Below are 144,179 nucleotides of genomic sequence, written 5' to 3'. Positions count from 1 at the left end.
TCTTTAGTGGGCCTACAATGGGGATTCACACTGCTATCAGTTATACAGGGAACTTTACAAAGCTGAAAACTCTGTAACAAATTATCCACTATCGCACATCTGCTTTAGCCAGCAAAAATGAAGTGACAGACTGTAATAGAATGAACTGCCAAACTGATCAACAGTTTTCCCTCAATGCATCTCTGCTCAAGTATATTATTTATCTGTGTAAGGGGACAAATTTCATGTTGCAGTAACAATTTAACAATGATAATAAGAACTTACAATATTAGCCCCGGTAAAATTAAGCTCCCAGTAAAAAGGAGACAGAAATGCTCGTCGCATAAGCAATTTCTAACTATTCACCGTGAACTTAGGCTGAAACCATCAGAGCTGACAATGACTTTTATTTACCTGGGGCAAAGCAGCAGCTCCCTTGCCTGCAGGAAATCTGCTAGAGACCAAGATGTCTTGTGGCACAGGGGCAAGACAGATCTCGGGAATAGATGTCTGCAGCTTACGCGGAGCTCTGCCAGCACAGTGGAGCAAGTTTTCAGCCATTGATCTGATCTTTGTGCTTCTCTCCACTCAAGCAGCCACTACTTAGGTAATGCAACAATCTTAAAACAGAAATCTGTGGGTTATAGGCTTTATTATAGGTTAAAACTCACCCTGAGTCAGTTCAGTCCCATGCAGGGATAAAGTAGATTAAGGTAGAGAACTTACCAATATCTAAGCAGGGGATGGAAGGACAAACTCTACCATTAGAAATCATAACATTCTTTCAAAGTGGAGCAGATAGCACTGTTTCAGGCAAGTACCATCCTCACTTTGCTTTCTGTTTTGACTAATTACTGAAAAGATTTTGCATATATAAGCACACATTCTTAAAACACCCCTATCAGCAGCCCTTGCTCTCTTTCTCCTGCATATATTTCTTTCAGGATCACTAACCATTGTCTGAAATGCAGCAGAGAGGCACAGCTTTCACAGGTGTGTTTCTAAAACTGGAAAGGAAGAGAAAATTGTAATTAACAAACTAAACAAAGAGCTGAAAGAACAGTTAAAAGCATATTCAATAATGGCATTGTGCCCTTTTGTGGTCCTCAGAGCAGAGACTAGGTAACTCATAGCAACTTTTCTCTTAAACTGGGGATGGCTCAGTCTTACATCAGCAACATCCTAAAATGCAGCCATGTGCTAAGGAGCAGTGAACAAGCATGAGAAGTTCTGTTTGCAACATTACTCTTTTCTGCTTTCACTATTACTCTTTTCTGAAGTTTTCCCTCGACATGACCCCCATCCAACAGAGCAAAGCACATCCCTGGGTTTGCTTCTCCAGTTGTCCGACCCTTATTAACACTCTCCAGTGCATAGGAATCAAATACAAGACTCATGTCTTCAAAGTTCTTCACAAAATCTTCTTGGCCTCATTTCTTGCTCATTCTTTGTATTGGTAACATTTTCAGCTTCAATGCCCATTCATCCTAGCTTCTTCTGCACCATCCTACATACAAAGAATGCTCTTCCCATACCCAGTCCACCACATTATGCTGCACTCCTGTTTCTCTTAAACAATGTGTGCCCTCAAGGAAATGAAAACAAGAACAGTCAAATCAGTCAAATGGTCCCTCAGTCCTGTCCTCTTGCCATCCAGCCTCTTAGAGGATCAACATTCAAGTCAGAAACCATCTAGTGCACACCACTTCTGTTGCATTGCGTGATGTTTAACACTTCACCTCTTCATAGGACTTTGGCTGAGACCGCAATATGAATATTAAAACATGAGCCTCAACTTCCCAATTTCAGAGACCCAAAGCTGAAACAGGACAGCATGTTACTATGTATGTCCCAAAAGCCACAGTGCAGGACTGAACAAGGGAGTGCTTAGTAGCCCCAAAGACCAACACTGATTTTCTTTAGATAGTTGACATTTCTCTTCCTAGGATATGATAGGCCTTTGAATGACAGCTCCAGTCAGTTGCAATATGGCAGGAGATCTATGTCAGGCCCTTATGACAGCAAGGAAAATCAGGCAGGAAACTAAAAGATGTAAGCACAGAGCCTTTGAATTTGGCTATAAATGTAGCAGTGCTAATCACATCAACAGCAAGCTAGAGCGAGATCTTTCTAATACCGTCGCTAACACCCACTGGCCATCATGACAGAGAAATTGATGTGGTAACACTCAGACCAACTCCCCGATATCCACTGTTCAATCAGCCAGGACTCCGCTGCAAGCCAGCCTTTGTCTGACAGGTGCCTGGCTGCCAAATTCAGCACCCACATGAGCGTGCCTGCACTACTCTCGGAACCAGCGCTGGTGAGAAACAGTACAACACCTTCCACATGACCGGGGCAGAGAGTTAACAAGCTGTGCTGGATTGACACTAGCTCCGTGCTGAGCTAGCTTAGGTATGTCTGCATTGGGTTATAAGAAGCAGGAACACACAGAGACTCAGTTGCTCCAGATGGAGCAAGCACAGTAAGAGATCCGAGGCTGCATATTCAGCATCAGGCCTGAGGAATCACTTGAAAATGGGAGCAGTAGAGAACAGGAGCAGAGATCTGTCACCTCTCAGGTAATAGTTAAGTCCAGCCAAAGCCAAACTACCTTCCTTGTTTATTGTGCTCTGCAGTGTCCTGCAACATCCCTCCCATGCAGGTCATGGGGACACCAGCTAGCAGAGGACACATTCTCTCGCGGTGCACAAAAGAGGACACACAGAGGCATATGTCCTCTCTGAAGGCAGCTAAGCTTTGGGATGCACCTCGCAGGCCTGCTTTGCCAATCTGCCAGTAAGCACAGCGGCTGTGTATGCTGTGGGGCCCCTCCTGCTCACTTTTGCTTCAGAAAGAAACACGGCAATGCAAGGGGTGATGCGTACCTAGGTCTCACCCTGTGATATGAGCAGAGCATGACCTTGGTGCACACCAGATGACCAGGACTATGGGCGCCAATGAAGGACACCCATCTTGCAATAGAGCCACAGAAAACTGCAGTCTTGAAGGTGAGACAGTGGTGGGTTTGGGGGCAAGGGAAATGCAGAGACATACAGAGCTGCCCACTGGAGAGGTGGCTCAGCAACATGTCAGGGAGCATCTGAAACACTGGGGAAAAAGGAGGGGATTACAGCACACGGGCATTTTGCAGTGCAGTAGCATGCAAGGATTGCCTACTGCGAGTACTGGACACAACGTTTTCCCACAGGAGTGCAGCACTTACTGCCTAAGTAATTAGAAATAAAAGGCTGTACAAAAGGCAGGTGCAACAGCACGAAGCTGCTGTTACACAGAGGGATCTGCTGTGGAATGGCACAGCCTGCCCCGGTGGAGGAGGTGTCTCCATGCCAAGGCTCACCAGTGGGGATGCCCAGCTGACCCCACCTAAACAAGCAGGGCCACTTCATGCAGAAGTCATGCAGGCACAGATCCCTTCGCCTCTTTTCTGAGTATATAACAAAGGAGCTCAGCAAAGTGGGGTCTGAGACACTCGCATCCTGTAACTCCTGGTGGTAACAGATTACACTGCACTTCACACAATATTGCTAGGGTCACTGCATAACAAACTGTGCTTTACCATCAAACTTCTGGTACTTTACTAGGATGGGAAAATAAACCCAGATGGCAAGAAAGTATCCTCATCAGGACCCTACTGCACGATAAAAACATGCATTTCTCTTCCTAGCCCCTCTATAGACTGTGATGACTGTAACTCCGTCTGGAAAGATATGCACTGTCACAAGGTGGGCAGAAAATTACCAGGTAAAGGGCAAGATCTGTGCAATTGCCCTCAGCAGAAGAACAGAAATCTGGTTGCGGTGTCAATTATGGATCTTTTTTTCCCCCTAGATATGAGTAGGAACGTGAATAGAGCGCTCATGGAATCAGCCCCAGAGAAACAAGGCTCTCACTATAGATGAAAGAGAATGTTAATTAAAATTTTAGCGTACAATACATTAAATAAAAAATGTAAAAAAATAAGATGCAAGAGATGAATGTATTACAGGGACATTGAATGCAAAAAAAATGTGATTTTCAGGTGAGATGAAAAAAGCACTGAAGAAAATAGATTTCTATTTTTAAACAAAAATGTTTATTTGAAGAATATTAGCAGGTAGCTAAGGGCAAGGAAGTCTTCCTAAATTCAGACTCCAAGTTCTTCAGCTTTAAACTTTTAGTTTAACTTTTAGTTTAAAGCTGAAAAGTTTTGAAGAAAGTTTTAGGACATCTGCAGATGGGGACCTCTGTAAGAATACAAGTGCCCTACCAGAGGAACAGGATTTTTTTTTTTTTTATTATCCCTAATACAAAATTATTTCCATCTACACAGAGTAACTGGGTAAGGTAACAATGTTAGCAGTAGATAAATTGACTTTTGTTCTTCTACCTGGTAACAAGTACATTTATTTGCTGGTTTGTGACCTGATTCCTGACTTCTGTCCAAGGAGAGTTTTTCCTCATTTCTTATTTCTTCATCTTCTTGCATCCAGTATTTTCCAGTCATCCCATTTCCTGCTAACAAAACTAAAACTAAACTGAGTATATGCTGTCTACAATTATTATTCACATTTGCTATGCTGCCACTCATATATCTCTTTCTCTTAAAACTATCCTGTAATATTTCTTCTGTTACCTTACACTAGATAATGCACTTTGGCTTCCTAAAAAGTTAGGCTGGAACATCAGGCTTATACTCCTCAATTCTCTGGCCACTGCACCAGCACAAGGCAGAGCAGTCTGGGAATTAAACCAAACAGTACCAGCTGCACATGCCCTCGCTGGAGTATTTATCAAGTAAAGACGCTTCTCATTACACAACAACTAAATGTGTTTGCAAATACAGTGCTCCCTCCACTTGTGCTCAGACAAAGGAGGCTTCAGATGCAGCCACAGTTCCCGCAATGTGTTTGTAAGGCCTCTCCAGGGCATGGTTGTTTGTACTTCACTATTCACATAAACCAGCACGGTCACTTTATTCCTTCAGTGAAAGCAAAGCTCGCTCCATAAACCAAAGGTCCATCCTGCAATAGTTTTGAATTAAAATAAAAGCCAAATTGTCACCAAAGAACGTTAAGAGGCAAATACGAAAATCCTCAAAACCTGAAACAATTATATGAAAGACTAAGATATGAATCATTAAGATAGTAATTTCATTTTGTAAATACAGAGGGTGGTGTGTTTCTTTTCCAAAGAAAAATGGTTTTGAGAATCCAGGCAGCAGCATCTGTCTGAACTCAGGATAATTCCTAGTCTCATCACAGCCGTACCAGTCCTGTGTTACCCCTGAATTTTAGAGAAGAGCAGCACTGAGACTGCCAAAGAAAGTATCTGTTTTAGTCAAAAGCTGCTGGGATCCCAAAGAACATTTCTCATTTAAAGAGTTCATATACACATTTTTCAGTGTTTCCAATGGAAAAACTGCAAAATTTCTGTTACTCCTTTTGACTTTTTATTTCTTTCTTTCTCAATCCAGTTAGACATTACAGCTAATTTCATCTTTCTATGTACAGTAAGAACAGTAGATCAGTACATCACCTACTTATCACCATCTGCTGTGAAAGCGCTAATGGATCACAGCTCCAGGAGTCAGTGTGTCTAGGAAGACTTAATATATCCAGCAATAGCTGCTGTCTCTGGCTAGCTTCCTATCTTTCCCTGCCCGTTAGATCTCTGAACTTCCTTTGCATTGCTGAGCAGGTGAACTGGGATATCCAGATCTGTTTTCCAGTCCATGCTGTTGAGCAATCCTGGACCAGGAGTTCCCTCAAGTGACAAATACAGAGGAAAGCCTGAATAGCAGACTTTTGAACAGATCGTTCCTTCTAGGGACCGGGAAGAAATCTCTGTTCTGACGTTTCAGCACAAGAGTGCTGCCTGCCCAACAGCTGTGAGCAGCCCATATTGAGGACAGAAGTGGGATTGGACTGGAAACAGGATTTCATAATTACAATGTCAGTAAGCAAGAAACTCAACCGTATTGAGCTACACATTAAATAAAAAAGTGCAAAGTGCCTGACACATGCACCATTGCTAAGTAGAAGCACAGTATTATCCCTTCCAATCTCAAGCACTACGGAGGGTAAGCAGTACTCATCTCAGCCTCCACACAAATGGAAAGGGGGCTCTATCTGCTATCCCACTCCGTGCCTCTCCAGAGCATGCACAACAATTATTTTTTTGAGCACCCACACAGCTGTCGCTTTTCGCAACCAAAACCATAGGTGGCTTCAGAGAAAAGCGAGAGGGGGAAAACCCACCCTCCTCTTCTGTTCATTTCCAGCCAGAATCTTCAAGAACTTTTGCTAGCTACACTAAACCAGCCTTGCTGCTTTGAAATCCACATAGAAAACTAGAGGAAAAATCATCTCTCTTCCATTCCCCTTCTTCCTCACACTCACATATCCCTCATATATCACAGGTGTCCCTCCATAGTCCTCCCCCAACATATGACATGAGAAAGAGAAGGGATCCTATGATCTCTTCTTTCATTGTGCTTTGAGACAATACAGTATTGGAAAAGCTCAGGTCTAAACTGGACCACAAGGACAAGACACCCACATGAACGGCAGCTAAACCAGGGAGCTGTTTTCTTACATAGTGATGTTATCTGGACAGTTTGTGGCAGAGTGAGAGACTGGATCAAATCCGGGGGGGGGGGGGGGGGGGGGGAGGGGAAGCTCCAGAAGAGTAGAGCTGATGGTCCAGTGGGACTGGCTGAAGGTTTTGGTAATTTAAGAGGTGCAGATTGAAGATGTAATATGGCAAGGAATCATAAAAAGCCTTCTAATTCAGCCTGTACTTAATTGTTTTAAAATTCTTTGTGGGCTAGACCAGACTGTGACTAAACTGTTTAAGCAGGGTCTTAATTTGCATAGGAGCAGCTGACAATGTCAAACCAATGACTTTGTACAGCTAAGACTGAAGAGAACTGTAGGATTGTAATATATTGTAAGGGAAAAGCCAGGTTTCACAAGCCTAGGAGAGATTAGTGGGAAGAGCAACTTTCAGACATATAATGGTTCTAGGCTGCTAAATCCAAACATTTGGAGAACCTACCTTAGTCATGCAAGCAACCCAGGCAAGCAAGTTGTTTGCTGCAATGGATGTGAGGAAAGCATGCTGCATTTCCAGCAACACCCAAATCCACCCTTGATTGAAGGTCTCCACATAACAGAAACACCATCTTTAGGGCAGTGCATACAGTGGGACATCAGTTGGGAAAATATTCAGAAGTTTGGCAAGTTTTCTTGCAAGTGAAAACCAGAAAAAAATTTGAACGAGATGAAGAGCAGAACTTTCTGCAGGCCCCAATTACATTAGGAGAGTAAAAAGTTCGATCTCCCTTTTCTTGCCCCCTTCCTTCAGTTCCCTCATTCCTGTCCTTTTGGATACCTGTCTTAGCCACCTGGCATCAGCTGAGATAATGCCAAAATAAGCTTGGAATGCACATGGGAGATCATCTATTGCACTTGCTTTCTGTACAGAATATACACACACTGTGTTCAGAAAAGTGTGGACTCCGAAAGGCTGAACTATTCCAGCATATTCACTGAAGGCTGGATTCTTTAATGTAATCAGTAGCATTAACTACCAAAAAGCCAGGAATATTTACTGCTTATATTTACTGACCAATTTCCTCTGCATAGCATTGCAAGGGTTCTTAAGTGGTTGCTTTTCAATACACTGTTGACGATATTGAGGTTTCCAGTGAATTAAAAAAAAGGAATTAAATCCTTGGAGGAATTAATAATTTAAGTAGCTGGCTAGGTGACCTAAATGAAAAATGAGTTGTGGGCCAGTTAATGCATTCAACACTCTCCTTTTAACACAGAAGGTGGTACTTGTTTTGGGTCTATTGGGTAACAAAGCCATACAAAGAACTAGGCTGACAGATCAGAGTGCGCACAGCTTGGCATCAAGCATCTTGATCAGATAATATCATTACTTTACAAGCATCATGCGACAGGTAACAGAGTGCCAGGGCCACAGTGATGTAAGGGAACTTGCAAACAGAATAAGGTACCCTAAATAGGCCATGGAGATAAATGACTGGGCAATTTTTAAAACCTATGTATAAATTAGATTATTTAGGAAGTTAAAAAAGAAAGGCGGAGTTATAGCTTTTTAATATTTTCCCCTTCTTTTCACTCCAATACCCCAACCCATGATCAGCTATACCTGCCATTCACTCACTCCTGCCAAGCCCAAGAAAAGAAAAGTGTAATAAAATAGTAGATCTGCTAACATGCTTTTCTTTGTGTTAGCATGGTTACTTTTGCTTCTCTGTATTTGACAAGTCAATTTGTGTCCCATTTTGTTTCTACTGAGCAAACAGAGGCATTCTGGGCTCATTTTCATGTGGCTTTTCAGAGGGTGGAACTAATCGCTTCTACCTTTGTCTGCTTGGCAACCGCATCAGTATATGTTGCATTCTTACATTACAATGCAATGTGATTATTCACTATATTTCCTTTAAATAGTGTCATGGTTTAACCCCAGCGGGCAACTAAGCACCACGCAGCCGCTCACTCACTCCGCCCATGTGGAATGGGGGAGAGAAACAGAAGGGTAAAAGTGAGAAAAATCATGGGTTGAGATAAAGACAGTTTAATAGGTAAAGCAAAAGCTGTGCACTTAAGCAAAGCAAAACAAGGAATTCATTCACTACTTCCCATGGGCAGGCAGGTGTTCAGCCATCTCCAGGAAAGCAGGGCTCCATCACGTGTAATGGTTGCTTGGGAAGACAAACGCCATCACTCTGAACGTCCCCCCCTTCCTTCTTCTTCCCCCAGCTTTGTATGCTGAGCATGACGTCATATGGTATGGCATAGCCCTTTGGTCAGTTGGGGTCAGCTGTCCTGGCTGTGTCCCCTCCCAGCTTCTTGTGCACCCCCAGCCTCCTTGGGGCGTGGGGTGAGGAGCAGAAAAGGCCTTGACTCTGTGTAAGCACTGCTCAGCAGTAACTAAAACACCCCTGTGTTATCAACACTGTTTTCAGCACAAATCCAAGACACAGCCCCATACCAGCTACTATGAAGAAAATTAACTCTGTCTCAGCCAAAACCAGCACAAATAGGCCTACATGTACGATGACTCTCATGTAAGTAACATGACAGCAGTAAAGTAATTCATAGATGCTCCTCCTCACCGCTTTATTTCAACACCTATGGACTTTGCCTCAAATCCTCTACAAGTTCAGAGTTTAGACTGGGATTTGAACAGCATGCTGACCTATTGTTATCTAAAATACACACAACTTAAAAGTTGCACTGAAAAAGACAATTAAATTGAGACTTCCCATTTCCCTTCTCCTGTTCCCTCACCATGGACAATCCTAAAAAATTGTTTCTTCTCCCTCTGCGTGTGACCTGTTGTGCCTTCCTCTGTTCATTCTCATGCAGTTCATGCACTCCAAAGGCTCAGATCCCCAGAGAGAGGGAAGCTCCAGGTACATTTCTCTCAGCATTACACCATTTCAACATATGCAATAGAAAACATCAGGCTGGTTCTGCTGCTGCTCCACTTACAGGGCTGACCTCCCAAATACAGCATTCTGGATGTAGTGATATACATTTAGTGATACACATACTGACTGCCACGTATAGCCCTCAGTAAAACAGGAAAGCAGAAGTTTTCTTTCTTTCTGAGTGCTCAGGGACAGTACGTTTAAAAATGACTGTTTGCTGGAAATCCGCCTTCATATAGCGGATTTCTAACATGCCAGAAATGGGTCAAGAGATCCAGAATGCCTTGAAGGTACTAGCATGTTCTAAAAAGAGAAAAAGGTTCCTCAATCAGACACCTTGTTTTTCTGCTGGGATGTCAGTATCCCTCAGTGCCACTCCTTCCTTAATTTTCTCCTTTTCAGAGAAGAAAATCTTGGTAAACAAGTAAATGAGCATCTCTGTAGAATTTGCTGGTCTCCTAGATCTAGGCTTAAAGAAAATGCAAGTGATACGGAGTTCTGCATTATACAGCATCAAATACTCCTTTAGTCAGACTAAAGGTGTGATTTTTTTCTTAGACCATATGACTGGTAGAGTCATAACTCTACCAGTGTTGAAAAGATGAGGGCTGTGCAATTTTCATCCTGTGATGAGACAACGGTTGTTCCATAAAAATAAAAGTGCCAACACTGTAATAGATCTGCAGCTGAGAGCATACCCTCTGTGTACCATTTTAGCTCTGGTTCTCTGTGCATATTTTAGGAAATATTCAATATCCCCCTCACCTCTTCCCCTCCCCCTCTCACTTTCTGCAGTTTTTGATTAAGTACATGCTCTACACTTGCAATCTGATATCTAAATCCCATCCCTCAGTGCAGCTACACTACTATTCTATTAAAACTATGTCACCCAGCTACACACTGCTCCCTTTTCTATCAGAAAGATGTCACGGTTGCATTAAAACCTCTCCCTGCAAAGCCACATCAGTTCTTTAGGGGCAGCTACTGCTGGATCTTTCATGCAGCCAGGGAACTATCATCCCCTCAACACTGTTAGGCAAGTAGCAGCTGGCTACATCAAGGCTCTTGAAAGGTCACTGTAAAGATTAGTGATCAGTCAGAACTATCCTGTTAGCTACAGCAACAGAAAAGAGTTGTGTTTGACCTTTATGGAACAGGAAGAAATTATACTGCAGCGGCATGTTAACAAGGTAGCTTGCTCTTCGTATCACCCATTACAGTCCTAGTTTCTTTACAGGAAAACAAAGATCTACATTGTCAGATTCTGAATCATCAACATATCCTTGGTACTGTCAGAGTCTCCACAGGAGGAAACCAAGACAAGAAAGATTAAGTAACCTCCACAAGGTCACTAACATCCAGCAAAGAGTGAACCCAGAGATAAGAATCCAAGATCTTTAAAAAAATATCTCCCCAGTGGGGACAGAGAGAGAAAAAGGCATTGATTAGATGTGACCTTGCCCAAACAAGGTATCGGCCCCAAATCGTTGTGCAAAATGGAAACTTAAACTTTACCAAATACATGTAGACCACTACATAACAAAATCAGGAAACGGAGTTTCTTCTGATATACAAGATGCATTTAACAGTTTCACTCTGCAGTTGTTAACATCACTCATCTGGTAGAAGCATTAACAATACCTCTCCCATCCCAGCCCTATTCATTATTTTTCCACTATTGTGACTGTTTCAGTTCTTGAAAACTTATTCACCTCTTTCTCAGAGCTAGTGGCATTTTTTTCATTGCTACCCAACAATCAGAGTGCAATATTTATCATGACTTTTTGCCTATGCCTCTGCTACAAGCCCTGAGCATATGAAAGCAGTGCATATGCCACTCTGGCTCATACTGACGACCCATTTTGTTTTCACAACACATCTCCTACTTCATCTGTAAAAGCTTCCATTTTTGTTCACAGCATCACATAACCCAGCTGCTACTTTGTCTCAGAAATAGGAGTTTTTTGACATTTTCTTTCCAGTGCACTGTTTGCACTCCTTCAGTCACATAAGCGAACTAACTAGTCTGTCAAAATATTTTGCCTCCTGCTGCTCTCTGAACACCTCTATTAATGCAACACAATCGGGGTTGGAGCTACAAGAATCTAATAATAAAAAAACGTATTCCCAATAGTTACATCTGCAAGAAATGTCCATAAACTAATTCTGCAACATAACACAACTAAAACACCTACGCACAAATACAAAATGTGCTCAGTGCTCCAGTGGCCTCTCCTCCCATGCTCCCCTTTCCACTGCTCAGCAAGAGAAAGAGGTGCACACCCCCCCCAGAACTGCAGCTGGACAGACAGAAATAACGAGCTAACGGCCCACTTAGTGCTCCCACAGCACTGCAGTACCAGAATTGGGCATCAATAAAGATTAGGGACTCAGCAACTGGGTCTTGCTACCACCTCCTGTTACCCCCATCTTTTTCTGCCTCCTCCCTCCTCACCCCTGTTAGCAGGAGACATCAGATTAATTCTCCTTTAGGACAGGGAAGCTTGGAACCAATACCTCATCTCTTCCGCAGGCTGTGTAGCCACAGCCTGGGAGGCCCAGCTTTGAGTGACTGCCCTGCCCGAATGTACCCCAACCTCCACTTTCTAGTCAGGGCCCACAGGGACTTCAATGGCCCCAGGCAACCTCGCTGGGGACCCCCACCCAGCCCTTGCCATGGGCCCAGGGGCTCCAGCTCAGCTCAGCTCAGGGCGCACCCTCCAGCCCTGCCCTATGTCAGACCCTCACTGTGGGCTGCTTGTCTCCAGCCTGGCCTCAGGTCCTTTCTCCTCAACAGACCTTGGACACACAGTGCTGCCTCCAGCCCCGCCTCCTGCTCTTGGCTGGACCCTGGCCGGATCCCGAACCTGGCTGTGCCGGGGCTGTCATTGGAGCCTGTCACCTGCCCCCAGCTCTGCCAGCCCAGCACAGGGGACGGCACCCCGTCAGCAAGGGCAGGGCCCATGATGGGGTCACTCCAGCTCCCAGCTCAACCCACCTCATAGAGCAGCCCCACTGGCACGAGAGGGAGGGTGTGGGGGAAACAGCAGAGGCAGAGATCGTAAAGATGAAGACGGTTTGACAAAATAGCATTCCAGCCTCCAGTGGGTTCTCCCTCCTGGGGCTAGCACACTTGACAGCTCCTTTGAGCCAAGCATCTGTTAGCTCCTGCCTAGTCCAAGAAAACCTGCAAACCCAAATCCAGCTGTAACTCAGAGGCTAATGAATTCTCTAGCGCTTGCTGCTGCCAAAACTCAGGGTTGCCTGCCCTCTGCAGTGTTATTTTTTCCTCTAATGCTAGATCACCCTGGAATGGATTGTGCTACTTACATTAACCACAGGACTGCTCATGCTGTAAATTAAAGATCCCTTTCTGTAGCTTTGCATCTTCTGCTCTTTGTGCCACAAATCTCTCCAGCTGTGTTGTAGATATACCAAGCCCTTGGCAAATAATTTGCCTAGAAACATATTTCTACAGCTACAGCTGTGTCCACAGCTAACTTGCTGTCACAGCTTGTGTCTGTAATCCTTCTATGCTCTTTTGAAGCTAGAATAGGATTGTCAAATGGCTAACTTTCTCTTCTGCTCAGCTCTACAAGCAAACAGCAAGGCACTTAAAAACTTCTATCCTCGCACTCTTTTATTCTAGCTCTCTGGCACCTACCCCGTCTGTAAGGCCTGGCATTTAGCGTAACAACCCCTAGATACTTAGCCATTGGCATAAGATACATAGTTGGCGTGTCTTGTACTCTTGCCTTGTCCTTGCACAACACATCAGACCCAGTGGCTGCCCCCTTTCTATTCTCATTTCTGAAAGCAGGGCTGTGACAAATCCCTCTCTCTCAAGCAGTAAAATGACTTTCCTGTAATAAGCAACAAAACTGAGGGTTGATTATTTTCTCTCACACTGAAGCTTTCTCTCTTCTGGTGCTGCATCTTTGTTGCTCTCTTTTTTTAATTTTGTTTTTGGATTGCAGACAGTACTTTTAATACCATAAAAAGATGAATGAAATCAGTTATAACAGCCCTGCTAGCCAAAGCAGCAGCAGGAACACTGTACTTGACCTTTATTTCAATAGGAAAGTGGTTTGGTTACAAAAATATTTTATTTTTCCCCAGAACACTGCAACACAACTCTGAGCTAAACTAAATAACTTTTTCTGTAATTTCAACTGTTCTATTAAACAAATAGTGTGCACTCCTTCTAGCTGCTCATTTTGAGAGCACCAGCCACAGGAACCACACAGCACATCACACCTTTGTACGGAACATCCTCCTGTCAGTGGACAATCTACTTCAAGATATGTGAAAAGCGTGTTGACAGCCCCACCACACACCCTTCAGTTAATCTCCTCCAGAGACTCACAATTGGAGCAGGCTAAGTATTCACAAGCATAATCATAGGAGAACATTTTCCCGTAAAGATAACCTGCCTATCAAATCATGCCGATGAAATGTCCTAGAGACATTCTGCCCTCTGACCGTTGCTAGCTAAACCTAGCTCATGTTTTATTTTTGGTTACATGGCATCACGACAAGAGGTACGGTACGAATATGGAAAAGCTGTCCTGAGATCTCCATCATCCAGAATGGTTTTCATGACATGAAAATGACAGTGCCCATCAGCACCTCCTCCCCACCTCCACCACCTCTCTCTCTGTCACCTGAAAACCAGTCAGAATATAACCCAAAGAAATGACAACCAGTCCTCTAAGGATGTGGTCTGCACAGTGGCCTTGACAAAAAAGCATAAGCCACGGGGAGAAAAGAAACTATTAAATAACTGAGAGATGACACCTTTCCTCATTAGTCCAGCGGGCAGCTTATCAATGGGTATCACCTTCTGTTTCAGTAGGAATCATGAGAGCAAGGAATGGAGCCACCCAGGAGAAAGGCGGGCCAGGGGACCTGCCGTCACCATGGTAATGCAGGCGCACCACTCACACCTCCTCAGCAGCCTTCCTTCCCCTTGTCTCAACAGCAGCCAGCAAGACTTTTTTTTTTTTTTCCCCCCTACGGATTGTAATTCAATCGCGCCACAGAAGCAAGAGAAACCCCTCCCTTTACTCTTCAGCTGATGTTATGCTCTGAATGGCTTTTGTACTGCATTAGGCACATGGGAGTTAGCCACCAGGGCAGAGGTATGCAGGTACCTGCACCCCTCCACCTTAAGCTCTTCCCCTGGTGAACCCCTGGCAGAGATCAAACCTGTCTTAAGTACTTGCCTAGAGAAGCAAGGCCTGCGGAACATCAGTAGTCTGTGAGATACTAAGAGGTGGTCTGCAAAATGACAACAAGGGAAAACATATAGCTACACCATGTAAAGAAAACTAAGGCAGGCATAGAAATAATAAAAAGCACTGAAGGAGTGGCTGGCTTCTCACTGGCAAGGCTTAGCACCTCAAGACAACAAAGAACCAATGGAAGCAGGTCCACCTCAAGACCAAGAAGAACCAATGGAAGTGAGTCCACCTGCCACAGGGATGCCCTGGCACTACATCAGCTCCTTCCATGAGATCACGCCAATGGTGTTGCAGGAGCACCTGGCCAGCTCCCTGCCGGCAGCCCAGCCTCCGCACCCAACATTAGCTGGAAGAAGACAAAATCTATGGACATCCTGCAGGCTCACCTGAAACATCTCCCACCAATAAACAACTCTTTTGTTGATTGTCAAGGGCTGAGTGGGCACTGCTTTCCCATCCCCGCACCACCACCCCTCGTGAAGAGGTGCCATCTGAGCGCTGAGGGAGAGGGGAGGAGGGAGCCTGGCTTCTATCGAGCTGCTGCCTTCCCCAGAGGGGATGTGACATCCCCGTCAGCTGTGCTGCCTTCCCCAGATGGGAAGGGACACCCACAACCTTGCAGAAGGTGGCCTGTCCCACTGCCACCCTGGTCCTTACTTCAGACCATCACCAGCATCAGCCCCACCACTGACCTGAGGCACACCACCACTAACAACTGCCCCATGGGCTGGATTTGTCCTGCTGAGAACAAGGCAGTGGCTTTCCCACCATGCAGTCCCCTTCTCCTGTCCACGCCTCACCCATCTGGATACCATAGAAGGCTATGATAAAGGGAAGGGCCTTGATAAAGGGAAGGGCCTTGATAAAGTCAGAGTAAATAGCAGTCACTGCTCTCCCCTTGTCCTGCTAGGACAGTCAGCTCCTCAAAGCAAGGCTCATGCTGGTCCCATCACAGCTCGTCCTTGGTAAAGCTGTGCTGGGTGTTCCCTGATGTTACTTTGCCCTTCATGTGCCTCCAAGTCATCTTCTGGCAGATGTGGTCCCTAGTCTTCTCAGAGAACGAAGGGAGGGTGATCAGCTGGTTGTTTCTGGGATACTCTTATTTGCCTGTCTTGAAGATGGGCCCAATACCTGCCTTGATTGTCATGACCATGTCAAGCATTTCATCTCCTGAGTTACAGCAGGCAACTCTTTGCTTCCCTTCAGCTCCTTCAAAACTGCTGTAATGTCACAACAGCTGCATCTTATTTTCTCCCACTTCAGGATATTTGCAGAAGTTTTTTTTACCAACAGTACCCTTAGCCATACACACAGCAAGCTTACCAACTTGTGATTAAATTCTGATGTCTCTTTCATTACAAAAATGTAGTTTTTGAAAAGAACAATACAAGGATTTCATTCAGTCCTCCATTATTTCTGACCAGACTGCAAACAGAGCAAGACATGTCCTACAGAACTGCTGTCTTAAATAACTATTTCTGTATTGATCTTCCAGATGTTGAAATTGTTTTCCTCCCCCAATACCATGTAGAAAATCATCCTTTTTATCTCCCACATGCACTTCACTATTGCTAGTTTTGGTGTTCAGAACAAGAAATGTCTTACGTCAAGAAAAAATAGAGCCTGATTCCCTGCTAGCTTGCATCCATACTCTTTGGTATGATACAACCCATGGTCTCATCTCTACTATCTTCTTCCTGAGTATTAAGGATCAAAAAAATTTCAAAGCTGGACTGCTTTTTCTAGCTGTGCTCCTCTCACTTCAAAAGATGACAGGCATCACATTTTGTCCGCACAACAGTTTTTCAGCTCCACACTTATATACATGTAAATGGCAGAAGATGGACGGATCAAGCTGGCATTAACGAAGGGAACAATTTGCTTTTGGGCTCAGATGAGTCAGACTTTTAGTAAAATACTGGCAGGTTCTTGCAACTAGAAAACTTTCAAGCTCCATGGCTCCATGTTGTTTTAGAAACAACATATTAATTCCACATCAGTTGCTTCACTGCCCTTTTCTTTTCAAGAAACTGGGATATACTGCAAGATAGGCATGGTCATATTTTTATTCCCTAGTAACACACCCTGCAATAGTAGCCTTACTGGAATTTTTCAACAACAGTATTGCCTGAACATTTTGGGGGTCACTGCTCTCCCAGAGCTGGTTAAATAACTAGCTTAGTTCTAGGGAAAACATATTTGATTTCAAAGTTTCCCTCTGAATAACACATATTTCCAAAACACAATAACAACAGTAGACTGTTTTTTGTTTTTTTTTTTAAACAAAACAAAACAAAAAAAACACGCACAAAAAAAAAAAAAAACCAAGCCTAAAATTGTTAAAACAAGCAGGCACACAAATATTATTTTGGGCTTACGGTACAGCTTGGCCAGCTTACAGTTTGCTTTCTAGAAGCTCCTGCTCTGATTTAACATGCACAGGAAAAGCTTTGTGCCCAATCACATACTTTCCAATTCTCAACCCATTTACCTACCTCAGAACTTCAGGAAAACATTCTCATATTTGAGGAGAAAAAATGAAAAAAGAAAATCATAACTTAAAACCCATTACTGAAAAGCACCAGGTATCTTCATATTAAAGTCAAGATCTGATTTTATCTCCAAGGGGTAAGATTCCTGGCCAACAAAAGAAAGAAAAAAAGAGGGACACTCACTATAATGCTGCAAGAATGTGTTCTGTCCTTCATATTTAACTCACCTAGCTTATGGAGGTTTTACACAGAGTTAACAATAGTGTTCCTCTAGAGAAATTATCTAAAAAGAAAAAAGGGCAGGTAAGAAAGACACATGGCCCAGCAACAGAAAATTGAGATTTTTTTTCTTTTTTTTCTCTGTCCTTGGAGACTGATTTTTGAGGAAACAATGTAAAATAGAACTGGTGAGGTTTTTTTGCTGCTTGTGTGGATGATAATGTTATACATATATGGTGTTGTAGTAGAGACACTTGTGCGAAAGGAATGGCCCAGAAGCTTACTGCAATGCTGGTGACCAGCACCAATTCTACTTACAGAGACTTGAGTCAGTAAATCGGGATTCTAAAATCCCTTGCTCAGCTGACACCAAGGACTATAGATACATAAGAACTCTGCAAGCCCTAACAATATTTAGATGCATGACAGTTATTTCTGCACATCCATAAAGGTATCAAAACAGTTTCAAATAGACTGAGTATCTTGGACTATTTTTCGTGCCTCAACAAAAATGAGAAATGACACATTCTTTTGCCAAAGTCCTTGAGTGCTCAGTCTTGTCACAAATCTCATAGTTCACTGGATATTCCTCAACAACACCCATGTCCCACCAGATTACAGCTTTTTTGAGAGTGAATTCACAGGAGAGGTAAGGCATGAAACACTGCCATCAAACCAGAGCAACACTTGTTACAGATCTAACCTAGGAAATGGATGCACAGGTTCAACTCCTTCCTCAATGTTTTGTACAAGTAACTATTCCTCGGACAAAGCCTAGATAATAATTTTTCATAATACAACATATTTAAAAATGGCAGCTTGAGCTCTGTGAAATTCAAGTGTGGAAGGAGTACTATTCAGCAGTTTCAGGAGAAAGACATTACAAAGCAATACAATCCAATTCAGGTTTTTGGAGTATGCAAAAGTAGAGTTTTTGTAACAGTATTAATCTGACTTAGTACAGCACCCATCAATATATTTCTGCTGTTCAGACTTTAAAGGAAAACATGAAAACCCCTGTACAACCAAAATAGTCAAGAGCACAAAAAATGTCCTTTCTTCACTATACTAGCACAACTGTTCCCTCTCATAAATGTAGGGTATAATTTAAACGCTAGTCCCCTCGGAATGTTTATATCCTCTGTCCTCTAAAAAACAGATGAACTTTGACCATAATGAATTAAACTCATTTAATTTATATACTAGATATTTATATGAGGCCGCTTCAGTCATTTCCAGATGGCAGTCTTTAATCATTGGAACACTGAGATTCCTGCACTCCCCACAGTGTCAATTCCCTCACAAAGAGGAAAAGCAATTAATTTTAAAAAACTTTGGATTCACTTTGGAGTATGGAAAAAAGTTATTTGGAAGATAACATTTACGGCAAAGGTGGCAATTTCTATTCCTAGCCTTCCATGTATCACATAAACCAACTCACAGCAGGCTTTTATTTCTGGGACTTTGGCCCAAGCAAAGTACGTACGTCAGTTTGTTTCTCCCCGTTCTTCCACATGTCACATCTACAAACTTCTGTAAAGGAGACAGCTAGATACAGCTTAAGTAGCATTTTTTAAGTTGCTTTCATTTCAGTCACCCTTCTACTTCTACTTGGAATCCAAAACCTTTGCATTCAGACTGCCAGTAAAATCCCTAAGTACCTACATCACTCAGCTCCAAAAAACCCCAGTTTTTAAATTGGCGATGTCCGCATTTAAGGAGGAGGCTTTTCTGATTAAACAACATAGATCAATGTAATTTCTACAAATAGGGTTGGCTGCGGGTATTCATTCACTCTTTCTGTGGCAGTTCCTTCCAAGGTCACTGATAACAACAGAGAAGGACCTGGTTAGTTTATCACAAGGTCTCAAATAAAAGCAGGTCAATTCATAGTTAAGTACAGCCTGTATAAAAAAATCTCATGTGATTCCACATCAGCTTTTGCTGTTGCCTCAGATTCTTATTTCCTAGGTTTTTCTCTAACTATCACTGCCATGGAAAAAAAGCTGGTGAAGGGTCTAGAGCACAAGTCTTATGAGGAGCGGCTGAGGGAGCTGGGGTTGTTTAGCCTGGAGAAGAGGAGGCTGAGGGGAGACCTTATTGCTCTCTACAGCTACCTGAAAGGAGGTTGTAGCAAGGTGGGGGTCGGTCTCTTCTCCCAGATAGAATAACCTATCTTAGAATAAGGAAGATAGAATAACCTAACAGATAGAATAACCTATTTTAAAGCTTCCTCGGGCATATACCAGTGTAAGAGCATCAAAAATCAGATTCACCTGTATGTCAACAAGCAACAGAGGGACAGAATTTGTTTCAGGCCAGGAAAATGCCTCATCTTTTCCTTACTCACCAAAAACCTGCAGACTCTGCAACACCACGTCACTTTATTTAATGTTATTTTTCAAGAGCATAAGCTAAGAATTTCCTAACTGCATGCTGTGTTTCAGACTGAGCGCTCAGATTTATTCTGCCTCCTCATTTACCCTGCTAGTGGGATATAAACATTGCCTCCCACCCCAACAGCAGTAGTGGTGGTGTAAGATGTACATGACAAAAGTTCTGAAATGGCTCATGAGGCATGGAAATTGGCAGTTCTTTCATATTTGGTCAAACTCTACCACCAAGTGATTAGGATTTTTATCTCAGGTCTTGAGAATTTTGGTGGTTTTAAAACCCAGCTTCTAGAGAGCAGGATCAAGTGGGAACGGTACCTTTCATTCAAAAATAAAATAGTGCTTTTTTTATATCTTAGATTTGTGGAGAATTTGGCCATACCTGGAAGAGGAGGGGGGAAACTCCAAATTGTTTAATATTTCATGATTACATACCAAAAGTACATGACTATTTTTGATTCAGGATGATTGTGGATGGCAACACAAAACACGTGAATCTATTACTGACTAGCACCAACCTAGATTCACAACCAGGCAAAGTGCCAGTAATGGCACAAGAGCTGTAGTCAAGCTGTGTACCTAAGCTGCGTATTCTTCAGAGCACTGAAAATCCAGACTGTTTCCTACAATTTTGCCTAAGAAGTCTTAGACCAGATCTGTCTGCCAGCTCTTGCTGAAGACAAAAACCCTGTTACAAAGAAATTGGGTTGTAACCTTCAATGGCTTGTGAAAATACTGCTAATCAGTCTTGGTGATGTACACAGAAATTAAGTCTCACCTCCATAAAGGGTATTCTCTCCATAACAGAAATTAAACTGAAAGAAGGAAAAACAGAGCGACTCCTTCTCAAGCTGATAGAAGAGATCAGGGCTAGGGTCACCAGCAGAGCCCTGAAGTTCTTAGCTCTGCATTTTGCACTTCCCTGTTCCTGGCCCCTCTAGTTGGAGGGGCAGCCGTGACGTTAACATCTACTCAAGAAATTGGCTGGGATGTTCAGCAACAGACACAGGCTGATGTTCTTTCATATCTCCTTGTCATGAGAAGCCTAGTAGAGAAGACCACCTGAATTTGTTTTTACATCTCTCACTAGAAAGTACAATAGAATTTCTTTACAGGAAAGATAAACGTTAGAGTAAAAGTGAGCAAGCAGCCAGCAGATAGCAGCCAACATAATAAAAAATACAGACTGATTTAGAAGTACTCATTCATTCATATTTTTCCAGTGTAAGATGAAAAACAGTGCCAGCTACAAACTCCATGCTGCAAATGGTACTCCATCCACCCCACAGGGAATGAGTAAGAAGTCTGGCTGGAAAATATAGTTGTAGACCAATACCGTTATTCTAACAGCACAAATAAATGGCTCCACACATAGGCACCCATTTAGTGCTTAATATTACAATAATACATTTTTGTTGCTCTTCCACAGGATGGCTATGAAATAGAAAACAATGAATTAAAAAAGTGTTCCTGACTTTCGTTATTCCACCACAAAATTTAAAAATCCCATCCTTAAGTTGAAAGCCTGCACCACCAGTGAAACCAGAGCAAGCTGTGATGACTGAAAACATATTCTATCCATCCTTTTCAGCTGCTCATCGTTGTCTACACCAGATTCCTACCATGACTGCTTAGCCAACAGAAGGAATCACAAGAGCAATTTGTACTTAGCTATAGGTAAAACCAGCCAGCTTGATGTTGGCTGTGCTCAAACATGGTCCTCTGGTTGCAGCTCAGATTGTAACATCAGCAAACCCAGGTGGTAGTCAGCTGTTGTTCACCACCAGCCCAGCCTGCTTTCTCTTCCCCACTGTAAACATTATTTCCTTCTCAGACAGGCTGGCACAGCCTCGCAGAACCCAGTTCCGCCAGAATGGCCTGCGTTGCCCAACAAGAGCATAAGCTCACATGGACAGAAACCCCTGTGGGCCGGGCCTGGGAATGAATGCCTGACCTCAGCCTTGAACAGCTTCAGCCAGTGAATAGGGCCTGGGCATCAGAGTGGGTTTCATGGGATGGCTGACAGGAGCTGATAGCTTGCTAGTATGGAAAGGACCAGTCCCGTTCTCAGTCATACGTCCCCACCCCTTCCACTGGACAAGGTCTGGCAATGAATCATCTCACTATGGGCTTGAGAAAGCTCAATGAACAAATGCAAAACTGTCAAAAAAAGTAGAGAGTTTTCTGCCAACTGGTGTGAGGCAGGGAGGCATGCAGCCAAGAGCTGGTAAGAGCAGGTATCAGGTCCGTCTGTTTTAGTGACTTAAGTGCTATTAGACCAGCCTAGCCTCTCATAGCATAGCATCCTACGTCTTGGTTTTATGTGTATTACCCAGAGGCTCAGTTAGGATCACCCTTCCTTACACCCTTTCCCATCCACTGAAGCCACTGGAAACTTTCCCATCCACTGAAGCCACTGGAAACTGTGAGGTTCTGCCATAGCTTCCCCTTTACCTAACCTTTTCTGAAAAGTGCTAGGTCTTTGAAACTCTCCAAGACACCTTTGCTTCCCTCAGTCACAGCCAGGGCAGCCAAGCCATCCTGGGGAATGTTTGCCATCAGCAGTCCATTGATGGCTGAATCTGTTTGTCAGAAGATGTGAATATTAGGATAAATGCATGTTATTCTGAACTTATTTCCTGGCAAAATCATTAGCTAATATTATGTGCAGCAAACAAAAACTTGTTCAGCACATGGTGTTTATAAATTACTCTCTGCAACTCCGAATCTGTCACACTAACAAATCAGTAAATTAAGTCATTTAGTGATCAGAGCCAGGAACTCAGATCAGAGACTGCTGAATACTGACCCAATTAGCAATTCAGTCGCTGCACTGGAGTTCAAAACACACAATTCATTTTACCTTGGCAAAATTCAACATAGTCATCTATGAAAAGGATGCGTTGCCTGTTTTGCAAGCATCCTGCACATTTAAACAAATTAGCCTTGAGATTAAGAACGCCTAAGCACCAACTGTTTCTCTTTGACAGTTCAGCACATTTTCTCTTTTAAACACAAGTAAGAGGTGTTTTGCAAGATTAGATTTAATTTTCCTGCACAGTTCCAACCTGGTAAAATGACATATATTTTCCATATGCTAGTTATTCTTTAGTAAGGCCATGTGATGGAGACAAAACAGTTTTTCAAGTAAATGGATTACAGTCCTATACACATAAAAGGTAATAGCATAAATTTTAGTTTGTATTATCTGAATTAGCTGTCAGGATCATATTCAAATTGCTCAGTACTCAAAAAACAAAAAAAGCTTGGAAGTTTTTTTCTCCTGATGACACAGTAAGGTGGGTACCCCTGCAGAAGTAAGCTGGCCTAACTGCCAGAAACTGTAAGCAGCCCAAAATGAGCATGTTGCAGCTGGTTGTCAGTACCATGTCCCATACCTGATAGCAAGAGAAAGAGAAGTGATACTAGTAGCCTTGCAGCTGATCAGAGGTGGTGATAGAGTCGTGATGAATAATAATTATTAGCATCACAGAACAGATGTTGCAGGAGGCTTGTGGTTTCACTTCAATATCTGCCATTCACAGGCAAAAATTATGTGTATGTTTGGCATGTGAAAGAACAGAGATGCACAGGAGATCTGGTAATTTTTCTTGTCCCCCCCTCCCATGCACACTGTGGTGTAGGTAATTCCCAGTTTTCGTTAAGAGAAATCCATGCCACAGGGGCTGCGATGTGGCCCACTACTAGCTGTCTGTGTACCAGAGACGCTGACTTTCCCACAGCTAACTGAGGAAAGCTAGATTTCACAGCTAGGACGTGGCCTGAAGACAGCGTTTCACACTTACAAGGTCACGGGAAACAGCCTTGCTGGATTTGTGTAATATCCACCTCCCATACGGAAGTGCTCAGCCAAAGCTCTCCAAGTGGGGAAAATGGAGGGGTGGGGTGATGAGACAACTAATATAACTTCTTACAAGTGTTGCTATTTACACCTTTTTACAGTTACTGCTGTCTGCAGGGAAAATTCACACTGTTTATGTTCACATATCCAACTTAGGTGACTGAGTGATAAATCTAGGCTTTCTGGTCAAGGAAACCGGATTCAGAACAGGTCTGTCTATTTTGGCTTGTAATCACAACTGACAAATCCAATAGGAAAAAAAAAATATGGGTGAACAACTTTTCAGCAATGCGAAGCTTTAAATCCTCACAGAAATAACACTCCAACACCTATTTTATTCCACATCACCTCTGACTCCCAGTCCCAGTCTCACCACCTTCCTTCAGAGGCACTGGTCCTCCTGTCTCTGCCTTTTAGCACCCCAACCAGCTGGTCCCTTTTCAGTTCCTCTTCAGCCTCCCCACGCATTCTGGGCTTACCTTCTTGGGTGCTCCAGTGAGGTCTAGGACCTAAAAGAATAAAGAGGACCATCCTGAAGATGGAGAATGTACCTTGCAGCAGAAGCAGTGCTGTCAATCATGATCCACTTACAGGAAAATGGGTTATCAGTTGACAGTACAGGTGGGTTCCCTGAACCACACAGACCACTCCAGCTCCACTGATGGGATGGCCTAAACTCCTACTTCAGGCATCTAAGCAGAATGACTCAATTTAGTTGCTAAGACCTGCCAGTATACCCCCCTGCCAGGGCAGGCTGCCTCCTCTCATCTAATTTATTGTGTTTCTTAAATTTGATTAAATAACCTAAGAAAGGGTCTCATGGAGAGCATCCCGCTGAAGTACATTTCACAGCTGGAGACTCTCTGCATCTCATAGGGTGGACTGACATGTTCCCAGCCTTTCTGTGATAAGGAGCTCAGATTCTGTTCTCTTTCTCCAGAAACAATCTTTATCCCTCCCCATACTTACACTCTTTCCTTTAAAGGCAGGCTTTTTCCTTTTCCCATCCCATTCCTCTATAGAAACTGCTTTCCCATCCTTTTGTGAAGAACAATGTTGTGACTCTAGTGATATGGTTAGTTATTCACCTTATGAGAGGCCAAGAAATTGTGCATAACTGGACAGAGAATACACTATTCCTATTATCAAGGAGTATTGAAGCTTAGAAATTCATAATGTGCTTATTTTCATAATGCTGCTCTGAAGCAGGGGGACACTACCCCCTTTTGATGAGGCACAGGTAGCTACTGCAGCCACTTCTAAGTGGCTGGGGCCTTGCAATATGTCCCACAGTTTTGGTCCTCTAGATGTCCATATCAAAAGCCCTGAAAAAAGTCAGGCACATTGGAAAAGGTCATGTGCACAGCTCTCGTCTCAGCAGTCCTGAATGTTCAAGACTACCAGCTGCGCTTGGGAAGTGTTCCTGGTTTAAACATACCAAGTGTGATCAGTATCCTCTCTGAAATAGATGTCAAGCAAGTCCTTAATTCTTAGAGTACATGTGCTGCTTTTGAGGTTAGGTCTCTACACTGGGTAGCTAACAAATGTTACACAGGACAGTCTCCATCCCACACTCTTTAGACTTTATCCTGTAACAGCCTTTGCGGTTTCTGTGGGAGATGGCACATCCACCCCTGCTCTGCTCACCCTCGGGTGGTCTCCCACTTCACTCCACAGAGGATTCCACCTCCACTTACTGCTATCATCTTTTCATTCCCGGTGGAAAGTGGGGGGACTTCACTCCCACGTGGGACATAAACAAACAGGCCAAACACCATTCAGCATGATTAAGACGAGTTGTGCTTCCTTTTTTCCGACCCAGCATTCACAGAGTTGAAGAAGCTTGGAATGCAGTTGTGTTGTTCTACATCCGTCTAATTCAGGGTTATGAAGGAAAATGGGCACAGAAAGAAAGACTTCTCAGGAGGAGACACTGCTTATAAAGCAATATATTCCTGTGCAGTCTTCGCCTTTTATTTTTTACCATGCCTGGCACAGTTATATGCTAAAATCATCTAACAGCACAGCCTGCTGATTGTTTCTCTCCAGTGGACAACTCACTCGTTCCCCAAGGATCACATTGCTGAGACCTGAGGAGTAAAAAGCAATTTGAGACAGTTTATGAGGGCTGGAGGGACAATTATGTACTCAGAAAACAAAAACTCAGAAATTTTCCTATGCTGCTTGGGGTCCAGGCCGTGACTCTCTTGGTGCCTAGCCAGGTGGAGGTCTGACTCTTCCCAGACCTGTAGCTGAACAGGTAGCCAACACCACCTCTGCTACTCAGGGCAACAATTCAAAACCATTTCATTTGTTCTTACTGCTACAACTGAGCTGCCCATCGTCGGGAAGATGGGGAGGCAGAGTAACCAATTAGCCTGATTCTTAACCTCCTTTTGGTGCATGCACCAATGCTCAATGAATGTGCTCAAAGTCTTTGGGGTTGTAAATGATGTTTCCATAGGCGTATTCTCAGGTGCATGTCACTTTGCACTTCACAAAATCTGAACGGACAGACTGCAGGCAAGATGAAGACAAAGGTGATGATTTAGGAGGAAGAAGTACAGCAGGAATTTTCTCTTCCACAGCTACAACAGGCCACACAGGGGCTTCAGGCAATCTAGGCCTATGCAACCAAATTCTCGACACATGCAGCTCTGTTCCCCTTCAAATGATTCCCTGGAACGCCTAATTCTGTTCCAAGCTACATCAGTGTAGCCTGAAATCACTCCACTCTTTCAGCTTTCTTGGAGTTACTATGTATTTATTCTGATGTAATCTAACACTGGACACGTAAACAAACAAATTCATTATAGTGACCCTGGACAAAATCCACCCTTACTGTTTACCTCAAAAGTTAGATCTGTGGTTAAATTTTCAGTATCCATTAATATTTATAACAGGCTATCCACAGGTTTTCAACCGTATCCCTTAAACAGTTTGTTATGCTACTTGTATTTTCAAGGTGATTTCTCACTTGCAGAACCAGATCAGAAAAATTCCTTGCTTCTGAAGAATCACTTGGCAGTTAGACAACTCTGTCAGTGGCCAGAAGATTCTTAAATTACTGGTACCTTTCAGGAGAAAATGTGGTAATAACTTTTAATTATTCCAAATCAAATATGCAGAGAATTTAGCTTGATCAGATTAAACAACACCTATTAAAAAAAAAAAAAAAAGGCCACAATATAGGAAAAGGAATAAACAGGGAAGCCACAGGAAAACAATCTCTTTAATCAGTTATGGAAAACCCATTTTGTCCCTTCCTATTTTTCCTCTGTAACTTATAAACGTTAATGATTCTCCTGCAGGGATCCCTGCCACCCTTAAATTCATTACAGTTTGAGGAAGAAAAGGAAGCGGCATTGAAAAAAAGCCAATGCTATTTGAATGGCATTGTCACACAGTAACATAACACAAAAAATTTCCCTGAAAACTACCCCCACTATGAGAATAAATCCTGGTGTAACCCTAATTAAAACTAGACAAATAGGAGTACAAAATGACAGAGGATTTGACCTCAGCATTCAACTTAGTCAACAGTCACACCTGAATGAGAGAATAGGATCACAAAATGTTGTAAATAAACAGTGCCTACAAAGAGCAATGTCTATATAAGCAGGCTGTTTATCAGCATGGATGTGGGCTCTTCCATGGCAGCCAGCCTTTGCGCTCAGGCCTTTTATTGACAAGCATGACTGAAAGTTAGGAAGTTCTTTAATCTATGATTAGATTAGAACCCCCTCTCTATTCTCAAATCTCACAAGTTAGTGTGTTCACCCTGGTTTCACTGGTGCCTATGTCCCTGACATTGCAGTGCTTAAAACACATCAGGCGATGTGAATATGGGTGAATTCACCAGTATCTGTACAAGTATTGCTGTGAACCTGAGCTGATTCCAAAGACAGAATCGCAGGTTTGGCTCCTGTTTACAGCCTGTCACAGACAGGTCAACCTTTCTGTTCCTTTCCCTGCTCTGACTTCAGCCCACGGCACACCTCCGCTGGGGCTCGGTCCATAAGGACAGCTCCGTTTGTAACGGCGGCAGCAGCATACCACAGACCTAGGGGCAAACAGGCAGTTCCATAATACACCACAAAATATTTTAAACCATTAATATTTCCTCTTACTAGTTAATTAGTTCTTAAGTAACAAAAGATGGTAAGTCAGAAGTGCATATATTTGCCAGTCAGTTAGGACTTGTCCACATCCTTCTGCAAGAACAGTTTTCCCGTCTGAAAACATAACCCTTGTTACTCTAACACTTTTACTTCATTCTGCTTCTTTTTTTCTTTTAATTTTTCTCTTCATTTTTGAATTCACAGGTGACATTAACTGTTTCTGTCCTGAATCATGTCAATGCTTTCCTTGGGAAACCCAAAAATGAGCTTTTTCATTCAAAGTTTCTTCTGGGGAAAACTTCTGACTTCCCTATCAGCTCTGCTCTTGGCTTAGAGAGTAAAAAGTTGATTAAACTTCTCAACACAACAAACAACTCCATTTCATGCAGCTATCTTAGATTATGACACCTCATTCTGAGAAACACAAATATTGGTCTGATATACAGGCATTTAAATTACCACAAAGTCCATCAATGCCTTCAACAGGCTTTAGAGGAGAACTTCAAATGTGTAAAAGCTGTGGCACATCTTCCTATTTTTCTCCCTGACAAGAGTGAGAACCCACTGATAAGAAAAATCTAAGACTATACAGAACTGTGGTCCATGCTATCATTTATCAAAATATTCTCATCTAGCTTGGAAGGGGACACGGAGAAAGCTCTTTTGCCGTGTTATGCTATGTTTCTATGGATATAAATAGAAAATAGAATGATTTAAATCTCTCTCAACCAGCATCAAGAGAAAGTCAAGCCGTTCTAAACTAAACACATCCAGGACACATTTGAAATTTAGCACTTAGGAAAAGGATTAAAATGCAGCTCTAGCTACCCTATGTCTTCCTGGATTCCAAGAACCATTTTTTTTTTCTACTTTCAGTGCAAATAAAGTAAGTCTAATGACTCTGCAGTCACACAAATGAATTTTAAAAAGGCATTTGCCCAATGGCCATGTAACATTTTGCTAAAAAAAGAGGATGTACTGATCTCATAACAAAAACTAGCTAACATGTTTTGAAACTTACTTCCCTCCATCTAAAAACTGGTTAGGACTAAGAATAGTCATTGTTTATATTTGCTTAAATTAAGATAATCATTCCTGAAGATGTAAAAATTACAAATATCATATTGAGATAATTATATTGAGGCACTGTACTTTTCTCAGTGTTGCACATGCCTCTGTTCACTCACCGCACTTCCTGACCTTCCCTGAAATCCATACAATTCTTGTTAGGACCAAAATCGGACCCAAAGTGAAAAGACACAAATTGTGTCTCTCTCAGTACAGCTGTCTCACCTCAAAGGCGACCAGCTGTCCAATGCAAATCTTGGGAAAGAACTTCCATAATGGAGCACATAATGAAATCACGTTTGCACATCATGAAATCTAAGGTCCGTTTGGTTGGAATATGAGCACCCCCTAGTTTTTGGTTGTAGGTGTTGGTTTTTTTTTATTTTTCCCCTCCAGCTGGATATGAGTTTGCCATGCGCTCTAGTCATGCCTGCTGGTGTCAGCATGCACTTCCTGATTAAGCCTTATCATCTAGCATAATCAACTTAGACCTTCTCTGTTACAGTCTATTATCTCTCGGGCTTGATGGAGTTCTGCTATCAATAGCCACCCCATTTTATGACAAATGGGAATGATTTTAGCAATCATTTCTGTGGGTCTTGCATTCACTGTCTCAAAAGCTTTTCATTTCTTAAAATTAGAGATGATGATCTGATATTTAGTAATAGGTTTGTTTTTTCTCAACTAGGTTTTCAAAACCTGACAGACCTAATAAGAAAAAATGCCAAACAATATTTCACCCCATTTGGATCAAATTCAAGTGAAAAGCTTACACCAAGATGATTCATATTCAGAGAACCAGCCACAGAAGGTACTGCGCACTTCTCTTCCAAGTAACGTCCCATTCATCAGTGCTAGAAACCCTGACTCCATTTCCTGCTGAGGATGTTTCAAGTATGTAGACAGTTTTTTTCCAATAAGGTCAATGCTGAAATATATCGTGGAATCACAGAATAATTTAGGTTGGAAGGGACCTAACGAGGTCATCCAGTCCAACCTGCAGCTCAAAGCAGGGCCAGCTATGAGATCAGACAAGGCTGCTTAGATCTCTATCCAGTCAGGTCCTGACAACCTCATAGGGTAGAGACTGCACAACCTCACTGGGCAGCCCGGTCCACTGTTAATCATCCTCACAATGAAAGAACGTTTCCTTCTATCCACAGCTGGACCCTCTCCTGCTTCAGTTTATTTCTCTTGCCTCTCAACCTCCGGACATATAACACTATGAAGAGCCAGGCTCCATCTCTTCAATAATCTCCTCATAGGTATTGAGGAAGGTTACTATTAGGTCTCCCCAAAGCCCTCGTCTTCAGGCTAAACATCACCAATTCACTGAGCCTCTCCTGACAGCGCATGTCCTCCACCCCCCTGACTGTCTGGTGGTCCTCTGCTGAGCTTACTCCAGTTTGTCAGTGTCTTGCTTGTGCTGGAGGGCCCAAAGCTGAATAATGGTAATCTAGATGTGGCCTAACAAGAGCTCAGTAAAGGGGCAATAATCCTTTCCTTCAATCTACTAGCTGTGCTCCTGTTAATACAGCCCCAGATGCTGTTGGGCTTCCAGGCTGCCAGGGCACTCTGCTGGCTCATAGTCAGCTTGCTGTCTACCTACAACTTCCAGGTTCTTTACACCAGAGCTGCTTCCAGCCTGTGCTGTTGCAGGAGGTTCTTCCCTCCCAGAAGCAGGACTTTGTTCTTGTTGAATTTTGTAAGGTTCACACCAGCCTCCAACGTGTTTAGGTTCTTCTGAATGGCAGCCCCATCATCAGTCAGCTCAACTGTTTCCCAAATTTGGTGTCAACTGCTAACTTCATGAGAAAGCACTATTGCCTCCTTTAGATTAGTCACTGGAAATGATCTTAAGGATGTAATCCTCTCAAAGACAGTAGCTTCCTGCTCTGGAAGCAATCTTAGCTGCAGAAAATTGTGCTAAATTTCTGAAAAGCATCAGTTCCTAAATATGGGATGAAAATTAATCGCAAAATCATTTGCTGAAATAAGGGCCAGACCACCTAATTCTTGCTCAGTTTGGTAGCTATGTTATGCTTGGCAAGGAAGAACTGATGCTTGCAGACTCAGCAGTTACTGCTGGCATAAACACAGGAGGCACAGAGCATTTTTATTTCTGCAACAGAAACGCTATTGACGTTTCCAGTCTTCAGCCAACCATAATGCGCTGGAACATACCATTTCTTCTCTTTGCCAATAACAAAGGACTGATAGCAAAATTTATGTCCAATCTCATTTTCCTTTGGGAGTCTCTGTTGAGTTGAAAGAAATAAAACCTAGACCCATACTGAGGACAGAAAATCTCCTTGAACTAGAATACACAGAGGCTGTCATCTTCTGTCAAAAGAAGCAATTAGGGATATGATATAGTGAAGATTGCTTCAGAGATAAGGATGAAATAACCTCAGGAGATTCCACTTAATTTTAACACCTTCCTTTATGGTTTTATCACGCTACAGAAGCATTATATTTAACTGGTGGCACCTTACCATTTCTATCACTTTTCTGTTTTCCCGTTGCAATGTCACAAAGGATTTTACAAAGCAATATACAAAACAGACATCATTTCTTCACACACAGAGCCCCCACTTATAACAACACCATCACATCCATCTAAGGTTAATCCACAAAGGGCACTGCCAACAAAGCTCTTTCTGAACCCAAGCCACTGTATCTTTTCTGTACCAGAACAAGAGCTGCAATTGCCAGGCAAGTTGTGGTTGCGACTTGCATAGATTTTTTTTTTTTTTTTTCCCCAAGGATTTTTCTGCAACTAAAGGAGCGTTTCACAGACAGGTTAATAATCTGGAACCTAGATGGCCTGGCTCTTCCAGAGACTCTGGGAGATTTTGGTCACATAATACACTTTGTGCCTCTGTTTCTTCTTCTGTCCTTTGTCTGTTTGGGCTGAAAATGTTGTGTGGCAGTGTCTCTTGTTACACGTGCAGGTCACATACAAACAATAAGGCTTTTATTGGCAGCTGTTTTGCAAACCACATGGCCCATGAAATACTATTCCTCCAGAGACTTGAGATCTGCCACCACTTCTGACACAGAAATGCATTGGTCCTCCTGAAATTACAGTACTCGTGACAGAAAAGAAAAAAAAAAAACAAACCTACTTTTTGCTTAGTCATTCCATCAGGTTACAGCTTACAAAATCAGCAGAAAATGTAGAGTGCGTCAGTCATGTTATTGGCAACAAACCAGAAGTTTTAGGACCCCTTTCTCTCATAAAACACAAGGAAGCCACAACAAAGTACAGGCAGACTGGGACATCTCCAATCCCTCCTCCTCTTCTCCCAGGAATAACACAAAACCAGTAGCTCAGACAGTGCAATTCTGCAAGTCTCACAGATAAGATGCTTTCGACCACCTGCTTGGTATTGTAATAACTTTAAGCTTCCTCTTTGAAAAACATTTACCCAAAGTGAGCTAAAATACTAAGCAGCAGACTTCTATCCAACCCCTTTGAGTCATGTTCCCCACCTGCCCCTCCCCTCTCCCCAAAACAACCAAAAAACAATGGTATAAGACTTTAGGGCCTTTTCTAGTAGCCAACACAAGTAAACACAAATATAAAATCCTTATCTGAATTCAATGAATAATAAATCAAGCCTTCAAATAAATGTTTTAAGGTTACTTCAGAGGGTGATACGGCTGCAATTTTTACCAGTCTAGCATTTTTCTTATATGGACCAAACATTAAGAAGAGCTAATGTAGACAGACTGTCAAGGAGATGGTCAGCTTAGCATTCAATGCAAATTTGTGTGTTTTGCTACTATGGTTGTTGTGTGATTCCCTGCCCACACTGCAATAAAACTGCAGCTCGATACAGTTTGCTCACTCGCACCCCAAATGAAAAGAAGCCTTCAAATATAAGTTGCATTTATACGCTGAAAGTCTAATCATAGCACTCAGCTGCTGGCAACATGGAGTGTTTGCTATTCTCAGAAGTGGTGCACACTAAAACATCACAGGAAACATCAATAGGAAAAGACTAGATAGGAAAATTTATGTGTTTTGAACATTTTTGTCTCTTTGAGAAATGTTGTTCAAAAGATACACAAATCTCTGAGATCATCAGTACTGTCTACAAGTCAAAACATTTGTTGTGACAGTATTTCAATCACCAGGCAAGGCCTAGACTGTACTCTGTCTGAAAAAATAGCACCCTGTCTTGCATCAGCTCCACTCCAATGGCATGCAACGAATTACATTTTCAGTAGCCAACCCTGTCAAATGCCATGGTGAGTCAGCAAGATGTAAAGATGAAGACCTACTGAAACACTGTGATGTTAGATGGATTTGCTAAAAAACTTCTCTAAGGAGTACTGTGCTGAAATGACAGAAACAGCACTGAAGAATATGGTGAATATGAAAAAGCAAGCGCACAAAGGTTAGGAGATAGTAGAGGTGCAACAATACGAATACAACCATGAGACTGGGTAGTAGTCATGGTTGACAATAATGAGTACGAAGAAGGCTTTATTACCACAGTGAATACCAGACAGATAGATAGATGCACTAGATCTGCATGTCTTAACTTTACATTAGCAGTTACTGGCATCCTTATCTAGAAATTCCTGTCATTTGTAAAAAAAAAAGTGCAGCGTTAGGGATTATGCCTAAACATAGAGTGTAACCGGCAACCTGCTCCATTGACCCAAAGCTTAAAAAGCATTCAAGGCAAATGCCTCTAACACATATGAATCTGCATACATTGATGAAGTGGCCAAGAGGCTGAAAATGGTGCAGGGACAAGCAGGTGACACTGTTTGGTTCAGTCCTTCATGAGCGGCTCACCAGTGAAGGAAAAGCAATGCAACAAGCAGAGTGCTATTTCGCATTGGTGGGCCAACATGACTGACAAGCCAGCTGGCTGTGGCCAGGTTTGAATGACACTACCGCATGTCCTTCTGCTGGTATCACAATGAACTATAGAAAGACAAAGAATGAGGTTACTAGAGATTGCGAGGGGCAAGAAGGCAGAAGCATTCAGACACTGCTAGAATCCAGTATCAGAAAGGACTGAAGCTGGCTGGTGGGAAGCTTGACCCAATGCTAGAGGCAGAAGGCTCCATGGGATAGGGATGCTGCTGAAATCTGACAACCGTCCCTACTGAAAGGAAGTGAGGAAAGAGACTAGAGCAGCATGATTTTAGTGCTCACAGTTATGTTGGAAGGTGGCCATACCTGCCACCTAGTGACTCTAAGCCAAAGATAATCACAGACCTTTGTAGTATTGTAGGTATAAGGCTACAACAGCTGGTTTTAGAGTTCTACGTGGCAGGCAACTACTGTCATAGCTGCATAACCTCTCTTTGCAGTCAATGGAGAGAAGCAGGCACCTCCCTCCACACATTGTAAAAGGTAGTCCCACCGACCAGCTCAGGTGCAGTTAGATGAAGTGATCCTTATACTAAGCAAGAACCAAAAAATTGCTAAAATGCATACATTTGGGTGACTTGGAGAAAAGGGGGCTACCACCCCTGCTCTATAACATGTACCTACCACATGGTAGATCCCAGGCGAGAAATAAGGAACCTAATTGCAAGATGGGAAAGTTTGTTATATTTTTTGACACACGTGCAAGCTAAGTTACCAGAGAACCATGAAGAACCATCATGATGCTCAGACAAAATTGAGACACTCACTATAGAAATGTAAGATCTGTGGGCCTTGCAGACTGCCTGCTGTTGCTCCCTCCTGTGTCCTGGTAGAGAAAAATAACTACTTATTAAGAAAAGAAAAAAAGAATGCCTATTAAGTTGACAACTAGCTTGCACTCATAACTTTTTCTCTGAGGGAAACAATCTTCTAAAGTCCCAGGTACTGGTTCAGTATTGAAGCCAAAGGGACAGCAGCATTACATCAGGCAACTGATGTGTAGATACATGCTTATGATGAGTTTTATTGTGACCTGTGTGAGTGTATTTTTACCTCTCAAGGATTTCTTGTTGCAAGTCTTCACAAGAGTGCTTTTGTTACTGTTAATTGACCTTCTCTGATGATGTCAAGAAGGGATACTTCTGCTTCAAATATATATTACTCTAAAAGCAGAAACTGAGAGAGTGTTCAGCTAGTGCTTATTCATCACATGTTGATGATGGAATTCATCATCATATTAAAAAGACCCTCAAAATACAGGAAATTAGGATGATTATTTTAATTAAGTTTTAAATAGCAAAAGTTACTATTTTGTCTATTAATAATTAATGTCTGCAGTTAACATAACTGTGCTGTGCAGTAATTAATCTTCCTAGCGATATCCTGATGGACAGTATTTCTACTAGAGGCCTTTCCCAAACACTACAGAAAAAGGAATTTTTGAAAGGTCAGTTGATATAATGGAAGCCCTAGCAGTAACTTATGCTTAAATTGGTAAAACACTGGCATTTCTTAATCAGCCTGTTAGGATTTAATTGTATTAACTTATGCTACAGTGACCAACATTAACTCAGGTTAAAGTAAAAATAATTTGGCTTAAATCTTCTATGCACTACACTACACAGTACTGCCTCTGTGAATGATAATTTGCTAGGACCTCTTAAGAATGCTATTAGATCTCTTTATGTGGAAGCCAGGAACAGATATAGGAAATGGCAACAATTATGGGCTTATTTCTTCGATTCATATTATGCACAAAATACTAAAAAAAAACCACTGGCAGTGAAGTGTGCATTTGCTTTACCTAATCATATTCCTGTCAAAATTAGGGATTTAGAAACAAGATATTCAAAACAACAATTAGAGAATCCTTATTTGTCAAATATACTTTACTGAAAACATATAAATTTAATTTTAAAATGATCAGATGTCTAACCATCATTGAGAAGTACTCACTAGGACTTTGTTTTTCATACGTGCCATAAACTGGGGTTTGGAAAGAGATTCTGCAGATGAATAAAAGAGCCCCAATAGTAACCAAAGCTTCAGTCTAGCAATCAAGCCTTTTCCAAATCACTAAGACCTAGAGATCACTTGTCTCTCTTAACTGAAGTCAAATAACTGATTTGACACTGCTGTTGATAGCTAACGCATCTGATCCTGTGACAAAGAATTACTGAAGCAATTATGTGATAGACCTAACATGTAACATCGCCATGATCCACTGAAAACGATAACATGGCTAGCCCAATCTAATGATTCATTATTATTTACTACGAGCAGCTTTATACTGATGACACCGGGAATTTGAGAGTGAGTTCATCTGAAAGCTATGAAAAAACGCATCTTATCTACATGCACTGTACCAATAAAACAACTAGAAGCAAATGAAACATTTTGTTCTTGCAGATGTAGAGCATCTCTTCATCAGGGTGGTGTAACTGCATTAGAAACAAGTGAAGATATTTAGATAATTATCATTACTAATTTGGAAGACCATGTAAGACAGATTAATTAGAGAGAATCCTGTGACAGCTGCTTAGCCAAATCAAAGCATTTCTACTGTCCCAGAGATTTAACAATATGAATAAATTTTCCTTCATTCAGTAAATACTATATATTCCTTCCCTGAATGATCCTACTCTTACTTGGGGGAAGCAAGAAACAATGAGCCTCTGTTAGAGAAAGGGGATTAAAAATGCTGGATGTGTTTGCAATAGGGCACCCACTGAGTGAAATTTAGTTCTCATGATTCTGTTGAGCTAGATACTCAGACTTGAGTGTTTATGGGTCAGAAAGTTTCTAAATAAAACAAAACCCCACAATCACCAAAGCTCAGCCTTTTTCATGACAAGCCATGAAAGTTGTCTGCACTTATAAGAGGTATTTTTATCCTGAGAGGCCACTACTGGGTTTTATTTCTTTACCTTAAGAAGACAGCCACTGGTTTTTATTTAAAAGCTTGGTTTGATTTTGTTTTGGGTTTGTTTTAAGGGTTTTTGTTTGTTTGTTTTTTAAAGTTACTGACTTTCAAGTAATGATATGAAAGATACAGGTCTGTCACAAACTTCTGCATTGTGCTTCCTACAGAGAGGAAGATCTGAAAAGTGTGGTTGGCAGCAGTTCTACTATTTCCAAGCCAAATTCACTCAAAGCCAGGAAAAACACCAGTACATAATTTCCTTCAGCAGCTACTCTTCCGTGCCCTTTTCCAGTCATCATCATCTTTCTCCCAGACCATCTGTTTTCTCTTCCTTGCACCACTTGTGATTTTTGCACCTCCCTTAGAGCTAAACCTGCCTCTAAACTTCCAGCCCACAGCCTCGCATTCCATCTTCCTCTTCCTATCTCGACACTCCCCAAACCCTCAGACTCGCTCAGGCTCAAAGAACAACTTCTCACCATTTCCATTTCCCCCTCGCACCAACAAGTCATCCTTCTGTGTGTTGCCTGCTCCATGGCTTTCCCTCAGGTTGCTCGCTTGTGCTCCCCATGCTCCAGCTCTTACTATTTCTTGCTGTATGTTAATAAATCCCATTCTTTGACTTCTGTAGCCAAGCACTATAACTCCCATCAATGTCTTTCCACACCTCTAATAGCGCTAGTTATCAAAATATTGTTAGTTATATTCTCACTTCTTCACATCCTCTGCTCCAAATACCTTCAACTGACTTACCAATTATAAACTGCTCAAAATCATGGAATTACAAATTGACCAATTTTTCCTTGTCTCTAGTTAATTCCATCAAAAAGGGAGACAGGACTCAAGTACTGCAGAAAGATTTCTACTTCCCTGTGTTCAACTACTGACACCATTGCTGCTGAGATGATTCAACAAGTTACACCACTGGCTGATGGCATGCGAGATGCTCTTGCAAGACACAAACAAGGCAATCATACTGCCAAATTACCTGCGTTTTCCCACACTGCACAGTACAATTTCCTTAAATTCAGTTTTCACAAACTCATTTCTACATTTTCCCTTGTGGTACATCTCATTAGCACCAGCCAAGCCAGAGGAACTGAGCAACTCTGGGGACTTGTAAACAAAAAGTGAATAGTGAAAGTAAATTATGCTGTGAAAAAGGATAGCAAGACTGATGGAGACTGCTCATTTTGGTACTAAAATGATTTGTAGGATGAGTAGCTTCAGAAGAAAATATAATTTTATGTCATGGTACTCTACCCAAGGTGTTTGCACACTGAAACACATCTACAAGTTCAAAAAAGGTTTGCTAAGTGTTGATTATATGGCCTGGAAATTCCAGTTACGCTATAAACCTGTTTATGAAGTCATTCATTCTGTGCTTGCAATGTTCTCACTGCAATTTTTATTAGCCTTTAGAGCATGCTTTCCATGTCTCCTTTATAAGGAGACCACAGGGTGACTCAGCAAGCAGTTTGCTGCAACCCTATTGCCCATAAGCCTATTCTGATCTAATCAATTTAGCTGTAACCACAACGAGGTTGTTTCACTGTAAAATCCCTGGAAGTCTCTGGCTTGTGAGACACTGAGAATTCATGGTTCAGGTTTTTAAATAGTTACTGCATCTAAGATTGAGTGACTGGAGCGTTATGGAAACAACAAACCCAGTTATTTTTTATTTTAAAATAACTGTAATGAAGATAGAGATAATCACTGGGGCGGCTGGGAGGTGATACATGCAGTTTTCATATCAGTTCTGCTCCTAAATCTTTCCTGATCTGTAAGAACAGAGGGAAGATTCCTAGCAATTTTTGACAGAAATATAAATGCAAATCAGCTTCTTTATCTTCTTACCTCCCAGACTCTTAATACTTGTGGGGGAGGGGCACTGTCATTTGAAAATGTGCATATATTTGAACCTTAACACTCACTTGAGCCAGCCATATGCCTCTGACCAGGGCTTTGCTATATGCATATTTCTGACTGCAAATATAGACCAAAAAGTAATTCTCTCGTCTTCCTGCATATTCTTGTTCTGCATTCCCCAGTTTCAATGAAAACTGCTTTCTCAGAGGCTACTTGCTGCCTCAAATAAGGGCTCTGTAACCTATTAACTCCTTCAATGTTGGCAAACATCTATTATAAAGGGTATGCCACCAACACATGGCCAATACAGGATGTGGCCGTACCCAGGTTAAAAGCCTGGTATATCAGAAGATGCCAAAATGTTTGGTTGTCTTAGATTTAGCCTGAACAGTATCTGGTAGGGAGAAAAGTTTTGCAATTAAAACATATTATAGGAAGATGGGTTACCAAGCTCACCTCTGATACAGTTTGGAAGTGGCATCAATAGTACCTATATACCTTACAGAGGCTGTCTGCAGCTAAATGAATCAATGCTTGACACTGCTTGGCTGGGAAGTGGTTTCTATCTTTTTATTTTATTTTATTTTGAAGTATTTTTGTAAGGATGTGAGGAAAATCATGGTTCCCTTTAAAAGAGCATTAATCATGTACTAAAAGAATGATCTGCGTATATTCACTCTAGTTCAAATAAAGTAATTTTGCCAGGCAAGAAAGGAGAGGAAATGCTATGTAAGAGATACAAGTATGTGCAACTAAACATTTAAAAAACAGATTGTATTGCACTAGAGAAAGAGCACTGGGCTTAACATACCAATAATTGTACAAACTATAGAAATCAGAGCCTAATTCCATCAAATACCCTTCATATTCTGCAAACAGCATTAAATCCTCTCTAAATTCTCCAGTGGATTCATTGCATTGTACCAATCAGCTGTCTAATCCACATGCAGATTTCCATTTCCACACAATATTATGCTTAGCAATAAAGACATGCTTTTAACAAAAGTGACTTTTGCAGTTTACTGCGAGACATGAGGCTTTCTACATCTTGTAATGCTCAAAATTGCCACCATTAAGGAAAGCGTTCCACTGCATTCAAACACTCTCCCCCAAGAGATGCAGTTTATTAACACTACCCAAAAAGCTCTCAAGTCCCCACAGGTCTAAGGCACATTGCAACCCCTAATCCTAGCCTTCAGGAAATCCATGGATATTTATGATTTTTATGTGAATTAAGTCAAGCCCTGTATGCCATAACGACCATGTCATGATATGATATATCCTCTGCCAATTTATATCATCAGTTTGATAGCCCATGCCTCTACAGCACTTTACTCTTCATCAAGCTGCTTAAGACATGGGTAGATTTCATAAATAATAAGGAATAGATGTAGAGCATTTAGCTGCAAGCAGAAAATAAATTAATACATGAAAATTTGGTCAGAATTTATTTTCGCCTCATTAGCTGATCACTCCAACAGCATGCCTATTTGCAAACATTTCCAGTTACGCAGCTGAAACATACTGAAAGCCACCCCAGCTTGAGTGAATAAAAGCATCTAAACTGACAGAAACATGCAACTCCCCTCTCAGTTATGCTGACCCATAAGTCTTTGGCTCTGTGTATTAAAGGTTAAGTTACCAAATTGGGCTGAAAAACAAAGTTTTATATATTCAGTGACCTCCTACGGCTAGATTCTCCAAACATTAATATTATCAACTGTCTGTATTTTGCGTAACATTCTTGGCTACAGAGACCTACAGGAATAGCCTTCTCCCCTGCCAGCTGTAATAACTAAATGAAACAAAACCAGCCCCAATCTCATCCCAAATTCACACAGTGTTACAGAAAGGAGCATTTCATTGCGATCTGTTTGTAACAAAATACTGCACTACAGTCTGCACCTGCACAAAAAGAACTAAAGTATTGTTTTATTATATGGCTGTCACAAGCCTCCCAGGACTTCTGAGTTTCATTGGACAGTTTTGGATTTATGGCCAAAGTGTGGTGGGAAGCACAAGCTGTGGAAATCTCAAATAAGCCTCTTCCACAAACCACCACTGGCTTTACTCATGTGTACCAATAGTGGCACTATAAGTACCCATGTGTGACTTGCCGCTTCTTCAGTCCACAACAAATTTCCAAATTTCCAAACCGGCATCCTAGCTGATGTCTGAAAATGAAAATATCTTCTACTCAGGTATCAAGTCTTGACTTAAAAACTTCATTTCCTATGACAATTTATTCTAATGCTTAGTTACCCTCCCTGTCAAAAATTTAATTCTTCAACATCATAGAACAACTTGAGCATCTGAAACAGAATATCTCTTTTTTTTTTTTTTTTTTTTTCTTTTTTTAAATGGTTTCAGACAGCAGGTCTGATGTGACCACTGGATTGAACAGTCTCTTTTGATATCTTCCCATTTTCATAAAACATTTTAAAAAATAGCAATGAAGTTTTGCTATATTAAGATCCCATCTGTGCCTGGGAGCTATGAGGAATGAGCTTCTGGCTGCACAAGGTGACACCCACGCATATGACAGGCAGCAGCCTCTTCCTCAAAGAGTCCCCATCCTAACAGGGGAGACAGGCAAGAGGTGGGAAGAGACATGAAGATATCCATTTAGGAGTAGTTCCCTCCCACACATAAATGTATTGTTGCCTTTCTCTCTCCAGTGACCATATTGCCCACTACCCCTTTGGAGGGGAGCAAAGGAGGAGACCCCCGCACAGTCTGCGACGCTTCAGGGCTCAGGTTGAAAGCAGGACCCTAGTTAACAAACCTGGTCATATTCTCCTCTTTCCTCCTTAAGAATCTTAGGTTCAGACCATCAGATCACTACCAGGAACCTAGCATATAAGAAATACCTTTTCTGTGCCCAAATACAATGCTGTACTTGAACAAGATCTGTATGTTCTAAAAAGCTTATTTCTAAGTTCAGGATAAATTGATGATTTCAATTAATAAGTCAGTTAAAGCTGAGTATTCATGCATGCATGCGCATACACACACGCACATTCAGAATCAAATGTCTCCCAAATGACCTCAGAATGTCAAATGTTAGAAAAACTGTTTCTCGCTCAGGTGGCGACAAGGGCCAATGGCATCCTGGCTTGTATCAGGAATAGTGTGGCCAGCAGGACCAGAGAGGTGACAGTGCCCTTGTACTCGGCACTGGTGAGGCTGCACCTCAAGTACTGTGTTCAGTTTTGGGCCCCTCACTACAAGAAAGACATTGAGGTGCTGGAGCATGTCCAAAGAAAGGCAACGAAGGTGGTGAAGGGTCTAGAGCACAAGTCTTATGAGGAGCGGCTGAGGGAGCTGGGGTTGTTTAGTTTGGAGAAGAGGAGGCTGAGGGGAGACCTTATTGCTCTCTACAACTACCTGAAAGGAGGTTGGAGCAAGGTGGGGGTCGGTCTCTTCTCCCTAGTAACAAGTGACAGGACGAGAGGAAATGGCCTCAAGCTGCACCGGGGGAGGTTTAGGTTGCATATGAGGAAAAACTTCTTCACTGAAAAAGTAGTCAGGCACTGGAACAGGCTGCCCAGGGAAGTGGTGGAGTCCCCGTCCCTGGAGGAATTTAAAAGACGGGTAGAAGTGGCGCTTAGGGACATGGTTTAGTGGTGGACTTGGCAGTGCTAGGTTAACAGTTGGACTTGATGATCTTAAGGGTCTTTTCCAACCTTAACGATTCTATGATTCCTTGCTCTAGACTAAGTGTAAGGCTCACAAGAAGAAATGTTTCTTAATAAACTCAATCTTTGTGTCAAAAACAATTAAAAAATGAAAGATAAAAGGACAAGAAAGTCACAAAACTCAATGATTTAAGAAAAACAGTGCACAAACCCATGTACCTCAAAGGCTAATAAAAGATATGTTTGTCTTTGTTAAATGAAATCAAAGTAATGCTGTTGTGAACAACTTGAAAGATTGGGTACTACAAAGCACTAGCTGAATATTACCATCTAGGGTATGGTATTATATGCTATGATATAAAGCTATAAAGTACATTGACATGAGCTGCGATCCCTCCTTCAGAGTTTCAGTAATCACAGAGTAATTATATGAAGAATCATCAATGTCAATCCTCATTTCTTTAGCCATATGAATGAGTATCAACGGGAGAAGGGAGAAACCACTCGTGGTAACGCAGGCATAAAATAGAGAAGAGAGGCTACAAGAATATTTTTTATTACGGGGATGTTGGCAACAGCTGTTCTTCCTTAAATAAAATATTTATCAACCAAAATAGAGCTCTATTTTAATCACCTATCCGCAGACAGAAGAAAAAATAGAGGACATGATACCAAAGCCTCAAAAAGTAAAAATACTCAGCTGCATATGCAAATCAGGACTGTCTGCAGCTCACCTTCAATAAGACCATCCAAAGAAGGCAGCTGATGCAATCATCTGACCATAAACTCAACCCCTAACAACTAAAGGGCAAAATACTACTTCCACTGTGCCTTGCAACACAGATGGACACTCTTGTGAAAATATCTTCCATTAAAAAAACCACTTATTTTTCTAAACCCAGGCAAAATCCATGCTGTGCCCTACCTTCTCCTGAAGTGAACTGGATGCAAGAGAGGTTGAATCTCCCATGACAGCTCTGAGTCTCATCTTTTTAATTGACCACTGCAAAGTACTCAAAATATTGTGGGAAAGGCTGCAGAAGAACTTATGCAAACCCACATTTAAAGTCTGTTTTTCAGAGGGTTTTAAATGACAAATGACAGGGAAACAGTTAATTCTTTCAAAGCGTGAAAAAAAAATAATTACTCACCTGGGCTTGAAATACACTATCTTCTACCAGAACATTGTACTTCTGGCATATTACCCAAACACTGAAACATGCCTGCCAGGTGCTTATTAGAGTTATTCATTTTAACAGAATTGTGCATAAGAATGAACACTAAACACATCATTTATTTATCTGACTAATCTCTACAACACCTGTTGCCATGGCTCTTTATTAGATACAGTAATGTAAATCTGCAAACAACAATGCTGGAAAAAAACCCACAATTAAAACCAAAGCAAAACAACGGAATCAAATGGCAAGCAGATGAGGAGAGCCTTTCAGTGTGTCCTGAAAATCTCCATCACTCCAGCACTGATGGGCTGTCTAGGCAATGCAATTCCCCAGGTACAAAGCCTTAAAAAGAGGACATCCTGCTGCAAGTTCACATAAGGACACTGGTTCTGATCTCACATCAGCACAGGATCTAGAGGAAGCATTGCACGTGAAATTTGACATTTTCCCAATGTATTGGTGGGCTGGTTTTGTGGTACTCTGAAGGAATTCTTCAGCCTCAGCCACGAGCTTGTGAGCTGCCCACACAACTTCCTTCAAAAAGGAAACATCACAGAGTGGTGCTTATGGATGAGCTACCTCCACTATCTTCTGCTTCCTCTGAACTCTTCCCTGGGACCCAAGAAGCCCTTGCAAGCAAAATACTAAGTTGATGTACAGGTCAGCATATTGGCTTTACTTGACTTTTTTTGGTTTTAAACTCTTTGAAAGGTAAATCTAACAGATCCACTACAGAAACTGCAAGTGAAACATTTGTCTCATGAAAAGTAATTGGAAAGCCAGAATTTCATCTTTCACAAATCTGTTGTTTGATATATGGATGCGAGGTGCCTTTTGTAAATATTTCTAGACAGGGCCTACCTGTAATGCATTCATACAAATTCCTAGTGTAACTGACTGAAGATTTGGGTAGGACTACATGTTAAGTTCATATTTCAATTTTACCACCTTCTTTGGTTCAACTGAATGATCTTGACAGTTTTCTGCATATTTCCTTTCTTGAGCTCCCTGTTCTTCAGAGCAGAATAAAAGTCATAAGGGATTCATTCCCGACCTGTGCTCATACCTTACCACCAGTGTAAGTACAGGACATGTCTTTTTTTTAATTGGAGGAATAAGCCTACCTTATGCTTTAAACTAGCATAAGAGAGCTGCAGGGTGCAGGCTGCGAAGCATGCTCAGTCCTGTCCAGCACCATGTGTTTGACTCTAGCGTGGATCTCCGCATTCTGCTGCTGCTGACTGAAGCAAGCAGCATCCCTCTTTCCTCAAACGAAAAGCAAATCTTCAAGGCAAACAATTTTGGAAAACTAATTTCTGCGTGTGAGTGACTCCATCTCATCTGACCATAACCAAAAACAGCCTATAAAATACATTCATAAAACAGTTGCCAACTTTGTGTGTTCATGAAACACTGCTTTTAATGTTTACTTACATTGCTGGAGTAGCCATTGATTTTCCACAGAGTACAGTAATTACATTCTACCCAAAGATTTAACATTGTGCATCTTAATTATCTACAACATAATATGTTTAAGGGTGCACTGTATTACTTATTTTGGGTAATATATCTTCAATGTTATGATACATCAAGCCAGGCAATAAAATTATTATGCAGAGAGAGACAGCTTAATACTTATCCTTCATTGCTGACTTCCCTACTTGCCTTCTAAGCCTGTAATTCCCCTCTTTTATTTAGTCAGCTGCCTGGAGGGTTTTCTAGAAAACTTTCCGAGGACCTCAAACTTAACTGAATATGAAATGGAAAGGACATGCCATGCAATTTAGGTTTAACAAGTTTATTACTGATATGCTGGTCCTTTGACAGACCATTTTGCATTAGCAAGCACCTAGAAAAATGAAGCCTTTTGGCTAAAAAAATAAATAAAAATTATAGATTCCAGTAGCATGACGACTTAGCAATTTCTTTTCTCCTTTGTTAATTTAAATTTGTTTTTCCCTTTGGTAATCTAAATTTGTAGGTGTTACTGTAAAAAAGAGAAAGAAAAAGATTTATTTCTAGTGAACAAATAAGACTTCTCTAAATCATCTGTTCCTACAATAACAAAGTGTTATTGTACAGAAATGTGCTACAGAATTTTAAAATACTAATAAAAAAAAAAATTGTTAAGCTTGGAGTTCGGGCTCCAACCATACTTTGAAAAGTCAGAGGGACAATGTTTTCTAGATGTGCAATTTTTAAACCACTGAAATATCAAGGATTTAAAGTTACTCTTTCTAATAGGATGCCACTAGTCATAGCAATTCACAAGTCCATGTTCTGAAAAAAAAGGAACAGCAGGCTGAGGCCACTGTATGCTTAAGACATCTTCTTTCCTCTCCTCACCAAATCTGTACCGCTCTGCAGTCTCATGCTCCTCCAGTTTTTCTCAGGTAAGCAGCACTCCCCAAAATGTGAAGTGTGTGCACGCATGGTGGTGGCAGCATGCCCAAAATACAAAGTGTGCACACGTGCGTGTGTGTGAATGAAGAAAGAATTTGTTGAAGCAAACTTGTCTCAGCTGTCCAAAGGTGCCAGTCCTCACTGGAAGACATGGAAGCCACTTGGAAGCAGGGCACAGGGAGGCAATGGGAAGGAAACAGTGACAGTGCATCCTACCTATGGGAGCCTGGGGGGAGCGAGGTCATCGTACAACAGGGAAGAGGATAAGGGGGGATATCATTTGTAGCAATTACAAAGAGGAGGAAGTTCCATATCTGAAATAAAATCTTTCCCTGATCATACTCGCAAGGTTATGCAGTTTATATACTGCAACTTTCTGAGGGCTGTACTTACACAATCGTAATTTTAGTCCTAAAAATCAAAGGAAAGAAAAACTCTTCAAGAGAGGAAAAAAAAAATTATAAATCATCAGCTCTCTGGACCCCCTGACTTGCTTTCTTGAGTGTTTTAAGTCTAGCCATACCTAATCACTCTCCAAAATCAGAACATATAATTCCTGAAGGGTTTGGCTGTTTCTGAAGAAATGAAGGTATTAGATGATTGCAGCAGGGAACTAGCTCAGATATGAAATGCATAGAAAAAGACACATTCTGTAACAAGCATTAAATGGAAGTGAGAATCACGAGATCTAAACAACAGATACATCGCTTGCTGTGTTTAAATCAACACAGTAAATACTCCTGCATTCACCAAAAAGTACCGTTTAAAAAATGTAAAGCAATATAAAATATTGACAGAGGTTCTGGAGGTTTTCTACGGACTGATAATATTAATTCTCTTCTCTCTTTGCCTTTAAAAGATAACAAGTAGAAGCTGCAATGCTATGCAAACACAAATCATGCTGAAATACTGTCCAGAGGATGGATGTAACTGGCAACCCAGAGTGACAGCATGGCTGTTCTGCAATCCAAAGTAAAAGCAGAACGGGGCATTTGTGTGAGCTACAGTGGTGAACTATCTAATTCACATTAGTGGAGGTCACTTTTTTCAGTGACCTCAGTGTGCTCCAGGTTGGGCTTTGTGACAGAAAAATGATGGTGAGGGGGACAATGATTGTCTGTGTACACTTCTACAGGTGTGTGCATGTGGAAAGGGGAGGCACAGGTGTGTGCAAACACACGTACCTCCTAAATCTCACAGCAGTTCCCCCATGGCTCAGACAATCAGTGGCCCCATCTCGTTCAACCATGTGTCTACCTCCACCTTTAGCTTTATCTTTCCTTTTCCTTCCTGCTGCAGAGGGGAAGAAAACGAGGTCGTGCACTTCCTCATCTTCCTCTACATTGCCATTATGGCCCAGCAATCAGTGCTGCTGGGGGCAAGGGCAGAGGGGAGCACGCAGCGGCGTCAGATGAGCAGGCAGTGGGAACGTAGTTGCCTGCTAGAGGAATGAGAGCACTGCCTTGGGCTTAGTGCTTGAACTGCTGGATGACAGTGCTTGGGAAAACCATCCTGCTGCTATCCAAAACTGAATTTTGGCTATTTGGCTTAAAAGATTTAAATCACTCCTGCCTTAAACTAATCCTAGGATAAAAAAAAAAAAAAAAAAAAAAAAAGAAGGAGGTATGTTTATGGGCGGAAAGCAACATTGGGTGAGACTACTGCCTTTCCAAGAGAAGTAACAAATTCCGAGAGAAAAATTTAAAAGCTGTGAAAGGAATAGATAAAATACAGGAGCTCGGAATCAAAGGGTGAACCACAAAGCTAGTAGACTGCAAGGACAAGAATTCAATTATATTTGCCTTTCATATCATTTCTAATTGCTAAGGATCTGTGTTGAAGCAAAGCATGAAGTACTCTGATCTCAGATGTATAAATTCAGTCTCTGATAAATAAAACACCTCTGAAGAGAAAAGAGGGGAAAGTTGCAAGAAAAGTTTAAAGGGAAATAATTATGCCTTATTGCAAGGCATGTTGGCAGTATGCTAAATAGGAACTCTAAAAGCAGACACTGATTAGCATGGTTAGATTTTTTTTTTCCCCCCAAAGAAAGATGCGGCATTGGAGATATAAAGGTACAACTTACGTTGAGTGCAGGTGGAAACGTCCTAAAGTACAAAAAGAAATTTTCCTGCACAGTACGGCATAGCGTGGAGATTGTTAGGCTACCTATAAATCTGCTGTTTAGTCAATGTCCCAGATCAGACGGAGCAATGACTCTGCTGCGCTTTCACTGCCCTGATTTGTTCCCCTTCCCCACTCTCCTCTCCCCACATAAAAGTCTGTCCTCACTTAGTTGGCCAAGACAGCAGCCTCCACTGCCACAAGACCAGCTACAAAGCTTGGCTAAGAGCAGTATTTTACCACAGGCTAACACCAGCACAAGTCTGCCAGATTTTGGCCAGGCTCGTTTAACTCCATGCTGCATCTACCTTCCTAGCTGCAAGGCTGCAATTCAATGTCAACGGAAGAAAAAGGAATCACTTCTTTCTTTTTCGTTAGGCATGTGTTTTAGTTACTAAGGAGAACACAAAACCCACCCTGAGCAGCAACACCACTAAGCCACCACAGCTGGCTTCTCTCTTTCCCTCTCAGAAGGACAACTGACAGCAGCTTCCAACAACCGCTTCCTTGGGCAAGGAAACCTCGCTCTCTGGTCCCCTGGGGCTGATAAAATTTGTCCAAATCTCTCAAATTTTCTTTGCCTAGGAAAGTCTCTTCTAGAAATGAGCTTGGATGATGGACTAGCTAGCAATTGTTAATGACTTCTTAATGACAGTAAATACCCATTGTCTGTATGTGTTTCTAGTTTTTAACCATTTTTTCATTATATCAGTGATAGAAGTCTTGCTCTCAATGGCTGAAGTCTTCACTCTTTCCCCCATCCACACACATCTACCCAGTGGGAGCCCTGGAATTTTCCTTGGGGTGCAAAATTGATTGCATTTGCTTTGTGCCTTTGTGAGGCAGACAAGAATTTAAAAGGTTTAAGCAAAGTTACAAGGGAAAATGTAATGGTATTTGGAACTTTTAAAACAATTTACCTTTCATGTGTTGTTCTGAGCTCAGCTCAGAGACTACCCTTTCACAGTCAATCTCCCCCAGCCATCTCTCAATACACTGCAAACAAGATTAAGCTTTTGTTACTGTCTCAAAGTCAATCAGGGTCATCGGCAGCAGACAAGGATTGAAGGTGTTTTTTAACTTGCTCCTTATCCTTTGGTGATAAGGTTCATTCCTTTTCAACTACATTCCAAATTGGGGGAAATATTTTTCTCTCACACTTCTTTGCAAACTTTGGAGGCTTCTTCCCTTCCTTTGGGGTCAACTCACTTTGAAGGACATTTTGTCTGCAGAACCTAACTTTGAAATATTTTCAGTCTTTTAACAGCAGCAATGGATCCACTTCACTATAGTTATTTTAACACATATCTATCCAACTCTCAGCTTTCAAGAGATTGCTTCCTCTCCTTGCTACTATATTAATTCCACTGATATAGTAGTTCTTTGTTGTTGGTAGTGGGTTGGGTTTTGTTTGCTGTTCTTCTAAAGGATTGTGGTTTGCCTTTTAGATATAGAGCTCACCCACTGCATATGGTACATTCCTTGAAAAGAATGGTTATGGAGCTAGACTCATAAAGGAGATAACTGAAGTCTGCAAAGATAATGGTTTGCATTTCAAAAGGGATGTTCAGCTGGAAAACATTTATTCCCCTTTTCTGAAGAAATGTTTCAGGGATGACTCTTCATTGCACAAGCATTTCATCAACTGTCCAGTTTTGGGAAGTCACACAAAAAGCAGATCACTTATGTCTATCTATTAGCACAAGCTGGAGACTCATCTCTCTGGCATCTACCACACACATACCTCTGCCGTACCACCTTGGGTTCACTGCTCAGTATCACAGCTTCTTTACAGTTCTGCACCTGGCATCAGTGGTCCAGGGACAGAGAGATACTACCACACTGACCTGCAGAAGGAAGATCTGTCCTAGCATAGCCTCAAGCTCAAAGTGGTCCAGGTAAAACACTCATTTCCGAGCCGCAAGCTATCTTGAAGTTTCCTCCCTCACTGACTCTTTATGCATTAGCAAAGTGCTCCCCCCATACCATGATCTAACGTGCAGGGACTATCATGTTGGCTTCAGGACAGAAAAGTTCAGTGAAAGAAACTAGGTTCTTGTCCAGACTCTCTCATGAGTGAAATCAAACCTACGTGACTAAATGTCTGATAAGACATCTGGTGTGTTCTCTGACCCTGCTAGGGTTGCACACTTTACACTCTCTGACTTATTCTGTTGGCTTCAGTTGGCCATAAAGTGCATAAAGCTTTCAGTGTATGAAGTTAAACATTTTTACTGTGGTATTGCAACCTTAAGTTGAGGGCTCAGCTGCTAGAGGTAAAGAGGAAGAACGAACCAAAGAAGTGTGACAGCAGAAAAACACTCAGTCTGCAAGAAAACAGGATGTCAAGGTTTATATCTTGGAAAAGGCAGAATGTTCAGTTTTGCTTTTCTGGTCATACACTGAAATTCTCTTTCTTGAGAAGATTAAAGCCTTAAAAAAAAAAAATGAACTTTTGCACAGTTTGCGAGACAATTTCTTCATTTGGAGAGAACAAAAACTAAACATAGCAACATACTGACTTGAAACATACCCCGTTCTCCTTTCAGGGTGCAGTTGCAACGCAATGCAGTTAACATAACTCATCACAGGCACGCATACCCAGAACATGCAGGGTGAAATCCACTTATGTAAACAGAATAGTAACTACATACATGAAAATCTATGATAACCTGGCTCTGAATGCCAACAACAACAAAAGAAGTTTAATCACATAATCATGGTTTATCCTACAACAAACCACCTAGCCAGATTTGGCTCTTACCACCTCTTTCTTCTCAGGGCTAACTTCTGTCTTCAAATCAATTTTAATAGGATTGTGGAGTATAGCTGAGCACAAATGCATGAACCCTGATTTCCCAGTGTTTCAGACAGATTTCTAGATTACTGCTAGCAAACAGATAGGCATTGGGCTATTATGCCAGATCAGGTGCTGAGTAGTGAAAGAAGGCTACCTTCATCTTTCATGAAAGCTGTCTGTGCCTTTCCATGTCTCCTGAGAGCTTCTGGTAGCTTGTGTATCCGTTGTCTTTTTCCTCTTGATGTTTCCATTTCCTCTGCCATGTTCAGTCATAAATTTTTCAACATCACATCTCAAGTTGAAGTGAGTGAAGCAATATATATAAATAAAAATATATGTATGCACCCCCCCATACAAGCATGCATAAACAGAAGTATATAAAGCTGTACAGTGTAAACTGTGTTTTAAATGAGTGCGTACCAAAGATGATACTTAGCATTCTCACTATGTCATGCTCTTCATTACCACCCCCTGGAGATTTTTCATTCTCTCTTCCTTTCTGAGCATATACATGCGTATGCACGTGCACACACACGTGCACGCGTTCATGTGCATGTGTGTATACAGAATGAAACAGCAGGGTATTTGTAGCATGTAGGAAAACCAAGGAGCTCAAACCATTCTGTTTGCTTGCAGTCCTGCTTTGATGCAAAGCAAAGACTGTGTGCATCCCTCGTGCACTGCCTCCACGTAGGAGCTTTCAGAGACTAACTCTGAATCCTGGCAGTAAGATTTGTCAGCTTTTCCAATGAAGGAAGCTGCCTGGGACAACTGGCTGAGTTACTGCACCACTGCTTTAGATCTCTGTTACTCCCTCCAAGGTCAGCTGTCCACTTTAAAAGACTGAAGAGAGAGATTCAAACAAGTTCAGAGCCAGGCAAAAGTTTGAGCTCTCTCTCCTCCACTCATGCCAGTGGGGTGGCAGGACTATTACATGTATAAGGAGGGATACTGAGTGGAAAGACACAAGACCTGAGCGCGTGCAGAAATTTGAAACAAAATTTCATTCTGAAATGAAGAGCACAAGTAGCAAGAATTTTAGCTTATGGTTACATTTAGCTTGCATTTTTTCCAGCTGCAGCTGGAATTGCACCTGGACCAGAGCCCAATTCTGCACCAGCAGAAGCCATTTACAAACCTCCTTTTGACATAGCTGGAAGCAAGTTGATTCCCATTAAGAGAGGAAAACAGATGCGTTTCACAGGTGCAAAAAAAAAATCCAAGACAAGTTCCCAACTAGTCGTGGGATCCTAAAGGATGCCTTTTCCTCTCCCATCTCAGTGGTTTGTGCTTACAGCATTAATTCTGAGCAAAGTGATAACACACCACATGCCATTCTTAGGCAGCCTCACTCTACATCTGTCAGCCATGGTACTAGAAGGAGATACAAACCCTGACTGTACTTCAAAAGCCCACCTCTTTTCATTTGGGCATCTATTACTATCACCAAGTTTTACATGATCTAGCAGAAGGGAAGTCCATGGCTATGATCCTCCTTCACCTGGGTTCTGAAATAACTAAAATGACAGCCTTGAATATTGACAGAGAGTTGCCAAAAGAAATTAGATTAATTGCTCAGGGACATCCATCTTTACTCATTACTCTCTGAAATTGCCCTGTCAGTCAGAGCAACACATGTTTTTTGCATGGAGGATTTAGAAAAATCATACTGAGCTAGAACCAAGGGACCTTGTCTGCTTGATTTACAGTTAATATTATTTGCAAGGCACTTTCTTCAAGGAACAAAACCACTGTCGGAGAAGAGGACAATGACAGGTTGCCAAATCTTTTTACTCTTCCTCATCACTGCAATATGAAATAAGAATTGGGTCTCTTGAAGGCATTTCACTGCTAAAAAACACTGCTAACCACAGACTAAACCAAAACAAACCTCCAAATCAACCCACTAAACAAAAACCCTCCACATCTACAACCTCTGATAGAGTTATACCGAACAGTAATACCACTAACCAGTCATCCTATCTCAGCATGTACTCATAGCCCTCATAACACGAAGATTTAAAACTCTCTGAAATGAAATCCTTGCACCAAATGAAATTCTTCTGTAATCCAACAAAAACAGGAGCCTTCACAATTACACTGTTTGTTTTAAAAATGAGAAAGAAAAAAAAAAAAGGAAAGGAAAGGTAGAGACTAAAAATTTTTTATTATCTCCTCTTCCTCACAGTTCCTCAAGTAACATGGACTAAGCCACTGCCTTTGCTAACTTTTTAATGCTACATCCGTTGTCTGCAGAGCTGCTGAACGCAGCACAGCCCCTCCATAGGAGAGTACTACTAACGCACTTCTGTAACAATGCCCGGAGCACATGAAAGATCACACACTAGAATATGTAGGCCCTTTATCTGAGCTGCAGAAAGTTGGTGGGGGTAGGAGGATTCAGGTTTGGGAAGGGAGTGTTAGTAGTTATTCTTTTTTAACCGCTGGAAGTTCCTGTTCAAATTCCCTGAGTGGGCTAGACACCTGCAAGGATAGTGCGCTGAGGGAGAACTGAGTTGCACTGCTGTACACACAGGCACAGCTGGAGATAACTTTCCTAAATGCACCTCTGTAAAAGCCCAGCCATGATGCAGGAACCCAGCAGAGACAGAAAATTTACCTACGTGGTTCTCTGCTCTATGCCTTGCAGCACGCTGCAGACATGCCCTGACTGAGGTTCCAAACAGTGCTAGACAGAACAGTTCAGGACATCAGTAACTTGCTTAGGTTGGTTGGTCACTACTGAGATCAGCAGCAGAGTTTTACTGATGTGGTATAATAATGGGAAGTTTCCTAAAACATTAAAAAAAAAAAAAAAAGCAGTCAAGGTGAAGCTTGTGTGTGCTTTGGATATACTAATATTCAGTGCAGCCTGCATAAAGGCATTCAGCAATGGCATAATGCTTCACTTGACATTTTTTACAGATAGAGATAAACTTACAAAACATGAAATCTAGATAATTCTTCACTTGACTTTCCTTGGGTAGGTCTAAGTGCTTAAAAATGTCAAATGAAGCTAATTCTTAACATGATGATTTTACAGAGAACTATCAAACACTGTCTGACATTTAGGGTTCAGTTCTCTGAGAAATGTATCCTAAATGGGCACTTTAAAATGTTTAAAGGCTTATTTTTTCCCTTGACATTGCCTCTTTGTGCAAGGGCACGAGACAAATAGATGCCGAAGAACAAATAAGGCTTTGAAATGTTGCAAACCTCACCTTGCTACTACACTCCTGTAACATTCGCAAAATGTCAAAAGGATTTTCTTGCCTCCCCACGTTACACTGTTGCCTTTGAAGACAATAAATGTTAGCAAGATATTGAAGCAGTGTATGCTTAAGGATGCTGTTCGAAAGAGAAAACGGTTTGTTATTTTTGGTTTCTATAGTACTAGAATAGCTACTCGCTGTGAAAGTCTACATGGCAGACATTTACAAAACATAAAGACACACCTTTCTTTTCAAAGCTCTAAGTTCATAATAGTTTGGGATACTCCAGTACCTGTCCCATGGCTCCCTATACAAACCAACCTCCTACAAAGCAAATCAGAATGTGCATTTTCATAATTAAAGATGGCACCCCTTAGGGCTCATATTCTTGTGATAAGGGTTCACCCTTTCCCTGTCCTGGGAAAGAAATTGTACCTAAAGATGCAGTGCAGCCCCCTTTCTCAAAGATGACAGCTGACTAGAAGTCTGCAAAAAGAACAGTGCCGTGGCTTTGTCATCAGAAATATACTGCAGCTCACTGACAGAAATGCCTGACAGACAGACATCCTGTACCTTGCCTTTGCAGAAATACCTCAGGTCTCCATATTCCATTTTATTGACCAGATATGTTCACTGGAATCTAATTTAGTTGGCTAGGACTGATCCATATCACATTTTAAAAGTAGCAAGACGCTTCACCTAAGCTAATGTCTTGAGTCAACCTAAGCCTATGAAGGATTATAGGCTTCTTTACCCTGAGTTTGAGGTCAAGAGAACCTTAGTCATCTGTGAAACGATGATCCTGTGTGAGCAAATACAGACTATTTGACATGACGATGTTTCTGGAAAAAACTTAAGTAAGGTATTTTGGAGAACTGTTGCATCTCGATACCAAATGGCAAAGCTATTCCAAAGTAGAAAAGTAAGCACTCCCATTTCTGGCACAAACTTTTGGGTCTGAACACGTAAAGGGAACACCTGCAACTGGCTGTAGGTTGTGGCAGACTCTGACAAACATAAGCCCTGGAGACAGCAGCCTGAAAGGTGGTAAGTTAGCAGAAGCAGTACCAGAGAGGCATGGAAGCAAACATACTGAACCTCTCTCTGTCATCCTCCTTAGCACAGCCTAACTTCTCTGGTGTGGAGCATGGCTTTAAGATGCAATGCATTTTGAGACACTTATAACCCTACCAAAAGACATTCTGAGGAAGGGTACCCAGTGTTTCTTCTTCTCCTCCTCCTCTTGAAAGCTCCCCAGGCTTAATACTCAAAGACTTCTTACTTGAGTGTGAGCAGATTATCCATTCATCTTTGTAGTACCAAAATACACTTTAGAGCTAGAAATCAAGACAAAGCAAACCTGAGACATCTGGGGGCAGCATAGATTAGAACTGCACAATGAGGAAAGAACCATTACTTTCCATTTCAAGAAGCTGTATTTATCTCTTAACACCTTGTTAAGCAAAACAGGAGGGAAGAAGTGGTCTTTAAGCTGAGCTAGCTAACATTTAAACAAGAATAAGTACTCATATTCATTCTTACTCTCAGCCTGATTGCTTGACACACATTAAGTTAGTATCTCTTCATCTGTGTGAGCAAGGTCTGGGCTTTTCACTGCAAACATTTCACATGAAGGTGGTCAAAAAAAGCCAACTTATTTCTCTCTTCTCTAAGAATATCAAGCCTCTCATTTAAGACACCAGCTTCTGGAGGTCACCAATGACAGCAAACATTTATGAAAGCACCAACACACTCGGCTGTCCTCAGGACTGACGAGAAACAAACCAGAGTCCTGTATGAAGTGTGCTGGGCAGCATGGCTTCTTGACATGATTCAGCAGTCACACTGTAAGGAGAATGAAGTATATCCTTCAAGTGACTTGGTCAGCTATGGGGACAAAAACAGCGTGAAACTACCTGTGTCTCTGTGAGGAATTTGAGCAGATCTTGAGCCGTCTGTAATGCTTCTGTCTGCCGACTGCTCTACCTCCCTGCAACGTACCTGCACAGTGCGAGAATTCTTGACTGGCCAGGTCTAGATACCGAAACTAAAATAACTATGTTTTAGGTGATGACAACTTTCCCACAAGGGAAAAAAGAAATGTGTCTTAACTGACAAAAAAGGTTTTTTTGCAGAAAAATACTAGTTTAGTCATAGGGAAATGTCATAAAGAAAAATCCAATGGAGGATGAGAAGCCCTGAAAGGGAAGATGGAATTCCAAAATACTTTTGATTACACTAACATCTCATTTTCCTTTGTTCTGTTAATGCCTGGGAGCTCCCAGGACTTTGTGGATCTGACAAAATTTCCGTACCTTCACTGTCCCAGACCAGTTTTCAGCTCTGGGAATCCTGACTCCAAAGCCAGAATCAAGAAAGCCCCAAAGTCATGGTCCAAACCAGGCTTCTCAGCCTACTCACCACACAATTCAGAAATCCTGGGGTGACCACAGGCCTCTTAGGTAGCCTTTCTCACAGAGAACTGATACCGGGAGCAGCTTCTTGGCTTACATACTGGCAACCAGCTTCTCAAGCAGCCAGATACCATCAGACAACTTCAGATTTGTTGGTGTTTCCAAAAGAAAACTTTTGAAACATGAATTTCTGAAAAGTTATCACTTTGGACTGACTCAAAGCAAAAACCCCACAAGTTCTGAAATGACAAAATTCCATTTCTTTAACACTGTAGAGTACCCTTGAAACTTGTCAGTAACAGACTGGTTCATCAGGTCTCTACTTGATGGTTTCTAAAAAGAAACAAAAGATTTACTGAGAGGGATATTTCTCTAGATTTTATGGCTGATCTCTCATTTTTGGACACAGCTGGCTATTTGCATATGAGTTTGTGACCATATTCTTTGTGAATTGTCAAGGCAAGTTATCTACACTGTTCATAACTTTCATTTTTTGATGAAAATCATTCTCTGTTTCATTATTTCACCAGCAGGTCCCATTAGGACATTCCCTATAATCAGATCAAATTCTCTTTCCCAAAAAGGTACAGTAAAAAGGCAAAATGATCAACACAAAAGGCAATCAGTAATCTACTCCCAGAAAACCTCAGTGGATGTCAGGCATTCACCAAAAGCACACTGGATGTCTAAAAGTAATGATATTCTCAGTCTGGTGTGATCATATAGAGCTGATAAAAGCAATCCTGGGACTGTCTCACAACAGGGAGATTGTATAATGGACTTTAATTGAACTTAATGCTAGAGGAGTTTTATATACCAGGGAAAACTCATCCCAGAGGGCTTTTTAGAACTAAACTTTCAAAAAAACATCTGTATATGCATGAGTCTGAATTTTCAGGCGGGAACAACAGGATTTAGATCCATGACTGTCACCTGGAGCAAATGTTTGTGCAAGCAACCCATAAAACTCGATTCTATTGCTTCTGCCACCACAGGTAGGTGCAGAGGATAAAGATTTGGTGCAAAACATGCAGGAAAGGGTTGTCTTACCCTGCATGCACACCCCAAACAAGGGTCTGTTCAGGGTATACCCTCGCTTTGCTTCCTGCAAACACTGGGAGAAGTAAAGCAGTTAAATGTCTTATGCAGTGATGCAATGTTGTCCTCTTTCCCCCTCCTGATCTTTGGCTCTGACGTTTCCTGGCTCAGTTTAACATGACCGCAACTAATCACAAGTTCATTAAGACATCAAGGAGAGAGGTGCAGCCAGAAATTTCAAGGGAGCATGTTTTTGTCCATAAATTATTTAAAATCTACTCATTATTAAGAAGTAAGCACAAGGCTGTCACAATGAATCCATCTTTCTTAACATAGGATTATTATCCACTACATTTAGAAACAACTCAGTAACACTGTAGAGGAGACCCAAGGGGACCAAGACTGGAGCATGACCTAATGGTTTTTAATTGCTAAGGCAACAAAGGCGAACAGGGTTCATGGCTTTGCATTCCTACCAGGTAAAAACACTGTAGTAAGCCAGCCACAAAAAGAGAAAGAAAATAAAACCAGAGGGTAACTGTAGAAAAATTAGAAGATCACAGCTATTTTTTGCTACCAAAAGCTGAGAAAACAAAACATATTAAACTGTGAAAGAAAACAAATATTGTATTTTGCAATAAGCATCACAAGTTAAAGAAGTCTAAGAAATAAACTAGAACACCAGAAACCAGGACTGTCATAAATCATTATTTCACATTCCTGTAAAATTCCAAAGCCTAAGAGTTAAGTTTTCAAAAGTGGGTATCACTCTGAACAGTATTCACAGTGGAGTCTGACTCCAGCCTCACAAATTCCATCCTGCATACCTGTGCGCATAAAATTCTCGAGCACAAATGGTGCATGGGTGTGCACACATGTGCATGTACACAGAGGACCAAATATATCTACTTTCAGATCAGGGTCATCTGTAGACACATGCAAAGTAGGCAGTTTTCAAGAACAGATGTCTGCTGGAGGTGATAAAAGGAAAAGAAGCAAAGTAGATCTGACTGCCTATTATTGTCTTTGGAAAGCTGAATACGGATGGTACTACTGACAAGGAAGTGGCTAGTGTAATTTTCTTTAAATTCAGTATTATATAAAAATAATAATAAATAAAAAACTTAAAAATATTGACTAGACAGTCCACCGGTAAGTCTGAGGCTTACACTAATTTGCCTGAATTCCTTCATGAGGAGCCTGCTTTCTTTCTCTTTTGTTCCTCTACAATCACCTATTAATGAGATCAGAGTCCCTTACAATCAGAAAACTTGTCAAATAAAAAAATATTGCCTAGTGATACATGTGATCACATCCTTACTGTGAAACATCACTTCAGAGGCAATCGGACTCAGAATAAGCTCAGCGTGGCTCCTGAGGGTAACAACTTCCATGCCTCTCCGGTGAAGAGACATCCGGGATCCACGTGACTCTGCTCTTTGGTCCCTGATTTCTAAGAGGGGTAGTGCTGAGGGCTGAAGCAGGCTGACGCTCCACTCTGCAGCACTGACAATAAGCTAAGGCTGAGAAGACACTTCCACTCTAGCCCTCGATTTCCAGTCATTTCTGTGCTGCAGAAACAGCCTCCAGTGAAACAAGGAATTCGGAAAGAAAACATGACTGAAGCTGATTTAAGCTCATCGTTTAATTTTGACAGAATAAACATGAGCTCGCATACTCAGAGACACTAAATTCCCCTACCTATTTTTTTCCTCAAAACCTTACAGTTTATTCTCCTACTCACTGCCACAGCTTCTTCACTCAAAAAAGCGGGATACGTGTGTATCCCAGCAAGTTCTAGGCTTCTCCTTAACAGACAGTAGAACTAGCGAGGAAAGACGAGGGAAAGGAGAAGCAGTCTTTCACCTATTTTGCTGTCAGAGGCAAAGGGCTCCCCATATACTGACTGAGCCACTGGAGTAATGCCAATTCCTTTCTGATAAGGAATTTCAAAGCCATGGAACAAAACACAGACGACGGACCCGAGCCTGACCAGTGCCAGAGTGCTGCAGCTGGGCCCGTTTTGAACTGCGCAGGGAACTTGCGCTGAGAGGCAGCCAGCCCAGGTGGCCTTAGGGAGACACTGAAGCTCCCAGCTTTGAAGGTTAGGCCTATTTACAAAGATAACATTTGAGGACAAAATAGTACAAAATGGAGACGATATGTCCCATGAAGTACTCTCAAAGAAAAGGCCAGCATTACCGCTTCGCTGCAGCATTCTGTAAAGGTCTGCTTTTTCTTTACCTTGCACTAATTTAAGCCTGATATAAACAGACTAATGTCTGTGTAGGTGCCTCTGATGAAACCCCAAGAAAGCAGGTTCAGAAGCAAACCAAAATTGTTTGTTATAACCTACAGGGAGCCTGTAACAAGCTTGTTAAAAAAACCACACGCTTCTCAATTATGATGGGACATGATGAATGAAGTACACTGTGCAAAGTCACCTCGGGTTATGCACAATGTTCAAGCTGGCCCTCAACATGAAGCAACAGTAAACCTGTTCAGAAGCATGATACAAACACAAGCTAGGAGCTTTTTCTCATTGCTTATTTTAAAGCACACAAAAAATGCTGAAAGAATAATCTTCTCCATCCACAAGGTGTAAACCCATAGTTGCACATACAAAAATGACTAGGAATTTACTTCTTCACTATGTCCCCACAGTCAACACCACTTTAGAATTTAAACATTTTTGGCTGTGTTGTGAAGAGTAAGTTGCAATGAAAAAAATGACCTGCTATTAGTACTTTGCAGAACTGTATTAAAAAATCCCCCTCCTTACCATCCTAATGTTTTCCAAGTTCAAGGGGCCAGGAGTGCTACAGGGGACCTCAAGGCGGCAGAGAGGAGAGAAATGATCCCCGTGGGTTCCCTCGGGCAGCCTTTCTAGCTAATGGAAGGAAGGAAGGAACACCTAGCCAAAGCCAGGCTCCAGAGGGAAGCCAGGAAAGCTCCCCAGGTCCAGAGCAGTGAGGGATCTGAAGGGCGCTAAGTGAAGGGTGAGCCTGGGGGTGCTGAGGAGAGGCAGAGAACAGAACTGGAGAGGAGCAAGAGCAAGATTTGTATTCAGTGACTGACACAGGGATGTGCACAGAGAAAGATGAGGACAATTTCCAAAGATTATCTTCTAATCCCCATGGTGTTCCTCAAAAATGGACCTATCCGACATGATTCCAGCTTCAGACTTGGTCAGTAAATGCTTCATAACACAAAACACATAGAAGGTTTGGATTAGAACTAGAAACGTATGATGGCAGCGTACTAATCCAACAGTTTGTCATTAAAATCAGTATTTCAAGCAGAAAAACCTGTATTACTGATTTTCTTCTGCTCCCTCAGGAATTAATTTTCTTTTCCCCTCTAAGTCTCTGTGGCCATTTTTACCTGCAAAGTCACTTTATTTATCTGAAAAGTTAGATTCTAGAAAAATGAAAGGTACCTTTGGTTCAATTTTCTTCCTTGGTCTCCCTCCACAGTACGACTGCTCCCTGTATTATTGCCATCAATTTTTGGTCTGAATCTACCTCTAGCATGCAGAGACAAGATTTCTACCACTTCTTTTATTCATCCAGTAGATCCCACTGCTAGCAACGCCATGTACTTTGCAACTGCAACCCTGTGAATTGCACATAAATCGCACATTAGTACCTGCAGGTCTTGAAGAACTGGGACTTGCCTATTCTGCTCCATTCCTCATCTAACAAAATGAATGCTCCCTTGCATGGAAAGATACCTGGCTCAGGGTATTAGTTTCCCTCCCAACTGCAGTTTGGATTCCGTGCAATGTAGAGCATAACAAACTAAACGTAAAGCAGTCCTGGCAGGGTGCATCTCCTCAGCCAGCTGCCCTTTCTGCTCTGTGGGAACCCACCCAGAGCAGGTACAGGCAATGTACCCCTTATTCTATCAGTAGTTCAGCTTCTGCATACCACAGTCATAAGCAGCCTCTGAAATAGCTGAAAGACTATTCTAGGCTTTCTCCGAACCTTGAGCTTTTGAAAGCACTTCCTACCAAAAAATCACCACAGTCCATGTTATTAATTACTCTTAGCATTGTTCTGATTCGTTGTGCATAATTCTTTTTCTGCAACTTCTACTTGAATTACAATTGGTTGTATTTATAGTGTGTTTTCATTGTTTTAGCATGTTTGGGTTTCTTCCACTTCTAACTGTGGTTGTTCCATCTGCCTAACATTTCAAATTAGAATTCAGCTCTCCTGGGGTTTTATTTCTGTAAGATTTGGTCTCAAGCTAGAAAACATAATAAGCATACGGGATTTTCATTTTTTCTAACTATTGGTAATAACACTATATATTTTTTCCACAGACGTAATTGAATAGCTCTAGGGAATACCACAGGGTAACAATTATGTGAAATTATTAAAAGTATCCCTTTAAATCTGTCTCGGGATCAATTTTAAATGATTTTTTTTTTTTTTTTTTTTACTATTAACTTTATCAGAATAGTAATACCTGGAAATATAACCCACTTTAATTAACAGCTCATTATGATGGAAACTTGTTACTTATGGAGAGACACTGTGTGTATAAATATGCCCATTTTTTTCCATAATTAATGTGTGTGAAAGACAGTTTAGGGAATTTACCTATGTACGATTCACGAATTTCAATTTGATTTTATGAACCATCTCTATTCTTGAACTTTTTACTGTGTTCTGTCTGCTACTCCATGTACTTTGGAGAAGGGGGACGAGCGTTGGAAGATCTGTCTCAAAACAGGCTGATGATTAAACATTATCAGTACCTGAACCAATCCTCTCCTGGGGAGAAGAAAAGAGTAGCAATGTCCTTGATAAAGCTGCTTTTCCCTCATGTCTCTGGAGGGAGCCGAAAGAATCAGATTTCCACAGAAGCAGAACAAAGGCGCAGGTGTCTGGCTTGGAGACCACAGAGCCTAAAAGAGCTGGGGGAGGGAGGGCAGGGAGGAGGCCAATACTTGAACAAACAACGGAAAGTTGAGCAACACAGGGCAAAATGGAGAGGCGACCATTTGCCTACAACAGCAGGTGGGGAAGAAAGAAGCTGTCAGCAGACACTCAAATGTGCAATTCCGACAAGAAACCACACAAAAGGGAATCTGAATCCTGTAAAACTTGTGCCTAAGATCAGTTACTATTCCCCAGTGAAAGGGAGGCTGAGGCAGCATTTTTTATTGCTTTGTGCACAACTGCCCAGTTCTTGCAGTAGCTCAGGTACAAACCGCGTGCTTTGTGAACCTTCACAGAGCCTCTTTTTGTCTCTTCTTCCACATTATACTGAACTCAGAAGCTGGCATATTCACCAAAGGAGCCGTGGGGTACACTGCTATCTGCACTGGGCTGGGGAGGCAGCAAGACAGCTGTATCATGAATCCGTTTCCACATATAGACAGTAAACAGAGAGCACTGTGCCTAAGCAGCATGCCAGGAAGCCTGGGAAAAGAAAATGGTAGGGTTTAATGCAGGCTTGGAGCAGTGAACATGCTCATCTGATGTGCTGAGGCCCACCAGGACCTGCCCGGCCCCTGCTCCCCTGTGAAAGTTCAGCTGGAACAGCCTCCTCTGGGAAATGACTGCACGGCAAAGCTATTCAGCAGAGCCTGGGATATTACACTGGTAAATCTGTTTAATAGTAAAGTCAAAAAAAGATCACCTCTAGCAGTTCAATTTCTGAACTTGTAATTGCCTTAAAATGCCATTAAACTACTTTGTTATAACGGCAGCATTTTAAGAGACAAAAGCGAAGGAGTAGAAAGCAGTTTGGAGATTTCATTCTTTTACAAATAGATACCAAGTAATTACCAGTGAGATCCAGGCACTTAAACACAGGCATGAATCTCAGGAAACAAGGCGGGGCGGGGGGAAACACCTCAACAAGAGCTGAACTTCAGCCCTGTAACCGCAGCAGGGCTTGGTCAGGGCTGTACCTCCAGGAGTCAGAGTGACCCCGCAGCACTGAAATACGAGGAACATCAGAGTGGTGCATCCCTACGTTCGGTCTACAAACACCATGACTGCCAACAGCTGTGGCACAAAGAAACTTACTTGAGGAATTCACACTTAGAGTGCTGCGAGGCAGTAGGAGCACTTAATTCCATTACTTCTCCAAGAAGCATCCGGCCAGTGTGGAACACAGACTGCAACTCATGCTGGGCAGCAGCAAATGTTTCTTGGTGTCACATATACAGGCAACACAAAACCTGAAACACGCAGCATAGCACAACCACCAGGGAAGCAATGGTAACGAGGATCAAGCCAATTGGTCTCCTCATTCCCAATAAGAAGATGCTTCAAATAATCAGGGCAAGGTGCCCAGAGCTTTGGTCCCAAAGGTGCCCAAAGGGTTACTTTAATTAACTTAACTCTGCCCACCTCTTCGCATTCCTGAAACATGGGATATCCTAGATCTTGCTGCTGCTTCTTGTGCAGCTTCTCGGAGACTAGGCGGGTTAGAGGACGTGTCCACTTGACACAAATGGCACAACCCTAAAACTCCCTAAACTGGGCAGGTGCCAGGTGGAACGTCATCCACACGAGTACTGTCCCACCCTGCTTCTGACTCCAGAGCCGGCTCATTCAGGTCAGCCTGCACAACGCTCCACAGCACAGGAACATCCACAGTGTTCCCAGCGTACAAACATCTAGTTAATACTACAGAGAGGTAAGCGCAGTGACAGTAAGACGACTAATCTCGCCATAAAAAAAGTCAGCTACTTTTTTAATACTGCACCAAAACTTAGTCAGTCCTCCAAATGTACAGGACAGTGCATTTAACTAATAAGCATTTCAGAGAAAATTAGGCATCAGAGTTAATGCCCAATTAAGACAGACAACTCATGGGGAGATATAATCTCTGTCTTTCTGTAAACTCAGCAAAGAAGCCCAATATCAGTTCACAGGGGGCAAATTACAATCAGAAGAGAGTTTGTTCTCTTGTTAGTTCAAGTTCTGCCAGAAAAACATAGCATCACCCAAACAGTCCTGGTGCTATTCACAGCACAAAGGGCTGGATCAAATAAACTGGAACAGCCTTTGATGCAGACAAAACAGGCCACTTTTCCCTTTCTTCCCAAAGACTGTTTTTGTACCAAGAAAGCCAAAGAGTTTATTGGAGGGACCTGTAATCCACTCTCCCATAATGGGGTGTGAGGGAAGCAACTTGGGTTGAAGATAACATAAGGTAGCTCTTCCAGGACATGAGCTGGGGGGGGGGGGGGGGGGGGGGTTGCACAAGAATAAGAGGGTGAAAAGCTAGAAGAGGAACCTGCACATCTTAAAAGTTCATCCCAAATCTTATTATGGACAGGAATATCTATTCCAAAGCAGAACTAATTTTCTGGATTGTAGTGCACTTAAAGAAAATATAGCCCAGCTTTTTCAGTCACAGCAGATTCATTTTCTTCACGCTTTTATTAACTTGGCATTTTATTTTACTGAAATGCTATAGGCCCTCCACATAAAAATTTGTCTCACAAATGCAATTCTCAACTAAACAGTCTTCTAAGTGCTGCTTGCCTTTGAGTTTATCCTTGTGGGGGCACTGAAGGAGGAAGGCGGTATGTGGAGGACAGATTCATATTGAAGAAATTCTCTGAAGTAATTCAGTAACCCCAGATCTTTTGGTATACAGTTTCAGAGCCTCCTGTAGCTTGGCTGTGTGTCAGGATTTATTAAATCTCGGTACCACATTAGAATAAACGTTTGTCTCAGCATTTCATAACATGTTCATCTATACCATAACTAGCATACAACTACAGGCCATTGGTGTGAGTGCTAACTGTTATTTGAAGATCCTAGGTTGCAATCCACTAACAGAAACATTTGACACACAACAGCAATCTTTCTCCAGCCTGCTCTTCTGTCCATCTGCGAGAATGGCAGGGTGCCCGTTCTCAGGCTATAACAACAAATTGGCCAAGGAACAACAGGCCTTCAGGAACTGGCTGTGGGGGGGAAATCTGTGTTCCAGCCTTGCCCCTTGATAGCGGTCCCTACACTCACTGCTTTACCCTTCTGTGAACTTACACCAGTTTTTGGGTTTTAAATTAAAAGTTGCTGGTGGAGTCACAGCCCTGGGATACATATAGACAGCTGGCTTGGCTATATGAGGGCAGCAGGGATCATTCTGCCACTATTAAAAAAGCATTGTCAGAGAGAGCAGCATCTTAAATGGCACCTGTTGGCACTTTATGTGCCACAGAACAATACATGCAAAAGATGACAAATACCCTGTGCAGTTTGGGTTGTCTCCAAAGATTTTAGTGCAGCATTTGTCAGGGAAACACTAGTGCTGGTTGAATGTTGCACTGCAACAGAAAAATCCTGCCGGTAGGAACTATATGGAAACAAGATCGGTGCCATCAGCAGACAGGTAGAACTACAGAAAAAACCAACAAAGCACTGCTTAAAAACAGAGGATAGGCAGCAGACTTGAGCTCTGGACATGTCTGCTGAAGTTACTGAAATGTGTCACCACAAATGGTGATAGAAGCAACAGAAGCCCCTCTGTGTCTAACAGAAAAAAGACCCACTTCCCCATTAGGGATCACCATGCTTTGCTCTCTTGGTCTGTTCCAGCGTTTACCCAGGCACAGCAGAGCCATAGGGGATAGAACAGGCCAGTATCCCTCTCTTCCCTTAAAAGCAGTAGGGATAATAATTTCTCTCATTGCTAACATGTTTTGTTGAAGATAATTTATTCCCCTCTTCTTCTCCTCGTTTCTCTAAACGCCATTTCTCCTTTTCTAAAATTTCCTCTAAGCATTCAGAAAGCATGCCCTGGAGAAGATGACAAAAGAGCAGGTGCTAGTGAGGTGCAGTAAGGCATCGACCATATAACTTCACCATGCAGAAACAAATCTGGGTATCTAATTTATGACCTTCTTTAAAAAGAAAGTTCTAAAAGAAAAAGCTGGTTGGGACCTATCTGATTCTCAGTACTGTAAGACACTGACTTTTTGAAATTCTAATTTCCAAATTTCTTGGAAAGCTGAACTTGCTAAGAATAAAAAAAATAACTCTTAGCCAAGTGCTGTCAGCAACATGAGGGGCCAAGCTCCGATGTCTACTGGTTCCTCTTATGATTTGAGCAGTGATGGTTTGAGCCCCATGCAGACATCTGGATAGACTTAGATACTTTCATTAAGAGTCTTTACCAAAAACACTCCCTCAATTCCAAGGGAAGAAAGCAAAACCATGTTTTTAGGTGGAGGAGAAAGGAGCTGAGTGGGAAACAAAATAAGCTTGGGAAAGCCAATGAGTGATACATCAATAATATCTTCTAGGTAAGGCACTCCCATCCCCAGGATCTCTTGGCAACGCATCTAACTTCAGCCTTTCTCTCACAGCTGTGAGTGGCTATTGAACAAACATTTCGGTACTAGCATGAGCCATATCCCTCGTTCTCTGCTGTCACAGTTGCAGTTTGCTGTTCCCGTTCAGCTCTGGGCACTAAGAGATGAATGGCTCTGAAGGCACAACTTAAGGTTATCTCAGCTGCAGTTCACATGCTTTTATTTGCTGATAAGTAAAAAAGGAGACCCTCACTGGAGGCCACCTCTTGATTCAATCACTGCCTTCCAGAGCTTCCGCACAAGCAATCTATTTCCTGCCAACCCCCGCAAAGCCACAGAGGCTCCGTACTGAACTTCCAGGGAGGAAACAACAGGTGCATGAAAACACTTAAACAGTTCTTTCTAACAGTGATGCAGACCCAGGGCGAAAAAAGCAAGAGCTGCTATTTTTTTCTTCACTTAACCTGCCTTGCCATGGAAATGAGGCTGATGCAATCTTTGCTTTTCTCTCTCTCTTCTTCTAAGCTTCTTGCTTCTTTTTCTTGCTCGTCTCTACCCCCAGTAACTTCAGAACCTAAAAGCGTGATTTCACCACAGCGGAGGTCTCAGATTGCTACAGATTTCATTAAAAAAAAAAAGACACCTGAGTAGAGGAGAAATATCCTATAAGCCCTACAAGCAAGGGAAACAATGCAATGGAAACTTGTACTGTTTAAGACACCAGAAATTCAACAGAGGAAGAAGCTCTTACCCATACTGAATAAAGTTTATAGTCAAAGAACAGGGAACTGTAGGAAACCAAAAACCTCTCGGTTCCGGTGTTATGGGCATGTTATATTCTGCTTTTCAATGGCTTACTCTGAGCGCACACAGGACAGCACTACTTCCTCAACAAGGGGAAATACATACCCACAGCCTTGACAGTGTAACTGTATCTGAACCAAGTGCGGTAGTCTGACATAGGCAGTTTCTCTTCCTTGCACATAGTCCCAGGTGCCAGAGAGTATTCCCTTCCCTCCATCTCCTTTGTCTCACTGGAGCTACAAAGCTGCCCTGGGTTCCTCCCCTCCCTGCTTACCAACAAATGCAAGCAGCAAGCTCTCTGCTGTTGAGCTTCAGGCCACAAACCAAGTTCTGGAGCAAAATACAGGAAGAAAAGAAGGAAAAAAACAAAAACAAAAAACCAAACCATTAAATTGAGATTCTGCTTTTTAATTAGCTATTTCACTGCATAAGGCACAAAGGCACCAAAATAGAAAGGAATGTGCCAACGTGTACAAAATAGCTACAGAGGAGTTCATGCTAAGGAGAGAGCCAGACACAGACAGGGAAACTGTTGGTTCAGCTCAGGAAACATCAGTGACCAATATTCATAAATGCTAATGATGCAGCAGGTCTCCAGGGTCCTCCACTGACATGGCGAGACAAAATGCAAAACTCCTCCCCTTGTTCCGTATAGGATAGAGATGCCACAGGCAGACAGAATTAGTCACAGCGGGAGCATGGACAGAACAGGTTGAAGGTGCTGGTCATGAATTTTAAGAGCCAGACTGTGGACAGGCGTCTCAGCAGAACAGCAGAGGACAACCCATTAAGAAGAAATATGACTCCTTCTGGGTGATAGGTCATCACAGGATTTCTATTTTGGGCCCCACAGTCAGCTATGCAATAGATCACGATTACCAACTAACTTGTAACAGTGTCTTGGGTGAGGCAGCGTGGTTTGGCTAAACCTCAGGAAAGGGACATTGTGAGATGGAGAGCTGAATGGAGGTCTGAATCAAGTCTATGCTTCATCAAGGGCCTACAGCCATAAAAGATGTCTAGCTGTTACAATCTGGGTTTGTTATTTTTTTCCCCTGGAACAGAGCCCCTTGATATACTTCTGCAGCACACCATAAGTCAGAAGAAATACATCAGAATTTTTGTGGTGAAAGCTTACTGAAAACACGCAAAAGAAAAAAAAAAAAATTGAAGACAGACAGCATTCTCAGACCCTGTTTAAAAAAAAAAATCTCTCTTTCTCAACATTTGCTTTGGCAGTCTTACAGTGTAGCATGCCAGACCAGTACCTCCTAGTAATCTGTTAAAATATTTTTGTGCTTACAATATTTTAAAGGCATTGGTATTTTGGGGGTGTTGGGAAGGCTGGAAGGACCAAGAAGAATAAAGAAACATGTGTCTCGGCACCAGCCTGAAGTGCCATGGTGCGATGAGGAGCTCTGGGCTGGCACCAGCCACCAACAGCCTGCCAGAACCCATGCATCTGAACAGCTAGACCCTTTGCAGCTCTTTTAATTGACACAAACAGGAACCGTGTGGCCTGGTAGCGAGTGTTGAGGTGTTGTCTCCACTGTTTTCCTGTGGGTTCCACTGTGGTTTTCCACCCCACATCCTACTGCAATTTTCACTCCTTCCCAAAAAGCGCCATAACTCAAATAATAAATCACCATTTTACAACCAGATGTAACTCAGTCTGGGCAGGGTCACCACAAGCAGCAGTTTCTTCAAGCAAAAACTTTTAGCTGTGCTCATTGTAAACCAAAAGGAAACCTTTCTGATCATCTGTGCCAGGGCAGCAGAGCCTTGCCAGAATAGTAGAGCTCAACTTCACACCCACAGAGCCTTCCTTCAAAGACTGAAGCTGAAATCCTAGTAAGATGTGCCAATGTCTATCTCCTATCTCTCCTACACAGCGAAAGGGGGTCTCTTTGGCTGGCTGGCATATGAAAAGATCCTCATGCCTCCCTTCCTAGCCAGTTGACAGATGTATAAAGGGAGGCTGTCAACTCGTTTCCCATAAAGCAATTAAAACAAGTCTAACATCTTTCAGCTCACATTGAGCATGAACAACACCATGCCATACACGCACACTCACTGAACCCCTAAATCCTTTTTAAAAAACTGGTTCCACCAATATAAACCTGCCAGATTTAGCCAAAATGTGGACTGCTCAGGTATTTTCTATGAGGTCAAATGAATGAACTGCTCTATTTAGTGCAATATCTCATCACAATATTTCACTGCATCAGTCCATTAAATTTTATTCCTCTGCATTTAGGAATGATAGCTACCTGCAGAAAGTAAGTATTACTGCACCCTAACTGCATTAATACTACACAGAAGCAAGAACACTTCACTTGATGAAAGAACATTTTAAGCTGTCCCACAAGGGAAAAGAATACATTTGTATTTCTCTTGGTCAAAGTGTAAGTTCTCCATTTGATTGCAACTTGTTTGATAACAATCTGCTAATATTTGTATAAGGGTCCTTGAAGAATCAGAGAAAAACAGCACAAAGGAAACAGAGCAACATAAAGCAAACTTCAAGGCATCTGGTGAATACCCAAGTAGTGGGAGAAGTGAAAATCATTAATGGTATAGTGTCAGCACACAACAGCACAGTGGAAGTAAGACAGCTGGGTTTTAGAAAGCAGGGACATTAACACACAAGGTGAAATCACCATGCAAACACCGGTTGCTGAAGGACAAGGTAGCAGGACGCAAACCAAAGTTACTGTTGCCTCTAACACCTGGTTCTAAAAAGCCAGGGCAGTGGGCCAACATGCTGACGAGAAAGAGCAAAGCATGGTAATTATTCCTCCCCTCTCATGAAAAAGCAGCAGGGGTAATTTTACCCTGGAACAAAAACTCTATGCCAATGATGGAGCATTACAGGATCAGCTCAATATCCAAACCTAGCTGTCTAATAAGCATTTTTTTTCCTAAGCACTTAGCATTAGAAAAAAGATCATACGGCATTTTGCAAATTATTGTGCTTTTTTTTTCATCAAATGGGCATTAAAAAAAGGGAACAAAGGGTTTTAAAGTATAACCCTACTAAAAAAAGAAAAGTTTAAAAATTCTAGAATCTAGATGAATGGCCATGAATTCAGGGAAATTCTGAACTTGGGCTCCTACGCTGAGCAAAATTCAGATCTGGAATACGAAATGCGAGTGCTGCCTCTGTTGTGTTATTTCGCATTCCTTTAAAAAGCACACCTCGCGTTTTCCGTGGAGTAAATTCAAACAGCCATTCTTCTCTTGCATAGCTAGGCAGCAAAATCTAATATACTTAAATAAATTAAACAGTAATTTTCTAGCTCTCATTTAGAAGAACACCTTCTAGATGCAAAACAAGTGGAAGTGATGTAGCTACACTTTGCAATGCTGGCAGCCAGACCCAATACGATTCACAACAGACTTCAACTTCTTTTTGGTGGCGGAGACAGCTAATGAAGATTTAGACAAGTATAAAGGAAATGGGACTTTGTATCAGTGCAAAGAGTGGGGAGACTGCCCTTTTACACATTAGTTTTATATCTCTTCCACTACGATCCTTCATGTAATGTGTTATCTGACGCCATACATTTTTCAGACTGCTGCTGAGCTCCTCTTGGATGTTACAGATACCATGGTCACTGCACCAAAGGTAAGCTTCCTACAGAATACAGAGGACTTTTGCAAAGGCAACACCTAACCTTTAACACAAAGGGATTTTAGATTGGATTAAGCTAAGCTCTCTCCTCTTACACTATTCAAATTCTACCCTTCTTGTTACAGATGTACATACAGCAATCTACCACATGGTCTGTTTTCCACAACCAGTTCTGTCTCTCGCTATTTTCTGTGCTGCATTAACAAAAATAGGTAATGAAGATGCTTTAAAAATGCAGATTATTGATCATCAACAGCAATAGTTTTGGAATTGTCACAGTGACTTTGATATCTAAAAAGGTTTTAAAATGCTCTTATAATACAGGCATTATGGAAAGAGGTGCTTTTAAAGGGAAACTCAGTAGCTTATCCTTTTCATTTCTTATAATTCTGTTTTGGCCAGACTGCTCAGCAGGCCTCCCTGCCACTGCAGCCTGTGCAGTGCACAGCATCATTCCTGCTCAGTGACTGGAACAGCCATGATTACATTGCCTGCTTTTACGCTGTCCTGCAAGCTTGTTAGATCCCCTAACGGTGAAGAACTTGGCTCTCCTTATGGACCCTTCCTCCCTGACTTCCATTCAGCCACGTATGTGTACTCCAAGACCACGGTTCACAAAATCCGCCACTAAAAGGAAGGGTCTTCAAAGTTTTTGCTGAGACTATACCCACGCTGTGGAATTTGCTGTTTAGACATCTGCCCCACACAATTCAAAATAATTTTCCCTCTACTGCGTGTTCATTTAACGTGGACTCATAGGAACAAAGTGAGGTTGTAATCATATATTCCTCATTTCTGTGCTAGATCTATTTTAACACCAATAAAGTATGCAAAAAACAGATATAGAAGCCTTTAAACCAAAAGTTAGCTAGGCTCAGACACTCTTAGCTTTAAAACATGCACTGAAGAGGTCTTAATAAAAACAGTCTTCTCTTTTGCAGCTGCTCATGATTCAGATCTTGAGTTTTCTCAGCCTCTTATACAGAATATACAACAGAGGGAAGCTAAAAGGCAAGGTCCAGAGCTGTTAGTATGGTAAGCATCCCATTTTACTTAGTCTCCTATAGTCCAAATGCTAAGAAGTACCCATCTCAAAGTAAAGGCACTTCGTTTCACACAAAACTGATAATTACTGCTATTTTAAAATGGCTATTTTCAGCCTGTGCTAAGGATCTGACAACACACCGCTTTTCCAGAGCGGAGGGCGATTTCTGCGTCTGAGCAGGTGAGAGCTAGCGGGGATCAGGCGGCAGCTGAGAGATCGAGCCCCTTGTGCGCCAGAGCTTGCCGGCACAGCCCTCCGGCGGGCTGCCCCAGGGCCTGCGCCCACCTCTCAGCCACTGCGCTCGGGGCCTGCTGCGGAGGAAAGCTGCTAAAATACCCCCCCACACACCCCCAGGTTCTCTGGCAGCTATCTTGTTGATCCAATGACATCATTTAACACCAACAGACTGAGTCTCCCGCATAGGGAGCGCGTACACCAATTTCTGTTCTGTTTTTATAACCGCTCAATCAGAAAAGATCTTGCCTGTTTATATTTTACATGCTTTAATAGTAAACAGATGTTTCTTCAATAATGGCAGAGTTTCTTGCAGTTAGAGACTGTTAAGAGGTTACAGAATAGTGGTGACTGCCCCTTGTCAAGGGGGATGTTTTTCACTTGGGCCTAATCTAACCTTAATCCTACCTAAACCTTGTGTTGCTTCATAATTTTTATAGCTGCAACTTATCTAGATTAGGTATTTTGAATCACAAAGCTATGATTATGGAGAAGTTAACTGTATTTATGTTACTGACAGAAATTACATATCATTTCCTTGGTTGTTTATCTTTTTAAACACTGAGATTTGAAGGAGAATTTTTCAAAGGCACAAAAAACAAAGAAGGCTTTCCTGCATGAGGAGTTTTTTCAAAACTGCCGCTGCACTTTAGATTTAGCCTATACCCTAAGTCTCCCAGCCTTTGAATGGACTTGGACACGTGATCAATGGTTTTGCTTTTAAGAATCTCTCCATTACTGGTTTTGGAAATTACTTTCCTGATAGCTAAATGGGAACAGTTCAATGGTTAGTGCTTCCTTGTGAACCTGGAGACCAGGGGTCAGCACCTGCCTGCCCCCTCCCTGCCCTCCTGTCTGATCTGCAGACTGTGATTTGGGCCCTCCCTTTGAGGGTGGTATTTTTGAAACAGCGCTGCTAGGGGTGCGAATTGCCAGGGAGGATTTCTAGTTACCTTGATGAATGTGCAAGTGTGGATATAGTTATACTAGAGCTTATGGTTGTAGTACAGATTATATCAGTTCCTGAATTATCCATAGTACAGCTTATATCCATTCCTGAATTAAACCAACTTCAAGTCTGTTGACACAAAACTGTTCTAACACAGTTCTATTCACCAAAAAAATCTGGTATAGAAGAGTCCTTAGCCCCACTTTGCTTCAGTTTCCATATACAAAATAGCGCTTTCTTTGCCCATAACAAGAGCCACAATATTCCATTACAAAGCTTCCTGCAATGATCCTGGCTTCAGGTATTGCCAGAATCCCTCCCCCCTCATTGCTCACTCCCACAACTAAGCTAGCTGCGTCTGGATGACATTTGTGCTGTTCCGTCATGAGCTGATCTGGCTTTAAAACATCTCTACATTTGACAACTTACTTTTAAGAGTAGGTTCACAACATGGCCATGCTATCACTGAAAGGACACTTTAAGACAGAAAGGTAAGGCTACCTGCCACAAGGGATGGCAACATTTACACCAGTCTGCCACCCAAAACATGTTGTGGGACGACAACCCCAAGCACTCAAGAAATGGGGACCATACCAAGTAGTCTGTTGAGATACATCACGCTGAGAAAACTGAACTGCCATAACAATATGCCTTAATTCTAATTATAATGTAAAACATGCTGTTGGCTTTTAAAATTAGACACTTGAGAGAGAATATCCTAGATTTCCTCTCCTGTCCTGCTTTTGTGCCCAGTGTTACCCACCACACCATTCCAAAGTCACCTCCTGGCAGATGCTGCTGACACAGTCTGCAAATGGCCCGTCCTCATGTGGAAGCTGCCTCTCAGTTACAAGCCTCCCTCCCATCTCCCTCTCCCCATGGAGGACGTCCACTGTCCTGCAAGAGTCCCCTGCTCCATGGGCACAACACACCAATGTTAGCTCAAAGAACTCATTCAGCTCTGAAAAAGGGTCTTCCTAATATGCCCACATGTTATTGTAATGGCTTAAATCTCACCTTCTCGAGGAAACTCTGTTCTGGTTACCCCTAAATATTAGATTCGCATATGTGTTCATTTATTAGCTGCTTTTTTATATTTTTTTATGAAAATAAGCATCACATTCTGATAGGGTTTGATTTTGATCTTAACTGGGTAGTTCCCAACAGGCCTTCTGGAATAACAGCTGAATCCCAAAGACCAGAATTGTTACTCAAATATTGCTAGCCCTTAGAGTTAAAACCAGAGCAATCTCAACATACTCATCATGAAGTGATGAACGCTCAGACCTTTCATTGGTATTCACAGTATGTACAAGTTTCTTCATTTCTTTGAAAATCTCCCATGCAGGAAAGCATTTTGTTGCTTCCATTTTAATCATTCCACACTCCCACCACCAGAATAACCTGAGGTTTAGATAGGTATTAATACATAGTTGGGCTGTTCTGCATGAATCGATTTACCTACATACAGATTTTTTTTTTTTTAAATGAACAAAACCATCTCTACATGAGGTGAAGACAATGCTTGCTTTAAATATAAGAACATAATATCCTCATTCTCCGCTTTATAGAACTATATAAAGAGCATCTGTTCTGGCACCTATTCCAGCTATGCTCTTTCTTCAGTCTAGAAGAAAAATCTACAGTGTGGTAACCTCTCCCTCTGTCTCTGCCTCACTTACTCTTACAGAAAGCTGAAAAACATATACATTTTTCATTTCATAAGCCTGGCAAGATGAAAAGACATTTTGCAAGTTCTTGATAATTTTTTCTCAGACACAATGATATTTGCTGAACACAAACACAGCATTTAGAGGAAAAACTCTTACTTATGACTACACTTTGCCAAAAGAAGAATTAAACTAAAATTTTAGATGTGAAACAATTACAAGGAAGGACACCCATGCCAAAAGAAATATCAAATGAGGAAAACAAAAATACCTTGATTCCACTAGTGCTCTCACAGCTGCACCCAAGGCTCTGTTCAGCCAACACTGGGCTTCATTAACAGAATCAAATCACTGCAAAATCAATTAAGGATGAAAACAGTTAGTGAATTCATCAGTGTGAATGTCTTACATGAGAAGGCAAGCTGAAACTGCAACACAAACCCCTGCAGAAGCATCCTTTCCAAGAAACAATGAATATCAAAAAGAAAGAAAAAAAAAAATTAGAAATCATCACTTCAGACTAATGTCAAATCACCTTAGCTGTAGGGAACCATTTGCATATTTCAACAGGTCAGAGCCCTGCTGCCTACACTCTACTTAAATCCTTTCACAAATAAGGACACTATACTTCCTGGTTTAATGCCTCAGGGAATAGTCATCTTTTATACAAAATTTGAGGTATGCTATCAACAGTCTTATGATGTATCTGTGAAAAAATGCTCCACGTTTCCTCCTACGTTATCCTCTTGCAGGTCTCTCTGCACTAACTCAGCTTCATTAGCAGAGGCTCCAAGAGACCTTCTTTCTACCTCAAAAAATCCCCTCCCCTCTTTTAGTCTTGTTACCTGCCAGCCTTGCCTCTTCTGCAAAGTTTTTCCTGAAAACAACTGCTCCCATCCTTTGCCTTCCTGTTTTGCCACTTACCTGCTGTACTTATTTTTGCCTCACCAATGGAGAGTTTTAAGTCAGCTCTCTGTTAGTTGGATCCTATGGTGAACAGGAGTCACAGATACAGAGATCAGCAATAAAACCTTTATCCCAGTTTCCCTTAAAAGGTCAGCTTTCAAACGAATTATAAATGTGACAGATTTTTGTACTGCTCATTTTAAACCCAGTCATATTTTCAAAACTATTTATAAAACAAATATTCCTGAGCAGATTCTCCCTACAATGGATGATAGGGATTCTGCTTGCTTTGCAAGGGATGCTTGATGATCAAAGGCCTGTCTGTGAAAAAACATTATGATGACCCATGGATACAAGAAATACATGTCCAGAAAATCTGATTTCCAGCTGCCAGCAATGCTATGCTGCCTCAAAAACTGACCTCCACACCACTGTGTCCAGGAACATATACCACCTCAGACATAGGAGAAGAGAGTTAGTCCTGAAGAAAGCAGCTGTCCATAAACAACAACCCATAAAACACTTCAGGAGGGGTTTTACTGTCCTAGAAAATCTGAAGACACATGCCCTTCACAGCTCACAAGTATGCTTCCAACATTAAGTCACTGCACATTAACTGCATTTAAGAGATCTTCCTGCCATGTGCTGGCCCCGTGATAAGCCTGTGCCAGGCTAACTATTGCAAGGGATAAAAGTCTACTGCATTGCCTGAACAAGAAGAGACCATGGAAGGACTTGTCTCCTTTCCTTCTAAGGATACCTTCTTGCCTCCAATGCCTCCTGACCACTGTGGAGACACCGACAACAGGTAGAGTACAGCTGTACCAAATAAACCCATTTTTAGAAATATGGAACTAAATCAAATTCCATATGGTGATAAATCCTTAATCCATACCTGTATAAACTGCACTCACAAAATCTCATCACTTCTAAATGAGAGCAGAATCCGATTTGCCTTGTAACAGGAGACAGAAGAGTGACATATTTCCCCTCAAGTGATAGGAAAGCACCTCACAGAAGAAAACACACACACAAAACCTCACATCAAACAAAGTGTTCCTCACTGAACAGCTGTATTTAAATTCATAGCCTTGAGACTGGTAATGCTACATGCCTAACAAAAAAGAATCTGGGGCAGTTTAGGCATAGCTCTTTGTAACTGATGGGAATCTTCAGAACTGCCTAAAAAATTTCCGACAAAGAGAACTAGGGAAATTATACCAGTATATGCACACCCCAAACACTACGTGATATGGCATTGCTAATTAGGTATGCAGTCACAGGTAAGCCAGAGGTAAAAGTCTGCTGCCATCAACAAAAAACCTGGGTAGACTTTGGAATCGTGCACGTTCATACCAGAGAGGTATAGCGACAGGAGCTTACCAGGAGAATGTTGTAATTAATTCAAGTCTTTTACACAATTTCTAGTATATGTGAACTTGAGAGGCACGCTGAATTCACCAATGTTTCCTCAGGAGCGCACACAATTCCCGAGGCCCAAGGCACACAGGGGGACTTAAGTAAAAGGGCAAGGATCTTTCCAGTCAGATTTTAAGTCTCCTCTAGGGTCCCTAGAATTTTCCAGGCTTCTTTGCACTAACAATGCGCCACCATGTTTTTGTTGCATCTTCCTCTAATTTTTACGTTGGTGATCCATGATCCACCATTACGTGCTATTTCACAGGCACAGCCAGACTCCCTGGTATTAACAAAGGACTGGAAGTCTCCTGGTAAGAACCTTTTCTTTCTGGCTACCACATTACTTTGTGTGTGTGTATGTATGGGTACATTGTTTGACAACCACATTTTTTAATGTAACACCTCAATTCTTTCTGCTCAAAAACGAGCATGACTATAGTGATATTTACAATTTAACCTTTTGCAATGACTGCATTTCAATATTTTGTCTGTTCATTGATTATTTTTTTTTTAATTATTATTTTGCTGATGCCCTTGGTATTGTATCTGCTGCAACACAGACAAGTGTCAATATACATGGTCCAACAACTTGCCCTTCACTTTCTCAGCATGTCCTCTAGGCTCACATTCCTGTACACATGGTTTCAGGTCATGTTAGTGAAATATTTATTTACATATTTCATTGATTTTCCCTACCTAAGGATTATGTGCCATAGTCACTCATTGATTTTTCCCTTTGGTTATAATTAGGAGAAATCTTATTTTATTATCATCTCTGTGAATATCCAGACAGCTTCAATGATCCAGTAGAAGTTTTTCTGTACTCATTTATCTCCAGACCAAAATTAAACCATTAAAAGTAACAGTTAAGGTGGAACCAAATACCACTATCATCAGTGAAAACAACATTTTAGTTATTATTTTAAAAGAAAGCTAAATAGACTAGTGAAAAAGAAAGTTTATGTTGAAGAAAGCCTTTACAAAAACACAAATGCTAGAAAGTATAGAAATGCTATAATAGGATTCTACACAACTGCTTATTTTTGCCATTTACCTTAACCCGTCTTCCAACACAGACGGCAAAGAAACATGATCAGTAAACGTTATATATTCACGATGAAAATGCATGTCATGGCCCATTTCAACTGTGCTCCGCTCCACGTACTGCCTACATCATCTGCTGCTCTACACCACATGTATACGCAAACCAGACCTGTCCTGCGATTCATTCTCCAGTAGCAACATGAAGATCTCTACCCCATCTTAGTATGCGCAACAGCACAGCAGCAAGATAACCTAATCAAACACTGTAAATTGTACGCAAAGACATAATGAACCAAAACTTTGCCTGCATACATCTATCTGCCAGGCAGTGCTTATAAAGTAGAACAGTCAAGTTTACTTTATAGGTGTTTCAACTGACAAACAGTCTCAAGCTTCCTCTGGTCTAGAAAACTGGAAACCTAGATGTGTGGATGGGGTAGGGCTTATCAGCAATGTTTCTCTGCTTACAGGCAGAACTTCAATGGGAAGCTGAGAAGGAAGAAGACAACAGGAAATGGGAAAAGCCAAACCACTATTTCATCTGCAGCAGGCAAACCGCGATCTCTAGGTTCTTTGTCAACAGCCACAAATTCAGTCCACTTCTCAGAGCTGTAGAGGTAAGCAGCTAGTGCCCCCTGTGCTCCAGTTACAGATCAGTATTGCTCAGAGTGGGAGAAGGCCAAAGTTTTAAAAAGGTCTGTGCCCTCGCCACTGAAGAATACACTGTTTCTGGGGTATATGTTATCTGCTGGGGACGTTATCTCACCTCTGAGGCTGGATGGGGAGGTTCTCCATCTGCACCCTTGTTGCTTCCAGGGAAGAAACTTTTCGAATTTCAAGAGCCACTTGTGTATTAGCTTGATCCCATTTATCACTTGGTTGCTGCCCGAGTTATTCAACCTCCTCATAGCCCCTCAAGTGTTGCAGCTCCCCAGAACAGCCAGTGGCATACAGGATTTCAACAGTCCTTACCGTAGCCTCCTACAGAGGGCAGGAATCTCTCCCATTTCTTTCCTTCTGCCTAGGCCAGAGCTCCTTAACACAGTCAGAACAAACTATATTTAACAGATAAACTGGACACATTTCTCTCAACTCCTCATGAGCAAATAGGAATAGAAATATGGTGTTCTTCTGGGTAAGTTCAAGGAAGGAGCTCAGACATGACAGCAAAGAGGGTAAAGAGAAACACTTCCATTAGAAGTTAATGGGTAAATGAGGATGACAGAGAGGACAAACATACTAGAAAAGTCACCTTGTTCCTATTGCTAGCTGTTTGACCATGACAAGAACCCTCTTACTGTTTATGACGAACAGCCTCCTTTGTGACTAAAGCTTCTGCATGAACCATTTTAGGATTCCAGTGTCTACCCAGCCACAGATACCATTAAGCCCAGCTATCATAGAGAACAACAGCAAACCTTCAAATATTCAGGTCTCTTGGTATTAACAAGGTTTGTATTCAAAATACACAACAGCTTCTCATATTTGCCACAGACCCACAACTATTTTTGCACATACTCATAAGACCAAAAATAAAAGCCATATGGATAATATCATATAACTTTGTTTACTCCCTGTTTCTACATTCACTAAGATTTGTGACATTTGAACTCTAGCCACAATTTTTTTTTTTATGGTCAACATCATATCTTTCACACTGCCATTTGTTTCCCAAAATTACTTCCATTGTCATGGACTTGAGATTTACAGCTGAAGCTGACAGAACCATTTCTGCGTGCTATATATCCAAGGAAGAAAAAAGAAAAACAGTTCATAAAGAAAAGCTGACTGCTCCCTTAATTATTGAGAGACTGCTACTTCACAAAAGCAGCGAGGGGATTTAAGAAAGTGACAAAGTCACAAAACTCATAATTTCAGAAGCACCATGCATATTAAAACTCACCAAAAGTTGCATTTGACAGTGGGAATCAGATGTCTTCACAACTTCTGACATTTTTACTCTGCATTTCTCAGTCCCTGCCCATGGCAGGGGGTTGGAGTTAGATGATCTTCAAGGTCCCTTCCAGCCCAAGCCATTCTACAATTCTATGATTTTCCTTTGTTGTTCTCCCCGAGCTGATGTCAGGTCACCCACCAGTTGTTTGCATTTCTTTAGCTTTTGAGACTCAGGCTGCCATTGTTTATGCCTCATCTGCCTTTTTCTGTGGATGAAGAAGGAAATATTCTTTGTGAATTTCTTTATTTTGCTACATTATCTCGTACATTATCCAATCAGATTACAAATGCTTCAAAGTCATGACAAAATGATCCACACATACTGTACACTCCACTGACATCAGGCACAAGTTTCACATACTTATCGCTTCCTTCATTTATTCATTGAAGATAACAGTCTGTGCTATCAGTCGGCCCAGTTACATGATGAGAAGAATATTCAAAGATTTTTACTTCCCAATTCATATGAGGAATTGGTATAACGCTGTGTATTGCATATCCAGCTAAACAAAAGTTTGAATACACAGACACACACACAAACACATTTATTTATACAGAAAACATTCAGATATTGAGGTCTCTCATTGATATCACAAAGTACTTATCTAAATATTTTTTGTAATTTATTGCAATAACAAGTCCCCTCATGAAACAACACTGAAGTAAGAATTTTAAAAAAAAAAATTAAACTTCACATGTGTGTGTTTTTGCAAACCAGTCACAACACAGCAGTATGCTCAGTGCTGTACATACACAGACAGAACCAAGTCTGAACGTGTGGTTACTGAGCCTCAGCATCAACAAACCTGCCGTGGTTCTGTTATGCAAAGTGGGGCTGAAGACAAGATTTGCAAGCACTGTAAATATTTTTGCTAGGGTTGTACCTGGCTCTACAGGAGCGTGTAGTGTACAGTAGGACAAATGAAGCCAGATGATGATGAAAGGCAGTACCTAAGTAATTGCGGTTCTCCTTTTCACCACAGGGAACGTGAGAAGAACACAACCCAACTGGTGAGATCAGCTTTCCGGGCTAAGTCACCTGTCAGAGTAATCCTCAGTTTATACAGTAATTTCAATACCTTTGGTGAAACGCTGGCAAGCACAGGGTAAACTCTGGTTCTGCATGGAAAGCTCATACTTTCCTTAGTGGAATTAGCCACCTGTATGGAGCCAGCTGTACGCACACATTTTGCCGGTGGGCCTTATGTGCCATCTTCGAAAAGAACAGCTTCTGTGATGTGCCTCTGCTATTGAGAGCACATATTGCAAAAGAGTGATCTTTTTTATATGGTCATGTTCTTTGCAAAGTTAAAAAGATTATTAGATGCTGCAAATATACCTCTACTTGGCAAACAGAGCAACTCTCCTTTGTGCATTAAGTTGTATTATAAGATAGGCTATATTCCCTCCCCCTCAGCCATTTGCTTAAGTGTCAAAATGAAGAACACTTTTATAACAGATAAATGCAAGCAAGTGGAGGAAAGATTGTTCTAGGAACTTCACTTTTGCATGAGTTCATCCTCACTGTTAACCCTGCGCTTCTAACGTGTGAAAGTTTCCCAACAAAACACCATCAGCCGCATCTTGTTTTTGCAAACAAAGTTGAAGTCAGGTGCAGCACAATAAGAAATGCATTAAGGTTTACTTACATCTTGAACAGGACCAGAAACTAGAAAAGTTAGAGAATAATTACAAAATAATAATTTATAAAGACAAAAGGAAATAACATGGACTCTTAAGAAAAATGTAAGAATTTCAGAGACTGCACTATTCCAAAGGGATCTATATTTTTACAAGAAACTGACAAAACTTGAAGATGCAGTGAGATATTTTTTAGAGACTAACAGCTAAATTCCGCCACTGGGAAGGACTGGTCATGCTCCGCTGGTGAGTGCTTTAAAGGCAGACTCTACTTTAGAATGGCAAGAAAATGAACAGGGAGATCAAGAGAAGTAGTTGGAGCTATGCCAAGGATCCTTAAGGAGAGTTCAGAAGGACAGACAGCTCCCTGGGAAAAACAAAACCAAAAAAACCCTAACATACCATGCCTTTTCATCTTCCAGCAAACACTGCAATAAACAAGGATGATCTGTATTAACGTGCACCTGTTCTACACCTAAATACAATGTCCCAGGATCACAGTGATTTGAAAACGTCATTCCCCTCCCCAGCAAAGAAATGGGCTACATATGGAAGACACTTGTCTTCAACGGACTTCAACGTAGTCATTTGGTCCTGCGCTTTGCAGATGTCCCCATTGTTATTGAACACCGCTCTTTAAAAGCCTCATCTTTTGGAATTTGCAACATGAAAAGTTTCCACTGCCTTTGTTGATGATTAGATGTTGACATTGGATTTGGCTCTTGGCAAATCATGAGCATTGTCGAGGCAGCAACACCTGTTGCTTCTTTATCTGTCTCTAACTAGAACTGTTTAGGAACTCTACCACCAATGATTTAATATTGTTAATGTTAATATCCACTAACCAGCATCTTTGCCCTGTTTTTCCATCCATCCTTCATTGACCTTGATTAATCTGAGGAAGATTATGTCAACAATAAAAACTTAACCATTCAAAAAGAGGCAGCAAGAACACGCTAACTGACTAACTACACCAACAGATGCTAACCGAATACCGTTGGCTGCTCAGACTCATTGCTGGTGTGACACATCTTCTGGAGCAAGTATCTGTTCAGAGAAGCTCGTATATCTTCCAGCTGCTGATTTTCATCAGTCTGCTCCTGCGCATCCATCCTTCATGCTGTATGTACTGTCTTTGTGTATTCAGACTGTGCATTTCTTAAGTCTTTGCAGGGATGCCCATCTCCCTTGCATTAATTCTTGTGAGGTAAAATTGCTTTGTTATCCATCAAGCTGCTAACCACTGTGATTTTCAGGGTCATATCCTCAATAGCAGCGCTGCACAGCAGCACCTATATTTCTGTGTTTGTCCCACAGCTCTAAAAATGAAAGCAAAGAAGTCTTAAACAAGTCTGCTGCATTGTAGTAGCAAACCTTTCTGGACGTGGTTTCTTTCATATTAACCCACCCACTACTGGCACCCCATATTTTTGCATTAGTGTCTAGAGAAATGGATAAGAGACTTTAATGCATGTCAATATTCTCTTGAAAAATATTCACTATTCTTTCCCCAGACATCAGTTTCATTAACAAAGGGATGTGTCATCCATGTTTCATCTGATGAAAAGGTTAGTCCACAAACCCCAGAACATGCCTACTTGTGGAAAATAAACAGTCTCATTTCCCACAAGGCAGAAACGGACACTTCACCTGCAAAAATGCACCTGTCAGTCAGTCTCTCCTGGGTCTGCAGCGCTCCTTGTCACCCCTCCCCAGCGTGCTGACATGTGGCAGAAACCTACTTGCGAACAATGCTGTGGTCTCCAATTGCCCTGTTGAATACTGAGGACAGTACTACCGCACATCCCAGCTTGTGATTTCACCTGAAGTTGTGGGTGCTTTGTACTCTCAAAAATCCTGAAACAGCACTTTTAATGATGGGCTGATTGGTTTGCGCTCATCAAAAGCCTCATAAACTTGCCCCAGAGTGTGTGTTACACATTATCACTAGATAGGAGGAAGCCTTTCTGGTTCGCTAGACATTTGGAATTCATCTCTCTCAAGCAGGCTTTTTGTTTCTTTCAGATTTCCAGTAGGGTTGTCACAAAACTATGTTAACTGAGGAGAGATCAATGGACTTATCCTGTAATAAAAACAGTAAGGATTTTTTAGTTAGTAGTAGCTAAATTATTTTGTTTTAGAAAAACCCTTTCATCTTCAATGTTTCCTAAAGAGGCTTAGCATTTAGATATAAAATGCATTTCCACTGCTTTAATATTTTGTGTTAGCCTGCTAATACATTACTAAATGATGTCAGGAAAGTCAAGTCTCTGGCATTTGAAACAAGGCAAGCACAACAATTCCACTCACAGCTGGAACTAACATTCTGAAATGGCCAAGTTATCTAGATATTTAGTAGAAATTAATGACACCAAATTTGCCTTTGGACCTGCAGTCTTAACCAGTTTGTAGACACGGTTGCTTCTTTTTTCAACTCTGATGATAAAAGTATTTTCTACAAGTATTTTTAAATTAACTTTTGAAAATATCTTGGAGGAAGAAAATAAGTGCTGCTTTCAAAGTGCACAAAATCGTATCTGGTTAAATAACTTAATATTTTCAGAAGTATTTGTCCTTATGTATAAATAACCAGAAAGCGGCTGTCATCTAACAGCCTAACACAGTGGTTCTTAGAATTTTGTTTAATATTTGTAATAAAACTACAGTACAATTCTTGCAACAGAGAGTCAAGGCACTCATATTGGCAATGAAGATAGTGCTTGTCAAATTCATAATGATCTTATACATGCCTACCCAAACCTAGCAGCTGTGCAAAGCTTAAGATTTGACATTTGGCCTAAGCCGTATACTTCAGTTCCCAACTCTCAAATAATGCTGGAAAAAGTGAGGAAAAGGGGTGCAAAACCAGAAGAAAGTCAAGGAAAAAAGGGTTAAGAGGGCATAACTGTATATGTGAACTGAGGAAACATAAGGCAACATGGGCAAACTGTTCAGGTGAAGAAGTAGTAAAATTTCTTTTCTGTATGAAGTCTGTTTCAGGAATTCACTGGACTGCTATTAAAAAACCAAACAAAAAAAAAACAAAACCAAACAAAAAAAAAAAACCCAAAAAACCCCAAAAACATGCAAGTACAAATTACTTCCAGGCTGTAAGGGTAATTCACCATAATTGTAGCCTCTCGCAACTTTTAGACACACAGGATACACTCTGTGGCAGTTTAGCATGCACAGATTGTGGGGTAACAGCCCTTAGTTATCTCTAAGGGTGTTTGCTACCTATATGCAAATGACTTGAGGTGTTCTGCAAACTGAGCAGCGTACTGCTGCAGTTACTCCGCTAGCAGCGCTGATAAGAGCCATTTAAAGCCAGCCTTCTGTTTTGCTGGGCACAAAGCAGTTTTGAAAGTACTGATGTTTGCTAAATACCAAAGGAAAGAGCAGGATCTTCTTTGGTGGCACACAGGGATGCTCAGCATCTCTCGGGAAGGTTGCAGGGTCTTTGATGTCCCAACAAAAGGTTGTCTGCTTGATTTGAGACTTCATGGACCTGCTACATCTTCCTTTCATAAATATAAAATCATTAACTATTACAGTTATAATATTATAACCTTGGCACGTTTGTTCACAGGAAATGCATACTGATGCTTTGCAGTTTTTGTAGTAGTCTCCTCACTGTTGCAAGACAAAGCTTTCTGTTGTAAGACAGAGCTAAGCTAAGCCATCCTCCAGGTATGTCTAGGGCAGAAAAAAAAAGTTAGAAAATTTAAGGCAGGCATCGTTTTACCAGAAAAATGGGTCAGGTCTCCAGACAGAACTCTTTCTGTGTCAGTATTCCTTACCCTAATCTATGGGCAATTTAGAGCATTGAACCATAAAAGCCACCACTATTTTAAATAGGCAAAAATGTTACTATGCCTTTACTATAAATAAAGCTGACAAAATTTTGAGAAAACCTGCATACTGCCAGCTGCCTACAAAGCTGTAAACCAGGTTCCCGCAGTGCCCATAACCTTGAACACCCTGATGGCCTAGGAAGCCTGCTGCCTAGGGAATGGCTTAAAACAATAAATTGTTTTTCTTTTAATGGAACTGTTTCACTGGGTTTTTCCTCACAAGTATCTAAACTACATTAAAAATATTATTTTTATAAGCATTAGGGTCCTATTTGATACCAAAATAATTCCTTCTTCCAACCCCTTCCCCCCACCAGCTAGGGAAAATGTTTTCTTCCCCATGAAAATTGCATGGGAAACTTGCATTCTCTTTTCTAGCCAGCACCATCTGGATGTAAAGCTTAAAATGTCGAGAGGGCATAAGGAGAACTGCAGCAGGCCAGCAAGTAGATAGGGAAGGCTAACGTTAATTTGCATACTCGTTAAAATTCAGCATGCTTCAAAGACATAGAAGAAAATTGAAGGAGATAATGTATAAAAGCAGTAATAAGTAACAACAAGCAGAGATAGCCTAAAACCAGGAAAGAGAAAAAAATGACTGCAGACATCAGGGGGAAAAAAAAAAAAAAAAGGTTCAGTACTTTCAGTTGGAAAATGGAACAATTTGTGAAAGGAGACCGCTGAAAAGTCAGAACTTGATACAACACTTAAAAAAAAAAAAAAAAGAAAAAAAATCACTTTATATGGAAATCCAGCAAATGCTTCTAGATCGGCAGTTCCCAAGCTTGTTTGGACTGGGGTTTCATCCAACAGCAGAAGCTATTTCCAGACCCCAACCCCATGTCATTCACTTCAAAGAAGATCAAAGCTGCTAAATGCTCAAGACTCTCAATGGACCATCACTGCTCCCCATGCTCTAGAAGTTCTTTCCCAAGTTTGACTTTATACATTGAGACAATAAAGCACGGTAAGTGCAGGAGAAGTGTTCTTAGTGCAAAGGTGCCCTGAAGCTACTGTAATTGGTCTGAGCAGGATTTCCTCAGTTCAGGAGATAGCATGCAGCAGCCACATACATTTCCATAATCACCACAGAGAGCTAAAAGGCCCAGGGTGTCCTCTCCCTCAGATGAATATGCAGGCAGCCTTATAACATCACAGTCCCAGGTTCATAAAGGCACTTTACGTAGGTTTCTCAACATCTTTCTGTGGTATTTACACCAACTTCCTTCACCGGACTCCAGAGTCAGGCACACGGGAAACATTTTCACTCTATTTCTCCATATCACTGCATTGCTCTGTACTACAGGAAGAGGAGAGATCACTGAGCCATGCATCGTGGGATCTCCGAAGCATAATGAAGCCTCTGAAGCTTGCTAGCATCAATTTTACCCTTCTTTCTCTTCACATTGGAATCAGTCCAGAACGTAAGATTTACATTGTACAAAAGTTGTACTATATCCAACAAGGAAGAGTAAATTCATTTAATCTCTAAAGTTTTATGTAAACTCTGCACAATTAGCTAAATAATCACCAGAACTCTGAAGAAGAATATATAAAATAGTTGGAAGGAGTCTAATCATATATGCAGTCCACCATCAGTGTCCAAATGCGAAGCATACACAAGCATAAAAGCCATCAGTTACAGAAACAGCAATCCTAATCACAGAAGGGGAAAAAAAAAAAAATCCAGCAGGATGTGCCAATATCAATATTTTATGCACTGAACCACAGGATACAGCAGAAATGTTCCACCAGCTCTTCTCACCAATATCAACCACACATTCCTTCTAAATCAAAAAAGGATTTGCTGCATCTTGAAGATATTACTAAGATGCAGGATAGTGTGACAGAGAGTGCTTTACAGGCTTCGCAACAGGTAACTTGTGCAATGTGCCACCCAAGACACTTGTATAGGATAGCTATGGTAAATTTAATTATTTCTACCTTAAATGTATTATACATGGCAAAGCCTCCGTAAACACATGCTGGTGCCACAGTAAACTTAAAAAAAAAAAACTGCTGAACATGTGGTAGGAATATCCTCAGGTACATATATAGGAAAAGCAGCTGGCACTAGAATAAGGTTGATTGGGTCTTTAGCAATCATTTCCCCATCAAGAAACACGCAATCAGCATCCACCCAGTGAACCAGGGCTTTAAAACATTCACAAAGGCAGCCATAATCACAAAGCCTCTCTGATGTTGCTCCTCAGGGAAGAGTCATGTTCCACAACAAACCTGAAAATATGAGTATGAAGAAACGTGGGATCATGTCTTGGAATAGTTGAACCTTCAGCAGCTCATTACGCAGGCCTGCTCTCTGCCATTTCCTTACTCAGGTCTTCCTTCTTGTTTACACTGTTCTCCTTATCTTGCCTGCTTCCCCCTTGCTAGATGCAAAGTTAAGATTTCAGTTTTATTATTAGCTTTAAATCATTATTATTTCATTCTTATGATCAATATTAATGCTACCCAGCATAAGAAAGTTAACATTGATCTGTGTACTACAGGTAGTGATTTGGAGCTTGCTGTTTTCACAGAGGGCAGAGGTTTTGTTTTGTGCTGTGACCTTTGCCATGAAAAATGGAAAAAAAATAAACCAGTCCCATGAAATTGCTTCTCCTGGCAAAGATTCTTTACATGGTGGTTTTCATTCAGTTCTAACCCAGCACCTTGTAAAATCATAGGATCAAGGGGCCCCAAGCAGATACAAAAATTCATACAGTCACTGCAATACAGGCCTGAATCAGACCGAGGAGGTGCCCGCATTTCGCAGCAAGATGCCCAGTGCCAGCTGGAAATACCAGGTTAATGAAGGTGACAAATGCTGCACAGATTACAAATTTCACCACTCTTCATCTCAACCCACTTAAGAGTCTTCAGGGTCAGAGTCTTCACGGTCAAGGCAGCCCCAAATTCAATGCCCAGGTCAGCAAAACAAATCATTTGAAGCAAAGATTCTTGCTGGGGCTAAGAGCCATAGGGTTTGGGAACAGCAGATTCATTTGCTCATTACAGCTTTCAGAGTAACTCTTTTAACAGCAAGTTGTTACGGTCTTTATTTAACAAAGGGCTTAAGTGCAAAGGGCTACAACCTAAAGCACCAGTGTTTAAGGATGAAGCTACAGCGAGAATTTAAAACATGCTAGCTCTCAAGTCTGTAACAACAAGGTACCAAATCAGCAAGATTCAGATCAAGTCTACACAAGCCACTTCTTAATTTGGCAACTTGTATGACTTCAGTCTCATACTCCTAAGAAAGTAATATCCTCATGTCCTCATTCTGTCACTCTAGATTTCAATGGTGCATATAGAGTTTTGTCAGCTTGATTCCTGACACACACACAAAAGGCAAATGGTTTGAAAAAAAGCAAAAAATATATGTGTCTGTTTCTCCTGTGCCACTGCCCTCCCCCCCCCCCCCCGCCCCCTTATTAAACAAAAGCCTAACAAGCTAACTCCTAGGGATTTTATTTTTATCATCTTGTTAGGAGTCATGATCTCTTCAGAATCAATTACAACAGCAGAAATAAGACAAGGTACTTTGTTTCACAAAAATATGTGCTTAAAGACTATGAAGCTGCATTGATTTATTTCTTACCCAGGAAGATGTTCCTGTAATTAAGATCAGTGATATAAACAACACTCAGAGGTGTTGACTCCCAAACATTATAGTCAGTAATTTTGCTGTGTTGGGTGACGTGTGCTCTAGCAGACATATCACCAAGTCTGTAACGTCTTAGGGACAGACACAGCACTGCCATCTTGGCACTCTAAGCCAACTGCAGAACTGACACACTAAACATCCAGAACATAATTCAGTAGTCTCAAGAGCATGCAGCAAATCATAAATATGTATAGCCAATCAAGCTTACAGCAGTATCTCTGTATACCGAGTTTGGTTTCATTCAAAAATCAAAAGCAGCTTACTTTTATTTTTCTATGTCAATAGAAAGATTTTAGCCAGCCAGAGTATTATAAGAATCTACAGTTCTTTCACAAAGAACACTTACTAAAACTACATTCAATGATTTTTCAAAAGTGTGTTTTAAAAGGTTTAATCCTTGAATTAATCCAAGCAAGTATATTTCAGGGTACTCAGAACTAGGTTCAGCAGTTGAAATGGGAAGGTGCAGGGAAATCAGTTTCAGCATGATCCAAAACATTTGTTTTTCACTTTAAGCTGACATAAAAACCTGAAAATATTTTGGTTTGGGTTGAAACATTTGTTTCCTTTGGGAATGCTTTTTCTTTTCTTAAAATTATGTTTACTACAGCTTTCTATAAAAAATATCATTTAAAAAATAAAACAGTGTTTTCATTTCCTCACTGTTCTTGTAATTTTGACTGCAGATGAGACTGTTTCCAAGTTTCACCAAAATCCATAGGTGGTTTTGCTGACTTGAAACTGCATCTTTTGGCAACAAAGCTCCATACCAATTTTTTTGCTTGACCTTACTGGTCAGCTCGTGCTACTGAGTCAAAAATGCCCAGTGACCACCTGTCAACCAGATTCACTGGAAGCAACATACATGCAGGTAATGTCATCAGCATGCTACATTATATCAGTTGTGGACTCAACTGATGATGTGTAAACCAATAAAAGGAAAGCAACAGTATTTTTTTTTTTTTCACTCCCTCAGACTGAATTCCACTTGCTTAGTGTAACCAGGAGGAAAGGGGAGGGGAGTAAGGGGAGAGGGGAGTTCCCCAATATTATTTTAACCAGATATGTTGTAGATTTGAATTCAGTGCGGGGGGGGGGGGGAGGCATGAGAAAGAGTTATGCATATAGTACATGGCCCCAAGATTTTGTGCAGTTCAAGATTTTGTGCAGTTCAGCAATAGCTAGTGCATGTTATTCATCACCTTGCACTTCCTCTGAAAAGGCCTCTTTCCCCTTCTCATTAGAAACATAATAAATAAAAATAAATACAAAATCCAACAATCTTCTGCCCCTAGTAGAAAGCCAATAATGCCAGGACAAAGATTTTGTACTACAGAGAGCATTTAAATTCTTTCCTTTCTTGACGTGATTTTGTAGTTCAGGTGGGAATGGCTAGAGAAGTAACTTAAAGGGGGCAATAAGTCCTGACACACAAGGGAAATAAAAAAACATCCAGAAGCACGGGACGGATGCTGGGAACATACCACTGGTGAGATAAGTAAGTGTGAGAAGCAGCAGGAATTAAAAAAGAGGCAACAGAACAACTTTGCAAGGAGGATAAAGAATGCAAAGAAACAAATTGCAAGGAAGGAGCAATTGCATGGATAAAGACCTTGAATGCTAGATGAGCCCATTGAACAAAAGATAATTCAGTGGGGCAAGACCGCACTGTAGCGTGCAAAGCCCTTGATCCAAAAGCAGAGCTAGTGTCCCTTTGGGACACAAATGCAATGGGGTCACAAGCAACAGGAACATCTGCACCTTTCAAAACGCAGCACAGTCCCTTCTGAAACTTTGCCAAATGTCACAATCTAGGCAGGGTCTGGTTCAGAGGCCTCACGGAGAACGAGGTGACCCAACTGGTGAGCTGGCAATCACATGGAGGCGATGTTGTCTTCTATGAGTCACTTCTGAACTTCCTTCAGGTTTGGATGCTGAGGGAGCCATCTTTGACTATGAGGCATGAATGATATTTGGCTTGCCTGGGCTTGAAAAGCCCATATTTTACAGAAATATCCATTTTAAATTATTTCTTTGGCCAAATTTCGCTTTCAGGGAACCACATTTCTCTGATCCAAGTTCTTGCTGCACTTTCAACCATCTGCTCTTGAATACTTTGTACCAGTTGACCCAACTGTGACTGGTGATGGGGTTTCCATGATTTGTTCTGGAAGTTACTATGGCTCACAATACTGTCTCAATTCTCATCAAAGGCAGGCACCTCTATACAATTAAAATGGTCTGTGGAAATAGATGAAAACCATTTGTCACATCTTTTCGTCTGGAATATTCGTTGTTCCCAGGAGTTAATCCATATACTGTATTTACGAGATGAAACACCTTCTCTCATTTTTTTCAATAAATATCATGAAAATATATTAGATTGTTGGGATTTATACAGAGATATTTGGCAGGCTTTTCAGGGCTGTCAAAGATAAATTGAATATGTGGTTCTGCTACACAGAGTGAATTATCTGAATAAATAATGTATTAGGAGAATTTCACTTCTTATCTATGTCTGATTCATTCTCAGATAAATATATATACATTTGCACTGATGTCAGCGAGGTTGCAGAACACATAACAGCAGAAAATAAGTCCTTAGGCTGTTTCTGTAATATCCATGATAGAAAACTGACCAATAATATCGATACAGTAAAACAAACAAAAAACACCTCTTGAGGTATAGGAAAGGGAGTCATTTATTTTGCTTGTTTCAGCTTTTCATTATGCTTAGTTTTAGTTTTACCTTGTAAAGCTTTAGCACAGGAAACACATAAAACCAGCAGTAAAACCTTTATCAATTGCATCTCACACAACACTGCAAAGCACTTTCCAATAGCTCTTAATTATAGAAAGCCAGCACTAGGTTTAGAAGGGCAATTGGCTTCCTACTATTTTTGGACATATATCTGGCCACGAGGCTACTTTCCTGTACACATGGACACTATCACAGCATTCACACAGCATGCACAAACCGGTTTAAACAGGCAACTGGTGTGTGCGTATAATCGGGCTTGACATACACTCATCTCCATAAGCTAAGAGAAACTACAGAGGTGTTTATCTGTATAACTCTGAAGGAGAACTTCATGATCCTCTACAAATTTTCTCTTTCAGACACAGGAAAATGCAATCTTTTGTTACTGGTATCACAGAGAGAGATGCTCAGTATCACAAGGAAGATATACTGTCCCTCACACTGGAACTACTACAAAGTCAATGACAACTGACTGTTCATATCTTGAGAGCAAAAAAAAGTTGCAGTTGAGAAGAATGTTCCAGTTCCAAAAGAAAAGGGAGCAAAACCACCTTAATTCCAGAAGAGATGAAAAAAAAAAATGGTGGTGTCTGCTTTACTTCTGCAAAAGACACCTCAAACATTTGAAAATTCTGTCAAGGGAAGAGACCATGTATGCATGGTCCTCCCATATCCATTTGGTGATATAACCATGCAACATTCAACTAATATTGAACTCTTCTATATGTTCATCTTTAAGATATGTCATGCAATTAATACAGTAGATCTCACTTTTGTCAATGAAAGATCTTCCCTGAGCATTTTTTATTTTAGTTTTTCAATTGCAAGAGACAGAAGTTATCTATGCCTTAGATCTGTAATAAAGAGAAGTGTGGATGCAAAGGTGGTTTTAAAGACAATTTCTTGCTACTCAGGAGCAGATGACAACTTTCTTTGCTGGATGACATAGTAACCCTTTTCACATTCATCAATGACTACTTCAAAGATTGAGGGAATCCTCTGTTCTCCATACGCAGTTGGTTATACCCATGACATAAGTAACAGGATTAAATTGCAAATTCTGATTTGACAACATAAAATTTTGAATGAGGAAAGATAACAAAGCACTAAACAGATCATCTGTCTTTAGACTGTGAGACTATCTTCAGGTTTCCTGGACAGAAATCCATATGTTTTTGCAACAGAGCAGAAGAGGGTAGGTCTACAACAACACCGTGCAAACATGCAGCTGCTCTGGCCAGGCCTCCTCTGTCTCAGTGAAATATCTACAGTCAACAACACCTGCCTGAACAAAAACTGTTTGCAGGAAAATTGAGAGGTAGCTCGAAAAACTCAAACACAGGCTAGCCTAAATGTCAGTGTTTCAGAAGCCAAAAGAGCTTTGAGCAAGCAACTCACCAGCCAAGACTCATCTGGCTTGGCCTTATTGTCCAGTGACAAGACTGAGAAAGACAGGCGGAGTTGAACAGGAGATGAGATCTCTGATTTTAGATCAGACAAAGCCCAAACATCTGGCTGCACATTCCATTAAAACGTACAACAATCATGAATGCTTGTAACTGCAGAAAAATCAAAAGCTAGAGCTCCAAAATTTATTTGAATTTCAATTGCATGCAAAACTTACACAGGTACTCACTGATTAACTTTCTGTTCCTTTTGCAATTGGAAAGATGAAATGTATTCCAGTTGCCTGCTGCAGCACTGGCTCAGGAAAGCAAAGTGGCAATCAAATACCGGCCACTACAGGTGATAGGAACCTAGACTGAGTAAACTTCAGTCCTTACTCCACATGCCAAAGATACAGAGAATTTGTCACTGGTACCTCATATTGAGCATACAACAACAGAGAAATCACTCGTATGCCGAATGGCTGTTTCTCTCGTATTCTGTAATTTCTCATATTCTAAAAAAATTTGTTATACCTCAAAAAAATAGAGCAACAGAGAAAAAAAAACAGCAACATCTTACACAGACTGCTTGCCAAGCAGAGGCCTAAGAAACAAACAAACAAAACCACAAAAAGCATAGTCTCTCTTCCTGCAAGTCTTTGAACAAATCTTTAATCTTTCTCTTCCCCATCTGTAAAATAAATAACAGCGATTATCTGACTGTCTCAAAGGACGACCACGAGAGCCATAGATTGAAAAGTACACTAGATGTGTTGAATACCACTTTCAGAAAACTAGAATTATTAAACTGATAAAACAGCGAAGTAATTTAGGATTGCAATAGTTTGACTTCGGATTAAAAAATGAGATCACACTACTGAAAATTCTCTCTGTCAAAGAAGTTCCCATCACAAATTTCACTTATAAATTTCAAAGGAAGTCTTCAACCCTACCTGTCTTCAGCATGGATTTAGAAAAAGCCAGATAGAGAAAGAATCAAAATTTCTTTTTCTTCTGTGGGAGCTCAAGTTGTGGGATTTTAAAAGAAAAAAAAACTAGAGGATCCACTAGACTACTTCTGGTGCAGTTTTCTCAGAACAGTACTTTAAATGAGACCTTGGGCAATACCTCTTCTTCCAAGGGAAACAATAGAGTCACTCAGATGCCTACACATATGGTCTACCATTTTAAAAAGAATTACAATTTTGTTCACGTTTAGGAAATGCCTTTTAGTTTTTATACTTTTTTTTTTTTTTAAATAACTGTGCCAACAGGAAAGCACAAGAAAGTGCTGCCATCTTCAGTAAAAATTCCCTGCAGCAGCCAGGGCACGCCTGCTTTGAGCACAGACATTCTGAAGCTCAGCCAGCTCAGTAGGGTGGACTTGTACTCTGAGAAACCTATCAACCTCACCTACCCACTTTTAGCCATCGCCAGCCTCCAGCTAATTAGCTGCCAGCATAAGAGTGGGCCAGATAGAGCTTTTGGGCCAGAAACTGACATGATCGGATGGCTTGTCAATAAGAAAACCTGGAGAAGTCCCGTTTTCTTCCATTCCTCCTGCATTCCTATTGGAAGTGGGAGGACAATATCATTATAACAAACAAATCACCAAAAGGAACCCAAAGATAAATTTAAATGGGCCAGCACTGCTTGGGATTGTTCCTCAGCATACAATTATAAGCTTTTAGTATAAGCAACCATCAAAAAATTATGACAACCTGCAGGTCTGTTAAGAATTTTCCCTCTTGCTTAGAGCATTGCTTTGTCCATAAAGAGCAGACAGCATCATCACTATTTACTGAACATGAGGAAATACAGTGCCTGAAGAGCAGCTGTCTCTCAATTCACTCAGTTTTCATGCTCTTTCCATAAAGGATCCTATTGTCCAAACACATTTACATTTGAAAATATCCAACATACGGTCACAATGACATTCAACACAACTCTTGCTTTCCTTGTAACCACGCAAGCCAGGCTGGCTGTCATCACTCCTGCCCCAGCCACCTCTCCCTTCAGCCCAATAAACCACAAACTCACAGGCCAGTTTCAAGCCAACATGAAAGGAGATTGAACCTGTGGAAGCAAGAACACGGCAGACCTGGTTACCAGAACAGAGCAGTAGCCTGTCCCTCACTGACAGCACTACGGAGAGCCTTCCAGAGCGGTGGCGGAGGAGCGCTAGTGATGGTAACAGCCAGTGGCTAGGTGCCACGGGAACCTGAAAGAGCCGGGCTTGGGTACTTGCTATCTGATCCCAGAAGGGAGAGGCCCAGAAGAAACCTGAGGGTCTCCTAAGGAGTAGCAGAGGAGACCCCCAGCCCAGTCCAGGACTGTGCACCTCATAGCTGGACCCACTGTATTGACATGCTGGGGTTCTTTCCCAGACTGAGGTCTCTCTCCCGCCAGAGACAGAAGCCATACCTCTCACTAACATTAGTTACAGAATAACCTGTCCTAAAACATGGAAAATGCCTGTCTACAATACGAGATTCCTCCCACAGCTGAATCTGTCAGCAACAGTTCTTCACTGTCTAGACTGATATAGACTGAATAGCTTTTTTCAAACTTTGAACAGCTACCTAAACTGAATTTCCATGGTTTTTTTTTTTTCAGTTTCACCAGTCTCTTCAAGATAAAACATGAAAATATGATTCTCAAAAGCAGATTAGTCCAGCCACTAGGGAAGAAAAACTTATACACTGAGTGATTGCTTTGGCTGTGAGCAAATTTAATCTTTTCCCATCAGTTCCTGTCCTCTTTTTTTCTGGCATTAGGCAAAAGCTTAATATCTGACCATGCTTTTTCTATGGGCTTTGACCTAAGTTATGTTTCAACAACATACAATCAAAATGCCTTTAAGTGAAAGAGTACGATTAATGTATGTCTATACCTATAAACTATCTAGAGAATTCATTTGATTAAATATCCACCAGTTACGACATTAAGAGTACTACCATTAAATCTCTATCAAGAAAGGATAAATCAATAAAAAAAGATTTGTAAAAGAATCTAAGTGACCAAGATTTACTCCCTTCCAGTAATGTAATACTTTGCTTTCCCTTCTCAAATGACAGATGCAAGACAATTTAGTCTCCCCTTTGAGAACAAGAACCTTAATTTAATTTTATGTTAAATAGTCATTAATTCCAGATTTTTCCATTAACCTGGGAGAAGTTTTACTACAGTAAAAGGGACCCTGTAAAAGCTGAGAAAGAAAACATGGGGATAGATAGATACATTTTTAGAAGATGACTAGCACTGCTTTTTTCCCTGCTGACTTTTTCTAAAGGTCTTTCTTTGCTCTGTTTGCTTTCCTACACAGTCATTGATTTCTATCTGGTTTTAATTTATCACATCCTAAAATATGCTGTGAAACCTCTGAATGCCCGTTTCCTCCTAAAGCCATTCAGATGCTCAAGCAACACAACAAGGATGCTCAAAGATGTATATATTACCAGCTACACGTGTTACTTACAAACCATTAGCAAGCTGGTGATTTTCTCTCATTTACTATCACTTAACAGGAAAAGTGACAAGACGTACATTAAACCTTCATGCTTGTACTGCTGATTTTTACGTATTCGGCAGTGTCCCTCTATTACGCTACAGCTACCACATCCTGCAACTCCTAAACAAAAATACTGTGAACTTCCATCTCCTTCTGGAAACACGTTCTCCAGAACTTACTGCTTCTCCTGCTGTGAGAATGGGTAACTGCTTCAAGGGTCAGTGTCCAGAGTTTCCAGTTTGGCAGATCATATAGCTCCATTCCCATCACAAAAGCCAGAGTACACGCACTGTACAGTTAGTCTATACCTGGACAGTAGGTCAGACTTTTTCCAGAAGTGCCGTGTATGAACTACAAGTTATACCTTTGATAAAATTGTACCTTTGAAAACATTGGTAGCCAGGAACAAACCATGTGCATTGTTCTCAAAGAGGATGAACAGCCCAGGAGCAACAGGCTGACCCTACCTACTGCAAGGCCATTCTTTGGCCAGTGACACCCAAATTATTTTGCAGGTATGTAATTATTGGTTAGTGTTTTCTTCTTGGACTTTTTTTTTTAATATATGGATGCTTCTGTATTTTAAGGCTGAGGAAACTAACAGAGACTTGGACATGGCTATGACTCCTTCCTAGTTGAAAGGAAAACGCTATATGCTACAGAGGCAGAAAGACAATCTGATAGCTGTCCATAATTAGGCTTTTCTAACTCTGACTTGTCACAGGTAACAAATACACACATATCATACCTGTGCTTGACCCATTTCCTTTATATGTACTTTCCCCAAATGCAAGAAACCTGACTGCAGGATTTGCAGTAGTGGGGATTGCATTTGTGCATTCTCCTGGTGGGGAAAGGGGCAAGGTGTGGAAAAGCACACAGTTCAAAACTCTAGAGAAGGTAACAGGCTTGTCTTCATCTCCAACAGCCCTTGGGCAAGGATGAGAGACAAGGTAGATGATTTTTTCTGTCACAAAACAGGAATATTTAGACAGAAAAAGGGCAAACCTTTACCTTTCTAGGGGATGCAGTCAGGTCTCTCTCTGTCTTTTACAACAATAAAGAGTGGGTCAGCTGAACTCTCTATGGAGAAGGTATAACTAGCTGTCAGTTTTAGGGCCAAAAGCGACAGACAGTGATCAAGCAGAGAGTTTATACAGTCTGTCAAATACATGTCTCCTTTTCCTAGAATGTTCAAGAAGATCAGTTCCTTCATCACTGATGTGGATGAACTGTGAAACCCCAAAATCCTTACAGCTAGCTCTCTGCCTTACTCTTGAAGGCTCTCATCTAACCTTCAAGGTAACATTTGCAGAATCCTTCCTTCCCTCCCTCAGTCAGGGAAAAAATAATTTTCTCCGTTTACTGAAAAAGGACTGATGCTTTCCTACACTCTTATGCTAATGACTGATCAGTAACCACTCCCTAACAAATAAAAAAACCAAGAACAAAAAAAACCAACCCACCATTGTGGGTCCTAGTTGGGTGTTAACACATTTTGGCTTTTTAAGTTTAACAGTTAATCAGCTATTCTGGCTTTAGCTGACAACACTTATTTCAAGATCAAGAGTTTTGACCGTAATATTGAGTATACCAAATAACAAACATTTTTCTAAATAAGGTACCCATTTTTCAAAGCTCTTTCTAGAGGCTGTCAACCCCGATGCATTGTTTAACAAGTACAAGAGTTTTCTGTTCATTTCAGAGCACAGCGAAGGAAGGGGAATCTTGGGATAGAGGGGACATATCTGTCAGGCAAAAAGTATTAAAAGCAGTGTTTTACCAACAAATATAGAAGAAGCTTCTGAGGTATTTTATTGTATCATGAAAAAAATCAAGATTAAATTTTCATGCCATACATTCCCCAGCTACCATAAATACAGGATAACTAATGGGATTTGGGAGTAAATTTTATTTCATTGTTTCAGAATAAGAAGTTTTAAGTCCAGTACCCACTGCTTTATCTGCCCCAATGCACATCTCAAACGGATTCTCTCCGTACTGTTTCAGTTGAATCGTAAGTAGTATTTCCACATCCTTAACAATGCTTTTGTTTCTGAAACAGCCAATTCCAAAAGTTTGATAAAAAAGAAACCAAAATCTTGCTACTTTTTCATACACGCATGACAATGTCTAGAGAACGAGTTCTGAAGACCACCACCCCTGTCCTCTAGACTATTCTGGGTCCTTCAGTCATTGACTGTATTGCTGGAGTGGGGGCAGACAGCCACCCTCAAGTCTGCTTGCAGGGACAACAAGCACACTGTAATTGGAGATGCACCGATTAAAGGTCCGTCCCCTCCCTTCTAACCACTCCACACACCATCTATGCACGGTAGTGAAGCAGAAGATTTGCAGGAAAAAGACTCCTTTTGCGGGATGACATATTTGCAACGCAGGGTTCCACTTTGTGGTGAAGCGGATCACAGCCCTAAGTTTAGAGCAACTTTGTCGCTGTTTCTGAGCTCTTCAGAAACAACCAGGAGCTACGCAATGCATGACAGTTAGGTACCGATAGCCCGGAGTATTTTTTCCATTTACTGTTTTGGGAGAAACAGATGCGTCTCTCATGCTGTAAGGTACAGCCATAAGGATCTACAATGTTATGTGCTAAACAGACATACCACCTTACTGCAGGGCAGACACATTCAAAGGAGCAAAGAGGGTTGCAGACATTGGCTTACTCTAATTTTTCCTTCATTTGGCTAGAATAGTCATCCTGCTAATTGGTACTCCTACCACAGTGTCAAACAAACAAATTGGATAAAACACAGTTTACCACTATTTTGTGACATTCCAGGCTTCCTGGCATTAGTTACTATCTGTGTATCCTGGGGCACCAACAGATGTAAGGTCTGATAAAAGCCGTTTCCCCAATTTCATGTCCAAGAAAAATGCAGGCTTTATCCTGCAACGTACGCACACCCAGCAGATGAAAAAGAGACCACAACCAACCAACCCCTGCCTCCTTGCCTATGCTGGATTTCAGAGTCTGAAAAGGTTTTTAAGCTTCTCCAACCCACTCCCCATCTCTCACAGGCTACATAAACCTGGAAGGGGGGCTGCAAGGAGGTTTGCCCTCAGACTGCCAGTTTTTCCTGGCAAAGGTGCCAGAAGAATCCATCCAGTCCTCAGTTCCTCAAGAAGATAACCCAGGAAGGTTTTTACCTCAGATGGACCCAGACGGCTAGTCCTTAATCAATCAGCACCCAAAGTTGCTGCCAATGGGCACTACCCCAAAGTAAGTTACACTTGGCACACACGTACACTTCAAATACTGAATAATATCTGGATGGGCTACAACACATTCAGCCTAGATTTTTTTTTTTTTTAAAACTGTTCATTGAAAATGAGGATTACAAAATGCCACCAAATAGGAACAGTGGCCCACAAAACTGGAGCAAGTTCACTAGTCACTACACAAAGTCAGAATCACAGCCAGATCCAAAATTACTCTTTAGTTTGATACTTAATTTGCTCAAGTACACCTTGAAATGCTAAGCATTCAAGATAAGCATCCAGCAGTGTTTACTCCTCCTAGTGAGGTTAGGTCCTGGCATATCTTGTGAGGGAGGAGTCAGCCTACATTAGTTCTGCTAGCTGAATTACTTTCTCCAGAAAAAATGATCTAATTTGCCTCTGAGTCAATGTGTATTTTTTTTACTCTCAACATTTCTGTTTAAAATACTCTTCTTTTACGTATATGCACTAAGTGGTAGGCATGTAAGTTTTTAACTAATGTAGCACAGAAAAATCTCAACTGGACACTAAAAGAAAAAAAAAATCGAAGTCTAACTTAATGCCTCCACTTGGTCAACAGCTATCCTGCTTAAAACATAGCTTTGATGTCTATCACAGCTCTCTTCTCACACAGATCCTGACCCAACTCATTTAGATTTCTTCTTCCCATAGAATAGCAGGGTTTTCATCTTCATTTCATACATTCTCAGTTGCTACACTGGGAAAGCCAGGGTTTGTCACTGCAGATAAAATCCAGAAGTCTCCCTCAAAAAGTCAGGATTTGAACACCTAACAATGATTCTTCATGTATGCTGACCCTTGTTATGGAGCCATCACTGTTAACATGTTGAAGTGCAGAAGACTTCAGTTTTACCAGGTGGTGCTTTCAGCTCACTCAGGCCCATGAAACTAAAGAGAGTGAAAGACAGGTGTGATATATCAACTTGATATCCAGGCCTTAAACAAAATTAACCTGAAATACTTCTCAATCAGCTTTCAGATTTTCTCTGCTTCCCAGCTCCCATGGATTCCTCTTTTATTGTATGCTGTGAACATAATGAAATGGCTCAGTGCAGTTATAACAAGCTCATTTTGTAACCAGCCACAACAGTAACAGCTGTTCACTCCAGAGCCAGCACAGACACACTACACCCAAGCGGCACGCTGAGCACCAGCACTTTAGCTACCCAAATCAAAGGCAATAACATCACAAAGTATGTGTTGGGGAGATGCCAAAAAGGGTCTCGCCTGATTCTGAGTGGTCCAGGATTGCAACAAACCTTATTGTCCATGACTGTAACAATAAACAAGAGATTTTTGTAGGGCATCATTTCAAATTCAGGTACAATACAAAAAAATGTAAAGTTTGTCCAAACTAGGAGAACAGAAAAGCCCATGAAATATCACAGGTCAAATGTAAGTACAAAATGGAGTGGCTGAAAAAGAATGTGAAGAGTACCTTGTGAATACTGAAAACTAACAGTAAAAAGTCTCTTAACTACACCAGAAGTAAGGAGGACCAGCAAGGGACCTGGTAGGACTACACGATGACTATGTTATATAAACAGGCGCTCAGGAATGATAAGGCCACAGCCAAGAAGCTCAATCCACTCTTTCAGTCAGTCGTTACTACAGAAGGTATAGGAGAGATCCTACACCTTTTGCATTCAACGCAGTAGATAGCTTGGAGGAGCTAGAGTGTTTAAAGCAGGTACATGGGAAGTATTAGACCAAATAGACAAATTGGATGTTAGTACAATCACCAGGACTGGATGGCATTCACCAGAGAGCTGTGGGGAAACTCAAATAAGGAACTGCAGAATTGCTGGCCAAGGTTTGTACATGATACCCACAAAGAGCCCTTGTGCCAGGAGACTGCCAATGGACTCCCATTTACAAAAAGGGCTCCAAAGGGCATCATGGGAACAACTGGAGAGTGACTTCCAGCAGCAGTATGATGTATACGGTCTATAATAAACAGTAAGACCACTGAGCACACAGGGAAACTCAGTTTATCAAGGAGTCAACGTGCAGAAAGCAATCCCACTTCATCAACTGGCTGGACTTCTACAAGGGTAAACATTCAGATAAGTGGGATGCCACAGGTATAATGTATCTAGATTTTCAAAAAGCCTTGAGTACACTTCCACACCAAAATAAGATGCCATAAGACTGAAAAATAAATGCTTTTTCACAGGTAAAGACCTATTGAAACGATAAGAAGGAAAGGATAAGACTTAATCATTTTACAGGATGAAGAAGAGTAATTAGTGGGGTCTTTCAGGAATCAGAGTTGACACTGGTTTTATTCAACATCTTCATTGGTGACCTGGAGAAGGGAATGAACAGTTAAACCTCCAAGTTTAGGAATGCTACTGAACTTTTTCAAGCAGTCAAATGCTATGCTAGTGGCAAGAAACCTCAAAAGGAGCTCACAGAGCCAAATGAGCAGACAAAAAAAAAACTGGCAGGTAAGAAAAGTGCTACAAGAATAAGACATAAAGGGTCATTCTTCCAGTGTGTAACCTTGCTGCATGCCCACATCTCGTGTACTGCATGCAGTTCTTGTTTCAAGGATGCAGTTTATTCAGAGACAGAATCGCAGAACTGTTGACATTAGGAGGGACCTGTTGAGAATGCAGAATCATAGAATGCTTTGGGATGGAAGGGACCTTTAAAGGTCATCTACAACTAGATCAGGTTGCTCAGAGCCCCATCCAGCCTGGCCTTGAATGTTTCCAGGGATGGGGCACCTACCACCGCTCTGGGCAACCCGTTCCAGTGTTTCACCACCCACATTGTAAAAAATTTCTTCCTTATATCCAGTCTGAATCTACCCTCTTTTTCTTTAAAACCATTACCCTTTGTGTCCTATCACAACAGGCCCTGCTGAAAAGTCTGTCCTCATCTTTCTTATAAGCCCCCTTTAAGTACTGAAAGGCTGCAACAAGGTCTCCCCGCAGCCTTCTCTTCTGCAGGCTGAACAGCCCCAGCTCTTTCAGCCTTTCCTCACAGCAGAGGTGTTCCATCCCTCTGATCATTTTTGGGGCCCACCTCTGGACCCACTCCAACAGGTCCATGTCTTTCCTGTACTAGAGGGCTCCAGAGCTGGACACAGTGCTCCAGGTGGGGTCTCACCAGAGCAGAGTAGAGGGGCAGAATCATCTCCCTTGACCTGCTGGCCATGCTTCTTTTGATGCAGCCCAGGATGCGGTTGGCTTTCTGGGCTGCGAGCACACATTGCTGGCCCATGTCCAGCTTTTCATCTACCATATTTTACTGGAAAAGACTTGGACAATGAGAAAGACTATTTGGGTCCAGCCTGAACATTCTGCCATTTTGCTCTTGCTCTAATGACAGTTCTTGGGGTCTTTTATTAGGTTATAATGTATGGAGGCAAGTCCAAGAATTCACTCGTGAGGAAGCTTCTTGGTGTCAAAAGAACTGAGGGTTAGGAGAGCAGAACTGGCTTGTAGTCCCTCAATTTTTCTTGCTTGTGGGAAAAGGATAGATGGCCACAGCTCTTCCAAAGGGATAGCTATGACTGAAGTATCAAATGAACTTGATGTTATTAATGACCTTCACTGAAAAGCTTTGCTGAATTACCATCTGTTAGCTCATCGCTGCCAAAATGGTGCAATACTGGTCTGGCTGAATGTAAGGAGGCAGGACACCTAGTATTTTGTTACAGCATGCAAAGGCTGCTAGCACTGACATTGGGAGTGACCCAGCTTGGGTGTATGACTTTGCAGAGTTGTGCAGTTTTAACGTTGAAGTGTCTTCTGCTATCAACAGCAATATTAGATTGGCCCATAGAAGGACTAGTAAGATTTACAGGAATCACTGTTGTGTCCCAGTTCTGGAACTGTTTACACCCTTGTTAATGCAACTGATGAAGCAAGTAGAAAAGTAAGTGTTAATCCAGAGAATTAAACAAACAGACATAGCTTAGTTTGTTTCTTCAGCACTGAAAATGAAGGATTGGAAAATGTATAAGTTTCACAATGTTAGTGCTAACAGGAACTGTAAGTATCTTTTATATAAAATTCATTGTTCTCTAATCTAAATGTGATTGTCTTTCCTTTCCTCTATTGGCTGGATACTTGCTTTCATAATTTTTCTAGGACTTTCTGTTAACTAAGCCCTTCATTTTCTTTTGAAGAGATTGATGGTTCAGACTAGAAATTAGTTTTGGTAGCCTGTGCCTGCTTCTGTGGGAGAAGCTTTTTGTGTGTGGGTAGGATGGGCTGGGGTGTCAGTTACCTGAGAGGCTGCCCCTGGCAGGCCAGGAGTTAGTCCAGTGGGTTACTGTCAAAGTCACAAAAGATTTTTCCTTACTTATTCAGTACGGAGCAAGTGGAGAGAGCAGGGTGTTGGAGAAATCTGTTTTTTGTCAAGTGGGGAAACAGCAAAGTTTGCTGTCACCTTGAGTCATCAGACATTGTTCTTTGGTTCATAGGTAACATGTGAATTGATATTAAAATTAAAAAGAAGCATATTCTTAGATGGTGGTATAGTCTTTTGGCTAGCCAGAGATGATTACAGCAGTCTTCCATCATGCTCATGACACTGTAAACCTTGGAGATGCAACTCCCCACTTCTCATGTCTCAACCTTTAGTGTCTCCATGTAAAGCACTTATCCCCTAGATCCCCTCATTGATCATTTAATGACCGAGAGGCAACGGGCATAAATTGAAATATATGAGATTCCATCTGATGCAAGAAAACACTTTTTCACTGTGAGAGTGGTCAAAATTGGAACAGGTTGCCTAGAGAGTTTGTAGGTTCTCCATTTGTGGAGATATTTAAAACCCATCCAGACATGGTTCTGGGAAACCTCCTTTAGCTAAGCCTGCTTGAGCAGGGGAGATGATGGAGTGACTACATCAGTGGACGAGGGAAGAGCCATGGATGACATCTATCTGGACTTCTGTAAGGCCTTTGACACGGTCCCCCACAATATCCTCCTCTCTAAATTGGAAGGATATGGATTTGATGGCCGGACTGTTTGGTGGATAGCAAACTGGCTGTCTGGTTGCATACAGAGGGTAGTGGTCAATGGTTTGATATCCAGATGGAGATCAGTGACAAGTGGTGTCCCTCAGGGGTCTGTTCTGGGGCCAGTGCTGTTCGATATCTTCATCAATGACACAGCGGGATCGAGTGCACCCTCAGCAAGCTTGCAGATGACATCAAGCTGAGCAGTGCAGTTGACACACCTGAGGGATGGGCTGCCATCTGGAGGGACCTGGACAGGCTGGAGAAATGGGCCTGTGTGAACCTCAGGAGGTTCAACAAGGCCAAGAGCAAGGTCCTGCACCTGGATCATGGCAATTCCCAGTATCAATACAGGCTGGGTGATGAAGGGATTGAGAGCAGCCCTGAGGAGAAGGACTTGGGGGTACTGATAGATGAAAAGCTGGACATGGGCCAGCAATGTGTGCTCGCAGCCCAGAAAGCCAACCGCATCCTGGGCTGCATCAAAAGAAGCATGGCCAGCAGGTCAAGGGAGATGATTCTGCCCCTCTACTCTGCTCTGGTGAGACCCCACCTGGAGCACTGTGTCCAGCTCTGGAGCCCTCTAGTACAGGAAAGACATGGACCTGTTGGAGTGGGTCCAGAGGTGGGCCCCAAAAATGATCAGAGGGATGGAACACCTCTGCTGTGAGGAAAGGCTGAAAGAGCTGGGGCTGTTCAGCCTGCAGAAGAGAAGGCTGCGGGGAGACCTTGTTGCAGCCTTTCAGTACTTAAAGGGGGCTTATAAGAAAGATGAGGACAGACTTTTCAGCAGGGCCTGTTGTGATAGGACACAAAGGGTAATGGTTTTAAAGAAAAAGAGGGTAGATTCAGACTGGATATAAGGAAGAAATTTTTTACAATGTGGGTGGTGAAACACTGGAACAGGTTGCCCAGAGAGGTGGTAGGTGCCCCATCCCTGGAAACATTCAAGGCCAGGCTGGATGGGGCTCTGAGCAACCTGATCTAGTTGTAGATGTCCCTGCCCATTGCAGGGGGGATGGACTAGATGACCTGTAAAGGTCCCTTCCATCCCAAAGCATTCTATGATTCTATGAAAATATAACAGTGTAATAGATTAAAATGAAACATTTCAGAGCTTGTACAATCCCAATTTTCTTAAAGTTTGTATTTAGTTACAAACTTCAGCCTCTCTTTCCAGATCCCAAAATTTCTCACAAATGGCTAATTCTAGCTCCAAACCAGCATTTGTTCACATTGCACAGCAGGAAAACAAGGAAAGAATTGGGCCTATGTATTTCCTTTAAGTGTCCATATATTTGTCTGCTAACTACTTCACATATGACATTGAGGGTCAATCACCCAGTTTGAAAGCACTGAACAGCACAGGTCTATTGCCCTTAAATAACTACCCAGATATCAAACTGCTTAGATTTTATGGATAGTTCTGAACAGCAAGGTGTTTGTTATTTGTCCAAGACCAGAGAAAGTCACTGGCAGAATTGGAAATACAACCCATCTTTCAGATTCGTGTTCCAATATTATAATCACAAGACTCGTTCTTTCTGGAAAAACTTTTCTCTTTCACTGTACTTTTTTTGACAAGAAACTTCAGTCAGGAATGAAGAAACTTTCCTGACAAAGCTCCTTTACAAAAACCTCTTACTGCTGACAGTAAGCTTAAATGAACTTGCATTTACCAAACAAATCTGCTTCCAGCATAAAACAGCTCCACTGTCAAATATGCTCTGCTGCTAGTTTATAACAATACTTATCAAATTACCATTTATCTGAAGAAATTCAAAGACCTTCAAGCCCAGCCAGATAAAGAGACATCTTGAACACAGAAAACGCAGAGTGACTTGACTGGGAGTTTGAAAATGTACAGTTGGCTTGGAGGAATTAGTTATATTTTCCTCTTCTACTCCATTTTGACAGGCATACAGTTTTTCTTGAAGGATTTTAAAAAAAAAAAATTCTTTGAATAAACTTTTCACTGTTTTGTACTCAGTTTTTTTCCCAAAAAATATTTCTATGTGAAAAAACAAAAGCTGAGACAACATTTTGATTGACAAGACACCCTAGCCACTTATGTACCATGAGTCAGACTGCAACGTTTGGACCCCCTTAGCTACACCAAGCCTTGGCAGACTGTGGTACTTGATTTCTTCATAGTGGGGAGGTGACGGGTGGAGAGAAGCCCAACTGCCTTGACCCTGCAAGACAAGTGCTACCTCTTCCATCTAGCAGCTTATATATATGTTCTGACTATCCAGGTACACCATACTACAATTAAATCTGGAATTATGTATCAAGTATTTATTCAAGCTGACTCTACTCAGTAGTTTCATAACTAAGATTGCTTTTTAGTTAACATGAGAAATACAGGTCAACAAGAAAGAAAATTCATTCCTTGCGTATTCACCTCTCTTTTTTTGGCCATTTGGAGCTAGATTTGGGCTTGTGTCAAGTTGCTTCTGATGGTAGCCCAGGATTCTCTGGGCAGATTACAATTTGTCTCCCGCAGTCTTCCCAGCTTGTTCACGTTTTCTGACCCAGTGGGTCTTACAGCAAAGCCAAGCAGACGCACTGCTCTAACAACTTGCTTATCTCTTCTGGTTGCCTTTGCCTGCCCCAGACTTCCCAGGCAAGGTCAAGCTCTTCTCTCTTTCTCAAGGTTCTTTTTATTTCCTTCCTTATCACTTCTACTCTTTTGTTCTCCCTGTAGATAATACATATGTATTATCTACATCCCTCTCACTGAAAACAAAGGGAAAAACATAGTTCCTCCAGTTCTACTCACGATTTTGTTTCATAACTGTAGAAGTTCGATGCTTCCTATTGTGTCTGCTTTGGGGTGTATGTGTTAACGAACTCATCAGCCAAGCAGTATACATAGAAATATTTCAGATTAACAGCTTCACACATACCAACCACATTTTAAGCTGTGCCTACCCAGAGTCCCCAGAGTGTCACAATATCTTCTCATAGCATTACCCTGACTTTGCACAAGAACTCACTCAAGCAATGCTTTGGAGAACCAATGGACAGTAACAGGGGACTGTACCCCGCTACCCTCCTCTTTCATCTTGATCCAAAAAGCGTCTACACAATTACAACCTCCACGCTCAGAGCTAAGGTTTTCAATACCCTTAAAATGTTTTTTCATAGCAAGAGGTTAGTTCTATTAAAACTCAATTATGGACTTAAAACTCAGGATAAGTAGTATTGGTAGTTTAGGGCCATCACTGGGTGCTACATATATGTCTGTTTCCAATTTAGTTCTCTGATACAATGTCACTTACCTTTAAGCTAGTCCAGCAGAAACTCTCTTCAAGATCAGTGTTACTACAACAAGTAACACCAATTTTCATTTGGTTCTCCTCTCACAGAGATCAAGAACTGAATATGGAGAGAAAAAATGGCCATTTTTCTTCTCAGAGAAGACCTCCATAGGTCAGGGCTGCACAGAAGTGCAATCAGCAAGGGTAAGAGGGAGGTAAAAGGGCCTTCAATCTGTAACTCCTCGGAGGTACTAAAATTACTATGATGAGAAACAAGAGGAGGAAGAGGATAAAAGTCTTCCTATTGCCCCTAGGTGCGGAGCGGCTGAGCAGTGGCACAGTACAGGTTGGCAACCATTTGGCTTCTGAGACAAGAGAACAAAATATCTGAGCACTGCCAGTCCCGACAGCAAAAGCGTGTCACTCCCCCATCTTCTTTGCAGGTTAAAGAATCAACAGCAGCAGCTTGCAAAATACTGAGTTTGCAAGAGCTCCCAAGACATGACTTTAAAGCGGCCAGGCCATTCCATCCGAGCCGGTAACAGTGATCATCGCAGCTGCTCCCTGAAACACAGCACTAACCTCCCCCCTCCCTCCCCTCAAATCGCTTGTTTGTTTTTGGTTTTTTTTTTCCTAGCCAATTCACCCAAAGGCCAAAAATCCACTGACCTGTCTGTCAGAGTTTAAGGTCTTCCTGTTATGCCAGGTCTTTTCTGAGAGACAAGAAACAAGGCAAAACAGAAGTTTCAGCTTGGTCTCAGCGACTGTTAATCAGTGTTTATATAAATGTTAAAAGGGAAACCATTTTATAAACTAATTTCTCAATGCACTTTCAAACATCTTCAAAAGATATTCCTCTCACTAGTAGCTACTGAAGTAAGTGATTCCATTTATTCTCATTTAAGCCGGTCTTAAGGGCATGAAGACACCCAATTAGGCTTTCTGGTTTTCCTACAGTGTGCTTTGCCCACAAAAAGGCAAAAATTATCTACAAAAATCCAAACATTCCTCCTCCAGACTTCTGAGGGGGCCCATGAGGTATTCCTCCCTGCTATAAGTGACATTAGCAGGACAAATACACTCCCTTGCAGAGCTGCAAATTCCTGTAGCTTTCCCAACAACAGCTATCAGGAAGCAGATTATCATTCCTGCTGGACTGCTGTAGGGAAACAAGAAAACCAGAATGCAGTTTACAACCCATTCAAATCGCATCCATTTATTTCAAAATGGAATTTAACCCCAGGGTACAAGAAGAAAGCAGGAGTCTCTCAGAGTGCAGGATAACGGGTCAATCTATGAGAAAACAGAGTTTCACCTGGCTCCCAGACACATCTATGTGGTTCAACTGCTTTCCAAGCTGTCCTTGCTCAGAAATACAAGTGATCTAAACAGAACACAAAGATAGGAATAACAACAAATGCCTAAATATCCTCCCAAAATATTAGAGAGTTCCAGATGGTTTTGTCAGAGTCATCAAATCTATCCAAAGGGATCTTAACTTAAAAGGTCATTTAATTCTTAATCTGTCTCCCAAATAATCCTTACAGCTCTCCCAGATTAGTCTCTTCCTTCCTTCCCAGCATAACAGAGACCTCTCTTGTAGTCACGACAGAGCTGCATATTGTTTAAACACAAATGTTTATGGCAAGAAGCAAGTCACCCCTTGGCTGGCACAGGGAACTATGAAACAATTACTGGGAAGTGATGAAGCATTATCAAAACAGTAGCCTATTGGTGCTACAGCTGTGTTTGTTATTTCAGAGTATCTGAACCACCCCAGCAGGTTGCAAAAGGCAGTAACAGAAGAGGCCTTGCGCTGGTGGGTACAGGACAGAATCCACTCTACTTAAGTGCTGGTTCAGGCTCAAAGAAAAAGAAGGTTTGGCAGTTGGAAAAGACAGCCTATACTTTTGGTTCTCCCACATTTGTGCCCATTTTCTCCCCCAGCAGCACACGAAGTCAAAACAGAATCGGGGAAAATGAAGAGACTCCTGTGACTTGTGTCCCAGGGTGCCTTATCAGATGTTGTGGCCTATGATGGAATTGAGAATTCCACTAGGAACTGGGGCCACGATCTCTACCACCCTTTCTACAAGGGCGCTACAAGCAACACAACCCACAGGCCAGCTCCTCAGTCCTGGTCAAATACCCAGATAGGAGTCAATGTAATGTCTCATTCAAACAGTGCCCTTAAAACTACAGAAGCCCTCCTAAATGGTTTGTGCAGCTGTGACCAGGGCATAACATCCGAACAAGCTATTCATTTCTTCTGAGAAAGTGTTTGCAAGCAGCGAAGGTGACTGATTATGCTTTCTGGTGCATCACCTATGTTAGGTTAGCAATTACCAACAGCACAGGGAACACAGGGGATGCCTACAAAACTGCAAGTAGTTCTACTCCTCTTTCCAAAAGCTGTTACAAATGCTTTCCACTATTCTCTGAAATACACTTCACACAGCAAGAAGAAAACTATCGTAAAACCATAGGATAAAACACCTAGATCTTACGGGCTGAATTACAATTTGAGCAGGTTTTGTTTTTTTTAGAAAGAAACGTAACACTGAGTCAAACCAAAGTTACACTGCAGCATCTATAATGAGATTTCCTTAGCTATCAGAGCCATGAAGCAAAGGTCACCATTTTGATATTCCATGAAAGCCTGCAGCATTTAAAGCATTTTGAATATTGTAAGAAATACCTCTCATTTGCAGAAAAGCCTCCCCAAAATACCTAATGACACTGTTGGCATGAGGTGGTTAGTCAACATTTCTAAGATCTATGCAAAGGTCAAAGCAAATAAAATATGTTGGAGTGCTGAGCCCAAGGGCACACTCTGAAATGTGGTTTGAACACAATCCATCAATATGTACTTTTTCTGTTCTATTACCCACATAATCACCAGCCCTGTTTCACCATAAATCTGTTGTTCAGAAGTGTTCAAAAATGTCACAGTATTGGTCATCTGTGTCAGCTGCCCAAGAGTGATTTATTAAAATGTTTGGCTAAGCAGGTCATCATCCCAATGGCACACAATAAATCAGAAAGCACTTGACAATATTGCTGTTACAATAGGTGTGACTGCCGGTGCTGCCAAATATTAAAGTTGCCAGGCATTTCCATGAGAGCGCCCTGTTTTCAGTTACTTGCAGCTTTGTCACACTGTTCAAGCTGAAGTTTTCCATGCTAGTGTTCTGCCTGAGACAGATTTTTATTTTGTCTAATGGAAATTCTTAGGCAAAACAGTTCACTCGTTGTGTGGCAGGTCAGGATACAGTATGTTTTATTTCTGTTAAGAAAAAAAACCAAGAATGTAGTCTGTTAGAAGCTGTAGCACTCTCGAAGCCATCTTGACACTCAACGAGGGTGGTCTGCATTTATGGTAGCTACCTAAACATCCCCCTGGATTAGGTCAAGTTGACAGCCAGAGAAGAATTGTTTGTACTACAGTTTTCTAGGTGTCACAAGCACCATAATAGTACCATCTGCATCCTGTGTGTGCCTTCTGACCAAGCAGTTATGTTGCCCTACAGGTGCAGCTGCCAGCTGCTTTGGGCCAGCCTGAGTCAAGGCACTGATTAAAGACTGAGAGCCTGGAAGGGGGGAGCCGCTTCTGTCAGATCTTAAAGAAACAGAGGTACTGAAGAGAGAAAGTGGGACTGGTCAGAGAAGCAAGAAGCAGCTCTGTGATGCTGCCAGCAGAAACACACATCTGAGGGATCTGTAAGCTGTAAGGCAGGCACCGACCCAGGACTGCTTGCAGCTGGGTTTGCAAGGAGGCTCAGAAGCTATTGGAGACTAAGGAACCATTTTCTTCTGGTATTTGTGAAATAAATTCATCAGGATTGCAGCTGCATGATAGCTTTCCAGATTTAGCTTTTTGTTATAAATTCAAACAGAAATTTGATTTGCTGGCCCCTCTGTACAAGAATGAGCATAATCTGCTGTTGTACCTCACACCCAGAATGGCAAACAATTCACAAGCAGCACCTTTACAGAATCTGTCATTATTGATTAAAATAAAATCTTATGGAATCCTCCGGAAAGCTGAGGTACCAAATAGGAGAAAGAGAATGAAAAAGTCCTTTTAATGATCAACCACTAAAACAAAAACTGCATTTAGACTAGGTTAGCAATTCTAGACATATTACCAATCCCAAAGCACCTGGGCATAAACCGACAATCGGCTACACTCAAAGAAGGGCAACGTACTAATCCATTAGCACGGCCTGAAGAAAATGACAGGTGAGTACCTCTGAAAAACAAAGTCTGTACACAAACAAGCCTACTACAGCAGAGGAGCCAACACATCTCCCAGAGCTTGGAAGTTTGTTAGTCAGGCGCCTCAGTCTCTGCTGATGGAAGTAGTAAAAGCCTGTTAGTGACACTGCTCAAATACACACACATGTGCCTCCAAACTGCACTGAGATCACAACTGCCTTCCTACAACCAACCACACAGCTATCAGGGGTGGGGAAGCCCTCAGTCATGATTAAAAAAAAAACAAACACACAAAAACCAAGAGGCTGAGAGGGAAAAGGAGCCAACTGCTTTCTCTAGAAAAAGTTACTACCTAGATATTTAACAATATTCATTAAAACCACCTTAAATCAAGTGCTGAATAGCCTTGAATAACTTGCACAATAAACACATCACAAGGAGCCAGTGATCTGTGGCAGGTCTGAATGACTCGTGCCTGAAGACGGATCTGAACATGAGCTCTCCAACGATAGTGACTAGCCTTCACACTGTGGTTCTCTCATGCTTCTAGAGCTGGTTGCAAAAAGCCTTCATTGCTCATAAAGTAAATACAAGCAAAAGATTCACAACCAAGGAAACACACACTCCAAATATACAGGAAGAATATAATATATTACACTTAAGCGACACATAGAATAAACTTGCAACAAAAGAGCTTAAACAACCTGTCAAATATTAAGAGCTAGGGGTGCTGCTAAAATTGAGAAAATAATTCTGAAAATACATTCAACATCAAAAGTAAGGCACAGATTCCAAAAAACAAAGAAAAAAAAAATCAGCAGAGTGCCTCTGATGATACCATCTCCCAAACTTGTCTTTAAATACGGATTTTGGACAAAAAACTCCCTCTTGCCTTCCCACTACAGAAAACAACAGTGAACTTGTATTTTGTGTTGACTAAATATGCTTTCTCACGTCCAGGAGGAGTACAGTTAATTTACAGCAGAGCAGCTGAGAGAGAAAATTGTATAGCAGCAGTTAGCGTGCTTCAGGGCTTCGTCCTCCCGGGGGGGGGGGGGGGGGGGAGAAAAGAAAAAACCCAAACCTAATGTCCCATTTCCCTGAAAACATTACAAGTCATACATTCTGTAGAGCACTAGGCAACACTGTCACACAGGCAGAGTCTTCTCTCCCCAGCTTAGTTAACAGCCAGCGTCCCTCATCAACTGCTGGGTTGTGGCTCAAGGTTGTTTCTTTTCACTATCTGGAAATATAGAGGATGAGTATACACACTGAGAGAGAACATATACACTGACAGCAACATACCACAAGAACCTGCAGCCTAACAGTATAACTAACTCATAATAAAACCCCAACACCACGACTGTGGCAACACAAGCCAGCAAGCACAAACACATGGTTATTTAAATGGAAAGTATTGCATTCTAGGCACTGGTGTGCAATTTGACAGAAGCGAGAATTTCATCCACACAGAAAATAAAAATATTATGTTTGTTCTACTTGTAGTGATGCATTTCTAATGGTTGGAGGACAAGCTATTGATAGGCAGGTATCAAATAGAGAGGTGCACAGTTAAACAAACAGATATCCCAAGTCTCAGGCACTTAGAAAACCACACTTCAACATTTCCAAACACTGTGGACTTCCCTGCATTTTCCCCTCCGAAGGCTACCAAAATATAATCTGCTAATATATGTCTGTCCAAGGAAAAACAAACAAACAAAAAACCCCACCAAACCAACTACCAGTGGTCCCCCCCCAACACTATACTACATATTTTAAAAAAAAAAAAAAAGCTTCCTGCTAAAAACTTTCAAAATTCATTTCATGCTTGCTACAGTCTATTTGAAATAGCCTCTTTCTGTATGTGTGTTCAGGAATCTGTCATTAAAACATCCTGGTTGTTAGGAGTCAGATACAACATGTTAATGAAAAACAGTGTGAGAAGAAAACACTATGAACAAGCCCCATTGCACACTACACTAGAAGAGGCAAATTAATCAAATTCCAGACGGGATTTAACCTGCAAAAGTAATTGCAGGCACTTATCAGCACTCCTCACACCCTTCCTCCTCCTCCTCTCTTCTGTTAGATTAGAGGTTGCAGAGCACACACCATGGCAGAGTATAGAAAACAGGACAAGGACCACAGCCTAACTGCAACCTCTTAGTCACCACACTGGTCCAAACAGAGCACACCCAGAGGCGGCTGTGCATCTCCTGTTCACCGAAGCAGGAAGATAATGAACTTCCATCCCGAGTTTTTTCTAACCTGTGCTGGGCTTAAGAGGGGAAACAGCATTGCGAGTGGCAGACTGTTTTTGCTACCTGCCACAGAGCCTTCCTTTCAAGCATGGGTCGCCTGGGACTACCAAAAAAATTTGAGAATCAAAACTGATCTGCCTAAGGGCCTACTTAAAAAATCCTCCCTCTCAGGAACTTTCGTAACATCCTCAAGTGAATAACCCACTTCTGAATAATAACAGTAGACTAAAACAGATACTAAATTACATTATCTGATATCGCACATTGACATGCATGAAGTACAAACAACATTAAAGGCAAGTGCAAGAAAAAAAAGAAGCTGATGCTCTGATTTTTTTGTTGTTCTTTAAGTTTCCTGCAAGATTTCTTGCAAGACACACAGATCCTTGAAAATTCATCTGTTTGTTGTTTTAACGCCTAAAAGTATTTCTGATAGTATATTTAAAAATCCTGAATCCTCTGCAGATCAGCAGAAAAAGAAAAATGAGACCAGTTCGAGAAAAATCTTAATTACATTTTTTTCTATAGAACTACAAAGAGAAGCTACCAGTGCACTTACTCCAGACACAGTAATAGTATATAGGGACTCTCATTTCTTCAGCCAAAAAAAAAAAAGAAAAGTACTTATTTGGTCTAGCTCCCGCCCAGCCCCCCAAGATAAAGCAACTTTTATAATTTGATACTCTTCATTCTGTGAGTAGTTAGTGCACCGAGGAAAACTAGTTACCTATAGATTTGAGAGATTTATTGAACCTCTGTAAGTCAAATCCACATCCTGCACTCACACTTTACTCAAGGAAACTATAACAATATGAAATTCAATCTGTACCATAGTCACTTACCCAGTTCTTCAAAGGTCCCTTCACTCTGGTGTTCTGGTCTTGTTCTGCATGCGGCCTTTCATCTACGTGCCATGAAAGAAGCCTGCACCGGTCTGGCCTAGCCTGACCAGAATTTGGGAAAAGGCTTTTTCCTTCTCAGAATCAGAAATCTGGTATCACTGTATGCAGCAAGTTTAAAATCTACCAATATCAAATGAAAAAAAAGTCAAATGCCCTTGCATAGCTAGTAGCATCAACAGAGTCCCCTTGCAGAGACAGGGTCAGTATGCTGGGAGGAAAGGAAAAGGGGGGGAAGGTTTTCATAAAGGAAAAGGGGGAGAGCTTTCCTAAACATAACATTTTCTTAAAGCCTAAAGGCTTACAGAAGTTTGGAGTCAGTCGGCTCAGCCCAAGAGACACACCAACCTCATTTTCTTGCATATGAATACAACAGCTATGCCTGACCTCAGCCTAACCACAGACTGCCCCATCCTACCTCAAGATATTCTCCAGCCTCACTGGCTGAGACTCTCTTATCGCTCTCAGACTCCCTGACCTGATGATTCACACTTCTGGCCCGAGTACCGTTTTCTGCCAGCTATGAAAATAAATGCAAAAGCTCCTGTTCTTTCTTGTTAGTTGTTAGCCACCAAACTGGGTCTTCCTCAACTGGTCTCTTAGACTCTTGCAAAAAAAAACCAAAAAAAAACAAAAAAAAACCCCCACACTTAACATTTGCCTTGATTTTCGTGAAACAGACTTCTAATGTCTCTGATTTAAACAGCTTGGCCCCGCTGCAACGACTCATACATGAAAACTGCTGAGTTTTCCATTGTTTTTCCTCAGGATCTGAGGCTGCCATCCTGACAAGGTCCTAGCAACATAGAAGCTCTGCCTCTGACATGGTGCTCCTGTCTTTTGCATAATGTATATACTGCCCCTTGCTCTTGTTCTTGGATAAACGTGGACTATTTCCCTCTCTTGAGGATTCATTCTGCACCCTTTGCACATGATGCAAAACCGTCCTTCCTTCGTTTCACAGGCAGGTACCCATCACATCCACCTTCCTGAAGGCACGAACAGCCATTGACTGCACACAAGTTTTTCTCAAGTAGCCAGAAAAGTATGATTATCTCTTATTATATGGCAAAAATCAGTCAATTTCAGAAGAAAGGCCAGTTCTTTCCAAAGATCCTGCCTATATTTCCTTTTACAGTCTCAGGGGCTGACTACCCAGTATACTGTACTGACTTGCAACAACATTATACTTTATTTTTTTTTTAAATTAATTTTGAGTCATGTACAAGGACATAGATGAAAGATACCCTTATTTGCACTACCAATGCAGAGGATTTCTCTGGGATTTGAAGGTAGGGAAACTACATTAGTACTTAACATGTTTTCTTTAAAGCCACGTGAGTTTTATAACTATTATCACTAAGGAAAAATAGTCATTAGAAATTATTACTGCTTTTGTTTTCTTATGGACACATTAAAACAGGTTGGTTTGCTAAATATTATTTAGTATTAATATTGCTATCAGAACTGCTTAATATCCAAGAAGATCCCACCTGATTTCAAACAGTCTTGCTGAAGTTCAAATGAAAAGCTATTTGAAAATGATGCTTCAATTACAATTAAAAAACCCCAAACCTTTCAAGGAAACATCTCATGTTTGAATAGCTAGCTGGAGGCATCAACTTAGTTGCCTGTGGCTGTTGTGTTACTCGCACATTATGCAGAAATTGAGAGTATGTGTTCGACAAATTACCCTTTATGGTTTAATGTATATATGAATAATGCAAGCATAAAAGGTTATCTGTTTGGGGTTTTTTTGGGTTTTTTTGGGGGTGTTTTTTTGTTGTTTTTTTTTTTTTTTCCCCTCCATCAAGATTCCTTCTCTATTTGAATTCCAGAGAGTAAGAAAGAATCCACCATGCTGTATGCTGCTAGTGTAGCTGCCCCATTTTCACATGGACACACACAGAGGAAAGACCACCTTACAGCAGAGACCAGAACTCACGCCAGTAAGATACCAAGCATCATCTCAAATATCACACAAGCATCAATGACGACATTTTACTGTGTGTCTTACTGGTTATTACTGAGTGCTCAGGAAGAGACAGCTGCACACTACCTTTGCTGTGCCAGGCTTCCCGTGAACCTTCTCTGCAGGACCCACTGTCTCCACATACAGGGCTTTGAAGGTGTACCTGGTTCTCATCACAAACTGCCCGGCACAATCCCATGCTAATTCCTATTGGCTTTTAATTCCAAGAATACTTATTCTTAGATGGCATAGATAATCCTGGGACAGACAATAAATTCTCCTTGCTTTCTTTTCCCTCCTACCCATCTGCTGCCTCCACTGCTGTATTGCAATTGGTTTCAATGAGGAACCCATGGGGTTCAACCTCCTCTCCCCCAACTAAATGGGCCATAAAGCATTTCCAGCAGTCTCCAAATAAACTGTACCTTTATTCGCACTTCTTCTGATCGCCAAAAGAATTACTCTTGTCCTTCCCTATCACACACCACGAGGAAGCTGTGGCACTACAAGACTGACACCAAGTAATTGCTCCAATGATCTCCTGCTACTTTAGTGACTTAGATCCCATGACTCCCATTTTTGCCCTCAGTCTTAGGAAAGCAACAAGCAACAGCTATCTGACAAGCACCATCCCCGTTCCACAAATCTTCAATTATTTAATGTCAGGCTCCCTCCTGACTCTGCCAGAAACATGCTAGAAATACAGCTGCTAGGTTAGCTACACTTGAACTATACCAGCTTATTTCCAACTGGAGAGATAAACAAGGAGTGATATTACACAACAGGGCCTTTCTGCAGCATGCAGTAACAGTGTTTGGAGACTATTCACATGTCTAAGAGGATACTGGACTGTCTCAGACAGCAATGGACACTCTTATCTGTAGTTCCAGCCAAGCATTATTTTGGGACTTTTGTTGTTGTTGTTTGTTTTTAAGGACTGAAGACATGGATGTTAATTAGCAGTAAGAAACCATCAGCTTCATGTATCGGGGGAAAACAGCATAACATAGCTTTCTCAAGCATCTGGAGGGATCATTTTCTTCTCCCTATTTACTGTGTTTCTTATGGCAAAGGTTTTCAACCTGCTATGAAAGAGAAACAGCACTTATAGAATGCCCCATGCAACGGGGAGATAAATCAACTCTTTTTGCATTATTCTCTAATATGGAATCATAGACTATGCGATGCTTCTGAAAAAAAATATAATTTATATAGATAGCTTCTCCCATTAATTGCACAATTAGCATCTCCTGCTCTAGGGTATCTTTCACCATAACTACTTTTTCCTAATTCATCCAGTAAAATGAAAACACTGTCCTGCTAGGATGACAAAAGTCTTGCAATAAAAACATCTTTATTAAACTCCATGGCAGAGCCAGAGTAGCTCTCTAAAAATGAAATACTGATTAAGAAAACTGTCAGCCACCTAATTACATAACGGAAGGGATTACCCACACAAGAGCAGAAAAATCCTGTATTCCTGCACTCTTGCTCAGGCTTTCCCACATAGCTTTCTGCACAAGACATTTATTACAGTCCCACTGAGAAAGAGCAATCCTGTATTAACCGAACATAAAGCCAGGACTACAATATACCAGACATGCAAAACCTAAGGCTAGATCTGTAAGCTTAACCCTGCTTCTTTGAACGCATACATTACAAGGCAGAATAACCATACGGGAGAGCATTCAAATGCAGTCAGAGCAGTATGCCCGTCATACACCTCCTTTCCTGGTTCTACAGAAGCACAGAACAGCTCCACCCCCAGATCTCCGACCTAATCTGTCCTACGCGCGGTCAGCAGTCAGGAATCCCAGACGTCCATCAACTCCTGTCCTTCTGCCATGCCTCAGTAGCGCTGGGCAGAGGAGTTCATCTCTTCTTGCTTTCTAGCTTCTCACACAGGTGTACAGACAATGGCAGTCATTTTCTTGTAGCTTCTCGTCTGACACACTCACTTTACCTTTGTGCTCTGACATTTTACCTCCGTGATCTCCATCTGTTCCTCCTCCAGTTCAGCTGCGTATCCCTGTCCTCTTCCTTACTAGGCTGAAAAGTGTCTCTGTTATATTAATGTGTCTGTCTGACCTCAATGCTGCTCAACACCTGTCTGCCTTTCTCAGCCCCTAATTTAAATAACTCCCAGCTACTAGTCTGTTTTCTCTGCCAGAAGTCGTACCTTGGGTAAATGAGAATTCATCCAAATTTGTCAGGTAAAACAAAGAAGTGGGATCCTGCAGATATGTCATTTAAAACAAATGCAGTTCTACTTTTTTTAAATTAGAAATATGTTTGATGAATACATTTTTATTTCCCCCATGGCTCACCTTCTCAACCCCAAACAGTATTTTTAAATATTTGTTTTAAGAAAAAAAATTGGTACTGTAGAGGTCAGCACAAAATAAGCATGGTGACTTTGCAGCTGAGTTCATAACATGAAGAATAATTGTCAATTAAAGCATCAGTCCCAAAGAAAATATTTTGGCTTTACCAGTTTAGATAAGAGGTGATGCCTATGTTGGCATTAGATCATCTCTTCATCGATCACCTTTCTACCTTTGGAAAAGGTCATGTAAGTGACCCTACCCCTTCAGTTTCTTCATCTGCAGATGATGCACCTTTTTTCCTCCCTCTCTATTTTGTAGCAGTGCAGACTAGACCAGCAAGCTGTCAAAGGCTCTGGATACATAAGTTATCCGAAGTTACGTGGCTATCATTGGCTAGCTTTCTGAAACATGAAAAAAAGTCTCGAGTTTTCATTGATGAAGCAGCTGCTAATGCAAAGAAAAATAATGTTTCCAGCCAGAGATACTACATGTAATAGCAGCACAAGACGCACAGTAAAGAGCCCGGTTCTGTAAGCACAAAGCGCTTCCCAGCACACCACTAAATAGAACATAAAAGCATAAAAATGGCATTGAAGTGCTAAGCACTGAGGCAGCAAATACTTCCCTCGTGATCAGTACTCAAGCTCTGTATCATCATTTGAGAAAGTCTCAAAACTCAGCACATGTTAATGGGTCATAAATACCCAGCTGCTCAGGGATAGCTAGTTTGCTTTGCATACAAGCTGTTTCTACAAATGTCCACAAAAACGTATGAAGGCCTACTAAAATGGCTGGGAAGCAACAGCCTACAAAGCTATTTGCCATCTACACAGAGGACAGAAGGAGGTCAAATTCAAACCACTACAAGAGAGAAGAAATAGAGAAGTGCCTGGCAGCACTTTGAAGGAGAAGGAAAAAATTCAGTCTGGTCATGCAAAGATAAACAAGCAGCAAGGAAAAATGTGGAGGGGAGGATGAAGATCCTAGCAATCTGCTAAGTGACTAGCAAGAAGGGGGGGAAGAAAGAAAATGAAAACTTATCTGGGACTCCTCAGGGTCTCTCCAAGACAGAGTAAGATCACAGTTCTGTGCACACAGCTCCAGAGGCTGTTGGCTCCTCTCTCCTCAAAATGCTCGTTTCAGTAGCATTTCAGAGTCTTAAAATGCTCTTCTTTGAAAGATAACACAGATATACAAAGAAATAACAGCTTTTATATTAAGTGCTCAGAACACAGCAATATGACAGAACTCCTCATGTTGAAATCAAATAGCTTTTTTTAAGCATACTACCTGTATGCAATCCTCCAATTTGGTTTGGATTTAACACAATGCTAGAGGTGATGACAGAGTTTTTCATTTGGCATATAATTAACAGTGAATTGTTTTAAATAAATGTAATAATGAGCTGAAAAATAAGACTTCCTACTCTCCTTGCTTAAAAAGAAAAAAATCTTTACTGCTAACAGAGGTTGCTTTAAGTCATGCATTTAACAGGAAAGAGATAAATACTGATATATACATACAGCTTTAAAAAAAAGCACTGTTTTCTAAACTGTGTGAAACACAGAGAGAACAAAACATCCATGAAGTTTCATGAAGATTCATAAATAATTTTCTTGTGAAACTACAAATGTCAGAATAAGGAAATTATTTTTGCCCTATTATCTAAATTGAAATCCTCTGATATCATAGCAAATAGGGCTCAGTACTGGGGCCAGTCCTGTTCAACATCTTCATCGATGATCTGGATGAGGGGATCGAGTGCACCCCCAGTAAGTTTGCAGACGACACCAAGTTGCGTGGAAGTGTTGATCTGATGGAGGGCAGGTAGACCCTGCAGAGGGACCTAAACAGGCTGGATCGTTGAGCCGAGGCCAACTGTATGAGATTCAACAAGGCTAAGTGCCCGGTCCTGCACCTGGGTCACAACAACCCCATGCAACACGACAGGCTGGGGGAGGAGTGGCTGGAGGAGGAGTGGCTGGAGAGCTGCCTGGCAGAAAAGGACCTGGGGGTGTTGGTTGACAGCCCCCTGAACATGAGCCAGCAGTGTGCTCGGGTGGCCAAGAAGGCCAATGGCATCCTGGCCTGTATGAGGAATAGTGTGGCCAGCAGGACCAGGGAGGTGATAGTGCCCCTGTACTCGGCACTGGTGAGGCCGCACCTTGAGTACGGTGTTCAGTTTTGGGCCCCTCACTACAAGAAGGACATCGAGGTGCTGGAGCGTGTCCAAAGAAGGGCAACAATGTTGGTGAAGGGTCTAGAGCACAAGTCTTATGAGGAGCGGCTGAGGGAGCTGGGGTTGTTTAGTCTGGAGAAGAGGAGGCTGAGGGGAGACCTTATTGCTCTCTACAACTCCCTGAAAGGAGGTTGGAGCGAGGTGGGGGTCGGTCTCTTCTCCCTAGTAACGAGTGATAGGGCAAGAGGAAACAGCCTCAAGCTGCACCAGGGGAGGTTTAGGTTAGACATTAGGAAAAACTTCTTCACCGAAAGGGTGGTCAAGCACTGGAACAGGCTGCCCAGGGAAGTGGTTGAGTCTCCACCCCTGGAGGTATTTAAAGGAGGGATAGACGTGGTGCTCGAGGACATGGTATAGTGATGGACTTGGCAGTGCTAGGTTAAAGGTTGGACTCGATCTTAAGGGTCTTCTCCAACCTTGACGATTCTATGATTCTATGAAATAGCAGATAGAACTCTTCTACTGCTAATATCTTTCTGGATCCTCTTTAATGGATCGTGAAGACATATCGGCTCTGAAAAAAATCAAGAAACATATTCTTCTTTTTTTCTTCCATTAAAGAAAACAAGCCTGATTAGTAAGAACTTGTACCTAGACCCCATTTGGCAAGTAGCCAGGAGAGCAAAAACCAAGTTAACAAACGTCATAAGTTTCAGAAAATACTTGTAATTAAAAGTAGAAAAGGAAGTGACACAAATAATTCCTGAAAATAGAATTTCTTTTAAAAAGCAACCTTGAAGTTCTTCTGCCTAAGCATCTTCCCCTCAGACTGACCTTTCTAGAAGATAAACACCTCGTTCAAAAAGATCAGGTTATGTCTTTCTCATACCAATGCCTTCTGCAACTTTTACAGTAGCATGCATCCCATCTTACTGTAACCTAAGTAACCAAGACCAACCTCTAACAAGGACAATTGCGTCAGATCAGTCTATAATAGCTCTATAAGTTCATCAATAAAATAGTGAATAAAGGAGAACCAGATGACATCTGGTGATGCAAAATGAATTGCATTTATTCCTGGGCATTACACGTGGCCAAAAAAAATAGCAAGATGTGTGGGCCCGGGAGAAGGCATAACATGAATATTGTTATCCCTATCACAGTTTGATTGTTGCACCTGAGGTATGATATTCAATCCAGATAGCAGAATGGGTTAAAATGCTGCTCAGTGACAAAGATTGGGACTTCCTTGTTTGCGGAATCAAAGAATTGTGAAATTTACTTGAAAACACATTTGCATGACTGATGAATGGGTTGGAAAAGGGGACTCTATTCACTCATCCCACAGAAGACAAAGGGACAAACAAAATCAGAAGGTTCTTTAGTCATTCTCAACAAAAGGAAACATTATGAAGAAGCCACAGAAATTACAAACACTAAAGGAAGCAAGTCAGGCATTTTGTACAGATGGCTACACTGACTAGAATCACGTATTGTCAGAGAACAGCACAAGATACAGGAGGAGCTGACAACAGAGCAGCCTTCCCCAAGCACAGTGGGCACTGGATCCAGTGAAGTTCTCTTAAGGAAAAGCATAACTTCAAACCAGATTCCACTGAACACCTCTGGCTGTCCAAGTGGGTGAGCCAGTGCAAGATGAGACAGCAACAAATACTCTTAGTGCACCCACCTAAAAAGGCCTAGTAAAACAGAACACTCGTTTTCCTGTTGTTGCATGACAACAGGAACCAGTACATGACCAAATATTTGCTCCTAACAGTGCAAGTGAATTAACCTATTTTATAACAAACCCTAGCACTAAAGGTACACTATCTTCAGTTAAACAAATCAGCAACTCTGGAATTATTTTGACCTCCAAGGGGCTTCTGCACATTTACACATATCTATAGATGTAGATAAATATCCTTCAGCCTGTAGAGCTCCTCAATATATTCAACGGGTTCAGCCAGACATTTCTCGCCTTGGATTTTGGAGCCACAATAAGCAAGTAAATCGGGTGCTGGTGGGTGCAAAACAAAACACACTCTTGACAGGACAGCCATAAACTTTTCATTTCAGTACTCCAGTGTATTTATTCAGCTGAGAATGAGGGAATGCTAGGTATTAAGAGTCCTGCATAGATGTTGTTCCTGTATTAACTGCACTACGCTAGAAGTACAGATACTAGCGTTAACAGTGATCAGACTTGCTCAGGCACCAGAGACAATGAAATCTCATCCGTTCGATGCTTTGTCTAAGGCAATTAGTTTTGCCAAAAGGCAAAGTTTATTAGCTCAGAGTAATTCTGTGCTTACAACATCAAATTTCTTCCAAGACCTCATGTTATCTCTGCAGAGAAATGTGATGAGCTGCATGAGTATAAAACCTACCCAGAAAGCGTTGTATCATACTATGCTACAAGACAGACTGACCTCAGAGGATACTCACCCTTACCATCGTAACTATCTTCCAAGTAACCACACAGCAAGAGCGCAAAGAAGCTGACAACAAGGAAAAGAATGGAGTTGGCTTTAGACTAAAGAAACTGTAAGGAGCTACCCGCAGCCTTTACAGGTATAACCTTTTTTTTTTTTTTTTTTCAGTCTTACTCTTCCCTCAGCAAAGTCATTACCTGCATACATTCCCCCCCACAATATGCTCAGATTAAGACAGATAAATATTTAAACCTGATATACAGATAATGCTTGCACATTTTTGGAAGAGCTCACAGCTTTTTTGTGTGCTCTAAAAATTAAGAGAAGTGCATGAATGTATAACTTTCTCCTCCTCTACCCCATGACTTCTACGAGTCAGTGGCATTCAGAGGTGACCTAAACAGACTTGATATATTTCTTCTAACTATGAATGCTAGACTGTATTAATGATGAGGCCTTTCATTGATTTACTGTAGCTTACTAAATAAAACAGAATGAATGTACTGCATATGAGGCTTTGCCCAGAACAGCAGGGATCAAGATTCAAAACAGATCTAGAAAAACAGCTTTTAAGGGACAGAAAGACAGAAAAAAAGGAGTCAAGAGAGTTCTTGCTCCTTTGTCAGATAGTTGCTAATTTTTACTTCAAATAAGTAAGTTTTACATATTTACTAAGGAACAACATAACAGATAACAGTTTATTTAATTTCAACTTTTTAAAAAACTATTATTAAGCAAGAATTATAATTAAATAACATTTCCTTGAGTCCTTACTCTGTATTCTCCACAGGCGGGAGTGCCAGGTGGCACTACTTATGAGGCCTTAGGCTTTAGTAAGCCGTATATGATTTGATGCCATATGTTGCTCACAAAACAGTTTTTGGAATACAATAAGTACCTTCTTATAGCCCCAAATTTAGATGAGAAGTGTGTTGGGTGGCTCAGAGCGTTAAACAAATAAATACATCTCGATTACTGCTCTGATATATAAATATATATATATGACCATCTTGTCACACCACCCCTCTTTTATTTATTTATTCATCCTTTTTATTTATTCCTCTTTTTTATTTCTTTTCCTTGGCGTTCCGCTGCTCCATGATGTTCTTCTGAACTTCAGGCATCCTCCTACTTCTGAAGGTGACCTTGGAAATAAAGCCCAAGGACAACAAAACCCACAACTTAGTGTGATTCTGCAGCTTTCTTTAAATGATATGTAAAACAGGAAGGAAAGCCAGTCACCTTTATATTTTGAAAAGCATCACACTTGACCCAGAGGCTCAAGCAGGAATCATCTTCCCCCTGATTAAAGTCAAGGAATTTACATATTCTGAAAATAAAAAAAGGAAAACTTCTTCCATGCAAGAGACCTGAAAGCATTTTTGCTACTGCTCCTATTATTCTCACATTCAAAGAAGAAAGAAAAAAAAAAAAAGCATAGCTATTGACCACTCCATATTTAAATGGGAATTCACAGCCTTTTATCTCCTAAAACTTTGTTACATGCCTACACTAGTTCAAAAACATCAGATCTGGAAACAAGGCATGCAACTACCATGATTCATGATACAGCAGGCATAAGACAGCTGACATAGTTCCAGTTTGTCGTAGGGTTTTTTTTAGCCTGCATTTATATTGCCTTATTACCTCCTGTCATGAGAATCTGGCTGAATATTTTATCCAGGCTCTAACACATCTTCAGCTGCTCCCCAAAGAACAACCTTAACAACCCATTCCACAACATCTGTCAGCCACACAGACTGGAACGACCATGTTTTCAAACACTCAGCCTTGCAGTCACATCTGCTAGAAACAACGGGCTGAACTGAAAGCCATTGCTTGGTTTCTGAAGAGCACCTTAGGACTTTTCAAATCCACTCAAGAGAGCTGTGTGGGTACGCATGCACTCACAGAGGACTACTGATGATGAACATCCATCCTCCTGCCTGTTACAAGCTTTTCCTCTCATTTTCACTCCCATTGCCACTATCCTAGCTGACAAACTAGTGAAAGATTTCCTAAGCACAGTCTCTCAGCACAACCAGACATGTATGTATCAGACATACACAGGAACATGTAACATACTCACACAAAGAGTTTACATACACAGAAATCTTGAATGCAAAATTACATACCTGTAATATAATTCAAACAAACTATCCCTCTCCTACATAGGGAACACCTAAGTACTGTAAGTAATTTAAGTAATATAATTTAAGTAAAACAGCCTCCTGATGCTGATACCAAAAGGCTTGAACACAAATCACTCGCTTTAAAATCAGAGAGATACAAAATATGACAGCCATTCCAGGAAATGGCATGACAGCTACGGATGGGATACACTCATCTGTGCTTCAAGAAACATCCCACTGCCTGGGAAGGAGTAAGGAGTACAGTAAGAACTTGGCTACTAAAAAGAGTGTATAAATACTGAGCCTACCAGCATGAAGAACTCCAAACCCAGCCTCACCCCTGGAGCTGCGCTTCTATTGCTATAGGATGAACTTCACAGTACATCTGCTTGCTGTTCAGCTCCAGGCACCAAGAGGTAAGGCAAATCCCTCATCTTCAGTTAAACTTGCTATGGTGCTGGCACTACCCACATTCCCAGGACAGCAATTTCTTCCCAACTTTCTGAACCTCATGCACACTCCTCGCAAGCTTAGGAGAGCTTGAGAGAAGTCATAGTGCTGCCCGAGAGACTTGAGAAGAGACACAGCTGAAGGAGAAGGATGGGAACACCTATGCACTCACCTATAAGAGTTTTAAAGCTGTTCTTTAATCAACAAACATGTAACAGTAGTCTTGCTCTTGATTAGGTCTAGCCACAGCACAAAGTGAAAAATCCAGATCCACATTGCTCTTTGACATCACAAGAACACTAAATTGGAGGAGTATCATCTGCACATGCACCAGCACTCAGCTCCTCTCCAAGCACCTTGCAACGCATGTGCATGACACCAACCAGCAGCTTCGCGGTGACACTAGTTTAACTTGCTCAAAATTGCACTTCTAGATTCACACATTCACAAGAGAAGCTTGTATTTCCTCTTGCTTAAAGTAATTAAATACTTATTGCTGAGCCTCATACTGATAAAGGCTCAAAACCATGACCAAGATACATCCTCAATATTCAAAACCAAAAAAAAAAAAAAAGGCAAATATAAAGAACCTGATGTTACTGAAATCTTGTGATTTTTAGCCCAGTGTTTTGAGACCAAGGTTTTCAAATACTTACAGCCACCAACACAACGCAGGTTTCCAGTATAATTGTCATTAAGTCCTCATTGTTCCCAAAGACAAAACCTTACAATAAAGTTTTGATGTTCAAAGTTCCCCAAAAATGGAAGGCCTAAAAAACATCTCCCCCCACAGCAGTAATATTCCTCAGAGTACTAAAATCCATGCCAACCTCAAAAAAAGACAGCTTGCATCACAGATATATATACTGGTTTAGGATACGCTGACAATCGTACCATGCCAGTAATACTGCATGGCATATCTGAGAAAGCTTCCACTGGCCCGATGAGCCATTGGCCTAGAGCTCAGAACAATCCTACAAGACCACCTCAGAAGGTAGGGAGGGACTCGGATGACACACCTGTGCTGAGCTTCACGCACAACTGTTTAAGCAGTTAAAGTACTCAAGTTAGCTACCTCGGGTGCCTCCATATTGCGTTGCTTCGCCAGCATTAGCCACATCCCAGGAAAGCTCAGAGCTTCACTGATGTTAAGATGCCGAGGACTGCTTACGCTGGGCAATAAACTGATGAATTATGTCTTCACACCTCCATTTATTTCGGGAACCATTACAATGCCATCCACATATTGTGTTGCTCTGTCCTTATGTACAATCTGTTTGTAACAGAGCCTCACTTGACAGAATTAGGAGTATGTTTTCCCTTACCAGGTACCACAGACTTGCCAAAGTGAGTTGGAGGGGTCTGCTAGTGCACTTAGAGTTTCTTCAACACTAGTACACCTTCATCCATTAAACAACTCCGATATCCATTTCTGCACATGAACAAGTTTTAAATAAGCACCTTCTCTGGTCTATCATTTCCTTTTCTTCCATTTCTGTGTGACTCCTCCTCTTCCACTGTCAAATGATAAAAACTTCCCAGAGATGTTTTTTCAGATGGGCTCAATATCAAGCAGAACAGAGCAGTGGGAAAAGCACATGTATTATGAAATTTTGCAAAGACTACCAAATTCCAGTTTATGGAGGAACTTAACAGAAATTCATCTGAGTAAGAGAAATTACAGAGGCTTTCACTAGCAAAAGCAATGGAATGAGTGGGTTGTTTGGTTTTGTTGGTTGGGTTTGTTTTTTTTTTTTTTGAATCTTTCAATCTGTTCCTGAGAGGGAACCATACCAACTTGGGACACGCTACACAAAGCTGGTAAATATTGTAACAATTAGCTTTGCATACATCTGATTACTTGTGGTATCTATTTGCCTTGTGCATACAGAGGAAGCAGCAGAGGATAAACGATAGCTTATTCACTTCTTCTCATTGCCCTTCCTATCCTTTTCTCTCTCTCTCTGTGTTGAGGGCTGCTGAGCGACTGCCCCAGATGCAATGCCAGCACGGTTCCATGAATCACACCAACAAAGGGTGTGCAGACAATATTGTGCAGTGGCAATATTAGAGCTCCCTGCTCCCATCTCTCCCACAGGCTATGAATGCATCAATCCTCTAACCTACTTTGCTTTTACTGGTCCGGCAGCTTGTCAGCTGCTTTGCTCCCAGTAGACATTAGAACAACACAGGACTTGTTGAATATTCAGAAAATCACAAAAAAAAGTCTGGGAGCTCACCCAAGCCTGTCCCCCTGCCTCAGGGAAGACCAGCTAGACACAAACCATTCATGACAGATTTGTCTCACCTGTTCTTATCAGCTTCCAACGAGGCACTCAAAGCTTTCCTAGGCAACATAATCCAGCACTGAGCTATCTTTCTGGCTATTTTTCTCACCTAAGCCTAGAGAAATCTCTCATGCTACAATGTGGTCCCATTACTTCTTGCCCTGCCTACCACAGCCATAGAGAACAGACTGTTCTATTCCTCTTTCTCATATTCCAGTCTTTTCCTGACTAAGTTTGCTCCTGAGAGAAAAATCTCTCAGGTCTCCCTTGCTAGTTATGCTCTGGATTCTCCATATTTTTCTTTGGGCTTGGAGTCCCAAACAGGACATCACTCTACACAGAAGACTTAGCAATGCCTGCTGTTAAAGTTACTATTCATGCGTAACATGCATCTCTCCTATCTGTGTTTCGCTTGCGTCAGTATCTATATCGTGATTTGGCAGCAGTCATGAGAACATACACTTTTTTAAAAAAGCCTGTGCTTCCCTTATGGGAAATCTGAGGGAAGCAAAAGCCTGTTAGAGGATAGACTACATGTTATACCACCAAAGTTCAGAGACTGAAGAAGCAGAGCTTAAACTTACAAAAAAGGAAGTTTTTGTTTTGATTTGAGCAGGGTTAACATAACTTATCACCACTAATATCTTCTTGTTCTTCAGCAGCTGGAAATAGAGCCAGCATGCTGAGGATCTTAGCCTGACATTCCAGTCTGGTCCCTTACTATACTGACTGAGGACATTTCTGATGCCTCTATTGGTGCTTCTAAAAACGGACAACACAGCATAGTTGTGCAAGCCCAGTGCCAAGTCCCACGCTATGACCACCTCTTCTTGAGCATGGTCAAAATCTGTGAAGTAGCTGGATATGAACAGCTCCTGGTTTCTTAGCTTCTCCCCGAGTGCGTGCCACCTTGCATAACAACCATCGGCAGCAGTGAAGTGGCAAGTGGAATATAAGGCGCCTTAAGTCACAACAGAGGGAACTGCAGCAGAGGGAGACCATTTATTACTTCTGGTGCACAGATCATCAAGATTATTTACTAGGGTAAATGAAGATCCTGCTGAATGTTTTGCCCATTCTGTAACTCCTGATCTACAGCACTGCAGGACAGCAGTGCCTGAAACAATGTCAACTAAGGCTTAGGTCTTACAAATAATACGGAAGTCAGACTGAATGGTTTATTTACAGAACTGTAACACCTCCACTTGCAGTGCCCTCCCTCAGCCAAGCAGAAGGGCTTCCATCATGCCTTTCCTTTCAATTACCCTTTCAGCCTTCATAAAGTAGAGTCTCGTCCCTGCCCCAGGCAGGCTGGGATACCGAGCCCCTCTCCTCATTCCCATGCCCTCACCCCAAGGGCTCCTCAGCCTTCCCCCTCTTTTCCCAGGGCTGCTTACAAGAAGCACCTGCTTCCTCCAGCTGAGCCCTTAGTGGTTCCAGAGACAACTGATGAGCCCAAGGCAAGGCTCTGGCCAGCTCTCTCTCACCTACACTGTTATAGTTAAGATTGTCAGCCGCTGAATTACTGATCACTCTCCTCCAGCAAATCCTTTCCAAGACTTGGATCTAAAAATTTTTACTAGAAAACCATTAGCTATTAGTCATCCATTGGCAAAAGGCATTTTAGAAGCCACCATGCCCACACAAGGATTGCTGGTTTCAGAACTGGGATAGTTCAGCCATGTAATACCCTTCCCCCCCCGAATTTAAGGACCAATTCTGTTCAAAATATCATTTATAATACAAGCCTTTATAAGATGGGAAGATGACAAAGAGAAAAATATTAGAAGAACAAGTGCATCTAAAGCTAGTTTGGGTATGTCTCTCCAGACTCTAGAAAAGTCTGTACTAAGACTTATAACAGATTAATTTGTATGCCATATATTGCACTCTACTTTAGAGCTCATGCTCGTTCCCATATATGTGAGCCCCAAAACACCTTTCCTGTCTGTTTGGAAGAATAGCAAAACACGCATTTAAATTTAGGAACACTGCACTTCCACAGGTCCATTAAGCAAAACTGAAAGTATATGAATAATTTAATAAAGGGCTCACAGGAAAAATTTACATTTGAAGTGCTTTTCTATAACCTCAAAAATTGCACAGACAGAAGAGTTTGCTGCCATTTCCCCAAACTTGAGAGTGCAACTAGCTGACCTGTCCAGACTCCAGTATAATTACCAACTAGGAACCTCTTCACATACTCCCACAAATATTTTCAAGTGTCTTTTGCCTTCTTTTTCACTTAATTGTTTTTGTTCACCATTAAAGAGCTGTTATGGTTTACTCCGAAAGCAACCAAGTATCAGCGCTATCTGTGAAACACCTTTAAACATTACTGTCCTGGTTTCAGCTGGGATAGAGTTAATTTTCTTCTTGGTAGCTGGTATGGGGCTGTGTTTTGGGTTTAGGATGAGAACAATGTCGATGATACACTGATGTTTTGGTTCTTGCTAAGTAGTTGCTAAGTGGCGCTCACACTGGTCAAGGACTTTTCAGCTTCCCATGCTCTGATGGGAGGGGGCACAGCCAGGACAGCTGACCCAGACTGGCCAAGGGGCTATGCCATACCGTATGACATCATGTGGTGTGTATAAGCTGGGGGAGTTGGCTGGGGGGCAACGATCGCTGCTTGGGGGAACGTGCTGGGCATCGGTCAGCAGGTAGTGAGCAATTATACAGTGTATCACTTGCTTTGTATTACTATTGTACTATTATTACTTGTTTTTATTATTATTGTTAGTATTACTATTATTACTGTTCTATTTTTATTTTACTTTAGTTATTAAACTGTTCTTATCTCGCTGTATGATGAATAAGCTTTCAAGACTGAGTCACTCAAAGGCTCATTCTGATGTCTTATTTGATCTGATAAAAAAAGATGTAGTAAAGCACTTCAAAATACTAAACTGCATGATTAGGGCTTCCTACAATTTTGACGTAACAGAAAAGGGATTCATTGTGAGCTTAGTACCTCCAAATCAACATACCATTCTGAGTTTTTTTTAGACAAGTGAAATAAGGAAACATAAAGTAGATAAAAGAAATGGTAAATACTAATACACATCTTCCACACAAATTTTGCCTCTTGGACTTCCCCACTGGCCGTTACAGAAGTGACAGACATTGTTCTGGTTTTAACACGTCTGTATAAATGAAGCAAAATCAGAAGTAAAAACCAGTATCAATATTTTTATAACATGGGTCAAGTTTCAGCGATCTTTTCAATTAAATTTTAGCAAATGTTTCTCAGTAACTGAAAAGAATGGTAGCTTTAAGGTCAGTTGTAATGGGGCTTTTAAGGTTAGTTCTCCTCCTCTAGAATGAATCCTAATTTTCACCCTGTGAAAAATCTTCCAGGAAGAAAGCCATTTCCAAACACTTAAGTATATTTATTACTCTCATTTCCACCCTAATTATGCAGATTACTGACTAGAATAAACCGATTTGTCTCATATTCCAACAAGGGTGCTGTTACTGGCAACCCACTTCAACTGAAGGACCTACCCTGGCAACTTGCCCACAAACGGCAGTGAACTTGCATAAAAGCCGGAAGATTGCTGCTGTCACTTTTCCAGCACAAGGGCACAGCCTCTGAAAGGTACCAGCCTCAGCATGCATAGCCTAAGATACAAATCTGTGTGCAACCTGTGGTCCGGGCTTGGCTTGCCAAACACACGTCTGATCCTCTGATTCGTCAAGCATAGTAAATGCTAACAGTGAAAGAGCATCCAGTTCTTGTCTGCTGCAAGAGGTGGGGCTTTCTGTCTGGTTCGTTGTTTGGTTTTCAGATCTCAGAACCTTCACTGTATTGCAGGTGGAAAGGAACTGAATTGGTCTGATTTGTGCCTGTGGGAAAACCATAATTAGGCAGCTCAGTTCAGAAAAAATGGATCAAATTCCATTTAGGTGGTATTTGCTGCTCAAGGTAATTATCCCTTCAAGAGCTGAACTGCTGTGCAGTAATGCATTTGAAGGAACCTAGCAGATAACAGAGAAAGACAAATTCACATTTCTTTACTAGAACAACTCAAAAAGACTTGAGGTCAGTGACACCTGAAAATAAAGCAAACAACAAAACTGCATAAATACCTTGCACATCTCAACAGCTATCTTAGAGCCTAAAAGTTTTTGCCCATTATGCACTAAGCATAATACCTTCATAAGTCAGCAGGGTAAACAGCTAAATAATTCATGCTAGCATAAGCAGTGCCCTCTGTGTCACTGGCAATGTTACACAATTGAAAGGAGGCAGGATGGACACTTCTTGAATACACATTGTGATTCTGGGATTCAACCTCAAACAAATCAGGGAAATGGAAAGCCACTTCAAAACTAAATCTCACAGGAAGTGCTCCTGGCAAAGATAGTTTCTACCGTACGTCATGGCAATACAGCCAGGGAAAAAGTAAATGAAAATCTACAACTTGTTTGTTCCTGTATGTGGTACAAGAGGAAAAAAGTTATTGCAGCACATTTAATACACATTCCCCTTTGAGAATAATCATTTGAAAAAGCATTAATCAGATCTCTTTCTAGTTACATGCAGGCTATCAAGTATTTTATGCAGAATTAACACATTCTAAAAGCCAGGCAGCTCAACAGGACTTGCAAAATTTTAAGTTTGCAACACTTCATGTTGCAGTGTTTCAAACTAATGTGTTAGTGTACTGTAAACCGAAATACAGTGTCCATGAGCAGCAGCATTATAAGGTAACAAACACAAAACAGACAGAGATTTAGAAGTTGGAGATTTTGAAGTTGGAAAGGGACTGATAGCATCCTCTAGTCTTACTTGTGACCGCTACATGACAAAAATCAAGATGTTTTAGGGTACTAAATAACCCCCAGTTTGACAACATGATTGTAAAGGCAATACACATTTCACTATAATTAAAGCAGCAGATATCTGCAGAACTTACTAAATTATAAATAAAAGCTACAATAAACTGAAAATAAAATAAAGTAACAGATGGTGTATAAGTCATTACGAAAGCCACCTTCTTAAACTAATGGATTTCACTAAAGATCATCAAAACCAGTGAAGTGGAAAGCAAGGCAAAAGCTGATGAAAATGCAATAATAAATCCAGAGTGAAGACTGAGAGCAGACACCCAGTTCCAATACAATCACCACTGCTTTTGTGTGTGAAAGGATTCACACACAATGGAAAATAGAAAAAAATTGAAACTGATGGTAAACCCTTTCACACCTTAATCGGAGTAGGGTTTTGGAACAAAAGAGGCAAAAGGATGGAGAAATTAGTTGAGAAAGCAACAGCAGAAGCAAAATCCACGTTGGTCCCCATTTAGTCACAACCACTACACGCATGCTGCGGATTCCCCATGCAGCCCACACACTGCTCTGATGATTTGCTGCCATCTAGAAACAGACCACCATCTACGTGATCGCTACTTGTCTGGTCAGAGACTTCGATCTCCAAGCAAATCGATTCAGCTCTTTTTATTAGTATTAATGTCTTTTGTCAATAAAGTTGAAGTGTTCCACATATTAAAAAACAACCAAATAAATTTAGGCATGAAAGTAAATTAAAGTAAAACAACATATTGGTAATAATCCCTAAGCTTTTCACATTGTTCATAACTGATGTTCACTTGCTAAAGCATGTCTTGCACCTGCTCTGTGTCTTCATTGCAACTGCTCATACTTCAGAGGATCTTAGGCATCTCTGCTTGGGCACATAGTTTGTGCTGGGTGCTAACTGCTGAACTATTAACCAACTCAGATGTGCACTTTCAAAGTGAAACAGAACTTATTTCTTAGATAACCATCATACATAGAAAATGTAGAAAGGAATTTCTGTTTAGAAAGTATCCCCAAAGTCACAAAGACAAGTGAATAATCCAATGGATTAGCACCCTTTTCTTGAAAGCAAAGCTCAGATTGAACATTAGCAGTGGGGTTTCAGCACAGCACAAAGGTAATAACATTGTACTTTAAGGACTGCTTTGTACTGGCAAATTGAAGTTAGTTTTCTCCCCTAGCTGTAAGATGCCCTGCTTTGTAACATAGGTCTTATTAATGGAAGAAGTTGGGTTTGGTCTCTGCTGCCAAAGCAGAATAAATTCCAACACAACATATTTCTCATTCCTGGTGTTTTGTGGAGGTTAGAAACAGGCTTTTAATGTTTATTAAGCAATGAAGAATGACATTACTCAGAGACAGCACTGTGACATAAATCAGCCCAATTTATGATCTAGAAGCCAGGCTGTTCCAAATCAGAAATTATCTCTGTTCTCGTCACAGCTGTGAGAGTTTTACAAGCACAGCACTTCACTCCGCTAAGCCTTTTCTTAACCCATCCTTACTGGGAGGAAATGGTGGGCTCCTTCAGGAAAAAAAAAAAAAAAAAAAAGTAACTCTGCATTTGGGGAGTAATTCAGCTCCTCCTGAGGCAGAAAGAAGGATTCACTCCATCTGACCCAGGCAGCTAAAAGACACGTAAGTGTGGGCTCTTTCCAAGGCATTCTTTACAATCAAAGGAGACAAAAAGGCACCTGAAGAATGAAAGGCATTTTTTCCTCAAACTGGTTTCTAAAGCAAATCAGAGGAATACCTCTCTGGAAGTGCCAGTTTCTCTTCAATGACAGTAAATACAGGCTAGGGTAGCTAGTCACTTAGAGGCAAACATGTAATTTTCAGCTACCTAAAGTCAGAAGATATGAATACCATCCTAAGTGTCAGAAAGAAAACCATAAAACTTCTGAGAAGAACCACTGAATCACATCATTTTGGAAGATCAGATGGTGGTGGCACCACCCAGAAACAAAGAGCCTGAACAGAAGGCTTCTTCCTGCAAGTCCTGCTACTTCACAGCATCTCACAGATTTCCATAACTTTTTTCCAGCTCTGCTTCAAGGCCTCCACCATGAGGACAGCGGCAAGTTGCTCCAAGCAAATTCTATTTATTTTATCATGCTGCAAATTAGTTTCATAAGGCTGTTTTGTTCAAAATATTTTTACATAAAGTGCTGCAGAGTCCAGGGGAAGGAGGTGAAATAAGAATGCTCAGCTGAAAACATTCAACTGGTGTTTTTAAATAGAAACTTCAACAGTTAGGGAAACTGCTCTTTAACTCTTATCACTAGGTGACTTATTCACTGGAGCACAAGGCCAAGTATGCTTTAGTCTCAAAGAGAAGACTTGTAAGAAAAAAAAAAAATTCCTTAACTTGCACTTTGCTATAATGATGATTTCTCTTTATTCGCAGTATCCTTTAATGAGTTTAAAAATATTTCGAAACCAGTAACAGATGTATAGAATGTGCTACATCACTACTGTATATAATTCCTTTGAAATATTTATTTTCCTATTGTCCCTCCACAGCACATTCACTAGTTACACAAAGTACATGTTACTAGATCTGCTTAACAGTGCACTGTCCTGCCAACTCCAACCCAACTGAAAGTAAAAAAAAAAAAAAATAAAAAAAAAAATCCAAAACTCAAAACTAAACAACTTCGATTTCAGAGAAACAAAGGAGGGTATCTGATGCTAATAGAGACTCTTGAGATCAAACCATTTCTAGTTCTGCCACAATGTTTTAATGGGACTAAGCAGGCCCCTGACAATGTCTACCACATTTTCTCTGCTAGAAAATTTTCTTATCTTCTACCTGTCCTGTTCCCAGTCTTCAGCTAAAGAACTGAAGTAACAAGACAGATTAAATAGCACTGCCAACTCTCATGATTTTGTTCAGATATTTTTAAACCACCCTCCCTACTAGCTTCAGTACTCCGTCAATTACATGAAAATCTCATCTCATTTCATGGCTACAGAGGCCTGGAAAATGTGGATGTAAAGCCTGTACATCTTTGTGAATATAAAAAATTTTTGTAATCCTAGAGAAACTGGTTAGGGATTTTGATAGGCTTGCAGCAGAAAACAAAGTGAGTTGTCTAAAGTCATACCACAAATCTGTGCACAGTCCCCATGGCTTCTAGCCGGTGCTCTGTCTAGTGGCTCTCCTGATGTACTCTAAAAGGAAAGCCACTCTGGGAACTCAATCTGACTAGTAGTGAGCTTGAAATCCCAGTCAAAGGATCAACAGAAAAAATAGACTCTAAATTGGATGTGTTTTAGGAGGAACACCTTGAAAAAATTACGATAGCTCTGGGTTTTTTTCCCCCATCACCTACAGGCCATGTTACCAACTTATAACACTGCCTTTTCAAGGTGCTATACCACACACTGAAGTAATTTTACAACACGATGAAGAGCACGCACCACAGTTTTGCTTACAGGCACCTAGATCAATTTATAATTGCTACTTCAAAGAACATACATCAGGACACCACAACTATTGCAGCTATATCCATACAAAACAAAAAAATTGAAAAAGCTAAAGCAAATCAGGCATACTGTTGTGAAGTTGTCACACTAATAGCAAATGCTCACACTTACAAGAATCTATGAGAACTGACTGACTGCTTTTCCTTGAAAGTTCCCCTCTCCTCTCCGTTTTCTTTCTCCATTGGCTGCAATAAGAACTTTAAAAAAAAAAAAAAAAAAAAAAAAACCAACAACCAACAGACTGACAGTATTTTCCAACAACTGAGTATTAACTATGCATTTCTACAGTGATGCAAAAGCACTTTGTCCTGAGAGTGCTATGTTTAAATAGCTAAACATAGAAATGTGAAAACAGAGCTTCGTACTCCCAGATGTTCCTTTTACTTCCACTGCAACAGTGGCCAGCAAGCACTGCCTATATAAAACGCCTCTGAGAGGCACTACCTTTTGAGAGGCAGAGTGAAGGCCCAGGAAAGACGGAAAGAGGCACAAAGATCTAAAGATGAGACTGTGTTTTGAGCAATATGAGCTAGCATTAGTAAGAGATGTTCTTCACAGCTGTAAGCAGCCAAGCTCGTTCAGTGTAAGAAATTTAAAATTCTGCAACTCACTGGAATTGTAGTTGCCACCGGTTACATGGTCACTTAAGCAGCATTTTGCAGTTGTGGTGCCATAAAAATCCCCGGTGACCCCCTGCTCTGGCAACAGAGGAAACTTTATTTCCCGTGTCTTTATTTGATCTTGGAATCCCTTTTTTTTTTTTTAGTGAAGCAAAAGGACAGGCCATACAACACATCTACGAGAGATGACAGCCTACATGTTATGAAGTAGGAACAAAAGTTTAGAAATGCCAACCATTCATGGTGCAATTTTACATAGACTGCCACTGCACAAAACCCTGTCTGCCAAAACAGCAGTTTATGTACAAGAGAGTAGGAATCAACCTCTCCCTTCAAGCAAGGATTATTGCTACTGGCTGATACTCACTGACAGCAGAAGAGAGCTTCATTAGGTCCTGGCATTCCAAAGCAATTGTATAATAAAAACATAAGGTAGACCCTTTCAAATATTCAGGTTCCATAAAACATATATAGAGATCGTGTTTTTTAAAACTAACTTGTTAAATTCTGCAGATCTCTCTGTAATGCAGTAAAGTTCCTGCAATACTTAACTGGCCCAGAAGCCCTAGAGATGCATGTAGCAGATTTAGGTTGAAAATGGCTATTTGTCATAACGACTTTGACAATAACTGTACTGTCAAAACAGCTACTGAAACCAGCCAACATTAGTCCCTAATACACAACATCAGTATTATCCTTTCATAAACTCAAAAAAGCTAGGGGCTTAGAGACTAGGAAATGAAATTCAGTCACCTACCTTCACTTTATTAAATGCCTTCTGAAGTGGTCAATGGAACAAGGCAAATAAAAACAATTAACCACACCACTATTTCTGAAAAAGCAACTGATAGAACTGGAGATGGTGCTCTCAGCACTTAGAAATTTTCCCTCAACACAAGGACTGGCATCAAATAAGGTTGTCGAGGGCAACGTCCTCCATGTTACTGCACACAACAAGAAAGCATTTCCAGAAATTATGCAGTGTATTTGAGTGAAGATGTCAGAGGTATCAAGCTGCTAAAAAAAGTCACTCAAAACATGGCTCCTTCTGAAACATCATGGATATTTTGGCTTTGAAATCAATCCACATTAAGCCCCTTGAAATATCCTGATTGAACCTACATAAACTCTAAACAGCCAAACTGACCCAAGACAACCGCAGCCCCAGAAGCAGCAGCCCTGTCCTACGCCAGATCAATGCACACACCCCCAGCAGTCTAGCACCAGCGCTTCAGTTTTCAGGGTCTGTGGCCAGAAGCTGACCTGACTGAAAATTAGCATTTTTTTGTTTGTTTATTTTCAGTAGGGCTATTTTTTCAGCAGCATCACTTTGTATCTATGAGAGAAACAACTCTCTTTAGCAGGCACTATTGCAGCCGGCTAATTTTCACTGACAGCCAGACAGGAAACTCTGTCGGGTTCCAGAGCAACCACATAAGGAGGATGTTACCCATACCCGTTAAAAGGCAATTTCTAGGGTGAAATTCATCTCAGTCGAAGGTATGTGCCTATTCCCACCCTCTTCCTTAGCAGTCGTGAAGTTTTTATTTCCATTTGCTATTAGAAGAGGTGAAAGCCAGCAGCTTAAACATACATGTTTAACTTTGAAAACCCGCTTTCCCTAGGTTGGCAAACGCACAGACAATGGGGTGGTATGTCTCCTTTCTCATAGTATTCTGCTTTGTTCTGCTTCCCAGTTACACTTCAAATACTTTTGGGTTGGATCTATCTGTCCCCATCTTTTTTAGGTGCCCACACTGAGCAGAAGTTAAACATGTGACCAATTAAAATTTAGATATGCAAGTTTAAGCTGTTCACTCTCACTTCCTTTTACAGCAAATGGAAAGTCTTCACAAAGAGGAGAAAAAAACCTCAAAATGTATTCAAGTAACAGCATGTTTCTTAAACCAAAGGTTGCCATAATGCAAAAATGCCCAAGAAACAAAGAAAAATCAAAGTGCCAGGTGCTACTTGGTTCTGATACATAGAAACCAAAAGCCCTATCTAGACAGGCTGGGAAGGAAAGTCTGTGGATGTAAATTGTGGTGTAGGCATATTTTTTTTTTTCGATGCGATAGATATAAAAGATAAAACATTTAATAGACTGAGTGACACGTTAACATTAAAATAATGAATGTTTGCAGCAGAAATACTCCATCTAGCTACGGAAAGTAAAATAAAACTGAATTTGGTAGCCAAATGATGACTGAGCAAGGTCAGATAAAAACAAGCCAGGTTGAACGGAGTGGTGGATTTGCACAGCCTAAGCACAGGTCAGGCACCTAGAACAGCTGGAAATTATCAGTAAAAATTTCAAAAGCACTTTTGGAGCAGATGCAGGTTCTTCAGTCATTTGCATGCTCTCATGGCCTGAATATGAAGCAGCAACTTTAGCTAGAGACAGGAGAAGCACAAACCAAAGACTTTGCCACATCAGGTATAATAAAGGCAATACATAAGCCAGTCTACTTTTTCTTTAGAGTAGGCAGATTTTTGAGACGTGCTTGAGGAATTGCTGTAGGACCTGAATTAACCTGGTACTAGAGAGTTTTCAATCAATGTACCCTCTCCGAGTCTTCCAAAGCAAACCGCAGGGACTCTCTTTAATGTGTTCTTCAGATGTGCCAAAAGGAAAGAAAACCCCCAGAGAACTTAAACTGAGCAAATGTGAGGCTGCACAAGCCAGGGAAATAAATCAGAAAATCTCCTCCTAAAACTTGGAAAATCTCTACAAAACCAAATTGCTGATGGCTAGAAATGAGACCAAGACAGTAATTGTGAGTCTGTGAGCAAAGACACAGAAACATTGTAAGACAAAGGGATTCCCAGGGGCCTGAGCAACACCACAGCATTTACAGTGCTTGAGTAGCACAGCACACCTTTGGAGACTCAGAGGCACAGTAACATCTCTGATCAAATTTACCCTCAGCTGGCCATGATTAGATTCTCCATCAGAGTGCTGGCTGAGGCAGATGTTGACAAGGAGAAAAACATTTTGGAACATAAGACAGAAAAGCTATACACATCAATAGTCTGAGGGCTGGATCTGATAAAGGGTTTGGGCGTGCATGGACTAGAGGTTGCAATCTCTAACTTCTAGTGCCTAGCTCCCAAAGTAGGAATGTGAGCAGGATGCAGTTTGACAATGGACTTACAGCAATCTAAGATCACAGTGCTGCAAAATGGGCTGCCCATCTACCACCCTTCCAGAGCTTCTCCTCTACACAGTCATGTGTCCACTCTTCCTACCCTGTCTCACAAAAGAATTAATAAACTTGTGACCACAATCACACAAAAATGCATTCCCACCACCATCTCTCAGTTGATTTCCAGTGCTGCTCCCCACACATCAATATCTCTAACTACGCTGATAGAAGAGAGGAAGCAAAAACTTACCAAAACAGAAGTGTCGGGGAGCAGCAAGGGCTGACTGCTCTCTGATCCAAGAGCAACCCCAGCACAGGCAGCATCCTCACCAAGCAGGGCCACAGTCACACAGCATATGAACGCAGCTGGCAGAGCCAGGTGCTGGTAACAGGCTCCACTGACAGACCCAGACACAGTGAAGGAGCAAACCAGGTACAAGGTCTATCTACAGGCCCAGCCAAAAGCAAAAGACAAGGCAGAGACAGGTCTACAACCAGGTACACCTACAACATAGCTCAGGACAAGAGTAAAAGCCCAGGCCTGAGCTTAAATGGAGCTCTTGGGTAGAGGCCTCAGGTGAGGCTGGTCAGGGTAATTAATGCCTAGTCGTGCCCTGAAGGCCCTGACGAGTACTTCTACAGCAGCATAATCTGAACACCTGTGTGGTATATAGGCGGCAAGATTTTGGTAGATGGGGGGCTGCAGGGGTGGTGGCCTCTATATGGCTGAACACAGCCAGCTCTGCCATGGCCTCGCTGCTGGCTAAAGCTGAGCCCATCAGCCACATCTGTGGTGGTTCCACATATGTGGAAAACATATTTAAGGAAAGGCAGAAAACACCAGACAGACAGGCAGGACAGGAAAAAAATAAAAGTGAGAAACAACAGGGGGAACACCAAGGTCAGAGAAGGAGGGGGAGGAGGTGCTCCATGGTGCTGGAGCAGATACCATGGTGGTCTGTGGAGGAGACCCCCACCAGAGCAGATGTCCACACTGCAGCCTGCAGAGGACCCCATGTTGGAGCAGTTGGATACTTCCTGAAGGAACTAACACCTGTGGAGAGCCCATGCTGAGGCAGATTTTTCCTGAAGGGAACTGCAGCCCATGGAAAGATGAGTGCTGGACCAGGGGAACAGCATGGAAAGAAAGGAGCAGCAGAGACAGTGTTATGCATTGAACGCAACCGCCCTCCCCCCAGCCCTCATCCACCCTGCGCTGCTCAGGGTGGACAGTCGAGGAGTCAGAAATGAATGACTGAAGCTAAGCCCATGAAAAGGGGGGGAAGGTGTTATTTTAATGTTTGGGTTTTGTTTTTCACTTCCCAAATCTGTTTTAATTGGAATAAAGTAATTTATTAGCTTTCTCATCCTATTTTCTCTTCCAATCTGCTAAGAAGGGGCAGCGAGTGAGCAGCTGGGTGGCTATTTGGCTGCCAGCCAACGCTAACCCACCACAACACCAAAAATCAATTGCCTCCTCATCCCCAAATGCTTTCCAAATGTACTAGCCCTCTTCCCCAAATCCTACAGTTTGTGCAAAGAGCTAAAGAGAGCTAGTTTACACACAATGATGAGCAATGACTCCCTCGGGAAATGGAAATTAAATAAAATAAAATGTATTAATTGAATGTAATTAATTGAAAGCATTAGTTAATATAATTTAATGTATTAATTAGAATAAAATTAGGCAACAGGATTAAGTGCTGTGAGGAAGCATCTCTCTCCTCAATCTAAAGTCCCAAATCCTCTCCTGCAAATGAGATATAGAATCATAGTTGAGGAAAAAAAAAAAAGAACACTGAGCAAGGCTCTCTGTGTTCCTTGGAGAAACAAGAGAGAAAGGTGTCACAGTGGGCTACCTTTAATCACCTCCTTCTTAAAACAGTAAGCCAGCAAATAGGAGACCTGAAGTCAATGCTTAACTGAGCCTGACAGGATTCAAATATATTTTCTGCCTCCTCAAGTCATACCTTACCCACTTGCTAAGTATGGCTAAATGGGGGAAACTTTCCGGGCACTCTAGGCCACAGTGCAGAGAAGAATGCAATAATCAGCCCATTAAGTCTTGCTGGTGATCATGAGTTCTGCTTCCTCCTCCTGTAAAGTCACTGAAGCAAACAGAAACATAGTCCAGAACACAGAGTTTAGGATTTTTGTCCCAGCTGAATGCCCCAGTCACTAGTGTAACACTCCCCTCGTGCTCTCTTTTGATCAGACTCTTGCATTCTCGGTCGTATACTAGCCCTGTTTAAGGGAAGGCAGCCTGACGCAGGCTGGGAAAACAACTTCCACTCAGCTCTTCCTCTACTCTGGT

At 41.4% G+C, this 144,179-nt stretch overlaps 1 long non-coding RNA gene across 1 annotated transcript; it reads right to left on the bottom strand.

Moving 5' to 3' along the window:
* Positions 1 to 75,260: 75,260 nt before the first annotated feature.
* Positions 75,261 to 142,354, bottom strand: LOC148057421 (uncharacterized). The gene is made up of 3 exons (XR_015707199.1): positions 142,116 to 142,354; positions 80,246 to 80,504; positions 75,261 to 75,324 (listed from the first exon to the last, which is right to left on the bottom strand). It is a non-coding gene; the product is annotated as an uncharacterized LOC148057421 (long non-coding RNA).
* Positions 142,355 to 144,179: the final 1,825 nt, after the last annotated feature.

The sequence above is a fragment of the Nipponia nippon genome, unplaced genomic scaffold (genome assembly GCF_047370975.1).
Source record: "Nipponia nippon isolate SJK-2023a ecotype South Korea unplaced genomic scaffold, ASM4737097v1 scaffold_1, whole genome shotgun sequence".
NCBI lineage: Eukaryota > Metazoa > Chordata > Aves > Pelecaniformes > Threskiornithidae > Nipponia > Nipponia nippon.
The sequence above is the reverse complement of the archived record's forward strand: the minus strand, read 5'-3'. Positions and strand labels throughout refer to the sequence as shown.